A 144179-nucleotide genomic window follows, 5' to 3' on the forward strand; every position below is an offset into this window, starting at 1 on the left:
TAAAATAACATATGCCTCTTCTTATGAACTTCTTTTAAAAAAACAAACAACATATGGCCCTGGCTGGTGTAGCTCAGTGGATTGAGCGCAGGCTGTGAACCAAAGGGTCACTGGTTTGATTCCCAGTCAGGGCACAGGCCTGGGTTGCAGGCTGGGTGCCCAGTGGGGTCCACATCAGAGGCAACCACACATTGATGTTTCTTTCCCTCTATTTCTTCCTCCCTTCCCCCTCTCTAAATAAGTAAATAAGATCTTAAAAAAAAAACAGATGAAGTAAATGTGGTTAAAAGTTACTAAAATCTAAAACCAGATGGTTGAACCCTGACCAGCGTGGCTTAGGAGGTTGGGCTTCATCTGGCAAACCAAAAGGTGGATGGTTTGTTTCCTAGTCAGGGCGCATGACTGGGTTGTGGGTTCCATCCCTGCTCAAACTGTGTACGAAAGGCAGCTGGTCAATGTTTCTCGCTTTTCCTTCCTCCCTTCCCCTCTCTGTAAGATCAATAAGCATTCCTCAAGTGAGGATAATAAATAAGTAAGTAAGTAAGTAAATAAATAAATAAAACTAGATGGTTACAGTGAGTTAATTATATCATTTTGCTATTTTTAAGTTATAAATTTTCATAACAAGAGTTTTTTAATACCTTAATCACGGGGCCACGGAAGATATTTTGCTGTCTGGATTAGTTAGGGTAATGGCAGGACTGTGATAATACAGTCACCCCCAATACAGGGCCTAACAACGCACCCATTTATTTCACTCTCACATAACAGCCTTGAGGGGAGTAGTCAGATGGCTAGGATGACTCCACATGGTCACACACGTACCCAAGCTCCTTGCATTTGGCTCCCTGCCTCCCCCAGGGCCTTGTTCTTGGCTGCACAGTCAGAGCTGCAGATAAGCCCACGCTCCCATTCACAGGTAACAGACAGAGTGGAAATGCAGGGTGATCAGATTGTTTCTAAGAACAGATATTCTACCCCTCACTTTAACTCACATTCCATAGTCCATGGCCACGCCTAGCCACCGTGTGACTAGAAAATGCAGCTTTTATCTGGGTGGCCATATGCCCAGCCCAACTGCATTCCTCTGGAAGATGGGCAGACACCCAGCTGGCTCTATCACCTTGTCTGTCTCCCTCCACAGGATCCCCGGTCACCCTCCGTGGGCTGGGGCTTCTGTGTTCCCTCCTCTGCCTGCTATTCTCAGCTTCCAGTCTTCTGTCTGGTACCTGTTTGTTATGGGCTGGATTGTGTTCCCCTCAAAAATTCATATGTTGAAGTCCTAATTTTCCAGTACCTGTGAATGTGACTGTATTTAGAGATATTTTAAGTTTTCTCAAAGTACACTTGATATACAAAAACTGTATACATATTTAATGTATATAATTTGGTGGATTTCAACATATGCATGCACACATGAACCTATCACCACAGTTAAGGTAATAAACATATCGATCACCTCCAAAAGTGTCCTCCTGCCCTCCTCCTTCTGTGTGCAGGTATAGTAAGCACTTAACTTGGATCTACCCCCTTAACAGTTTTCGGTGCCCATCAGAGCACAGTTGGTTATAGGCACTGCGTTGTACAGCAGGTCTCTAGAACTCACTCATTTTAATAACTGACACTTAATGTCCATCGAATGCCAACTCCAAATTTTCTCCTCCCCGAGCCCCTGGTAACGAGCATTCTACGCTCTGCATCTATGACTCTATTTTAGATACTTTAAATAAGTGGGGTGAAAATGAGATATCACCTCACACCTGTTGGGATGGCTATTATCAAAGAAAAAACAAAAGATGACACCAAAAAAAGAAGACAACAAATAAGGATGTTAAGGATGTAAAGAAATTGAAACTCGTCTATGTCGTTGGTGGAAATTGTTATGAAAAACATTATGGAGGTTCCTCAAAAAAATTAAAAATAGAACTGCCATAGGATCCAGCAATCCCACTTCTGGGTGTATATCCAGAGGATTTGGTATCAGGACCTTCAAGACATGTCTCTTCTCCAAGGTTCCTTACAGCACTACTCACAATAGCCAAAATAGACACAGAACCTATTTGTCCACTGATGGGTGAACAAACAAAGCAAACCTGGAGGACATCATGCTAAGTGAAATTAACCAGTCACAGAAGGAGATAGGGTCCTTTTTTTTTTTGGGCCCTGGCTGATGTAGCTCAGTGGATTGAGCGCAGGCCTGTGAACCACACGATTGTGGTTCGATTCCCAGTCAGGGCACATGCCTGGGTTGCAGGCCAGTTCTCAGCAGGGGATGCATGGGAAGCAACCATATATTGATATTTCTCTCCCTCTCTCCTTCCCTTCCCTTTCCTTCTAAAGATAAATAAAATTTTTTTTTTAATTTTAAAAACATTTCATTTTTTTTATTTTTAAAGGGGAAGGAAGGGAGAAAAAGAGAGACACATCCATATGTGGTTGCTTCTCGCATGCCCCCTACTGGGAACCTAGCATGCAGCCCAGACATGTGACCTAGACATGTGAACCTTTGATTCTCAGGCCAGCACTCAATCCACTGAGACACACCAGCCAGGGAGGAGACTGAGTCTTTAAAGGGGTAATTAAGTTAAAATGAGCTCATTAAAGTGAGCCCTCAACCAATATTAATGGTGTCCTTTAGGAGATTAGGACACAGACACACATAGAGGAAAGACCATGGGAAGATAGAGGGAGAAGGCAGCAAACTACAAGCCAAGAGAGAGGCCTCAAGAAAACAATCCTGCCAACGCCTTGATCTTGGACTCCCGACCTCCAGAACTGTGAGAAAATAGATTTCTGTTGTTTAAGCCACCCGACCACTTTACTATGTTATGGCAGCCCTTGCAAGCTAATACACTACTCATTTTAATGTAGAGCAGTTTTGTTCTCTAATTCACTGCTCTGAACTCATGAAAGCCTCCCTTAGTAAATCCTTGACCTCAATAGGGTGCTCTTCTACACAAAAGCTTATTTTCTTGGGATGTCTGCCCTTCAGTAGTGCAGAGTACCCATAGAAGCTGAGAAATGAGTATTTCCCTGAAGGAGATCAAAGTCTTTGGCACACCAATTTCCTCACCTTGGAAGGGAGCAGTATAAAATTCCACTCTCCCTTAAGAGATACACCACCTCTTAAGAAGCTGGAAGCAACGACAGCCAGACTTTCCTTTGATCATCTGAAACAGCAGTTCTCTTTCCCACTACATTCACATGCGTTCATTCACCATTCAGCTAAAGTAGTTTAATAAGAGTTCCCTACGTGTGAGCCACTATGTCAAAGTGCGTGGCCTGAGTGAAGGCAACCAGCTCCAGACCTCTTGGGGCCCACATTCTAGTGAGGAGACACATGAAAAGAGTAAACAGACCAATAAAACAGAAACTGCCAATCACAGAGGACTGCTACAAAAGAGGCAGGTACAGGGTACCGGTGTTATCTGAAAGCACAGCATTCCTGTGAAAACTCTCATAACCGAAATGGCAAAAAGGTGAAAAAGCAATTACCATTAATGTATATGCAGTATTTTTGTGTTCCCAGACCCAGAATATAACCCACCAAATCATCCCAAATATGCTTAATTATGTCTAGTTTTATGCTAAGCATAACACCCTTATGAGCTCTCTTGGGCTTTTCTGACATCTTAGGGCGTGTCTTGCTAATGGATGCACAAAATAGCACAAAACATTCAGACAGAGTTCAAAGGCACAGGGGCTGATGCTGAGGTCCTGAGTGTAGTTCCTGGGAAGGAAGTTAGTGGAGCCGCCAGCACTGCCCCCGGCTCCCCGCACCCCCCTCACCATGTGCCCTGCCTCCCCAACAGCTAATTCCAAAACAAAGTTGACTGCTATTTTCACCTTTCTCCATTTTTTGTAAAAGCAAAAATCTGCTTTGGATTTCTTTCAGTTACCAAAACAAGGTATTAATGTAGGTCTTTCTAGAAGTGAACTGGGGGAAGTGAACTTTCAGATAGAGGGGGATACCCACCCTGTGACAGAGATGAGGGCCAGCAGGTGTGGACCGCTTTCTAATTGTCTGAGGGGACGCTAATCAAGTGCCACAAAAATAAGCCAACACGCCTTGTGGGAAAACTAGGGTGGGAGCCTTCCTGGACCAGCTTTCTGAGGGGTATATCCAGGCATATTTTTTCTTGGTGAAAAGAAATGAGGCACCATGTTCATCTAGGTACTGGGAATACAGAAGTAAAGGGAGAAAAATGGAACGCTCTCTCATAGAGCTAACAGTCTAGTGGAAAGAGACTTTAAAAAAACTAAATGAGTAAACAGGTAATGCCGGTGATGGTAAATGCTATGAAGGGTAAAATAAACCCGGGTAAAGAAAAGAGTGAAAGTAAAGGGCTAGGGAGAGGTTGCTCTTTTGTCTAAGGGGGAGAGAGAAGGAGTTTTCTGATGAAATAAGATTTGAAGATTTTTTTCTTTCCTTTTTTATTTAAAAAAAGAAAGATTGGGAGATATCCCGGAGAGACTTAAAGGGAACTGTACTGTATCACAGAAGAACACTCACAGGGTAGGCAACAGCAAGGGCCAAGGCTGTCCAGACACAGCACGTAGGTCAGAGGGCCAGGAAAGAGGTAGGAAATGGTGCCAGAGCCAGAACTGAGTTTGCATCAACCACAGTCGGTCGAGTGTTTGGCTTTGATCTTCAGTGAGGTGACATGTCACTGGGGAGATTTTAGTGGAAGAGGAAAGTGATCTGACTTACATTTTACAAGGATCATTGCAGCTGCTGTGTGGAAAACAGTCTGAGGACAAGGGGCAAGAGGAGAGGCTGTGAGAGCAAGTGGGAGGCTACCGCAATTATCCAGGAGGGCAGAGATTCTGGTGGACGGGTCTGTAGCTATTGCAGAGGTGCTGAGAAACTATCAGGTTCGGGACACATTTTGATGGTAGAGCCCAAAGCCAAAAGGACTTGCCGAGGGATATGTGTGGGATGTGAGAGGGAAAGAGGCATCTGTGAGGACTTCAAGGTTTAGCCGGAGCAACTAAAAGGGTGGAGCTGCCACCTGTGGAGCTGAATAGGGCTGTAGGTCTCCACGCATCCTTCTGGTGGAATTCAGGGCTGCTCCTTTTGAGGGCCCTCATCTCTGCCCGCAATTACTACAGACAGGTGCAGGGCACAAGAGAAGGAAGGGGGCAATGTTTGTTGAGGGTGTGATGTTTATCAGTTACTCTATAGGGTGCTTTATTATGCATTTTCTCATTTCTTCTCTACAAGAAAAGCCCTACTAACTTCATTTTATTTATATTTTATTACTAAAACAATTGGGGAGGGGGTAATAAAACTGAGACCAAGTGGGTTAAAGAAACACTACCCAGGTCCATCAAGTCAAAAGAGACAGAATTTCTCTGAACTCAGGAAGTCTATTTGGGTCTCAGGTGTGTATGCATCCCATTTTTTGAGAGAAGTCCATGGGACAGGAAGCCTGAAATGTGCTGGAAAAAACACTGGGGCCCAGTGCTAAAGAGAACACTGGGGAAAATGAGGGTAAGTCCCAGGGAAACCAGGATTCTTTAAAACCAGCTCTTTTCTAGTCCAGAATCTGGAGCAAGCCACACTTTTTTTTTTTTTTTTGCCCTTCTCCACATTGCAGTTTTCTGTGCCTCTGCCGCAGCCCAGCCCTCCCTCCCTGTCCCCAAATCATTCTGAGACATTCTCTAAGGGAGACAGGCAACTTTGCTGTTAGGGCCCTCCTGACTCTCGACCGACATTGCTACTGATCTATAAATCCACACTGTAAGTTTAGAACTTGTCTACTGTAAACTAGCTCCTCTTCTACCCTTTCCCCTTTCTATAATAGCATTATGATATGTCCTGTCAGCTGGGCTTACGCCTAAAGGCTTCTCTTGTCTCACACCTACATGGGTCTAAGATCTACCACCTGGATACCAAGCACAGCCTTTCCTGCAACGAAAGGTCCCTGCCCTTCATGACCTTTCACCTGGATTCCAGCAGCAACCTCCAGTTTCCCACCCCTACTTCAGTAAGGCTTTTCTATACAGTTTCTCTTGGACTTTTTCATCTCCGTGCATTTGCTGACACTGACGCCTTCCTTCCACTCGTCCCTCAGCCCTTGCTGTGATTTGAATCCTGTATATCACGCAAAATTTATCTCAAAGCCTATCTCCTCCCTGCAGTGATTTCTTAGGAAACTTTTCTTTGGACTTCTTAACGTATATCTCTCTTTTGGCATTTATCAAGGCACTGTTTGGCTTGTTTCTTTCCTCATGGAGTGGATATGAAGTTTCAACTACAAATTCAGACGGCCAATGAATGTCAATTAAAAACCAATATTGTATCTGATTCCATGTCCAAATACCTCCAGATGGTTGGAGAAGTCAATCTTCCCTAGGGATGAATGAGAATTTAAGGCATCTAAGTGGTACCACTGATCCCAGATAGTAAGAGGTATGAGCCCCTAGTTTCTAGCCCATCATTTGGTCTCATTACGCGAGCCTTCACAGTTCCTCGATGGGAACCCAATGGCTGGGACGTACCTCTTCCCATCATCCACCCTAAGCCCTGTCCTCCTGGTTATGGTGCTTGCTGCTCCCAGGAGGAGCAGGTGCCAGCCGCCCTTGGATCCAGCTGAATTTTATTTCCTTTCCATTTAGAGAAAATTCCCCCTCTCGGGCCTCAGAGATATTTCTTTTCTTCTGCCTTTTTTTTACTGAATACGTAATATTTTTAAAAAATTATAAAGCTTATCACAAAAGCTAGAAGGGCAGATTGTCTTCCTGTACTTTTGCTTTCTACCCTGAAACACAGCCTCCTTGAGGGGAAAGAGCCAGTGAGCCCAGCTTTGTCCTTCTCCTGGGGAGGCTGGACAGTCCCAGTGAACAGATGATATGTTCTAGCTCAATAAGGAATTCTGCTACACTTGATCAAGTTCTTTGTTGACAGCAATAGCCTTACTCATGTTTCTATCCTTTGCTGCCCATGCACATTGCAAAGGTATCTGGTTTAGTAATGGGCAGGACTCAGGAGTATTCAATCAGAAATACATTTTTGTTTTGTTTTTCCTCTATTACTAACATCAAACATCCTTTCCCTGCCTTCAGACAATATCTCAGGCAGATCCTTGGCTTTACCTGCCCAAGTATTAGAATGCTCTTATTTTCAGTAATTAGAAAATCTAACCAATCATGTCAGACTTTTGCTCTCTCTTCTGGTTCAAACTTTCTTCCCTTCCCTTGTTCACGCCTAACGTATGCTCAGACCCTGGAACCAGGAGGGGACTGTGGTCTGTTCTAACTCCACATCCTCTCCTGTCCTCCAGGATTCTATGGACTCTTCCACATTGGGAGAAAGGGGTGAAAGGAAAGAAGGTGATAAGAAAAGGGGCAAAATGTGAGGATTTAGCCAGTTATTTGAACATCTCTCATGACCATGAAGGCCTTCTCTCTCTTTGAAAGAAGCTCAAAGGCTGGCTTATTTTTCCTTGTGAGGAACATTTGCAGGTACTTTGAAGGACATTGTCCATGAACACACCCAGACTTCCACTCTGTCTAATGCACTCTTTGGGTAATTCCCACGCAATTCTTTCTCCTGTGCCCAGCATCTGTCCCTGGTCCCCACCTGGTCCCCTGGAACACAGTATGCAGGCTCACCTCCCTCACTTCCATCCCCACTAAAACCTAGAAGGTCAGTGCATTAGGGACCATCCAGGGCAGCCTCTGTCGTCACCATGACTACACCTAACTCTTGTGCTCACATGCAGACTCCTGGCTCTGGCAGGAGAACTGTGGCACTTCAGGAAGCGACTAGCTGAGGACAAGTTGAGCTGCCCTTTCCTCTAGTGGCAGACACCACACTCCCAGCTCCAGGGCATTCTCTGGATCCTTTCTTCACCTGGCTTGGGTAGAGGAACAGTCCAGAGGCACTCTCCTAACTAACAACTCTATTCAAAGAAAGCCTCTTTCCTCCACCAAATTTCTAGCCTTCCCTTAGACAAGCTGGAGGTGGGTAAAATGCCGAGAGTCGCACAATCACATTGGCCTCTTATATAAAGCCCTAAGGAGGCATATCCAACATCTCTCTCTTTACAATTTACAGTACTCTTTAGCTATTTACTGTTCTCAGCTTTAGATTTCAGGTGGAATTCTGAGCTAATGGGAAAAAGTTGTGGAATTAAATAAACTTCAAACCCATTTATTTCTTTGGGCATATACATATGAAATAACAAAAGCAATGACTTTTGACAGAAAAAAGAAAAAGAAAATGAACTTTATTCTTATAAACATACTCTGACCACCAGTTGGATAGGCAGGTTGACTATCTCCCAACCTCTTAAAATTGGAAAAGGGCTGTTTGTATGTTCTGCAGCCTCTGGAGAAGCCCTTTACAATCAATTATGGTAGCTATTTCCTTGATCATTTAATTTAATTTTTATTTTTAAAATTGGTTTGAAAGAGAGAAAGAAACACCAGTGTGAGTGAGAAATATCATTTGGTTGCCTCCCATATGCACCCTGACTGGAGCTTGAACTTGTAACTCAGGTATGTGTCCTGACTGGAAATCAAAACCACTGTTTTTTGGTCTATGGAACAGTGCTCCAACCAACTGATCTACTTGGCCAGGGCTCCTTGTTTATTTTAATTTATTACATGGCAACTGCTAGTACAAGTAATTACATTTCAAGTGCATGGGAATTTTTTTAAAAATTTTTTTTAAGTTGCAGTACATGTACAAAAATTAAACAGACTCAAGTGCTGGACAACCGTTCTCTTCTTTTCTGAACCCAGAGAAAGGACTACCACATTCCCCTATTTCCTACCACTTCATGGAAAAAAACAGTTACACAGTGTTCTAGAAGAAATGTTTGCATGAAAGAAAACAGCTTTCAGATTCATACAAGGCCTTCCTTAACATCTAAACAATTTGTGTGCTTTGGAAACCCCATAAAAGGAGAGGGTCAAGACCTCAGTTTGCAGGGATGGGTAGAAAGTTGTGGGTAGGGTCCAAAAGCAGGCTCTGTAGAGGCCCGGAATTTAACCTTGTGACTTGGAGGAAGTGCTTGTGTTTGCATGTGTAACATGTTTTTCTTTTAATCATTAAAAAAGAATTTTGTCTTTATCTCTGTTTCCCAGAGTGTGGTCCATGGGCCATATGTATCAGAGTCAGCCTCAGAGCAAGTTTAAACGCAGGTGCCTGGGCCTCAGGTAAGACTACAAATCAGAACCAAGGAATCAGAACCCTAGAATCTACATTTTCAACAAGCCACCCACTTCTTAAGTTTGAGATTCCTTGTAAGCTATGATCTCAGTGTAGGCACAGACACTCTGAAGATGTTGCCAGGCTCAGGATTATTCATCTTCTTGTAGCAAAACCATCAAAGCTCCCAATTTCAGTTTCCTGTTCATCCTAACAACCTGTTTTCACAAAATAGTGGCATGTTTTATCCTCCAGTAGTCCCTAATTATTTCTTTTATTAATGTTTAAAAATGTTTTCAATTACAGTTGACATACAATACTATATTACTTTCAGGCGTACAACCCAATGACTAGACATTATATAACTTACTAAATGATCATCCTGAAATCTCATACTCATCTGACTCTATACATAGTTATTAGAATATTATTGACTAAATTCCTTATGCTACATTTTACATCTCCACGAGTATTCTGAAAGAATCAATTTATACTTCTTAATGCATTCACCTTTTTCACTAATCTCTGTAAACCCCCTGCCACCTGGCAACCGTCAAGATATTCTCTCTGTATCTATGAGTTTGTTTCTGTTCTGCTTGATCTTTTATTACTCTTTAGATTTAATTTATTGTCATTTTCTTGTTCTTTTTATTAAAGAAGATCATTTAACATTTTATATTATACTGGTTTGGTGGTAATGAACTCTAACTTTTTCTTGTGTGGGAACCTCTTTATTTGTCCTTTGATTCTAAATGATAGCTTTTCTAAGTAGAATAATCTAGGTTATAGGTCCTTGTTTTTCATCACTTTGAATATTTCTTGCTAGTCCCTCCTGGCCAAGAAAGTTTCTTTTGAGAAATCAGCTGACAGTCTCAGCTGAGGCACGGCCTCCCTTAACACCCAAGCTGGGCACTCCATGTGAACCCGCCTGTATAGGCTGAGTACACCCTCCTCTTACAGTTAAGGACTGATAGCTATTGGTACACTAGTGAAGGGATTTACCCCCAGGCCAACTGGCTGTAAGGACTGGCTGTGACTGCCATGAAGAATTAGCTGTTCGGGGGCTCTTCCCGTGGAGCAGGACTTACTTCAGTGAGTGCCCGCTGAGCCTGACTCTTAAGCGTGTTGCTTATGTTGGATGGTGTTTCAACATGGTCTGAAGTTGTCCACTGGGTGCACTGGCTCTGGGGCCTCCCAGGAGGTGCAGACCAATGTCAGTCATGACCTATGTTTGGCCTAGGGCCACCAATATGAGCTGCAAAGGGATCTTCATGTGGCTGATACCTGTGCTGTGAACCAAGGCCAGATGCCACTAGTGCATGGCCTGGGCCACTTAGCGAGAAGTACAGGCTGTCTAAGGCTAGATGGTGCTTGCTTGAGAGATTTTAAGAAAGTCTGAAACTTGAGCCATTTGTATGGAAAAGCCTCTGGAAACAGGTTGGGTGAGCCTACAAATTGGGTGAGGAGGGGTCTCAGGTAACTGCCAGAGTGGGGCAAACAGTGTGAGCCAGGTTGATGGATAGTCACATGTGGCACCCACCTGCCAGCTCTGTGGGTGAAGGTCTCATCAAATGAATGGAACTAAAGAGAAGAACTAAACAGAAGTGCCTCTGTCAGCACTTATGTCTGAGAGAAAACTGCCCCCAGCTCTTGCCTTAATGCCAGATAATTCAGTTCCTCCCTATACGTCTGTGGTGCACTTGAGTTGCCGTCCCAGGGCTGGAGCTCAGAGGAAGTGAGTTTGAATAAGTCTAGCTAGATATCAGGAGGCCTCGATAATGCTTACTCTAGTCTATTTCTAATTTTGATGCAATTGTGGGGAAATGTGAGTACTGCATTTACCTACCTACAACACCCTCTTGACCCAAAGCCTCTCTTTTATTTATTTCCTTCCATCTTTTACTATTCCCACTTCCTACTCATTGAGACCGTGATTTTATTGAGTGAAGCAGAATCTTTGTCTCCATTTTTAGGGAATTTTTAAATTTGGTTCTCATGTTATATTACAAAGCAATTGCACTCTGGCCAAGATTAATCTAACGTATACAGTACTCTACAATTCAAGTATTTTCTCTGCAAAATTCCAGCATTCCTTCTGCCCCAAGTCGGGTATATACATTTAGAGTCTTACAATGTCCTCTGGGAAATGTAGTCCATTTATTTCTTCTTTAAAAATTCTTTAATTTCTTTTATTATTTTAATTATATTTTATTGATTATGGTATTACAGTTGTCCCAATTTTTACCCCTTTGCCCCCTTCTACCCAGGACCCCTGGCTCCATCAGGCAATCCCCACACCATAGTTCATGTCCATGGATCCTGTGTATAAGTTCTTTGGCTTCTACATTTCCTATCCTGTACTTTACATCTCTATGGCTATTCTGTAACTATCTATTTGTTCTTCTTAATCCCCTTACCTCTTCATCTATTCCCACATGCCTTTCTCCCATCTGGTAACCATCAAAATGCTTTCTGTATCCGTAATTCTGTCTCTGTTCTTGTTTGCTTACTTTGTTTTTTAGATTCAATTATTGATAGATTTGTATTTTTTGCTATCTTATTGTTCATAATTTTGATCTTTTTCTTAAATAAACTCCTTTAACATTTTATATAATAATGGTTTGGTGGTGATGAACTCTTTCAGTTTTTTTGTTGTCTTGGAAGCTCTTTATCTGCCCTTTGATTCTAAATGATAGTTTTGCTAGGTAGAGTAATCTTGGCTATAGGTCCCTGATTTTCATAACTAAATATTTCTTGCCAGTCCCGTCTACCGTGCAAAGTTTCTTTTGAGAAATCAGCTAACAGTCTTATGGGAACTCCCCTGTAGGTGGGCAACTACTTTTCTCTCGATGTTTTTAAGATTCTCTAATTTTAACTTTTGACACTTTAATTATGATATGTCTTGGAGTGGGCCTCTTTGCATCCATCTTGTTTTGAATTCTCTGTGCTTCCTGGACTTGCATGTCTATCTTCTTCACCAAATTAGGGAAGTTTTCTTTCATTATTTTTTCAAATAATTTCCAAGTTTTTGCTCTTTCTCAATGCAAATGTTGAAATGCTTGAAGTTGTCCCAGAGACTGTTCATATTATCCTTGTTTTTCTTTCTTCCTTATTTTTTTGATTTTTTTTTTTTACTTCTTGTTTGTCTAGTTGTCTGGTTTTTGCCTCTTATGTTCCACCTCATTGGTTTGATTTTCAGCTTCATTCACTCTACTGCTGTTTCCCTGTAAATTGTTCTTTATTTCCATTAGTTTATCCTTCATTTCTGACTGGATTTTTTTTATACTGTTGAGGTCCTCACTAAGTTCCTTAAGCATCCTCAGAATCAGTATTTTGGACTCTGCATCTGATAGATTGCTTATCACCATTGTGTGTAGTTCTTTTCTTGGAGTTTTGATATGATTTTTCATTAGGGCCATGTTTCTTTGTCTTCTCATTTGGCAGCCTCCTTGTGTTTGCTTCTATGTATTGAGTAGAGCTGCTACCACTCCCTGTCTTGATAGAATGGCTTAATCTAGTAAGTGTCTTATAGGGTCCAGTGGCACAGCCTCCCTTATCACTCAAGCAGGGTACTCAAGTTACTCCCTTCACGTGGGCTGAGTATACTCACCTCTTGGAGTTGAGCCTTGATTGCTGTTGGCAGATCAATGGGAGGGACCTAATTTACCCAGGCCAGTCAGCTGCAAGGACTGGCTATGACCACTGACCACCAACCTCTGCCCTCTGCAGAGGATGAGCTGTGTGGAGGCAGGGCGGTAGTGCTCTAACACGGTCTGTAACTGTCCACTGAGTACCCAGGCTCTGCGGTTTTCTGGGTGCTTCAGGCCAAGGTCAGTCCCCACTTGTGTTTTGCCTAGGGCCACCCTGCCTGAGCTATAAAGGAACCTGAGATTGCTGCTACTTGTGTTGCACTTGGAAATGTCCAGGATAGGCCAAGCTGTGAATCTAGGCTGGCTGCTGCTAATGCTGGGCCTGTGGCCACTTAGCAAGAGGTACAGAGCCTGGGAGTTCAATGAGGCTAGCAGTTGCCTGTTTGAGAAGATTTGGGAAGTTGTAAAGCATGAACCAAGACTAGGCATTCATATGGGAAAGCAGTTTTGGTGGGCTGTAAGTTGATTGGAACAGTCTTTGGGCTTCTCCAGGACCAGGAAAAAGTGTTAGTCAAGTTGATAGAGTCAGGTATGGCACTAGCCTGCTAGCTCTGTGGCTCTGTTGGGGGAGAGTTCGGAAAAGGAACAATGGCTTCTGCCTGCCTATTTTTCTGGGAGAAAGCTGTCCCCCAGCTCCAGCCTTGATGCCAGACACTTAGGTTTCTCACTTTATGCCACTGGTGCCTTTCAAACTATTATTCCAGTGCTGGAGCTCAGAGGGAGTGGGTCTGAGTAAGTCTGTGTGTGGGTTCTCTAAGAGGGACTGCTTGGGACTTCAGAAATTTCTTCCACTGACTCAATTCCTGTTGGGTTTTACAGCCAGAAGTTATAGTGACCTTTCTTCCTGGCGCTGGAAACCTGGGCTGAGGGACATGGTATAAGGCTGGGACTCCTTGCTCCCTAGCCATCCCTCTCAAATTTTTATCCACATGTGGATATGGAACAAACTTGTTTCACATCTCTGCCCCTTCTTCCAGTCTGGATGGATGTGATTTCTTTCATTCCGTAGTTGTCAGATTTCCATTCAACTAGATTTTTGACAGTTCTGAATGATGGCTATTCTATAGTTTGGTTGTGGTTTTGCGAGGAGGCAAGCTGTGTTTACCTATGCCACAATCTTGACCAGAAGTCTTCACTTATTTCTATAATTCCCTCCCTAACTTCTTAGGTAGGCTCTACTTCTTTCTTTGGAATAACATGATCATGGAAGAGCAGAAAGTGGGTAGACTACCCCAGGTGTGTGTGGAGACCCTTTTTATATTCAAATCAGAGCTTCTCTAAATCAGCTTGTCAGGTTCACTCCAGTGGACCAGTCACATATGACCCCATGAAAGAAACATCTCACCAAGCTGGCCTCTGGCACTAAAGCCTGGGTTAACATCCCAAGATGTCCCCAAAGGCATGAATCTATTGCAAGCTTGCTGTACCCTTCCCAGAGGACATTGCTAGCCTAGGCTAGTCATAGTCCAGAAGGAGACTTAAAGAAATTCAAGGATTTTGCATATCGAAGGAAACAACAAAATGAAAAGACAGCCCACAGTATGGGAGAACATATTCACCAGTGATACGTCTAATAGGGGATAATGTCCAAATTTTGTAAAGAATTCATAAAACTCAACACACAAAAAATCTAATCCAATTTAAAAATGGGCAAAAAATATGAATAGACATTTCTCCAAAGAGGACATACAGATAACTGGTAGGCATATGAAAAGATGTTCAATGTCACTAATCATCAGAGAAATGCATATTAAAACTGCAGTGAGGTATTACCTCACACCTGTTGGAATGGCTATGATCAGTAAGTCAACAAACAACAAGTGCTGGCTGGTGAGGGTGTGAAGAAAAGGGAACATTGTTGGTGGAATGCAACATTCCACATTGTTGGTGGAATGCGAATTTGTGCAGCCTCTGTGCAAAGCAGTGTGGAGTTACCTCAAAAATCAATAATGGAACAGACCTGGCAATTCTACTTCTGAAAATATATCTGAAGAAGCCTGAAACACTTATCTGAAAGAATATATGCACCCCTATTTACAATAGCCAAATTTGGAAGCAGCCCCAAGTGCCCATCAGCAGGTGAGTGGATAAAAAGCTGTGGTACATTTACACAGTGGAAATGGGTTATTAAAAAAAAAAACAGAAGGAAACCTGACCTTTTGCAACAGCATGGATGGACCTGGAGAGTATTATGCTAAGTGAAATAAGTCAAAGGTAGTTGGGATGTTTGTGTTTTAAACTTTATTAAGTCATGCTTTGTTTTGTTTTCTTTTGTTTTGAGAGCTTTTACTGCTTCTACTGATAATGAGAAAACTCCTGTTTAATACTAGGTACTATATGAATTAAGTCTTTTCCTTTCTCCATCCTCCCCACTTTCCTTCCTGCCCCACTTCCTTTGTGGTTCTGTCTCCATCTCTCACACTCAGTTTCTGTTTTTCTCATGTAAGCTGCCCTCCTCACTTGCAAACTTGTTCACTTCTCTCTCACACACACTCTCACACCTGTTCTCAGCCTCTCCTCCATATTCTACATTCTTCCTTTTAAAAGTAACATTGGGTGGGCTAGACATCATTTTGAATAACTTTTTCTACTCTATCTTAGCTGTGAGGAAGGAGAGTAAGTGCCTCTTAACAGGTAGATGTGTATTTAATACTGAAAGTCAATGACCTTGTCTTTCTCCCTCCTTCTCTGCCTCTCTTTCTCTCTGCTCTTTCTTTCAATAATATTATTTTAATCTCCCTGTTCCTAGGGCCAAGGCAGTAGGCAACAAAATTAGATTACAACACCCAGTCTTGGTGCTCTGGCCTCCTTTGCCCTGCAGGGCCTCAGCTTATGAAGATTGAACTACATGGTGTGTGTGGCCAGGATAAAAAACCTTTTTTTTTAGAGGCTGCATACAGTGTTTCTTAATTCATTCAACAACATTTATTGAGTGTTTACTAAATGTCAGGCACATGGAAAACACTGGGATACAGGGATGCTAGGTCTCAAAGGACCAAAGTATACTTGAGATAGGCAAATCCTCATATATAAGAAGATAAAGTAGCGCATTGACCTATGGAGAAGTATGCCCGAAGCACAAGCCTAGGACAGGGTAAAGTGGAAGTGTTCAGTCCTGGCTGGGGCTACATGTACCTGATGTCCCACCTGGACCTCTTAGAGCAAAGGTTACTGTATTTTGCTGTGTATAACGCATGCCCACATTTTTGTGTGCATTATACATGGGGATTATTATACCCATGGTATGTAATCATTATACCCATGTATAATGCACATCTTTATTTTTCCCCCAAAAATTGGGCAAAAAATGTCCACATTATACATGGCCAAATACAGTAAACACCTTGTGGTTTCCTTAAGACCACTAACCCTTGCAATTGTGATTAAAGAAATCTTTACAAACTGCCGAAGTCAAAGGCCTTGCCTGCACATTTAAATCTAGGCCCCAAAGCCCTAGGTCATAGCATCCCCCAAATCCTCCCCTCAGGTATGTTGTTCTCAACCAAAATTTCAGTGTTTTAATATCTCAACACTTCCAGTCAAGGGCCAAACACCAGAATCACTGAAGGGTCAGGTCTCTTCTCACCTGAATTCTTAACCAATTGAGAAACAAGACAAAGGGTATCAGGTGAAGATCAAAATATCATCTTCATTAATAATAATGAGAATGAATAAATTCTGAGGTTGAGCTATGGATCATGACTAAGTTAGGCAGAGGGCCAAGTCTTAATAAAGCAGAGTGCTGGCTCCCTTCCAAGTGCAAGATCAATAGGGCTGAGTGGAGCACGCCCAGTCTGTTTTTTCCAAGGTTACCAATCAAGTCAATCAGTCTGCGACCACTTTCCTACCACTTCCCCGGTGGTTGAGTACAAGGCCATATGGACACCACTCATTTGGAAAGAGTCATAAAATGGAAGAATTCTTTCTCTTGCAAAGTTAGCTTATGAACCCAATTGGTATTGTAAGTCCATAATCCTATAACTACAATTTCAAAGTTCAAAAGCTCTGAGAGAAAATGTTTTCTTAACACATTTGTGGGAACTCACACGGTTGTAAAATCTGACCAGATATGATACAAGATCAGCTGCCTCTTGGTTGACTATTCTTATGTTTTGATACTAAAGTATAAATGTGTTTGATTATGGGGTGCTTCCCCACATCCTGCTGGGTATGTTACTTAAAGTTCAGCCTATGTCCCATGTTACATTCTAAAAGCTAGGCAATTCTAAATTATAAAACATTAGAATTAGGAACCATATTAGACCTCAAAAGTTTTGATGGGGAATTGTGCTCAGTGTAGGAGCCGATGAATTGGTTAAAGATAAGTTTCTAAGACGTCTTGGGAATGTGAGAAAAGCAAATGTAGGAGAGGAAAAACATCTTCGTTCTGTAACCTTCTAAATTCTTGGTTGGGACGCCTATAACAAAAGGCAGTTTGACAAAGGGAAAGCATATCAATTCATTTAACATAATTTTCACATGACATGAAAACCTCCATGGGGAAACAAAGACCCAAAGAAGTGGTCAAACCTGTGTGTTTTATGCTAGGTTTAACAAGAGTGGAGAGTTGTGGGAAAATGTGATAGAATGAAAAAGTGTGAGCAAAGTGTAGTAAACTTGGGGAAACAGTGAAGTTTGTTGCTTTTCTCTGGATTTAAAGGGAGCATTCCTCACATACAGTTTTACGCCCTGCTTCAGGGGAAAATGAGGAAAGTCTTTCCTGCACATATTGCTTCTCAGATCTCTTCAGCTTTAAACATTCTGTCTGTCAAGGTGCCATATTTGGGGGAAATGTGTTCTAAAAACTGTCACAAGAGAGGGAATTTGTTTAGGGTCCCTACTTGGGCTATGAAAATCAAGGTGAGAGTTTATAATAATTAGAATTTGTATTATTATACCCGTATTGTAATTAATAATTCTAAATATTCATAATGTATTACTGTATAATAATTAGATGATTTATTTTTTTGGACAACTATAGGGATCAAAGGGGAACACCTAAATAAGAGGGAATTGTTCCACCAGGAAACGCAGACACCAGGAATGGTGCAGACAGCAGAGAGTTATGGGTGGGGCAGGGGAGGCTGCCAACCCCTGGGGGCAAGCTGGAGGCCCAGGGGTATCCACAGAAGGGTCAGGACTGAGGTGTGCAAACTGCGGTGCCAAAAGCATATGCCAAGAAGGATTTGAATTCTTTTCTCCTGGCTGAAAATTTTCTGATTTAACGATGATGACACAATTCCGTATAAATATCCCTAACCTTCAGGACACAATCAGGGTGTCCCTGAGCCTGCCCTCTTGGGACACAGACAACATGTTTTACAATGAGTCTTCTAATGGGCAACTCTGCCTAACGCACAAATGCCTATGAAATTATCCCATTAGCAATGGAAAGGCACAGGCTGCATCCCAAGAAAATATTTCCTTCTAAAGGGAATTTCTGACAGCGCATCAGTTTCTGGTATTGGAGTCATGGAAATGTATCTGCCATAGATTTGCAGAATTTCTGAGTTAGCAGATAGAGATCATTTGTTTTCACTGTTCAGTCAGCAAAGGGTTTTCTAGAGGATGTCAATAAGCACTAAATAACAATGAGGTGACGATACCTCATCTTTAGGAAGCACTTACTCTATGCACAGTGCTAAGTGCCTTGTGAGGATAGCTATGCCAGGCACTTAATTTACACTCTCTTGTTTACTATTTTATTTTATTTTATTTTTAGAGATTGAGGAAGGAAGAGAGAGAAACAGCAGTGTGAGAAAGAAACCTCAATCGGCTACCCCCCAGTGGGATCAAACCCACGACCAAGGCATCGAAACACCTGACTGGGAATGAAACACCAACCTTTCAGTGCCTGGAACAACACGCCAACCAACTGAGCCACATGGCCAAGGCCACACTCTCTCATCTAATCCTCACGTTGTATCAGCAAGCAGGGCACTATTCTCACCCCTCACTTCACTGAGAAGGAAACTGAGGCCAGTAAGTTAAGATATTTATCTCGCAGTCAGTAGAGATCAATAGGATGAGTCGGGGTTGAGATTCAAATATTTAACCCCAAATGGGGCCAAGGCACCAACCAATCAAACTGCCACGAGCAAGGGAATATCCCTGAAAAGAATCACTCACACATTTGTCTTTCCACAATGCCAGGTTTTTCAGGGGAGACCTCCTCAATAAGCCAATAGTCACACACAGGTTATATACAAAGAGGGAGAGCTTACATCCTATTGGTTCTGTTTCTTAATCCAGAGAGAGTGATAGTAATTGCCTTATGAGGCTGTTGTGAGATTAAAACTATGTATGGTACTTAGCACACACCAGGTGCTCAGTAATTGTTAGCTTTTAAAAAGTCCTGTGATTTATATCTACCCCTGACATTAGCAAACATAATTCCTACAAAAGTCCACAGCAAAAGATCTGAGAAAACCTCTATTTACTCCCCCAAGTATAATTCTCTAGCTCACCCTAGAAGTGATCTGGTCAACCCCAGCATTTTGCCCTGGGACTAAAACTGGCATATTCCTGGTTTCGATTTATCTCTTTTCAGAATAGAATCTCACACTACAACCACCACACATGCAATTGAATTAAGTATTTTTATTTTCCTGCTTCTTTTGCTTGAATGTATATGCCTACTCTGTGGCAATTGCATTTAATTTGTAATTGTTTGCATGTCTATCTTTCTATGACATTGTTTCTTAAGGAAGAAGATCAGATCTTTTCTTCTCAGCACCCCTCAGGACCCAGCATAATTCTCCACATATTACAGATGCTCGGTAACTAAACAGAGTGAATGAGTGAATGAACGAACAGTTTGAGTCTCCGGTTCTACAGCACTGATTCAGGCTACCTGGGGTGTCTGCTTTTTCAGTTCCACCTTTTCCCCACCCTACAGAGCTCAGGACACCACACAGACTCTCACTGGCAGAACAGAGACCCTCCAACACCAAACCACCATGACACACACATCACAGAAGTCTTGAGAACATGTTCCACTGAAATACAGGTGGGTCTTGTCTGAGTTCTCTGTGTATCAAACCTCCCTACAACTTAGACCTTGAGAAGGAGGGTGGGGAGAGTTGGTATAAATTTCAATTCTGAGTTGGCTTTCACTTTTTTGCAGGCAGAAAGAACTATCAAAAACTGTGACCAGAAAAGAAGGTCCTGTTTCCTAGTGTATCAGAAAGGAAAATAACTTTGATTTAAAAATAAGATGTTAGTGGAGCCCAGAGAACAGAACATTTTCACTTATTCTTTTTTAAAAATATATTTTATTGATTATGCCATTACAGTTGTTCCATTTCCCCCCTTCATTCCCCTGCACCCTGCACACCCTCTTCCACCCACCTTCCCCCTCTTTAGTACATGTTCATGTGTCAAAAGTTCTTTAGCTTCTACATTTCCCACACTACTCTTGCTCTCCCCACTGTCTATTTCCTCCCCACCATCTATGCTACTTATTCTCTGTAACTTCTCCCCTGCCTCCTCCTCCCACTCCCCTGTTTCTAACCCTCCATGTGATCTTCATTTCTGTGGCTCCACTCCTGTTTTAGGTGTGGTTGTTAATAGCTGTGAGGTTGCTGTCCATTCACTGTTCATATTTTTTATCTTCTTTTTCTTAGATAAGTCCCTTTAACATTCCTGTGTGTGTGTGTGTGTGTGTGTGTGTGTGTGTGTGTGTGTGTTCCATGGTAGGAAATGGGTTTTTTAATATGTCTTATTGATTATGCCATTACAGTTGTCCCATTTCATCCCTTCATTCCCCTCCACCCCGAACACCCCTCCCCCAACTCCCCCCTTTAGTTCATGCCCATGTGTCACAAGTTCTTTAGTTTCTATATTTCTCACACTATTCTTGCCCTCCCCCTGTCTATTTTCTATTTACTGTCTATGCTACTTATTCCTCTGTACCTTCTCTCCACTTCTCCTCCTCCCACTCTCCTATTGCTAACTCTCCATGTGATCTCCATTTCTATGGTTCCGCTCCTGATCTAGCTGTCCTCTTAGTTTGCTTTTGTTTTAGGTGTGGTTGTTAATAACTGTGAGTTTGCTGTCCTTTCATTGTTCATGTTTTTTATCTTCTTTTTCTTAGATAAATCCCTTTAACATTTCATATAATAAGGGCTTGGTGATGATGAACTCCTTGAATTTGACCTTATCTGAGAAGCACTTTATCTGCCCTTCCATTCTAAATGAAAGCTTTGCTGGATAGAGCAACCTTGGATGTGGGTCTTTGGATTTCATGACTTGGAATACTTCTTTCCAGCCCCTTCTTGCCTGTAAGGTGTCTTTTGAGAAATCCGCTGACAGTCTGCTGGGAACTCCTTTGTAGGTGACTGTCCCCTTATGTCTTGCTGCTTCTAGGATTCTCTCCTTCATTTTCATCTTGGCTCATGTAATTATGATGTGCCTTGGTATGTTCCTCTTTGGGTCCACCTTCTTTGGGACTCTCTGAGCTTCCTGGATTTCCTGGAAGTCTATTGCCTTTGCCAGAGTGGGGAAGTTCTTTTTATTATTTGTTCAAATAAGTTTTCCAGTTGTTGCTCTTCCTCTTCCCCCTTCTGGTACCCCTATAATTCGGATGTTGGGACGTTTAAAGATGTCCTGGAGGTTCCTAAGCCTCTCCTCTCTTTTTTTTTTTTGCATTCTTGTTTTTTCACTCTTTTCTGTTTGTTTTTTTCCTCCTTCCGATCCACTCCATTGATTTGAGTCCCAGTTTCCTTTCCATCACTATTGGATCCCTGTGAATTTTCCTTCATTTCACTTAGTGTAGCCTTCATTTTTTCATCTAATTTGAGACCAAAATCAACCAATTCTGTGAACATCCTGATCACCAGTATTTTGAACTGTGCATCTGATAGGTTGGCTATCTCTTAGTTGCTTAAAAGTATTGGCTCTGAGGCTTTCATTTGTTCTTCTGATTGAGTAATTTTTGGTCGGGTCGCACCTGTTACATATGAGTAGTGAAGCCTTAGGTGTTCACCAGGGCAAGGCAACGCACATATCTGGGTTGTGACGCTGTATGTGAGGGTGGGGTCAAAGAGGGAGCAATGGCGCTTGTTCCACACTCTCTTGGATTTCAGTCCCCTCTGCCGCTTCCCACAAGCCGGCACCTTTTCAATCGGTGCTTTAGGCTTTATTTCCCGTCGCTGAGGCCCTGGTTTGCTCGATCTGTCTTGCTGCCTGTTTTTGCTTAGGTGTTTACCAGGGCTGTATGTGGGGACGGGATCAGAGAGGGAGCAATGGTACTTGTTTCACGCTCTCTCAGATTTTGGTCCCCTCTACAGCTTCCCACAAGCAAATTGAGCCCTTCTGGTGCTGGTTCCCAGGTGAGTGGGCTTGTGTGCATTCTAGGTCCCTGTGGGTCTCTCCAACGAACTCTCCTGTGAGGCTGGGAGCCTCTCCTGGTGCCTTGACCCCCAAAAGTTTTTTCAATCAATGCTTTTAGGCTTTATTTCCCAGTGCCGGGGCCCTGGGTTGCATGGTTTGTCTCACTGCCCTTTTTTTTGCCTGGTTTATCTGATCACAAATGTGTGTCCAAGGTCAGCCAACCACCTTGTGCACCTTACTGGGTTTGCTGGTTTCCTCCCTGTGCCCGGGTTGCCAGCCACTGCCTCTTTCTGCTGGGACCCCTCTCCGCAGGCCGCAGACTTCACCCCTCTTACTGGTCTGGATGAATGGTTTGTTGTTGTCAGACTTCGGTACAGTTCAATTTTCTGTCTGTTCTGGTTGTGTTTTTGTTTCTAAATCTTTGTTGTCCTTAAATTTGGTTGTGTGAGGAGGCACAGTGTCTCCACCTATGCCTCCATCTTGGCCAGAAGTCCCTTTTCACTTATTCTAAATGTCTTTAGGTTGCCTAAAATGGAGGAACAGTGCTGAATGCATGTGCTGGCAAGAAGTCTTGTCCCATTCATTGTTTATATCCACTAGAGTGGTGGTTCTTAATTTTTTTTTTTAGTTTTGGGGTCTGATATCCTTTTAAGAATCTAATGAAAGGAAAAGCCTATTCTGCTAGAAAATATGTTTGTATGTGCACATATGCATGAAACATAATTTGGAATTCAAAGACCCCCAGAATTAAGAATGACCCCTCCATGCAGATGCAGCCAAATATACTGACCTTCTCCCTGCTGGTTTCCCACTCTTCCAAGTCCTGGCCTGGCTGCAACAGCCTCAGACATACATGATATAACATCTGAGGAAGACAGGAACAAAAAAGCAATGTCAAGAGGTCTGTTCTTCCCATCCCAAGTTCAAATACAAAACATGGTTTTCCATAGAAGTATGCTTGTATCTGTTCATCACGTTCTAGGTTAGCATTAGGTCCATCTTTCTGGTACTTATGGGTTAATAGGGTGTGAGCTCTTTTGGGGACAGAACTACTCCTCACGTTTCTTGAGGAATATGGGTCTAATTTGTTCCAACCAAACAATTTCTGAAGGAAACTTTGGAATTTAATAAGTTGGGAACTTAGTAAGTTTGGGGTAGTCTGTGTTCCATTTGTGGAAGAGTAGAAAGTATCTTCTCAGCCCATAGAATTGGGCTATAAGCCCAAAGACTGAAAAGGGTGCACATTATGAGAAAGCACTATTTTCAATGTAAAAAATTGAAATATATACCCATTACATTAGGACTCTACCTCTCTAAGCCCCTCGTGTTCTCCATGGCTTTGGTACATGTAGAGAGGCCTACACTTCTTCCAGCTGGTGAGAATTTTTGTAGAGAGAGATTTTTTAAAGAAAACCTTTCTACAAGGCTGAATAACCAGCTATTTTGATGATCTGAAACTACCTAAGATTTGAATATGTTGGACTCGATTTTGATGCATAGTGTTCTATAGAAAGCACAAGAGAAAATGAATAATTCATGAATTATATGATACATTTATGATTTATTTACAGCCCAGAACTTCTGGTAACTCAGAACACCAAACGCCCTATACCCTGGGCTGCCATTTCAAGCAGCATTTGGGAGAAAGAGGACAAGACAGAACACAGGAAATGTACAGCTGACTCTATATAAGGCAATAATTAGAAACCCTAATATTTCTTAAGAAATAGATTCTGGGATAATAATAGGTGGCTTTGAGAAAAATTGAAGTATCAAGAGATTGACCACTGATACCATGAGAGAAATTGTATATGCTATTATTTGTTACAGCCCTTTCTCTATGCTTTTCCGTAATTAATTCTTCATGCTCTTTTGTGATTTTTTTAGTCTTTCTGATTACTCCCATTTTCTAATAAAATTTTAACTACGAAAGAACCCTAAATGCCCTGTAAGGATCTTGGCACATAATTTTGTACGTTTTTCAACACATTTACTAGTTTGTTTGGTTTTTTTTCGCAAACATTTTGGTAAATATCCCAGGCTCCTGTCTCCCCTGACCAGCCAAGTCATCATCCTTAGTCCTCTGATACTCAGCTGGGAGGCTGTTTCCAGCAAAACTCCTTACTAGGTGGTGCATCCCATTGATCTGGAGACATCTTATTGGCGATCAAACAGAGAGTGGAGGAGTGGGAAGGTGGTGGTAAGAATGACCTTGTATCTCTCACTGGTAAAAATATATTTTTCTCCACAAAAATAATGATTATAGAGATTAAATTGGGAAAAACAGTTGATAAAAATAAAATTTCATTTCATAATTCTTCATGAGTTTCCTCATGCACTGGGGACCCTGAAGCTAATGGACCCCCTCTGCTGCAGGCCCTTCAAATATAACCAATACTTGTGGGGGGTTAACTTAATTAGCTTGGGCTACTTTAACAAATTACCATAGGCCGGGCAGCTTATAAACAACAGATATTTATTGCTCACAGTTCTGGAACCTAGAAAGCCCAAGATCCCATGTCTGGTGAGAACCCTCTTGCTGGCTTTCAGGCAGTCAGCTTCTTGCTGTGTCCTCACATGGTAGAGAGAAATCATGTCCCTTGTGTCTCTCCTTGTAAAGGACTAAAACCATTCTTGAGCACCCTGCCATCATGATCCAAGGCCTCCTAAAGGCCCCTCCTCCAAATACAGTCACATTGAGCTTTAGGGCTTCAATGTATGAATTTAGGAGGGCACAAGCATTCAGTATATCACAGAATTTATTCCAAAGTTTAAAACATCAAGATAAAACAAAAAACTGGAACTCTAAACAGGTAAGACACATTCAGTGGGCCAAGGGCATGGTGCATGTGGTTCATGAGGTCCATTGGATATGTTGTGAAATAGATGGTTCTACTCCTCCTTCCCCTCCTTGGGTTTTTGAGTTGGCCTGTGCGATGTGATAAGAATCTGTCTTACTCTCTCTTTTAGGACAAAGAATAGTCCTTTGCTTTAGAAGGAAGGACAAGCATCTTGCCAAACAAAGAGGAAAACTGGACTGTTTGGAAAATGCAGGCCCCAGTTAAATAGGAAAAAAGTAAAGAGATGGTTACAAAATGGAACAAACTCCTCAAAGGAGAAATCTTGGATGCAGTCTGATGTAGGCACAGTAGTATAAACATCTCCCACAAACCACATACACCACTGAGCCAAATCCAACTGGCAGCCTGTTATGATGCTTCTAGAGGACCTGAATCTATGTAGACAATGTTAACAACCTATAGTCTGAATACGGTGGGCCAGCTGTGCTGTGAGTGAGTCCTGCTAAAGCAGCCGTGTCACCATGGATCTGGTCTTTTGAGAGCATTTATCATTTCAAGGGTAGAGGTGGGATGTAGGAAGGAGTGACTTCCCAAGAAATCTGCTTTTGCTAAGATGGTTTTCTCATCCAATACTCTCTCTGGAGCAAACTGCCAGGATCACAATCAGTCTCCTGCCAGGCCCTGTAGTGAGTAGTGAGGCAACTCACCTAAAAAAAAGGTTTGAGCCTAGAACATGCAGCCTATGAGGTAGCCCAGAATGTCAGCCAGAGAAAAACAGCTAAACCAAGCTGTTTATTTCAAATATGCTGAAATGCTCTGGTCTGCTTGGTAAGTACAGTGTGTGAATGTAGGAGGTTCAGCCTGGACTGAAGCTGATCAGAAATGAGCTACACGCAATGGCAACTAGGTTTTAACTGGCAGACTAAGCCCACCCGGCTCTCTGGAGCATTGTGCTGAGGAGGATCCTGAGGCTGTATCTGAATCCAATAGGGAAGAGGACCACAACCAGCAGCAGTTCTATGATGGACCAGAGATGGAAGAGTAATGGTCATGTGCCATATCCGTGCCCTCTCTACACCACACACCAACAATGAAAGCGTGGGTCTAGAAAAGTAGGTTTGAAAACCTACTTCTAGTAATGGAAAGCTTTGACTATTGGAATGAAGAGTCTGGACTTTACTTTGTGAAGTTTTGTGATTCATTTGGTCAGAACAGTAGTTCTAAAAATATGGAATACAAATGCCTTTAGCAGGGTCCATTCTCTCCACTTGCCAGCAGGTCTACAGAGCTCCCTAAACATTCAGTCACATCTTACACTTAAATCAACTCAAAGCATTTGAGTTCGCCGTTCTGTTGCAGGAAATTCAAGAACCACTGAAAGACTGTGAACTGAAAAATGGCACGATCAAAACGTATTTTAGGAAGATTATCCTTACAAAGATGCAACAACAGATAGATTGGGGAAAAAAGAGTAGAAGCTGCAATATCAGTTAAGAAGCCCCTGGAACCTTCCCTTTAAGGCATGTGCATCTAAAGTAGGACTGGGGAATAAAGAGAGTGAGTTAAGGAACACTGAAGAAATGATATCAGGATGTAGATTGGGTGTAGTGGATGGAAGGAAGACTTCACAATAATGTCAAAATTTAAATCTGGGGGACTAAGCAGAGATGGGTGACCACACTAACGTACATAGGAACCTCAAGCAGAGGAACAAATTTAGGTTGGATATGGGGAGGAAGAAGAGGAATGAATGACTATTAAACTTAGCTATTTTTCTGAAGATGCTACTGTTACAGATGGGCTCACTCACAACACAGTATTTCCCCGAGAAAAAGCTGTGAATTGGACATGATGTCTCATCCTTTTTTCCAAGATAAATGGAGGGAATCCAATTTGGACAGCTGACTGGGTTAAAGGTTTAGTCTGTAGCCATGGAATAAAGCCAAATTAACTGGGATAAAATCTGTGCCCTTGACCAGAGAGCAGAGGATGTACTGTAATCAGCTTTGTCCATTTCTGTTACAACATCTAATTAGGTATTGGAGTCCTGTCCTTAGCTTCTTGCCAGCTGAATGATCACCTTGCCTTACCACCTAGCCTAGCTATAGATAGATTTCACACTGAGCTCCTTTGAGGCCTCAGCTCTCTTGATCAAGTGTGAACTGACAGGGCGAGCATGACAAAGAGTGGGAAAGGATGGCGAAGTCACTAACAAGCATGGGCACAGTTGTGATGGATATGGATGCCTCCCATTGCACCCTGACTGTCCATCCAGGCTCTGAGCCCTGCTTTGTGATTGTAGATCTGGAGTTTGCTAATGGTACTCTCTGCACATCCCCTACACAACATTCTCTCATCCATGCTTGATGCCAAGACCCATTCTCACCTGTTGAGTTCTGGTTTAGTTTTCAGTTAACTTAGTGGCTGGGTACCTTTTTGTTGTTTCTCTTGATTCCATAGGGTTGGCTGGGACTTAGGTGAGTGTCACACAGGACACTTGGGCAGCTGTGGATGAGGCTGGAACATTCAAGATGCTTCATTCACAAGTCCAGGCCCTTGGCAAGGACAGCAAGAAGCTGGACTCAGCTGGGCTCTTGTTCTCCCTGTGTATTCTCAGGTCTTTCCCTTTCCAATTGGCCTCCTCACATGGTCTCCTCAGCATGGTAGCTGAGCATCATATACGGTGCTCAGGGATTTCCAAAGCACAAAAGGAAAAGCTGCTATACCTTCTGATAACTTAAGCCCCAAACTCTGTTAAAGTTGGACATATTCCTACCTTCCACACCACCACCTGCAAAAGCATCATAGGTGCCTATTGGCCTAGTAGGAAAAGCATAGTCCCATTTATTTAAGGAATATCCATCCCTCATCTGGCAGGCCTTAAAACCCACCTAAGAGAGAACAATGTCACCATATGAATCGGGGGAAAGAAAAGACGTTGATGAGAGGGTCTGTTGCCATTGAACAGCAGAGATCTTAAAAGCCCTTGGAGTAGACAGGCCTGGCCCCCAGAGCACTACCTGACATGTGGTGCATAGCCTGAGAAAGGAGTGTGGTGACTGCCCTGAGTGCGTGCAGCAAGAAGGGGTTGGAGGTAAAGAGTTCCTGCTACCACTGTCAATGATCTTGCGCTGGAGACCGGAAATGGTGCCACGGGGCTACTCAAGAGTCAGGGGTCAGGGCCCACATGCAGCTCAGGTTCAGAGAAAGGTAGAAAACTGTCAATTGCCCATGGCCCTGATTTCTTCTTATGTCCATTGTGAATGTCATTAACCCCAAATTAGAATGTCAGCACTGCTCTGGCACCCCAATCTCAAACAGTCCTGTGAAAGAAATACTCCCCTGGCCAGTGGGAACAATCTGCTGGTCAGGCTGTGCTCCTGGAGCTGGGGTGCAGCCACAGAACGAACAACCCATAGGTACAAGTTCCCGAGTTCTTTGGGGCAACTGGTCGACTACCCATACCAGAGACCAATTCAGAAAGTACTCTAAAGAGGAAAAACAGGGCCCGGGAACCATGCGAACTAGGGCTTCTTCACCTGGATGGCACTGCTGAAACCAGCCAGTCCCATGTACTGGGGGAGACACAGAAAAATTTCAAAAACAACACTCAAAAACACGAGGCCCTTTTTTTTACATGGCCATAGGCAGGTGCCCTGCGTGCCCATGTCTAAGGGAGGTGCTTGCAGTTTTGAGGTGGTTGCACTTTATTGAAGAGCTGGAGGTTATTTGGACATTCTTCTTAGATGATGCAGAGAGAAATGGTTCATAACAATGATTTTCAAACTCTCCTTTTCTCTCCCTCACTCTTGAACATTTTACATATATTCAGACAAACATTGCAGGGAACACCAATTGTAAAACACATACAAACCCAGATCAATATTGTCAAAGAGGGACATGAGGGCTCAGATGATGGCCAGGTTTAGTTCCTCCACCCCTGAGGCACACTGTGTCCTGGGAACCCCAGGAAAACCTTAGGGCTCCATGGAACACAGTTTGAAATCTACACACCCAAAGAATATGCCCCTAGGCTGGTGGTGAAATTTAAGGTTGAATTGCTGTTCACTCCACTGTTAGTATTTCAGCCCTCCACTAATATTTCACATGGGGTGCTTTCTAATCTGTTGTTGATGAACTTAATCTACTTTCTCTAACTTTTTACGTTTCCTTTGTTCCTCAGAAAACCTATTCAAATCTTTCTTAGGCCTTGTAATTCTTTCCTATTTCTCATTGCCCTGCACAAAACCATAAGTAAATATTAAAGAAGGGCCCTGATCCGTGTGGCTCAGTTGGTTGGGCATCATCTCACCAAGTCCCGAAAACTGAAAGGTTGCCAGTTCAGCTCCCGGTTGATGTTTCTCCCACATCAATGTTTCTCTCCCTCTCTCCTCCTCTCTCTAAAATCAAAAGTTAAAATTACAAGAAAATGTTAAAAAGAGAGTTGTTATTTTTAGACAATCTATAGTGATTCCTCCCCTCAGAAAATGCCAAAAGAGAAAAGAGCTCACCCAAACCCTAAAAACTTAAATGAGTCGGAGCAAAACATGCCAGTGAGTATCACACACTGGCACTTGGTCTTGTTGTTGAGGAAGGTGTCCCTGAAAGTCCATGTAAGACCCACTTGCAAAAATGACTTAAATTCTCTGGAAAGTCAGGTAATTTTTTTTAACACCTTTGCCAAATGGCTCTAGGAGGGTTTCACTGTTTTCTGAGAACAGGAAAGCTACTGTGCCTTGAACTGGAATGACTGATGGCCAAGGAGGCGAACCTCAGCGACCCTGCACCAGAGATAAAAGGGCTGCTTTGACATTCTTGCCCACTGGTTGGCAGGGTTTTCATTACTTCTGTGAAGCCTCAGACTGGAAATCTTTTAAAGGAGCAGCACTTTGTGTCCCACACCCAGAATAAGTTAGCTGAAATAGTAGCACATATTCTCCATGTCCTGAAGCTTCTGGAGGCTAAAGGCTGACAACCTACAAAAGTGACTTCATTAAAGATGCAGAAACAAGACCCAAATGAATTGTAAGGATATCAGATCAAACCTGCACTCTGAAAAAAAATGTGAAACAACCAAAAAGAATCTATTTTAGTGACTGGCAAGCAAAGGCCTGACTGAGAATTGGGGGAGGGGGGCAGACAGTCAGAGCCAAATCAGGGACAGGGTCTATTCTACTGCTGGATGGAGTAGGTGAGCGGACGAGGAAGTGCCTCTGGCCTCTTTTCTCTTTGAGAACTTGCAGAGTAATCCCTGGTGGTTTTAGTTACACGTCTCATCAGTCCTTGAAAGGGCCCCACTTTTTCAGAATTGACTGACTTGCTCTTACGTCCTCCTTCCCTTTCCACCATCCAGAGCACCACCTGCCAGGGCCCTTGGAGGGGGGAGGCACGTATTTTCAGGCCGTGCATCTGATGGTTCATCAGGGCACAACTCTGGGTCACCTCCGCTGAAGGTTCCTGGTTTCTTCTATTCATAAGTAAGGTGTGTAGCCACCACAAGCTTTACACTTTGTCTTTACACCTTGTGCCTTGCACTTTATTATGTTGTGTATTTTAAGGGTTTGATCGTTGTAGACATGAATGCTGTCTCATTTATACTTGATTCTCTGGCAACATCCTCACAGCACTTGACTTTTCTGGATATTCTGATCCTCAGATCTTAATTGGGAATTCTACATGTTTGGTAAATTTAAAAATAAATAAACACATGCTTATCGGCCATTTTGATGACCTCTCTTCTGGAGTAGCTGTCTGTGTCTCTCACCCACTTTTCTACTGGGTCACCTGTCTTCCTTGTATTGATTTGTGGTATTCTTTATACATTCTGGATAAGAATTCATTGTCAGTTGTATGTATTGCAAATGTCTTCTCCCACTCTGTGTTTTCCTTTTTCATTCTCTTAATTATGTCTTTTGGTGAAGAGAAATTTCTAATTTTATATAATCCAATTTATCATTTTATTTATGGCTGGTATTCTTTGTGTCTTAAGAAATTTTTACCTGGTCCCAAATCATAAAGGTTGTCTCCTAAATTTTCTCCTAGAAGTGTTATTTTCTTTTTCACATTTAGATTATCAACCCATAGAAAAAAGTGATCATCTTTTTTCTCGACAGAGCTGTGCAAACACCCACAGCTCTCGAGGTTAAGATAATGGAGAGCGAGGAGGCAGAGGGCAAAAGGGATTCATTTACGGACAGGGAGGTCAGGGAAGGCTGCTTGGTTGAGGTGACATTTGAATGGACACCAAAAGAAGTGAGGAGAGTCATAAGGATACTTAGGGACAGAGGGGGTTGTGGCTAAAATAGTTTCAGAGGCTCTGAGGTGGGCATGCATTACAAATATTACAGAAACAGCAAGGAGGCCTGTGTACTCACATGGAGTGACCATGGCAGTAAATGAGACGGGGGTGGGGATTAGGGGGACAGGTAATGGAAGGCCTTAGGGCTTTGATATGGGCCGATATTAGTGAGATACAGTTTTACATAATGGTTAAGAGCATAGTTTCTGTCAGCAAATTATCTAAATTCAAGTGCTAGCTTTACTATGTATGTGATCTTGAACATTTTATGCTGCCTTTTTGTGCCTCATCTGTACAGTGTCCTCATATGTAAAATGAGATTAACAGTATCAAATTGGGCTTGGAATAGCATTGGCAATTTTTGGCACTAGGTAAAAAGCTGACATTAAAACATTTCATCTTTGAACCTGTAATTCATGAAAGCTGTTAAGCCATTACTTGCATAAACATCAAAAATGGATTTTTAAATGAACTCTATAGAAGGTATAGTTTCAGGCTACTATCAGGAGATAAACAGATAGTATCACACTAATCAGTGACAGTAGCAATCACTGGTTACAGTGGCTAATCAGTGGTAATATTTCAATCAACAAGTGACTGTGTATATCATCAATGAGTTTTTGATGAACCTTGGGAATTGGTCTAAATCTTACTGCACGTCAGAATGAACTTTTTCCAGGACTAATTTAGAGCATTTCATCAAGATGGCTCAAGCCCCACCTGGGGTGCGTTAGGTCAGTCAGTTGGTATCATCCCACAATCCAAAAGGTCACCAGTTCAATTCCTGGTAAGGGCACACATCTGGGTTGCAGGTTCGGTCCCCAGTTGGGGTGCATATGGAAAGCAGCCAATCGATGTTTTTCTTGTCACATCGATGTTTCTCTCCCTCTCCTTCACCTCCCCTTCCCCTCTCTCTAAGATAAAAAAAATTTTTTTTAAATGTTTAAAGATGACTCCAGTCATGTGAATGGAGTTGCATCTAAGCCATGAGGGTGTGTAGTCTATAAAGGAAGGCAGACCTTGTTGAAACAACATCAGTGTGAGCGCTCTGATGTGCAATTAGATTTCAGGTCTAGACTCTTCTGAAAACAGCACAAGCAGACAAGTACATCAGGATGAGAATTTAATTCAGAGTGTGGAATGAGAATGCATACTCTGTGGGGTTGGGCTTTCTCATTAAAGGGTGACCTCTATTACAGAGTAGGGGTTGAGGCCTGGTATATATTTGGCAGGGCAAAATCTCTGATGCCTTTGATTCACATCCCAAAGTAGAGAAAGAAACACAAGTGAAGAAGTTGAGACTTATTTTGATCCCTTATTTCCAAATGCAACAAATACTAGATTTACATTTCTTGCTGCTTCAGTTCACCATTAGCTTCAGACTGAAGGGATCATTTTTTCCTCCAGGGTAGTAAGTAGGCAGATGACTTGCGTAGCATCCTCTGAGCTACGTTCTGAGTTAGGGGATGACTGTGATTGTAAGAAGTCTTGTTCCATTTTGGTGGATTCAACCTCACTTTGTAAAGCATCCACCATGTTGGCCCTGCAAGGCTCAGACTTCCACATTCTCTGCAGCCTTTGCTCTTCCCCAAAAAACAGGACCAAGGGCAAGAAGAGTCACTGAGACGGGTTTCCAGGGAGTATGGTCTCATCAGAAGGGTTGAAATCAGTCTGCTTTAGGGCAAGTGTTCTGACCCTGACTCTTCAGGTACTTTTCATCGTATAGGGCCCAGAAGTTAAGTCTATGGGATAATACGGCAAAGTACACAAATCAGGGATGCTCTTACAAGAGATATTCACAGCTCCCCTCCCACCCCCCCGCCTCCCACATCCCCTCATTTCACCTCCGCAGGGAAGAATGTGGCCATGCTGTAGGCTCTGGCTTCCTTTTCCTTGATAGGGCCAGAAACCAAGATAAAAAGCCTAAGAGCTCAGACTAGTCTGGGCAAAATGCACTCATCAAGTTGCATGTAGCTGGCTGTAGGTAACTTGGGTATGCACGCAGGCTTGGCCAGACACCAGCTGAGTACAAATGCTTCATTGCCCAGTATCATTTTTTGAGTATGCATTTCATTCGAGAAAAGAATTCAGGTGTGCACGGTTGCTTGGCATCAATCCCTGCACCACTTTATATTCTTAATAGGTGGCATAGATTTGGTGGACCAAGAAATCATATTCATCGAGGACAAACATTTGGACAGTAGAGGCCCTCAGAGAGCAAGGGAAGCTTTTACAGGTTTTGATAGTCAGGATTGCTTTTGAGTCCCAGCTGGTCCAGGGCTTAAAATGCTAGACCAGCAAAGAGAAGTGAGAGCCAAGGCCAGCTCATCAGTCAGCTCTGCCTGATGGATCTAGAGGCTCTGAGCACCACTGCTCTGGCAGCCCAGCCAAGGAAGTCAAGCCAGGAGGATGAGATCACCATCACCTTATTATGTCCTATGTGCAACCAAAGTGGGTGGCAGGAGAGCTCTCTTCCCGGAGAACATTCTGTCTTATTGCTTAGTCAGACAAGGACAAGTACACTTCCAAATGTGTGACATTTCAGCAGGAGGTGGGTACAGGTCCACAATCCTTTCTCAGCAATTACAGTACCCCAAAAACTCTGAAAAAGAGAAGGCTTTTTGTAAGTGCGGGGAGAAATTTCACTTGTAAGCAAAAATGGTTCTGACTGTAGTTTTGTCTCAGAGCTCTTACCCATCAGTACCACATCTGCCATATGCATTTTTATTTTAAAATTTGGGTTTAATTTTGCTCTTTGAAAAGAGTTAAAGCCGCCCCTGTGGGTAGCAGGGAAGAAGAGGAAAGGAAGAAAAGGAGTTATCTGTTTTAATGCAGTAAGAAATGTTATTACAGAAGACACATCCTGGTATCATAGTGAAAAATAGAATATCAAATCAAAAACAATATATGACCAAAAGCAAAATGGCAAATTGTGGAAGGTTTTCTATGCAGTGGCAAGCACAAACTAAGGAAAAGTGCCCTGACCAATCGGCCTTAGTTGGTTGAGCATCATCCAGCAAAGCAAAAGGTCAGTGGTTCGATTCCTGGTCAGGGCACTTGCCCGGGTTGCGGGCCAGTCCTGGTTGGGGAAAGTGCTAGAGGCAGCTGATTGGTGTTTCTCTCACACATCGATGTTTCTCTCCCTCTTTTTATCCCTCCATTCCCCTCTCTCTAAAAGTAAATAAATAAAGTCTTTTTTAAAAGAACCAACAAATAGAAAACATTGCAAAGAGTAAACAGCGTAAAGCATGACCACACACTGATAAAATGGGCCTGAAATTGGAGAGGTGAACACGTACCACTATTTTTGTCCTAAATCAAGATATATAAACATTGGACATTGAAACAATGTGAATTTTCAGAAGGCCGCTGTATTAATCAGGGTTCTCCAGCATAACAAAATCAAACAAATATGATTTTTACTGTAATATATACATATATAGAAAAGATTTATTTTAAGGAATTGACTCACATGATTGATGATTGTGGGTGGGGGCTGGCAATTCCAAAATCTGTGGGGCAGGTTGACAGACTGGGAACTCAAGACAGGATTTCTATGTCTGCATCTTGATGAAAAAATCACTAAGCTTGTGGTAAAATATTACAAGGTGATGGAGAATTAATGCATATGGATTTAGAGCTTTCATTAGTTTTGTAAAGTTTTCAATTATTAATTCTTCAAATACGTTTTTGTCCTTCTGTTACTTCTGGAATATCAGTTACATGTAAGAGATCTGTCCAGAAGGTATCCAGGCACGTAATATGAAAAATAGAGCCCTGGCTGATGTAGCTCAGTGGATTGAATGCGGGCCTGCGAACCACACGATCGCGGTTCGATTCCCAGTCAGGGCACATGCCTAGGTTGCAGGCCAGTTCCCAGCAGGGGACTCATGAGAGGCAACCATACATTGATATTTCTCTCCTTCTCTCCTTCCCTTCCCCTCTAAAGATAAATATAAATTAAAAATATTTTAAAAAAAGAAAAGAAAAATAGAAACATTTACTGAAGAAGACAAATGATACAAGAAACAACACGCATAGGACAATGATGTCTCAGTCCCCTTCAAAGGAAGCACCTTAGGACCTCACACAGTTCTCCCAATTGCCATCAGCTGCCCCCTTGTACTTTCTTGAGTCTCATCAGCAGTTTCAAATCTCTGCCCTTTCAACGGTGATTTCAGTCCTGGGGAAAGCCGGAAGTTGCAGGGTGCCAAATGTGGGCTGTAGGGGGGCTGAGTCACCTGGGCAATTTGATGTTTTTCCAAAAAACTCTGCACAAGACGTAATGCATGAGTGGGGGGCATTGTAATGAAGCTACCAATCACCAGTTGTCCTTAGCTGCAGCCTTCTGAATCACCCAAATAGTTTCCACAGAGGAATGTTGAAGCTTAATGCAAAACTTGATGCACATTCATTGCTCTACTCACTCAGTCATTTCAGATGCTATGGCACACAGTTCTACACATGCTCACTCAATGGCACCTACTGCCCCCACTGACTACTACAGTAAAGTCATCATTGTTCACACATGTGCACTCCTGTCCGCTCTCCTTGGCTGCCAGGTCATATTGATGTTGAGCAAACTGTTCTCATTGTATTAACAGTGGCTGGACTTTTTCCAGACAGACCTCATATATTAGCTCGATACTATCCCACTGGCACTGAGGCCCTATTTGTTTGTTTGTTTCTTTTTTTTTTTATTTTTTGTAAGATTTTATTTTTAGAAGGGAAGGGAAGGAGAAAGGGAGAGAAATATCAATGTGCCCTGACTGGGAAGGAATCGAACTGTGATCCTTTGGTTCGCAGGCTCGCGCTCATTCCACTGAGCTACGCCAGCCAGGGCTGTTTGTTTCTTTTTCAGTCTTTTTTTCTCTGTCCTTCACTTTAGTTTTTATCACTATGTCCTTAAATTCAGTGATTTTATTTTCTGTAGTATCTAATCTTCTGTTAATCTAGTGAATTTTTCATGTCTTTTTTGTTTTCCTAATTACGTTGATATATTCTTTTAAATACTTGAGCATATTTTTAATAGCTACTTCAAAGTTCCAAATGCTCATTTCCTCATCTCTGTCATTTCTAGATCTGTTTCTACTGGCTGATCCTTTTCTCCTGGGTGTGAATCTCATTTTCCTGTTTTTCCAAATGTGCAGTAAATGGACATTGGATGTTGGAATGTAAAATTGTATACTTTGGGGCTCCTTGAAAGAGTGTTTGCCATTGTTGTGCTAGGCTTGATCATTTCAAGGTTTGAATGGTTCAAGGCTTATTTTTTTAAGTCTATCACAGTGGGTTGAAGAGTAGCCTTTATTTTAAGGCTAGTTTAGTTTTTCTCAGACCTTTGTGTGAGCTCTGGAAATTGTTCAGCTTATCATTTCCTAGTCTTTCTTTGCTTGGCCTCATGGAATTTCACTCCATGGATTTGCAGCTTACTCTTTAGCAGGAGACTCAAGAGAAGCCCATATCAGACGTTAGAGCTCCTTTTCTGCATCACACCTTCCTTTTCGGTATACCTATCAACAAACTCCAGCCACTTTCACTTCTCTGAGGTGTCAACAGTACCACCATGCCCTGCCTAGCATCCGTGCACTGTGGTCCGAAAGGTGCCTTCAGGGGGAAGCAAGGGTGACTAGAGGGCTCCCTGACTTGTTTTCGCTCTCTTGTCCCTCACAGTCTTGTGGTAAATCCTACCTAATGCTCAAAAACAGCTGTTCAATATATTTTACCCAGTTTTCTTTTATTTTTTTTACAGCAGGAGGGCGAGTCTGGACCCAGTTACTCCATCATGGCTGGAAGTGAAGTTGGGGAAGTGTATTAAAGGCCTTGGATAGGTGCTGCGGCTTCATCGCTTGAGCATCTTGCTCCTGACCCATCATCTGATATCTAACTGTATACAGATGACTGACATGTCCTCTTACACAAGATCTTCAAGTAACTAGGAAGAAGGAACATTTAATGAATGTTTGTATGTGTGTTTGTGCATATATACATACACACATTTATATATGTGTTTGTGTGTGTGTGTATTTATAGAGAGACCTTTAACTTAGTTTTAACCTGTTTATAATTGTAATTTTATTAATCATTCCTCTTAGAAATAAAAAAATTGGTTAATATTTATTCCACTGTTTCATTTACCAATTTATTATTGTGTAAACTATAATGCTAGTCTATTTATAGTCTTTAGCATACTTAATTTTAATAGTCATATGTTTCACTGCAGAAATATTAATATATTTGTTTTTGTGGTTCTGCTAAGGCTGCTATAATGACATACCACAGACTGAGCGGCTTGAACAACAGACAATTTCTCACAGTTCTGGAGGCTGGGAGATCCAAGATGGAGTTGCCAGCTGATTCAGTTCTGGTGAGGGCTCACTTCTTGGCTTGCAGGTGGCTGCCTTCTCAATGTGTCTTCGCATGGCAGAAGAAGAGAGCGCTCTGGTGCTCTTCCCCCATTACAAGCAGAGCGGTTCTATCAGAACAGCGTTCTGCTCTTCTCACCTCACTTAACTTGAATCACCTCTTCACAAGTCCTGTCTCTGACACAGCAGCAAGGGGGTTTGGGCTTCATCATATGAACTTTAGGGGAACGCGGCTTGGTTCGTGCCGATTCCAGTGAGGAATTATGTAAAATATGGTATAAAATGCATCACATTTCTGAAATTTTTAAAAATTCAGAATTATTAAATATCCAGTCACAAAGGTTTCTGATTAGGGACATTGGCTTGTATGAAAATATCCTATCATTTTTTTCTGTGACAGTTGGGATTCTAGAAAAAGTTGCAGTATCAAAGTTTTGGGGTTTTTTTTTTGATGCACTGAGTCTTCAAATTCTCTCTTGCTGTTCACATGTTGTCAGTGTGCTGTTCAAAAGTAAATGATGTGCAAAGAAAAGACTACGGGACTCTACTTGTCCTCCCACAGGTGATGTGTGGATGGCAGCATCTAAAAATGTGCTGCCATTCATTTCTGCTGGTGCAATATTCTAAGTAGCAATCGCCTTTCTTGGAAGTTATTACTAGCTGTTTATACAAAGAATTCTTGGTAGAGAAACTATAGATGCTGTGTTAGTAAATGTCTTACATGATATCATGGAACATTGTGAGAGTGGTGAATATTTCTTAAATATCTTGCTTTGAATATGGATTGGTACTTTACAATTAATATACCTAAGCTCAATATATTAATAACTGTGGAATCAGAAATTAGGAAAAAAATCTAAAATAGTTTAATTTACTAAAAAGTTAATTGAAAAGTTACCATATTAAGATTTGAAAGCTATATTATTTCCTGATATATGATTTACTCTCTCTTCCCATGGCTTCTATGTTAATTTAGGGTAAGATAATTAGTGGCTTTTTCTGACATGATGTACATCATCGTGACACCAACCAATGCTCTAATTCTGGGACACCAGCTGGGTGTCCAACCGCTCACTTCAATTCTGACACTACCCAGAGTTAGCACAGACCCCACACATCAAAGGCTCAGCTCCACGAGATTGCCCCCACTTCAGACTTCTGCTGCAAATGGGGTTCCAAAGCTACCTGTGCTTCTGCTTACCATTTGGGGGTTTATCACACCCCCACCCTCAGATACAATATTCACTCGAGTGACTTACAGAATTCAGGAAAATGATTTACTTACTACTACTAGTTTATTATAAAGGACATAACTCAGAAACAGCCAAACGGAGGAGATGCACAGGGCAAAGTATGGAGGGAGGGAGGGAGGGAGGGTGTGGTGGGGTGAAGGCAGGGGGAGCTTCCATGTCCTCTCCTGGCATACGGCTCTGCCAGAACCAGGAAGCTCTCTGAACCCCATTACTCAGGGGTTTTAATGGAGATTTCATTATATGTGCATGATTGTTCAAATCAATAACCATTGAATTCAGTCTCCAGCCCCGTTCCCCTTTCCAGAGGTAGGGGTGGAGGTAGGGATAAAAGTTCTAACCCTCTAATCATACAGGTTTTCTTTGGGTGGCAACCGGTCCCCATCCTGTACCTGTATAGGGACATCTATGAGTTTTTCTCATTAGCATCCAAAAGCCAGTTAATTCCAAAAGTTTTAGAAGTTCTGTACTAGGAATCAAGAACAAAGACCAAATATTTTTATTATACCCCCCAGTGATCACTAATCATTTAACAATATTGGCTGCCAGATAGTGTTCTGGTGGTTCTCCTGGTATTTGCTTACTGCTATGTGACAGGTGAACTTAGGGAGAATGGGTAACCCTCAGAGGTTTGGATGTAGTAGATGGAGATTTACAAATAATCACTCATGGTGATTCTGATTCAGGTTGTCCACAGACTTCTCCTTGAAGAGACAATATACTCTTTGAAGCAGTTTTGACATTTTCTACCTTGTTTAGCACAACACTGGTATGTTTTTACTGAGATTTAGAAACATCTCACTTAGGTTCTCTAAAGCTGATCCATCTAATGTTCACCAAAGATTTTACTCTAATGCTAATTTTGTGTCATAGAACTCAAAAGCCACTCAGGTTCATTTAGTTTCTGCAATGACAAGCAAAGAAGTACTTGAGAATCTCCAGAGCCCTCCCAGACTTCATCAAGAGTCACACCCCAGCAGTAGATCAAGTATCAAAAGCAGAACTTCCCAGCCTTGTCATCATTGGCATCTGGGGCTGGGAAGCTCTCTGTGGGGAGCTGCCCTGTGCACTGTAGCATGTTTAGCTGCATTGTGATCTCTGTTCCCTGGATGCCAGCAGCACGTATCCACTTTCTGACCTCTAGTTGTGACAACCCAAAACGTCTCCAGACACGTTCTCCAGGGGACAAAATCTGCTTTGGTTGAGAACCACTGCTGTAAAGGGAATCAGTAGTGTACTGTGATAACGTCCCCTTTCTTTACTCTTCTTTCTTTGGTTAAATGGTTTTATATTGTGGGGGAATACGCAGAGCATCAGAGAGCTAGTTAAAGGCCACAGCGAGTTCAAGGTACATAAGAACAAACACCTGGATCCCCTTCTGGCTGGCCAGGTGCCTCCTAGACTGCAAGTGAGAGCCCAGTGAGGTTGGAGATCTTTGCTGGCTTCACTTCTCTTCCAGCTTTTTTTTTTAGTGTTTAGGTTTTTTATTTTTTATTGTTATTCAAGTACAGTTTTCTCCATTCTTCCAGCATTTAAAGTGAGTTGAAAATGTAAATTGAATCACTCTTACTGACCTCCACCACAACTACAAGTTTCCAAATTAGACCCCTGGGAACATCAATTTGACAGGAGGACCTGGGATTTCTGGGGCCTCCGACAGATCCACTGTAGGAGAATGACAGCTTAGGAGATATTGCTGATGTCATGAATTGTTTGCTTCAGGTTGTAGAGCTGAGTCCAAGCAATCCTATCCTTGAAGGATCAATCCAGGTGGATAGTCCCCTTGCAGAAAGATAAATAACTAATCATCAATTTCTCGGTAGATTCAATAACTTTATGTGTAGCAAGAAAAAAGAAAACATAAATAAAATTTTCTCCTCACCTTTACCATCTAGAAAATGAAGTATTGTAACAGAGCACAGCCAAGAGGGAGGCCCCAAAAAGGGATTTGGAATGGGATCCAGAACTCAAGGTGTCCAGGAAATATTAAGATGTTCTTACCCACCCCCCACAGGTGTCAGCTGGGGGAAGGGACTAATGGAGAGGGCCATTGAGAACTGCTTTGCATAGCAACCAGTTAATAACCTTTCACTGGTTTCATAGATATGTTAAATAGCTGTGGCCATACTTTGAGTCAGGGAGAAGGGAGGGACTTCTACCCAGGATGTAACTGGGGGGGTGGGGGGCTGGTCCCCTGAGTTACAGCACCTTTGTGAGAGCTTGGAGATGATTGGCTCCACACCATGGGGCCACACCTGCCCAAACTCACTATGGCAGCCCAGTAAAGCTGGGAGGATATGGGAGTCCTGGCAGGTGTAACTGATTGTGGGAGGAGTCGGAAATGGGGCTGCAAAGGAGGCCTGGGGTGGGGATTTAAACACAGTTACAGCAGCCATTGAGGGGAGAGACACACGGTTTTAGCAGAGTGAGCACCCCCATCTTGGCCAGGTGAAAGAGAACCACGCGCTTTGCCAGAACGGGGACCTCTGCAGCCAGGTGAAGAAGAAAGCCACACGCTTTTGGTGGAGTGTGGACCCCTGAAGCTTTGGTAGAAGAGGCCCACACGGATTTGGGGTGCTCCCTTTGGCTGCGTGGCCTGGAAAGCGGGAGAGACTTTGACTGGAAAAATGGATACAAAGAACTCTTGCCAGTGGATCATGAGAAGGTGCCGCATGACTTTGGATTAATTGGAGATTCTGCCTGGACGGCGACACAGCTGACATGGCCTGGAAAAAATGTATGTGTGCTCTTTTCCTGATTTACGGCACCTGGAGTTAGGACAGGGGGAGAAGGGAGCACTGTATGCGTAGGTGGATATCCTAAAGGACTTTGATATTTTAATGAAGACATTAGGTCTGTATAGCATTAAATAAACCTTTCCTTTCCTTTTCACAAATCTCTGGCATTGAGAGAAGTCTTTCCTCTAGCAGCGGACAGATGAGCCCAGTAGGTATTAGTGTACTGTCCTTGGGAGGGGCCCCTGTTGTTCTGTAGCAGTTTTTGGCATCCCTGGGTGGGCAAATATTGTCCCCCACGGACCTCTGTTCGGTAACAGTATATCCTTTTGAAATGATTTAATTTCCAGAAGATGGCCTTGGCTGATGTGGCTCAGTTGGTCGGAGCATCATTCTATAACTGGAAGTTGCAGATATAATCCCCGGTCCAGGTATGTTTGGGAGGCAACCAATCCATGCTTCTCTCTTCCTTCCTCTTTCTCTAAAAGGCAATGTAAAAATGTCCTCAGGTGTGGATAAGTAATTTATCATTGTTATCATTATTATTATTTTCACAAGATGATGAATGATGTGTGAAAAGCCTTTTCAATATGAAATGGAAAGGGGTTTTCTAAAATTGTGATCGTAAGGAGCTGTACGATCTCACAGGGCTGGGCCTGGGCACAGCCGGTTGCAGTAAGTAGTCTCTACTGTGGGTTCAGGAGTGCGGGCTGCCGGAACGACTTCTTTCCCTAAGCCTGCTCCCCTCGCCATGCCCGCCTTGTCTGAGATTGTAAAAGCGTTCAGATGGATAAGGTTATAGCTTGCAACCCAGCCTCAGCCCTTCAAAAATTCAAACATCCCTGGAAAGATTAGCAGTACAGAGAACTAGTGTGTGTCAGTTTTTTATGGGCACAGAAATGAGAGATTAGCATAGACATCGAGACTTTCAGGAATATTTTTGAGGGAAGTAGGCAGGGAGGGATTGTTTGGGACATGGTATTTGAACAATTATCAACAAAGATGAGTCTGAAGCAAAAACTGAGTCTAAGAATTACTTTTCTCTCCTTAGTGTTTTATTGTTGTGGCTACTTTAAACTGTAAAAGTAACACATGCTGAATCCCACTACACAGAAACATGTGAAGTACACAGTCTTCTCTTCCCCACACCCCAGTGCGGTTCTCCTGCCGTGTAAATGCCGCGTGAGCATTTTGTTTACTGGGTATCTTTTCACTGGGTTGACTGAGTGTGCCTTTCCTGTTTACACAAACACACACCTATATACACATTAACTTGGGAAGATGTTCATGATAAATTACTAAGCATATAGAATGATCTTGGTTTTGTAAAAAAAAACCTTTATATGTGTGCTATGTATATGATATCATATGCACATATATGTCCTATGATATAGGATACATATATATCATGTGTGCACATATGTCTGTGTGTCATATACACATATATCTACATATACCATGTACATGACACACATAAAATAATATAAAACAATAAAATAATCAGTACTAAGCAAGTCTGTGACCTTGAATTTTAAGTTCAAGGGCTTACCCAACTTTTATATTGCATAGGTATTGAGGATGGAAATGTGAAGTGCAGAAGGCAGTGAGTGGGTGTGTGGACACTCTATCCAGCCCAGCTTCCACATCTGACCCTTTTCCTTTGAAGGTGTCCTGTGCTAGTTGTGCATGCCTGTGCTTCAACAGCCCAGCAGGTCCAGGACTGGTGGCCTCGCAGGTGGCCACTGTGCAAACAGACGGGGGTGCAATTTGCAGCTGTGATGCCTGTTCTGGTTCAGGCTCTCCCCTGAAACTCCAGGAAGCCTGCCTGTCTTGTGTCACTCCTCAGAGTGGCCATGTTTTCCCTCTTTCCCACATCTTTGCTAGGCAATTTGGCAAAAGTGAAACAGGCTCCCTTTCCCCTTCAGCAAAGTACTGCAGAGCAGCTCTCTGCAGTAAGAGCTCCCTGCCTCCCTCCCTCCCTTCCTTTCCTTTCTTTCTCTCTTTCTCCCTCTCTCTCTCTCACCCTCCCTCTCTCCTTTACTGAGAGGTAGTTGACATACCATGTTGTATCAGTGTAAGGTGTACAACATGTTGATTTGCTCTGCTTACATATTGCAGTATGGTTACCACCATAGCTCAGCTAACACTTTCAGTCATGCAATTGCCATAGCGTGGTGAGACGATTTAAGATCTACCCTCTTAGCAGCTTTGAAATACATAATGCTCTGCTGGGGTGGGAGGAGAAGGCAGAAAACTGTACTTGAACAACAATTAAAATTAAAAAAAGAAATATATAATACAGTGTCGGTGACTACAACCACAGTGCTGTACATTAGGTCTCCAGAAATTACTCACCTTCTAGTTTCAAGTTTATACCTTTAAACAACATTTACCCATTTCCCTCACTCTGCAGTCCCTGGTAACCACTCTCCCATTGTCTGTTTCTCTGAGTTCGGCTTTTTTAGGTTCCACACACAAGTGATATTATACAGTATTTGTGTTTGTCTGTCTGGCTTATCTCACTTAGCATAATGCCCTCAAGGTCCATCGTATTGTTGAAAATGGCAGAGTGTCCTTCTTACTCAAGGCTGAATAATATAATAGACATGCCACGTGTTCTTTGCCCACCCCTCCCTTGTGGGAAAACAGCCTCCTCTTTGGTTGTTTCCATATCTAGATTGTTGTGAATAACGCTGCAGTGAACATATATTTTCATTATCCTATTTTCATTTCCTTTGAAAATGTACCCAGACGTGGGATTGATGAATCATATGGTAGTTCTATTTTCATTTTTTTGAGTAATTTTCATACTTTTCTCTAGAGTTGCTGAATCAATTTACATTCATCCCACCAACAGTGCACAAGGGTCCCCTTTTCTCCACATCACTGTTATTGCTGGTCTTCTTGATAACAGCCATTATAACATGTGAGGTGATATCGCTGAGGCTTTGATCTGCATTTTCCTGGTAATTCAGGATGTGATGTTGAGCATCTTTTCATGTACCTGTTGGAGGTACTTGCTGATTTTTGCTACTTGTTTGTTACTTGTGCATGTGGTGTCAGAGAAGTTCTAGAAACCTACATTCCCTCCACTTGTCGGAATTCCCCTGTTAAGGCGAGTTATCTCAACTTACACATTATCTAGTTGCAGAGATCGCAGACTGAAGCCACCCCCAAACCTCCAGTGAGAGGCCACGGGGTGGGGAGTTGTCACGTCTCCCTGCCCTGCTGCAGCTCTGCCCTTGAAACTGTCTTTCATGTTCTGTGTAAATAACCAAAAACTAGGCCAGATGGTCTTTTTCCTTGTTCCTACAGCTCACCCTGCTGACCACTGTCTCAGGATTTTTCACACGTCCCACTCCAGTGTGGGAGTCTGGTACATATTTCTAACCCGGCACTGTGACGGAATACACATTGACCAGTCTCAGCCTACCAGTTAGTTTCAGGATCTGGGACTGTGTTTTATTCATCTTTTTTATTTTAAGGTCCCACTACAGAGTCTTGCACATGGTAGACATTCTATGTTGTTAAAAGAAATAGTGGTTAAGTGAAAAAGCAGGGAAGGAAGACAACATTTATTGAGTGTCTATTACATGCCAGGCTCCGGGACATGTAATACTTTTGCAATACTTTGCAAAAATTATTACATTATTTGGTATTTGTTAACGTTCTGCATGGTTTGTGCCTCCAGCACTAGGATTAGTGGAGACTATACAAAGACACATTTCAGTTCCATATTAAGAACTTCATCATGTTCAGAGCTGACTAAAGATGGAGTTGGCGGCCTCAAGGAGGGACTTGCTGTGACTATGTGTAGATTGACGATGTTATATAGGAACCCAAGTGTCAGGTGGGGGAGGGTCTGTCAACCAGATCAGGGTCCCATACTCAGGTGCATACAGAGGCCAGGCAATAAGCATAAATGAGAGAAAAGGCCAACTAAAAGTACTCCGTTCTCTCCGATGTTTAGTTGTAAATTATAAATCCTGATATTTAATGACAGTATCCTAAATTCACAAGTTTTCTAGATTTAATAAGAGTTCATTGATGCTGGCTTTATTTTATTTCACTGCTTTTGGTCATTGTCATTGCATGAAAGGCTTACCTGTTTTTTTAAAGATTTTATTTATTTATTTTTAGAGAGGGGGGAAGGGAGGGAGAAAGAGAGGGAGGGAAATGTGTGAGAGAAACATCAATTGGCTGCCTCTTGCACGCCCCTAACAAGGGACCTGGCCTGCAGCCCAGGCATGCGCCCTGACAGGGAATCGCACTGGTGACCTTTCCGTTTGTAGGCTGGTACTCAATGATTGAGCCACAGCAGCCAAGGCTGATTATTTTATGTAATTTCATCAACCACGGGGTTGATTGATAACACAGGGACGAAGTCAGGTAATCTTGTTATGACGTCCAGCACAGGGCTCTCCGGGGACACCGATGGACCACAATAAGTTAACACCCTGTCCAAGGTGATGCATACATTGGTGGTGATGCTCAGACAGTCCCAGTTTTGTATTATCTTTCCAGGGGCTCTTTCAGCAAAATTAGAGAAGCCCCATTTCCGGTGAATGTTCTTTGACCATAAGGTAAAAACTGACTTAGAAAAGAAGACTTTACCCTTCTATAAAGTGACTTCTCTTCTTTGTTTGGGTTGATGGAAGCTGTTTTCTCTCATCTGAAATTCAGAAAAAGTAGCATAGGCATCACAGATGCCTTCTCCTGGGAGGATATAGTGTTCATGTCCATGTCTTAGAAGGTTATAATTGTTAACTCCTAGAGAATGACCTGAAATGGTTTAAATCAACCCTGCTCTGGGCTATAAAAAAAGGCCCAAGTCCATTGCTTTCCTTTCTTGTCTTCACTGATGTCTCAGTCTATTCGGGCAGCTATAACAACACACCAAAAAACTGGTTGGCTTATAAACAGCAAATATTTATTTCTCATAGTTATGGAGGCTGAAAGTCCAATGTCAAGTCACCAGCAGATTTGGTGTCTGGTGAGGACACACAATAACCTCATATGGAAGGAGAAGCTGGCTCTCTGGAGTCTCTTTTACAAGGGCACTAGTCCCAACCATGGGGCTCCAACTTCATGACCTAATCCCCTCCCAAAGGCCTCATCTACTACAGTCACCTTGGGGTTGAGGATTGTAGTGTTTGAGTCTTGAGGGGACACAAATATTCAGATCATAACACTTGGGTTAGATATTTTTCCATTCCAATGGAACGATTCTATTTGCCACACTTACAATTTTGAAGGAATGATGTCAAGAAGGCTACTTGGCCAACTTTCAGGGTTATAAGATTTAGAGGTACCTTCTCTAGATAAAAGGAAATCCTGAGGTTCCATGTGGTCCATCTTCTTTGCCAGGAAACCATTAGGGTTAACAATAACCTATGGTAATGAACAGAGTGAATTTCCCTGGGGCACGTCGACTACCTATACCTTTTGTGCTGTGACTGGAAGAAGTATTGGGAGACAATTCTCCAAGAATTTTGCCGTTTCTGCAGGTGTTGCAAGTTAGGTCGTGACTGCCCTTTGTTCTGTACTGTCTTTTCCTGATCGTTCATACAGGGGAACAGCCTTGGAAGATGCAACCTCTGCCTCCAGAGCAAACATCGCTTTTTCTTATAACTGTAGAAAATAAAGGTGCCTCTGTCCAAAGCAAAGAATATGCTCAGTGCTCATTGTTAAAATTCAACTACCGCCTAATTTTAGTGTTTGTCTCCTATAACAAAACCCTCTCTGGGCACACGTGTCATTTGGCCTTCAGCGTGTCGCTCTGTGGGAACTGGAGTCTGGGGAACCGGTGAAAGGTGCTGGCCCTCTGGCTAACGCTATTGCTGTGAATGATAGACAGTCCTTTGTGTCTGATTCAGAAGACTTGTGTTTGCTGGTACCCACAAAACTGTAGTGGGCTAACTTGTTAGCTTATCAATAGAGTAAAATTTGAGACATTTAATCCTCAATTAGCAATTGATTAAGTTTTCAAGAACCTTAGATTAACAGGCCAGGAAGAGGTTACCAAAGGGGTTGGGTAATGGACCCTGATTAGCAGGGGGGAAGCGGGTGCTGTTGTGCAGTGTGGTAGAGAGAACTGTGTCTGGAACCCCGGGGGGCTGCTGGGGGCACCCTTTAGAAACCAGCCCAACAGAAAAAGGTAACAGGAAACAGCAACAATAAAGAAAGGACAGTAAAAATTCAGAGTTTTGAAAGTAGGTAAAAATATGGAACAAATAATGGAGTAAGGAATTTATAAATATCAAATATGGGTCTTGAGCAGATATAGAAATGAAAACCAAGGCAGTTCTGCATATTTTCTTTCTAGCTAATCTCTTTTTTATTCCCCCTCCCTTCCCCTTATTGGTTACTTCTATACTATAATCTTTAGGTTGTCTAATATCAGATCAGAATATAACTGAACTAGTTCAGTTAATATCCTCCAGAGATGGATACTGTGATAATCTGCCATAAATGGGTGTCATGACTCCTGGGACTCCGTGCTTTTACATTTTGGGGGAGAGTGTTAGAGCAACTTCATTTGTACCAAAGATACTTGAGTCTGGTCAGGCAGAAGCAGAAAGTGTTAGGCACGGATGTTCAAATATATACTGTGTCTGTGTGTGTGTTTTCTCATGTGTGAATGCTGACTAGTCAAAGGGGGCAGATGGTGCTGGTAACCGACCTATTATCGCTCAGCTCCAAAGCCACCCTCCTTTATCAGCTGGCTTCCTGTTGGGTTCTGCCAACAAAGGACATTAGAGAGGGCGGGAGGGTGCCGCTGCTGTCAGCACGCGTCCGGCAGCAGCGCTCCATCCCAGCAGGGTCAGCGGGTAACAGCCTCGGCTTCTTCCTGACACCGCCAGAACCAGCCACATTTAACGGCTTCCGTGGTGTCAGCAGCAGCTGGGCAGCACCCGCCTTTCAGAGGTCTGAACCCCAGGGCCATGACCTCTTCTGCAAACTTCTAGATTCGGATAACCCCAACTTTCCTTTTGTTCTCCCTGACCTAGGAGAGGTAGCTGTTTCCTGCACTTACATCTCTTTGTCACCTCACTGACCTCCTTTTGCTCCTTATCCCCCCAACACTTTTGTAGCCCACTCCTCACATTAACGTTCTCTGGTGAAGAACCACGAGCAATTTCCACTTTCCTGACCGGAGGCTGATGGGCATAACTGACTTTCAGACATAGTCTCTTATTTCCACCAGAGAATTGCACTGTAGGTGTCTATTAGTGATACTTAAAGCTGGCAGTTTGACTTTAATTGAGACGAGAGAATAAGAAGCTAGAAAAATGCCTTGGCAAGTGGAATAGGGAAACTGAGACAGACAGCTGAACACAATGGCTGAGCCACGCACGGTCAGATGCAGAAGGTCACCTCCCTGGAGATAACATCTAGGCCTCAGCTGTGTTTCAGCTCCAAGCCCAGAAAAGTGGCAAAATCAGAAGAGTGACACCTGAACCAACTGCATAGACTGAAGACCCCCTGCCCTGTTACTGACCAATCAGAGGAGACCACGACCCTGAAAGGGCACCTGGAGAACTGATGAATATTCTGCTGAAACCCTCCCCTGAGACCTCCCCTAAGGTTCCCACCTGCAAGAGAGAGAAAAGCCTCAAGACAAAGAACCCAGCCTGTGCTCTCCCTCTGGGGAGCAGCCTCTGCCACTCCCTTTCCCTTCTTCCACCACTTGAGGCACATATCTCCTAAGCCCCAAAGCAGTGGGCAGCTGGCAGTTTGTCCAGGACCCTTGACCCTGTCCCCAAAGCCCCCTGTTCTCTGACTTCCCCATGAGCCAAGGCAGCCCAGCCTAGGCTCTCCTGTTGCTTCCTCTATGCTAAGCCCTCCCTTGTTTCACTGTCCCCAGCTTTAATAAATGTATCCTCAGAGTGACCTGGACTCACACTGTGAAATCTTTCCTGCACAAAGTTGAAAACCCATACACTACAGCTGGTCCTACGCATACCCATGCAGGGCCAGCCCCTGTCTGTTGGGAACCACCCTGCCTGGTTTCAGGAGCTGTAACCCCCCCATGGCTAAGGCTGAGTGAGCAACCTTCAGATCATAAGCCTCTAAGGAGACAAAGCTTATTTCCCTGGCAGGAGCACTGCTTCTGCTCCTTTTTCCATAACTGGCCTCCAATGCTTGATCAGTTAGCCAATGATGGGTAAGATTCCCCCAGTGGGGAACAACCTAAGACAGGCACGATCATGTGGAGGCCCCAGGGAAGGACTTGGGGGGCTATGGGGAAAAGGGGTGATGGAGCCTTGCCCCTGGGCTTTGGCAAAGCCTGAGTCCTCATTCTGTCTGTGAGAAGTCTTCTAATCTCTTGGCTGCCTTACTTCCACTGCCTGATTTAAGCCTGAAGCAATGCGGAGGTGGGTGCTGCCCTGTGCTGGAAAGGGCAGGCTCCCGGGGAGATCAGGCCTGAAAAAGAATATGTAAAATCCTGTGAAGACTGCTTTGCTAAGAATGCTCTTAATTAAATGATAAAGGTCTGAGCAGGAAATGAGTTTGTTTTCCAAAGTTTTGTAGCCCTTTAGCTAATAGACCATGACTTGGAATAGGCCCCTGTAGTTTTTTGTATTCTATCTATTATTTGATCCTTACTGCCTGATGATGATTAATGAACCTTACCTATATTCCTGTGCTAACTGAACCCAATCAAAGCCTGTCGAGCAAGGGTCAGAGTGCTCTTCCCCTGAGAGGGTGGCCAGGCCACTCTGAGGCGCTCTCCCCTTGAGGGAGTAGCTGTGCAGTCCCTTTTCCTCCACAGGACTCGGTAGTCTGTGTGAATTTGTCTCATATCTCATCCATGACACCTCGGGCACTGCGAGCTGGTGTCCCCATCACCTGTCCAGTAACAAAAGGATTTCATTCAAGGTACAAAGTCTGATGGAGAAACTATGTTAAAGTTGTGAGCAAATGTGGGTTTTGAGATAATTCTGAATTCCCATTACTATTGTGTTTCCTTTCTGTCATTATCTTTCAAGTGTTTCTTAAAACAGCATTTAGGGCAATTTTTTTAAGTTCAAACACTCAGTTTCTGATTTTAATGGGCAAATTCACTCCATATCAGAGTAGAAACTGATATACTTGATTTTAATTCTTTTATTTTTACTCCAATTTAAAAAAATTTATTTGACTCTGGTTTCCTTTTTTTTCTTTTCCCTGATGTGCTCATCCTAATTTTCATCTCTAATTCCCTAAATAAATCAAAAGTTAGCTACGTGAAGAAAAGAACAGGGTTATTTTTTCCTTTGAGAAAGACCAAAGTGTTAAACTGCTCTTTTTCTAATGACCATGATCTTATTCACATGGTTCTTCCAGGAATCTCTTACTCGAACTGGGTTCACAGAACAGATTCAGAAAATGTCACCCTGGGTGCTGGTGGCTTCACCCCTCCCCGACTTCCCACAAACACACCACTAAAACATAAAGAAAAGTAAAGAAAAGGGAAAAGCTTGGAATAAAAAAAAATCTGCAATGAAAAGAGGTAATTAACTGAATTAATGTGAAAGTCGTTGCAAGTTTTAATGCTCTGATACACTTTGGCACGCTTTTTCCTCTCAAGAAAGCGTTGCTTATACTGGCAAACTCCTATTCATCCTTCGAGGAGCAGTCCAAGGGGCTTTTCTGTAAACCTCCCCGCTGAACACCCTCCCCAAACTTGCTGCCTTCTCCGTGCTGCCTGCCTGCCTCCTTTAAAACAGTGTTTCCTCTGCTCAAGGCTCCAGGTTACTTGGTTCATTCACCTTTTTATCTCCAGTACTTAGCACCTGTGCTTTATAAGACAGACAATCTCATCAATGGTAAATAGTTTATTTACAGCAACATATCTCTGGCATCTCTTTCATTTTTGCTTTTTTCCTAAAGCAGCAGAAAAAAGCAATTTCAGAGTTAATGTTGACTCTAAGAAGCATAAATAGTATCTGTTAGCAATCCTATTAATGTATTCTCCTAATGTTTTGAGAATTTGGGTTGAGGTCTCCTGTACCAACCTGTCTCTGCTCCTCCAAGGTTCTTCGGCAGATTCCCATGTGTGTGTCAATGACTCGGCATCTGAAGTCAGTTTCAACCTTCTTGTTCAGGGGGAGCAAACCCTGGCAACTAGCCTAATTGATAGTCACTCCAGCTAAAATCATTTCCAATGAATCATCTTCAAGGCTACCCTGGTTTTTGATAGTTTGAAGCTTTTTTCTTTCTTTTTTTTCTTTTTTCCGAGAAACTCTCGTGAATCCCTATTCTTTAATCTAAGGTCATCTTTTTAATCTCTCCTTCCTCAGGTTAAAACCTTTATTTAGCACAACAGCAACTGAGTGTTCTCCACCTCTGACTGAGATCCCACTTGATTTTAAGTTCAGTCAATATCTTAAAGCAATGCAAAAAAAGTGAAGTCAGAAGATTTGAAATATAAATCCTTTAAGGCCTGACGTGTTGTGGAAATTTTAGTGAACAGCTCACAGTTACCCTCTACTCCAACTATAAAAATAACAGTGTGAATTTAAACTAAAATAAGTAATTTGCATCTTCTTTGTAAGAAATTCACCATTTAAAAAAATGCAGAGAAACCACTGGGAAGCAATTTCCATAAATTCCAGGGCTCCTCATTATAAGAATGGAGATAGTTTATTTTCATTTTCTTATCTCTATCCCTCACTGAGGGAGGTATGGGAGAGATAAAATAATTTTCTTTATTCACTTCTAAGTTCTTCTGGCTAAGCTAATAACAAAACTCACTTGAGAGTGATGAACAGAAGAAAATAACCAAATTTAGTAGGTATGTTCATGCGGGGATTCCACAAGAACAGAGCACAGGAAGACAAATTGGGCAGGTGAGACTTACTTGCCAACTTGAACTAAGGAGAAGGCGCTAGTAGTTTAGACTTCAAAGGGAAAGGAGGCAACTCACAGGTAGATAAGAAGAGCAAACCATGGGGAAACAAACTCTTTCTTTTTTAAAAATATATTTTGCTGATTACACTATTACAGGTGTCCCAGTGTTTTCTCCCCTTTATTCCCCTCTGCCCTGTACCCCCCTACCACCATCATTTCCCCACCTTAGTTCATGTCCATGGATCATACGTATAACTTCTTTGGCTCCTCCATTCCCTGTACTATTCTTAACCTCCCCCTGTCTATTTTGTACCTACCATTTATGCTTCTTGGTCCCTGTACCTTTTCCCCCATTCACCCTCCTGCCCCTCCCAGCTGATAACCCTCCATGTGGTCTCTATTTCTGTGGATCTCTTCCTGTACTAGTTGTTTAGTTCATTTTTGTTTTTGTTTTGTTTTTTTTACGTTCAGTTGTTTATAGTTGTTTGTTGTCATTTTACTATTTGTATTTCTAATCTTCTTTTTCTTAGATAAGTCCCTTTCACATTTCATATAATAATGGCTTGGTGATGATGAACTCCTTTAACTTGACCTTATTTGGAAAGCACTTTATTTGCCCTTCCATTCTAAATGAAAGCTTTGCTGGATAGAGAAATCTTGGATGTAGATCCTTACCTTTCATGACGTCAAATACTTCCTTCGGCCCCTTCTTGCCTGCAAAGTTTCTTTGGAGAAATTGGCTGATAGCCTTATGGGAACTCCTTTGAAGTTTACTGTCTCCTTCTCTCTTGCTGCTTTTAAGATTCCCTCATCATTCATCTTAGGTAATGTAACCATGGTGTGCCTTGGTGAGTGCTTCCTTGGGTCCAACTTCTTTGGACTCTCTGGGCTTCCTGGACTTCCTGGAAGTCTATTTCCTTTGCCAGGTAGGGGAAGTTCTCCTTCATTATGTTTTCAAATAAGTTTTCAGTTTCTTGCTCTTCCTTTTCTCCTTCTGGCACCCCTATGATTCAGGTGTTGGAGCATTTAAAGTTGTCTCAGAGGTTTGTAAGCCTCTCTTCAGTTTTTTGAATTCTTCATTCTTTTCTAGTTGAATGTTTATTTCTTCCTTATGTTCCCAACCATTGATCTGAGTACTGGTTTTCTTCCCTTCACTGTTGGTTCCCTATAGATTTTCCTTTATTTCACTTTCCATAGCCTTCACTTATTCCTCTATTTTGTGTCTATACCCATTTCTGTGAGCATCCTGATTACCAGTGTTTTGAATTCTGCATTTGATAGTTTGGCTATCTCCTCACTGCTTAGCTGTATTTTTTTCTGGAGCTTTGATCTGTTCTTTAATTTGGGACATATTTCTTTGTCTCAGTGCTCCTGTTACAGAGCAAGAGGTAAAGCCTTAGGTATTTTCCAGGGTGGCACAACCCACCTCGCTTCATTGTGGTGCTCTATGTGGAGGATGGGTCAGAGGGGGAACAATGCCACTTGCTCAGCTCTTGGTGGGCTTTTAATCACTACCTCCACTACCCACAAGCAAATTGGGCCCTTCTGGTTCTGGTTCCCGGGTGGGTGGGATGGGTTTGTGTACATTCTAGGACCCTAGGGGGCTCTCCGATGAACTCTCTTGTGAGGCCTGGAGTTTCTCCTCCCACCTCAACCCCTACAGGTATTTTCAGTCAGAGGTTTTGAGACTTTATTTCCCCTCACTGGAACCCTAGGTGTCTTGGTCTCTTTCACTCCCCAGTTGTTCATTCCAGGTAATCCACATGCAAATGTGGGACAGCCCAGTCCGTCAGCCACCACCTTCCCTGCCCAGGTCCTCCAGCCACCACCTTGCTGTGAGTCTTCTCCACCTTGGCTGCCTGTCTCTGCCCCTCCTACTGGTCTGGATGAATGTTTCTTCTTTGATTCCTTGGTTGTCAGACTTCCAAACAGTTTAATTTTCTGGCAGTTCTGGTTATATTTTCACTTTTAAATTTGTCATTGTCCTTTTGGTTGTACAAAAAGGCAAAATGTATCTACCTATGCCTCTATCTTGGCTGGAAGTCTTGGGTAAACAAATTCTTGCCAGGCCACCCAAAAGCAGTGGGACACAGAGGGGAGTCTAACAAACAAACTTTGCTAGGCTCCTCCCTGTTTATCACACTTAGTTCACATTAAACTATTTATTGTTATTTATGATGATAGCTTTCTTCCACAACAACCTTTGTCTAAATTCTTTTACACAGTTTAGGAGAAGGTCAGAGTTTTTTTCTTAGTTTTGTTCTTAAAAACAACCATCTTGAAATAATTGGTATTTCCCCAAAAGCATATTTTGGGGTGGGAAAACTCTGCTCCACCTCAGAGCAGAAGTTATTTCAAAACTGGTCAAGCAGATGTGTTATATCCCCGGCTATGCCAGAAGTATTCCCACCACTTCTCACCTGCATTCTCCACCACAAGAACTCTCCCTGCTCCTCTTCCATCTAGGTTCTCAAATCTTAACTTTTCTAAGGTCTCTAACTTTTCCTGCAAGACTGGGCTGAAGCCCTGTGTACTGAACCAGGATAATTGGTTTCTATTAAATATTATAATTTCAGTCCTGGCCTGTGTGGTTCCGTTGGAGCATTGTCTCATGAATCAAAAGGTTGCGAGCTCAATTTTTGGTCAGGAGACATGCTTGGGTTGTGGGTTGGTTCCTGGTCTGGGTGTGTATAAAAGACAACTAATCAATGTGTCTCTCTCACATCAATGTTTCTCTCCCTCTCCCCTTTCCTTTCTCTCTGAAAGCAATAAAAAAATGTCCTCATGTGAAGATTTAAAAAAAAGAATTATAATTTCAAAATTCTATGTGTCCATATTAGACTTTGTGCTTGTTTGCTTTCAAGGAACCCTTAATCATTAGTAAATAATTATTGTTAATGGTAGCAGCATGGGCCACACCAAAATATGCTTGTAGGCGTTCAGGAATGCCACTTCAAGATATTCATTTTGTTGTATTAATTATTTTAAGCTGTAGTCACTTGAAAAACAGTAAATGCATTAAGCAGCTTTCTCTGGACTCCCCTTATCTCCCTGAAGACAGAACTTCCAGAAAGAACTTCATTGTCGTAGAGCCCCTCCCCAGAGTTTAATCAACCAGGGAAGATTGACTCTTATCACAGAAAAGACTTTGTCACAATCATATTCCTGTTTATTCTTCTAAGAGCCCATTCATATTTCCTAAAAATGATTTGCTGTCCCCTAGGAGGCCTACCTCCACCCTCCCTTTTCTCTATTAAGATGGTATTTAATCTGGAATCTTAAAGCCATCTCTTGGACATGCTCATGTTTTCCTGAGTATTTCCCATATATACAGGAGGTGTATACATGTTAATAAATTTATTTGTTTTTCTCTTTTAATCCATCTCTTATTATGGGGACCTTGACTAAAAAAATCAAAGGGTAAAGAGAAAATGATTGTTTCTTCTTCCACAGTCGTTAGAATGATATGTAAAAAGAACAGGATACAAAGTGGTTTTTTTTCTACATCATCTCCAATGCATTTTTAGAAAACTTAGAAAAAACATGACAAAATATTGAAGTTTGAAATGGAAAATCCATATCCTTTCCCTAGATCCAATACTGCCACACACTTTGGAGGGTGTATTTTGGAGGCTTTGCTGTTCCCTAAAACATGAGGTGTATTCTAGGCCAAGAGGCACAGCCATCTGAGCTCATGCCCCACCCAGAGCCTCTCACTTTTATTCCATGCTTCAGGTATCCTAGACCATGAAATTTCTGCCACTTTAATTTTTTTGGAGGTTCTGACTTCCTGAGGTTAGACCTCATTCACAGTGAACACTCTTGGCCTGAAGGTGTCCAAGAAACAGCTGTTTGTGGGACTGGGGAGCCGTGGTATGCCCGTGTGGGGGAGGAAAACAATTTCCCCCTACCGTTCTGAGTTCTTGCCTAGGCCTCCTATAACAAAAGGCAGACAGATAAGAGAAAAGTTAACAAGTTTATTAATATGTTTTCTTCATAAACACACTGGAAATATCCAGGGAAAAATGAGTAACTCAAAAATTTAGGTACAACTTGAGTTTATATAGTATTTCAGCAGAGGGACAATAAGCATTTACAGAAGTCATAAGATAAAGTGGGGGGGAAGCCTGAAATCTCCAGGGGCAGCAAATGATGGGAAGGCAAATCCATAGGAAACTCATGGTGGAGAATAGCTGGTTAGTAAAGCCTGTCATGTAGGTTCCTCTGGTGCCATCCCCAGGCAGAGAGGATCTAGTTATCTCAGGTGGTTAACTTCTGTCCCCCTTGGCAGAGAGGAAAGGACTGACACCTTTGAAAATTTATGTTCTGCTTTTAGGCAGATAGAGGGAAGGCAGCAAGCTTTTATTACATCTGCTTCTTCTCAACTGTCTTTAGCTCAAAATAATCCTTACACAAAAGTGGAATATTCTGAGGCTGGCATATCCTGCCATGCTTGAGGTGGTGCTTGAATGCATGAATGGAAGTGTTCACACACCTGTGCCTAAGGCCTCTGATGGGGCAGAAGAACTAGAGTGGGAAAGAAAGGGGGCTGACTGCAGGCCAGCAGGACCAGGGCTGGCTCTCCTTGCATTGCTATGTTGTAAGCATGAAAGTTGTAGGAGTTTGTGAATTCTTTTTTTTTAAATGTACTTTATCGCTTATGCTATTAGACTTGTCCCAATTTATCCACCTTTGCTCTTTCCACCCAGCACCCCTCATTCTCTCTGGAAATCCCCCTCTACCTTAGTTCATGTCCATGGGTCATGCATAAAAATTCTTTTGCTTCTCCATTTCCTATACTGTTTTTAACATCCCCCTGCCTATTCTGTAACCACCAGTTTGTACTTATTAAGCCCTGCACCTTTTCTCCTATTCTACCCCTTCAGCTTCCCAACTGGTAACCATCCAAATGATCTTCATTTCTATTATTCCATTTCTGTTCTACTTGTTCACTGAGTTTGTTTTGTTAGATTCAGTTGTTGATAGTTCTGAATTTATTGTCATTTATTATTCAAAGTTTTGATCTTTTTATTAAATAAGTACCTTTAATATTTCATATAATAATGGCTTGGCGATGATGAACTCCTTTAGCTTTACCTTGCCTGGGAAGCACTTTCTTCTTGTGGTTCTGATTGAATTTATTTCTTCCCTGTGTTCCAAATCATTGATTTGATTCTCACCTTCATTCACTCTGCTGTTTATTCCCGGTAAATTTTTCTTTATTTCAATTAGTATAACTTTTATTTCTGCCTAGGTCTTTTGTATGCTGTTGAAGTAGCCAATGAGTTCTTTGAGCATTCTTATAACCACTGTTTTGAATTCTGCATCTGACAAATTGCTTATCTGCATTTTGTTTAGTTCTTTTTTCTGGAGTTCTGTTCTTTCATTTTGGCCATGTTTCTTTGTCTCCTCATTTTGGCAGATTCCTTGTGTTTGTTTCTATGTATTAGATAGAGCTGCTTTGACTCCGTGTCTTAGTAGCATGGTGTAACGTACAAAAGTACACTCATAAGTTTGATGAATCAGAGCCTTACGTAATTGCCAGGGTGGGACAACCCATATGAACTAGGTTGATGGAGTCTCAGATATCGTGTCACCATTCTGTGGCTCTGTGTGGGTGAGGGCTTAGAGAAAGGACAATGGCTACTGCCTGGCCACTGGAGTTTTGTCTAAGAGGGAGCTGTCTCCTGGCACTTGCCCTGCTGCCAGACACTTCAGCTTCTCCCCATATGCCTGCCACTAGTGCGTTTCAAGCTGCTTCCCCAGGGCTGGAGCCCAGAGGGAGTGAGTCTGTGTAAGTCCTAAGTCTGTAAGATCCTTTCATAGGAGACACCCGAGAATCCCACTGTTTCTTCCACCACCTGACCTGCATTGGTTTTTACAGCCAGAAATGATGAGGATTTATCTTCCTGCAACTGGAACCCTAGGCTAGGGGGCCTGGTGTGTGGCTGTGGTCCCTTGCTCTTCAGATATCCCTCCTGATTTTTACCCCCTACACATGGGTATGAGACTACCTGTTCCATGTTTCTGCCCTTCCTACCCATCTGAATGAAAGTGACTTCTTTAATTCCTTGGTTGTCAGACTTCTATACAGTTAAATTTTCTTATGATTCTGGTTAATAGTTGCTTTGCAATTTAGTTGTAATTTTTGCTATGGTTGTGCAAGGAGGTAAGCTGTGTTTACCTATGTCTCCATCTTGACCAGAAATCCAGAGTTTATGAATTCTAAATTTGAACTTAGCTTCTAGGTTATTATAAAGATAATATCAGTCACAAATAACTTCTGGCCAAGATGGAGATGTAGGTAGATATACTTTGCTTCGTTGGACAACCAAAAGAAGGACAACACATTTAAAAACAAAAAACCAACCAGAATTGCCAGAAAACTGAACTATACAGAAATTCAACAACCGAAGAGTTAAAGAAGAAACATTCATTTAGACTGGTAGGAGGGATAGAGGTAGGTAGTGAGGGTGAAGATAATATACGGCAAGGTGATGGCTTGTGGACCAGTCAAGTGAAGCAGTGGTTGGTGGACCACATAGTCCCACATTCATGTGTAGGTAAGCCAGGAGGAACAACTGGGGAGCAAGACAGACCACACAGCCCAGGTTTCTAGCACAGAAAAAGAAAGCCTCCAAACCCAGTAGTAAAAACTAGTGGGGGTTGTGGTGGCAGGAGACACTCCCAGCCTCACATGGGAGTTTGTTGGAGAGACCCACAGGATCCTAGAATATACACAAACCCACCCACCCAGGAATCATCACCAGAGGGCCCAATTTGTTTGTGGGTAGTGGGGGAAGTTACTGAAAGCAGGGTGAATGCTGAGCAAGTGGCATTGTTCCTTCTCTGACCCATCCCTCACATAGAGCACCACAATGCAGCAATGTGAATTGCCCCACTCTGGTTAATACCTAAGTCTCTGCCTCTCACAATGTAATAGGTGTGCTGAGACAAAGAATATGTCCCAAATGAAAGAACAGATCAAAGATCCAGAAAAAATACAACTAAGCAGTGAGGAGATAGCCAAACTATCAAATGCAGAATTCAAAATACTGGTAATTAGGATGCTCGCAGAAATGGGTATAGACAAAAATAGAGGAATAAGTGAAGGCTATGGAAAGTGAAATAAAGGAAAATCTATAGGGAACCAACAATGAAGGGAAGGAAACTGTTCCAAATAAATGATTTGGAACAGAAGGAAGATATAAACATTCAACCAGAACAGAATGAAGAAACAAGAATTAAAAAAAAAAGAAATGAGAGGCTTACGAAACTCTGAGACAACTTTAAATGTTCCAACATCTGAATCATAGGGGTGCCAGAAGGAGAAAAGGAAGAGCAAGAAACTGAAAACTTATTTGAAAACATAATGAAGGAGAACTTCCCCTACCTGGCAAAGGAAATAGACTTCCAGGAAGTCCAGGACGCCCAGAGAGTCCAAAGAAGTTGGACCCAAGGAAGCACTCACCAAGGCACACCATGGTTACATTACCTAAGATGAAAGATAAGGATGGAATCTTAAAAGCAGCAAGAGAGGAGACAGTAAACTTCAAAGGAGTTCCCATAAGGCTATCAGCCAATTTCTCCAAAGAAACTTTGCAGGCAAGAAGGGGCTGGAAAGAAGTATTTGAAGTCATGAAAGGTAAGGATCTACATCCAAGATTTCTCTATCCAGCAAAGCTTTCATTTAGAATGGAAGGGCAAATAAAGTGCTTCCCAAATAAGGTCAAGTTAAAGGAGTTCATCATCACCAAGCCATTATTATATGAAATGTTAAAGGGACTTATCTAAGATGAAGAAGAAGATCGAAAATAAGAACAGTAAAATGACAACAGACTCACAACTATCAACCACTGAACATAAAAACAAAAACAAACTAAGCAAACAACTAGAACAGGAACAGAATCACAGAAATGGAGATCACATGGAGGGCTATCAGCTGTGAGTGTGAGGGGGGAGAATATGGGAAAAGTTACAGGGAATAAGAAGCACAATGGTAGGTATCAAATAGAAAGGGGAGGTTAAGAATAATACAGGGAATGGAGAAGCCAAAGAACTTATATGTATGACCCATGGACATGAACTAGGTTGGAGAAATGATGGTGGGAGGGAGTACAGGGTGGAGGGCAGTAAAGGGGAGAGAAAACAATGGGACAACTGTAATAGCATAACAATAAAATATACTTAAAATAATACATTTTTAAAATAAAAATATATACATAGAAAAAGTATTAGTCAAATTAAATAATAGAGCATATATTACTCTTTTGTTATTTTGCCTTATAACTTTAAATTCGTAGACATGTGATATGTGAGCTTCCATTTGCATTTCTGCTCCACGCCATGCAGGGTTAGGAACAGGATTACCTAAATATACCAATGATCAATATTTTGCCACACTGGCTTGCTCTATCTACCTATCTGTCTATCATCTATCTGTCTATATCAATGTGCATTTTTGAAAAGATTTTATTTATTTATTTTTTTTAGAGAGAGGGAAAGGGAATAAGAGAGGGAAAGAAATATCAACATGTGGTTGCCTCTTGCATGTCCTGGTGCCCCACACCGGGGAACCTAGCTTGCAATCCAGGCAAGTGCCTGACTGGGAACCAAACCTGTGACCCTTTGGTTCGCAGGCTGGCGCTCAATCCACTGAACCACACCAGTCAGGGCTCATTGTGCGTTTTTTTAAACAAAATGCTGGACCAGTCGAATGTATGTTGCAGACATCATAACACTTCATCTCTAAATATTTCACCATGTGTCTTCTAAGAACAAGGACATTTTCCTATATTACCATAGTTCCATCACACAAAGAAGTTTAATGTTGATATAATAAAATTATGTCATACAAAGTCTCCATTCAATTTTTTTTCCATTCTCTTAAAAATGGCTTGTCAAGAGTTTTCTGTTTGGGTTTTTTTTTTCAGATCTAAGATCTAATCAAGGATCACCCATTTCTTTTTCATGTTGTATAGTAATAAAGTGAATAAAACACCAAGAAAGTCTTTCTCTTAAATAGAAGTTAAATTAAATTGCTCATTGTTATTGTTAGAAATGTTAAAACACCAAACACATTTCATAAAAATAGAATGCAAAATCTTCAAAATGTTAAGGAATTATGGGAGAAATAAATGCCAACAGCCTTGCGCTTTAATTATACAGCTTTTTCCAAGGTTGTTTTTCCTAAATAATATGCATCTTCTTTGCCTTTTGTAGGTCTCTAATATAATTATAAATGAATCCTAATATTTGGGAGGATTAAAGGACATGTCAGATGAGGAAATTTTTAAGTAACAAACTTGAAGCCAGTTGTGTTCACATGTTTTTAATGAACAAATTTGTACTTTTGCACATTTGCGAATCCTTGTAGTATTACACCTCACCTCTCTCCCGGACACGCTTCTTTTTCTATGTCCTTATTTTCAACATCAATAAAACATTGATGTTTGTGAAAAGTCAATCATTTCCTGATGGTTCTTTTTCATGGAGACACACTATAATATATAAGTATCTTAAATTTTATTCATGAATGCAATGTTCTTAACAAGAAACACATTAAACGGATAAATATTTGGTATTAGAGATCAATAGCCATAGATATTCATTTGCGGTCTCCAATATATTTTTATTTGAACCCAAGAGTTCATTGGAAGACTGATTTTTTAAATATTTATGAGTGTAAGAAAATTAGAAATTAAAAGGCCTTTTCAAATAAAATCCAGACTCCTGAAGATTAACTTTAAATGATTTGCTTTATTTTAAAGGTGTGAATAGTTGAAGTTCAGAGAGATAATACTGAAGTTCAGAGTAGTTTTGTTTATCCAAAATTTCATTTTCTACTGTTTCAGTTACCCATGGTCAACTGCGGTTGAAAAATATATTGAGTGGAAATTTCCAGAAATAATTTCTAAATTCAAATTGCACACTGTTCTGAGTAGGGGGATGAAATCTCACACCATCTGGTGCATAAATTGTTTCTTTTTCTAGCATTTCCGTGCTTCCTATGTTGCCTGCCTATTAGTCCCTTAATAGCCAACTCTCTTATCAGATCAACTGTCATAGTATCACAGTGCTTACTCAAGTAGCCCTTATTTTACTTAATAATGTCCCCAAAGCACAAGAGCGGTGACACTGGCAATTTGGATACATCAAAGAAAAGCTGTAAAGGGCACCCTGTAAGGTCAAAAGTACATATGCATGTATAAGGAAGAACAAGTATGTATAGGATTCAGTACTATCCACAGTTTCAAGCATCCACCTGGAACAAGTCCTTGAGGAAAAGGCGAAACTACTGTGCTGTTTTGAATTGTGTTGTGTATATACAGAAATGTATTATTCAATGAATCTTCATGCATCTAAGTCAATGCTATTCAAAATGCAGTTGGTGGGCAGGTGCCAGATGACAAATTATTTGTTGCTAGTTGTTCACATAAATTCCTAGGTCCAAGATAGAACCACTCCTGCCCTGGTGCCATGTCAGCAAACTGAATGTTAGACAACTGGCCTGTTCCTGAAAACGCTCCACTTGACCAGAAATGAGAAGCCAAGCCTCAGCCGTCTATTTATTTCCTTGCTCCTTCTCACCTCAAACTGTGTGACTCCAACCAATCAGATGTTTTCTGTTGTTCTTTCCTTTGTTCTCTATACTTTATGCCATAAAAAGCTTCCTGCCCTTCGCCCCATTTTGCAGTTCTCTAAAAGGAGACTGACTGCTCCGTGAACCATTAAATACAGTTGGTTCTTGCCCTCTAAATTATATTTTTACCACAGCCTTTAAGGAAATAAGTAATAAATACAGAGTAAGCATTTAGAAAGTTTTAGAGCAATATGTCAGAGCGATTCTATATGTGTTTGAATTTAAGAATAGGAAATTTTGCTTGTTTTTACTATGTCTTTTTATTGCATCTTCTAGTTATTATTTTTTGCTCTATTTTAAGTGTAAGTTCATGATGTATTGGGGATAGAAAAACTGATTCTTCACCTCAGATGGTTTGACTAGCACTGTCCTGAAATCTGTGTTTGGTGGGAATGTGTGTATGGGAGGGCTGTTAAAGGAAAGATAAGTGAAGCAGAAAGTCATTAGATCAAATAAATATTACGTGTGAAAGAGTAAGGGTCTACTCTTCCAAAGTGATGCCAAAGGGGGTTTCAAATCAAGTTCCACCAGCTAGATCTGTTCACCTTTGTGGTCCAGCGAGTTAACCACCACAGTTCACTGACTTTCAACTACATATTTGCTTGATGCACTGTGCGTAACTGAACCAAGGACAGTTTTCTGTAGCTTGGCCAGCATTTGCTGTCTGATGCAAAAATACAACTTGTATTTCCTACTTCTGATGGAACTGTCTTTAGTATCCTCCCACCACTTATCATTTTTGCTTTCTAATCCAAATGTTCTCCACTGAACTCTCCCACCTAACAGGATCAGGTTCCCACACATGTGGTTCCCTTCTAGACAGGCAGCATTAAGCTCCCTCCCTTCCATCCCAGCCTGTTTCTTTTCACCAGTCATGCCCATTTCTGGACAAGCCTGCCTATGATGATTCTATCTTCTTAACTTTATGATATTTACTGATTATATTTCTCTCTTCATACTGAAGCCTCAAGTTCCCCTGGTTTTTGCCCCTGCTCTTCTGTCTCTCCCACTACAGGCACCTCAAATAAATTAGACTGCCCACCACACCTGCCCTAGGTGTGAGTAAAGTCTTGATGAAATTCACCCTCACTTGTTCCTGATTCTCAGACCCATTGCTCTTATATTTCATGGAGTCTTTGGGCCCTGAAACTAGTGCCTGTTTTTCACCTAATCCTTCGGGCTGGTGACTTAGAGTTTCTCTCCCAACTCTGTCTATGTCTGTACTCATGAATGCTTTATTGGAGCCCATTACTGATGGGTCTACCAGCTGTCTGCCTCTGGACTAAGTAGTTTACACCTATTGCTACATTTATTGCTGTAGGGGTGAGAAAATAATGCTCCCTCTACCCTGCTAAATTCTCTGCTGGGACCTCTGTAACAAAAAGACAGATTCACAAGAGAAAAATAGAAGTTTATTAACATGCATACCTCATGTATGCATGGGGATGCCCAGGAAAAAATATATAACTCATAGAGATGGCTTAGAACTCAGGCTTAAATACCATCTTCAGCTAAAGAAAAAAAGTAAAGAGGGTGTGCAGAAGTTTGTGTCTTCTCCACTGGCAAGAGTTTCTTATAATTTAGTCATCCTTCTCTTCCTGCTACAGAGAGCCAGACACCCTTATAAATGGAGATTTTCTTATAAATACAAATTTCCCTTACAACAGGGCAACTTCTACTGTTTCAGAGCTTCTCTTGTGTCTGCTGTTTCTCAAAATAATCCAAATGTCAAAGAGGAATATTTGGGGGTGGCGTATTCTGCCACCTTTCATTCATTAGGTTCAATATTCACATTCACTTCACTGTTGCCTCAAAGCCTTTCATCAGGGTGTGTGAAACACGTACCCCTTTCTTAACTACTCTCTATGATCCATCTCCCTTACTTCTCCAAGCAGTTGTGTCTCTCTTTCATTTCCCTCTGCTCTGCCTTTCTCCATCATAGCAGTCCCTGTAGGCCTTTCTCCCATTCACTTTATCCCACTCACATCACTCCATTAAATAATGTCAATGCCATATATTTAATGGTATAATTTGAACTTTTATGCAATAGTTTGCAGTTATTCTGAGGCCATGACGCTGCTGGCCATGCACCTCTGTCAAGTAATCTCTTTGCATTCTGGGCACCTACAGAATAGGAGTAGCTACTTTTGTTCCACAGCTGCATTGTCCAAACCAGTAGCCATTAGCCATTTAAGTTCAAATATTTAAAATTTAAACAACATCAAACAAAATAAATTAAATTGACATTAAATAAAATTTTAAATTCAGTACCTCATTTGCATTAGCCAGACTTCAAGTGCTCAGTGGCTACATGTGTGGCTACTTGTTATCATATTGGACACTACAGGTATAGAATATTCTCATCGTAGCAAAAATTCTATGGGAAACCATTGTTCTAGCATCTGCAAAAACACCACTTATAGCTCTTTGTCTACAGTAGAGAGTCAACAAATGAATATGTAAGAAACAATACAGAACACATAGCATTGCTAACATATCACTAAGGTCAAGAAAAAGTCACATTTATGAGATTGCATAAAAAACATTAAAGGGTTGGGATAGAAAGAGATAGACATTGAGAGGCCTTAAAAAAACAAATACGAACAACAAAAATTAAAGAGAATATCTATTTTCACAGTTGTGTCAGATTCTTGTGAGGATGAAAATGAAATGCTCCGTGAATTATAAAGCCCTAGACAAGTGTAGGTATTGTGAGCAAAAACTACAACAACATGAACAACAATTTGGCTATTATTCCTGCTTTTAAGACAAAAGGAGATGGGAGACATTTGAAATCGTTTAAGAGGATGTGGGCCCTTTCTACCATTATTTTTCTCATTGTATTTGGCCACCGAGTTTGCAGACTCAGTCTCTACAGGGAGCTAAACACAAAAGAAACACTTCACTGAGAAATGCTGCTTTCAGGACCAATAATGTATACCTCAAAACAAAGGTTTTGAGTCTTGTGACCAGCTGAGTTTGTGGGCAAAAATCCTTCCTCGTCCCCTGCTCAGAGTTCCTGGCTCTGAACTCCATCTCTAATCAGAAAACTGGCTGTCTCAAGCCAAGGCTACAGACTCTCCAGGGCCTCTGTCCCGAGGGACCCTGATACCATGGCTGCCTTCCAGCACTGACAATGGACTGTCACTTTTTCTCCATTTATTTTTTTTTCATTCGAATACAGGGTTTACAAAATAACAGCTTTTATGAGGGTAGACAAAATGATTTGCTCAACAGAATGTAGAGTTTTTACAAAACTACGTTGCTATTTCATGTATAATTGAATAAAAACACAATGAATGTCTTTATTGGTATAACTGTAAGCAGCATAAAGACTCAGAGTTGCCAGAGACATTAAAAATACTTAGCTCTACAACATGAGGAAATCCCTGCTGAAAAGTCTCCGCTCAGGAAATACATGTATATCAGTGAGTGTCCTAGAAGGAAAGAAATGGCACACTCCAAGTGGGTAACTGAAAAGTGAGTATTTATAACATGTAGGCAGGCTTTAGGGAAACCAGTAAGGAATTTAGCAGTACTTGGAGACTAGCATTATCACGAAGCCTTTACCTTCTCTGAAGGAGCAACGGAAGACAGCAGTTCCTAGAACCATGACAGGGTAGCTGTCTTGGTCACCTGGGGCTGCCATAACAAAATACCATAGACAGGGTGGCTTACTTCTTATTATTTTTTAAATTTATTTTTAGAGAGAAGGGAAGGAAGAGAGAAAAAGAGGGAGGAAAAATATCAATGGAAGAGAGAAATATCAATCAGTTGCCTTTCAGATGAACCCTGGCTGATCTGGGGGCCAAACACACAACCTAGGCATGTGCCCTGACTGGGGATTGAATGCTTTGCTGGATTATGCCCAACCAACTAAGCCACACTGGCCAGGACTAGACTGGGTGGTTTAAACAACACAACTGTTTCTCAGAAATCTGGAGACTGGGAAATCCAAGACCAAGACACTAGCAGATTTGGTTCCTGGTGGAAGCTTGCTTCATGGCTTGCAGACAGCTGCCTTCTCACTGCATCCTCACTTGGCAGAGGGAGAGAGAGAGCCAGCTTTGTCCTCTCTTCCTTTTCTTACAAGGCATTAATCCCAGTCTCACGACCTCCCCTAAACCTAATTACCTCCAAAGGCGCCATTTCCAAATACCATCCCTTCAGGGTTAGGGCTTCCAAGTGTGAATTTGGGGGGTCACAAACATTCAGTTCACAGAGTAGCAACATGCGGAGGGCTGCCTGAAAGGGGCTATAACCATCCGTGGCAATATGACATAAAGAGAGTTGGTGGGAGGGAGGGGTACGTGTCCTGATCTCACTCTTCAAGGGCCTGCCCATTGTCCAAACTTGACAAGAAGCAGGTGGATGAGGTTGACCAGCTGATGTGGTTCATGTCAGTCAGCCTTCCTTGGCACAGAGCAGTGGGGATAAGGATTTGGTGAAGCAAAGTGAAAATATTCAACAACCCTCTCGGACTACTTATTCGCCTGGAATGACTAAAGGTGGTCATATGTAGAAGACCCTTAGCATGGTGCCTACAATGCTGCAGAAGCTCAGTAAATGCTAGTGTGCTGCATATAAATTTTGTATGCTTAATAACTAAATTTGAATCTCATGTTCCCAATTTATGTTGAGAAGATTGTAGAAAACAATCTTACCAAATTATTATAACCCAGTCATTTTTTAAAATGATTTATTGTTCTATTACAATTCTCTGCATTTTCTCCCCACCTCCCCCCCGCCCCCCCAGCCCAGCCAAACCTCTCTCCCTCCCTTGCTTCCACCCTCCCCCTTGGTTTTGTCCTGTGTCCTTTACAGTAGTTCCTGAAAACCCTTCTCCCCACTGTCCCCTCCCCCCTCCCCTCTGGCTATTGTTAGATTGTTCTTAATTTCAGTGACTCTATAACCCAGTCATTTTTGGAAATTTTATTTTCTTTAGATAAATGACCACATTCAGGGTTTTCCAGGTCTGATCTAAATTTCTGGAGAGGTCTTATGAATTACTGAGGACTTAGTAATGTAACAGGGCGCAACCAAGGGGTGGGGCGGGGGGCAGAGAGGGATTTGTAATGGGGTCCAGAACTCAGGGTATCCAGGAAATACTAAAATATAGGATGTTCTCACCCCGACCGATCTGAGCTGGGGGATGGGGCACATGGAGCAGAGCCACTGAGACTTGTTTTGTGTAGTAACAGCTTTGCAGCTAACCTCTGGCGTGGTCATTTAACATATCTATAACCTTTAACTGGTTTCATAGATATTTTAAATAGCTGTGGCCCTGCTTTGAGCCAGGGGATGAGAGTAACTTCCACCCAAGATGTAACTGGGAGGCAGCTTCCCCTGGTTACAGCGCTCCCCTGTGTGAGAGCTTGGAGAAACGAGAGGGATCATTCGGCTTTTGCTGAGAGAAGTAGGACCATAGGGCTCTGGGGCTCCCGTTGCCATGCAGCTTAGGAAGCTGGAAAGCAAGATGTAGCAGCAATGCAGAGCTCTCTCTTAGCGGTTTAGGAGAGAAGCTGTGGAAAGGAAAGGGGTAAAAGGACTCTTGCTGGTGGGCCAGGCAAAGGTGCCACATGGGTTTGGATTAACTGGAGATCTCAGCAACACAGCTGATGGTGCTGGGAACCACGGAAGGCCTGCCAGCCAACCATGGATTCCTGGGAAGAACCAGGGGCTGCCAGTGCCATTGACTTCTATTTCTTTTCCTGAGATGTGGAATCCTGGACTGGGCAAAGGAGGGAAAGAGGACTGTGCGTGTTTGTGGGTGTTTTAAGGGACTTTGGGATCTTAATGAAGACATTCAGTCATTACTCGAAGTGTGTACAGCCTTTGAATAAATAATTCCTTTCCTCTTCACCAGTCTCTGGTGTTGAGAGATGTCATTCCCAGGTGGTGGGCAAGGCGAACCTAGTACAGAGGACCCTGGAAGGAAGGGCAGGTTCATTCAGTAATAGTGTATCATTCATCAGTGCCCCTCCCCCATCACTTCTGTAAGGGTGACACATAGCTCACTTCCATCCTCCTCTTCTGTGCTATTATTTTCTATTCTTTACATTTCTATGCTTTGTGGCATGCACTGTCTACTCTGAGTCTTCCGGGCTTTATCCTTAATATTCAGAACCAAGCTTTGGAATTATAAGTAAATGAATAAGCCCCCAAATATTTCAGCATCCCTTGCCCTCCTTGGCTGGATACCCCTGTGCAATGAACAATCTATACGACAGAGCAGGCTTCAAAATGGTGTTAAAGTATTTTATTCAGCATCAAATGTCATAGAATTCTGTCTGAAGTAGCTGAAATAAACGAGATAATGCCCTGGCTGGTCTGGCTCAGTGGACTGAGAGGGGGCCTGCAAAGTGAAATAACAGGTAATATTTAGTCAAAACAAACAGCTATTATTTATTTATAATACTGGTTTTGGGGTGCTTCATATTTAGTAGAGAGTGAAAAAGCCCGACCACCCCAGAGCCACACATTAGTGCTATCTGACACTCGCGAGACCTTAATTTTCATGGAGGTGTCAGTTTGAGGTTTGGCTATCACTGAGCTTTAGCTTCCAGGTAATAAACTCATTTCCTCGTTTGACCTCACTAATATGCAAATGAAAATATGTTGGCTGGAATCTCTGGGATTCGCTCTGGTACACACGGCAGGATAAAACAAATGATAACACTTTGGTTTTTTAAAATGTATTCTGTAAGGACATGTGCACAGTTTCAAACGCTCTGAATATTGGAATTTTGACATTTGGAAATAAGATTAATATGGCCTGTGGGTTGTGCTAACACTAAAACTTAGAGAGAATGGTGCCGATTCAAGACTTGAAGGTCATCATCTAAATCCGACTAATGACAGAGGAATGTGGAACCAGGCAGTCAGGAGGAGTCAGTCAGTCTCTCTGCCCTGTGTGGGTAGTTCTGAACAGGCGAGAGCCTCACGTTTAACTCCTTTGTCCATATTAACATGCGCGCATCAAAAAGAAAAATAAGAACAATGAACATTCTGTTCTCAACATATACATGCAGAGTTAAGTGCTAATTAATGTAAGCTACTAACTTCCTGGGGGTTTTGTTAAATTATACGCAAAGCAAGCACTTATACACATTGTCATTTCTATAACACAACGCATTCCCAGTGCATTGTAGAGTGCTTTTGTGAGGCCCCTGGTCATTTGGGCAAGTTAGGGCATATAATTTTATGATGTTACTCAATATATTTTACATACAGACTCATTTAGTAGTAAATTCCTCCAAGTGCATAAGGAAAGGCTAGGCTTTCCAAATGACTTGGCATCAGAGAGTGAAAGGGAGGTGTTTCAACAGATTTTCCTTTTTGCTTAGCTGCCAGGGAACTCGCAGCTAAATCCCACACCTATTAGCAGAGATCATCCCATCCTTGGTCTCTGGTGGCAGACATCACTCACAATAAAAACTGTTGCTCTCAGAACTCTTAGCATGGCCCAATTCACTTTTTTTTCATATTCTGTAATAATAATAAGGCTATTGTTTAGGGAAAAACACTTTTAAAAAAAGATTTTATTTATTTATCTTAGAGGGGAAGGGAAAGAGAGAGAGAGAGAAATATCAATGTATGGTTGCCTCTTGTGCATCCCCTGCCAGGAACCGGGAACTGGCCTGCAACCCAGGCATGTGCCCTGACTGGAAATTGAACCGCAATCGTGTGGTTCGAAGGCCCAGGCTCAATCCACTGAGCTACGCCAGCCAGGGCTAAAAAAACACTTTTGATAAATTTAACGACTGAAGTATCAGCTCCACAAAGTCAGGAAGTCTACCTGTCCTGTGTATCACTGTGATGCCATTACGTGGGAAAGTGTGGCATAAAGTTCGTATTCAACAACTATGTGTTGCATGAATGAGTTGATAAATAAATGAGATAACCATAAAGAGAGAGCAGCAAAAAAAAAGACAAATGCTATCACATTGGGGATCACGATGAATTTGGGCGGCATAGAAATATTCAGCTTCCTGCATTTGTAGTGAGTTGAGTGATTGCTCCCAAGAAAGTGTGTGCACTTTCCAGAATCTGTGACTGTAACCTTCTTTGGAAAAAAGGTCTCTGCAGATGTAATTAAGTTAAAGATCTCGAGATGAGATCATCCTGGATTGTCCCAGTGGGCCCTAAACCCAGGGAAGTGTGTCCCTTTATAAGAGACACCAGAGGAGAGGCACGTGGAGAAGAGGAGGTAGGCACAGAAGGTGGGGGTGAAGATGGTAACCTGTAGCCGCCAGGAAACGTCTGCAGGTGCTGGAACAGTGGAGGGGGGGTGCTCTCCAGCAGGGGCATCTAAACTGTTCATGTGTCTGGGCCCCACTGGAAGAAGAGTTGTCCTGGGACACACATTAAGTACATTGTGACACGTAATCATAAAAAATCTCACATTGTTTTAAATAAATTTACAACTTTGTGTTGGGCCGCACTCATAGCCATCCTGAGATGCACACAGACTGTGGGTTGGACACCCCTGGGACCTAGAGCCTTCAGAGGAAGCCTGGCTCTGCTGACACCTTGGCTTCAAACTTCCAGCCTCTAGAATTGCTGGAGAATAAGTTTCTGTTGCTGTTTTTTCTAATTAAAAAATAAAAATAAAGAAGGAAAAAGCTCTGTGTTTGTGTGCATGTGTGAATGTGCACTTTAAGTTAAAGATGATGAATGTGGAAAACTCTCACCAACAAGCAGACTTTTGGGCAAAGCTTGTGGGGGAGGAAGAGAGACCCATAAAGACCTTTAGGAGAAGAAAATGCCGCACAGAGTAAAGTGCCAAGTGCAAAGCCCAGTGGAGGTGCCTGGAGTGTTGCAACAAAGCAGGGAGGCCCCGTGGGTGGACTGAAGCAAGTATGTGAAGGTGGAACAGAAGAGGTCAAAGAAGTAGGAGAAATACCCAGATCCTGCGGTGTGGCTGACAGTAACTTTCGGGGAGCTGAAAAGCCTAGGGTGGGGGCTGAGCAGAGAAATTAGATGATCTGATTTGTGTCGTAAAAGTATCATCTGGATGTTACACGAGAAGAGACTGTGTGGGGGCTGGCAGGGAATGGGGTGCTGGTGGGCTGGGACAGAAAACCGGAGAGATGGGTTAGGAGGATACGACCACAACCTGGGAGACCTGGAGACCATTAACAATAGCGAGGGAGAGGGGCTGGAAGAAATGTATTTGCACTGCAGGTGGTGAGAATCATCAAATTCTCTGTTTCCCATATAGATTTCCTAGGACTTGCAAATAGACTGGACATGAAATAGAAAGAGAAAATAGGATGGCTCTAAACTTTTTGGTCTGACCTACTGGAAGGGTGAGGTTGTCATTGACTAAAGTTGAGGAAGACAGAGGAGCAAGATCACGAAGATGAGGAGTTCCGTTTTGATATGTGAGATGTGACATCTGAAGACATCTGTGGCAAGCAGGACAATGGTCCCCCAAAAGGGCCATCCAGGTCCTAATCCCTGTAACCTGTGAACAGGTTTGGTTATGTGGCAAAGCAGAATTAAGGCAGCAAATAAAACGAAAAGTGCTAATTAACTGACCTTAAAATAAGGAGGTGTCCTGTATTATCCAGGTGTGAGCAGAACAATCTCAAATTTTAAAATCTGGAAGAGGGAGGCAAAGGACTCGGTGCCTGAGTGAGGTAAGGTGTGCCAGACTTGACTGACCACCATTGGCTGTGAAGATGGAAGGGGCCACAAGTGAAAGAATGCCAGCAGTCTCTAGAAGCTGGGACAATGAGAAAATGGATTATCTTCTAGAGCCTCTAGAAAGGAACACAGCCCTGAGGACGCCTGGACTTCAGCTCAGTGAGACCCATTTTGACTTCTGACCGGCGGGTCTATAAAGTAACAAGTCGGTGTTGTTTTAAGACACTAAATCTGTGACCATGTGTTGCAGTAGCAATCGGAAAACGCAACATCCAAGTGGAGAGACATCTGGCAGGCAGCTGCATATATTATGACTAGTTTGGGGGCAAAGGTTCAGAAGGGGGATACTTAAAACAGGAGATGATGAGCTCACTAGGGAAGTCAGTACAGACAAAGAACAGGGTATGGATGGGGAGGGGAGCAGAGGGGAGGAGAGGGGAGGAGAAGGAATTGAGAAATCCAGGCACTTAGCTTGAGGAAACTCTGACATTAAGATACCAGGAAGATAAGAAGCCAGCAAAGGAGACCTGGACGGAGAAGCTAGTGAGGTGAAGGGAAGAAACCAGGTGGGTAGGCTGCCTGAAAGCCAAGTGAAGGGAGTATTGCAAAGAGGAGGGACTAATGGCACCTGCCTATGCTGCTAGGTCAGATAAAATGAAGATTGGAAATGGCTCGTTGGATTGAACACTGTAAAGATCATTGGTTACTTTGACAAGAGCAGTTTGGGCAGACTGCTGTGAGCTAAAACCTTCTGAAGTGGATTTTAGCAAGAATGCAAAAACAGAATTGAAGACAGTGAGTATAGGCACATTTTACAAAGGGTTTTGCTATTAAAATGAGCAGAGATAGGGTGAAAGCTGGAGATAAAAGTGGACTTTTTTGGTGTGAGAGAAGTAACAGCATATTTGTACAGTGATGAGAATGATCCAGCAGAGAGGATCAGAGAGGTTAGGTAACGCGCTCAAGGTCACAGGACAATTTAGAGCCCATGCAACTGTCTCAGACAAGAGATGAGGTCATCCAGACAAACCCACCCCCAGAGGCACAGCCACTTAACAGCTGACCGCATGCTGACCGAATACTCATGAGTGAGCCCAGCCAACACCAGCTTAATACATGGTTGTTGTCTTCAGCTACTAAGTTTCTAGGCGGTCATTACGCCGGAAAGATAACTGGTACTAGGTCGAATCAGTTACACGTGTTTGGGGTGCAAGAGACCATGTAACTTCAAGATCACAACTAATTAATATATACAAGAGATGTTGCTGGTTTCATTATAATGAGGTTGTAAGGGGCCTTTTGCTCTCAAAGGTCTGCCCAGGCACAATAATGTACATTTTATGCAAAATTTCTAATTTCCTTTTTCACTAGGGAAAGAGGGGAATGTAATTACTTTCAGTGAATTATTTATGATGTGAAAGTTGATATATTTTATCTAGACAATACCCAGTAACTGCTTTCTCTTGCTCTGATACATCATAACTTTTTATACTGCTTTTACTTCTCTTGTAAAATCATGAGGGAAGTGTTTGCAACAGACATACAGTCTTCAAGGTTCTTCAAAGTTCATTTTGTCATGAAATAAAGAGCAAATGTATGAATTGAAGAGGAATTGAAAAAGAAACAAGCACTCTGGATGTGTTTCTGTTAAGGCAATCAACGGATTCATAGGAGGACCAAAGAAGAGAGCAGGACAGTGGATAAATAATGCAGCAGTTGGGCAGCCAGAAAAGAAGGGAATTTTTGGCAAAGGCAAGGTGTAATCTTGAAAAAGGAGAAATGGAAATCACAAGGAAGCCACTACCACATGTAATAATGTTGGTTCTTTAAAAAAAATTGTGGACCTGGCCTGTGTGGCTCAGTTGGTTAGACATCATCCCATAAAGCAAAAAGGTCTCTGGTTCACTTCCCAATCAGGGCACATGCCTGGGTGGTGGGTTGAGACGCAGCTGATCAATGTTTCAAAAAAAAAATTTATGGGTTGAGTAAAGCTTAGTTTTAAAATCAGATGGCTAAGAAAATGCCGGTCCTAACTTGTGTCTTTTCTTACAACATATATGTTGCCAAACAAATTGGGTAGTTTCCAGGACTGGTGAAATTGACACCAGTCATGTGCCAAAGGACGGGGGAGAATTTTCAGGTGAAAAAGTGTGTTGCTGCATGACAAAGTGCCCCCCAACTTTGCAATTTAAAACAAAATTGTAGCGCAGAGTCTCTGAGGGTCAGCAGCCTGGAGGAAGTGTGTCTCACTCCTGAGGTTGCAATCCAGCTGTCCTCTGGGGCTGCTGTTTGGGGAAAGCTGGACTGAGGCTGTGAGGAGAATCCAAACACATCCAGGCGGCTGTTAGCAGAAGGCTTCGATTCTTCTCCCTCCATTTTTATAAGTTGATCTAGGAAGTGACGTGCAACTATTTTTGCTGTGTGATCCTGGTCAAACAGACCAGTGTTGGCAGGATGTGGGGGGGAACTGCACAGCATGCAAATATCGGAAAGCAGGATTGTTGGAGGCCATTTTGGGGCTGGCTTTGTTTATGGTTTATTCTTCTATGAAGAGTCATTTTGCCATGACTGGTGTGGCTCAACTGATTGGGTGTCATCCTGCAAAGTGAAAAGTCGCTGATTTGATTCCTGGTCAGGGCACATGCCTGGGTTTCAGCTTTGGTCCCCGGTTGGGGCTCGTACTAGAGGCAACCAAACTGATGTTTCTCTCCCTCTTTATCCCTTCCTTCCCCTCTCTCTAAAAATAAAATACAATTTAAAATCTTTTTTAGAAGGACTCATTTGGCCCCACCAGTTAACGGGCCAGCACCTGCTTATCCTTATGGATTATACATATCATAGTCACAGGCAGTTGAGCTGGAATAAACTATAAAGATGATCTTCTAACCCAACCCCTCATTTTCTTCTAAGGTTCATCAGGATGAAGTAGGAAAAATGAAGCCCGGAATCTATAAGTGACTTTTCTCCAAACCACCCTCCTCCCAAAAGCTGATTCAGAATTTTATCTTTAGATCTGTCAGTACCTTTTTATAAAACATCTGAACCAACAGTATTTTACTTGTGGTTTATTTTACTGGTAAATCACAGGAATTCAAATGTTGACTTAAATTTAATTTTCACAGTTCAGTAAAATACTTTCAAGTATTTCTTTCAAGTCAATATTCTTTTTTATTAATTTATTAAAAAATTATGTATTAAATGTTGTTTTGTGCCTAATAACTTCTACACTCTTGGAAGAAGAGGATGTGTTTACTGAGCATTGAAATAGATACTGTGTGGTAGACAAAAACAAGGAAAATATTATTCTTGCTTCAAGGGAGCTTAAAAAGTAGTATAACTAACTTTGAGATTGTGCATTTAAAATGTAAATTGGCATAATTTAACTTTTTATATGAATGGCCTTGTGGCATTGGTGTGGAGCTAAAAGGCTCTAAAGCTATGTTGGTCATAGCTGGATTTGTTGCTAGCACTCAGGCAAGGTCCATGTTACTTTAATGTGTTTATATTTTTAATATTTCTGTAAGGTGGGCTTCTCATATACATACTTGGAGTATATGCATGAAAGAGAAAAGGGATAAACCAGGTGGATGCAGTTAAAAATCTCTACTTCTAAGCTTCCTTAGGGTACTTAAGAATGGTAAATGATGACGATTGTCCCAATTCCCAGCAGCTTATAGCAACATCACATGTCATTAGATAATTAGTTTTTAAAATAGAGTGGACATCAGGTCCAAGATCTGAATGGTACCAGGAAAGATGGGTTCTTCCGTAGAACTGTGGATGCTACAAGTTCTTCTCCCAGCTTTGTGGTATTTCCAGGAACCAAATCATGAATTTTGCAGGGAGCTGACTGTATGTGTGTATGAGATAAGCTGTTTCTTGGCAATATCCTCTTGAGAAAGATTTTGGATGGAAGAGTTTTCTTTCAGTGACTTCCATAATCCCCATCCTGTCTACTAATGTAACCCCTGTGGCTTTTCTCTCTTACTGCCCTGTAAGTATTGGCTCTTAACGACGTGTGATGCAGGTCTGGGTTGTACATGCAGTGTGCACTCCATGTGTCCATCCGCATTAGGCCTGGCTTCTCCAGTCAGCAGCCAAGCTGAGGGGGAGATGGAAATAAAAATTTTGGTTTCATTTTTCAGCACAGTAAATAATAGAATATCACATACTAATGATCACATACTAATTAACAGTTCTTGATAAAGACAGGAACTGCTGGCAGCATAGTTTCCAGGTTCAGGAGAGTTTGGGCTTACTTTCTATTTTCCTTCCCTGATAATACTGAATTTAAATTCTTTAGCATTATAAAGTCGTCCAGAGGCAAAAAGAAGATGTGATGAACATGAAGGATCAGAGTATATCACGGTGAAAAGGGAATGGGCTTTTGTATTGAACATATTTATTCACCCATTCATTTGTTCAACAAATATTTGTCAAGAATGTACACATACCAGTGAATAAAACTGACGGCCAGTCCTAGCATCTTGGAATTTGCATTCTAGTAACTGAAATGTATGGTATAGTCGATAGATCAGAGAGTGATAAGTGCGACAGAGAAAATTAAAGTGGGGAGAGTAAGGGGCAGCAGTGGGTGGGAGTGCAATTTTAAAGTTTTCATTTATTTATTTTTAGAAGGAGGGCAAGGTAAGGAGAAAGAGAGAGAGGGAAACATTAACATGAGACTGAATTGTCGACGGTTGCCTCTCGTATGCAGCCTTACCAGGGACCAAATCTGCATCCCAGGCCTGGGCCCTGATCGGGAATCAAGCCCACAGCCTTTTGCTTTGTGGAGTGACACACAGTCAACTGAGCCACACCAGCCAGGGCAGGAGAGTGCAATTTTAATAGTAGAGGTAGGAAAGATCTCACTGAAAAGGTGACATTTAAGCAAATATGTAGAGGAGGTGAGGAAGGGAGTATACAGATATGGGGGAAGCGTGTTTAGGCAGACAAAATAGCTAAGACAAAACTCCTGAAGTGTCGTGGGCCCAGGAAGCTGGCCAGCGTGATTAGAGAAGAGACTTTGGTCTAAATCTAGCCATTTAACATCCATAAGCCACCTAACCTCCTTGAAGCTCAGTCGCATCCTCTGAAAAAGGAGAGCTATGAATGCCTAGGTACTTTGCAGGACTGTTGTGAAGAGTAAATGAACTACACTGATAAAGGACCCAGCACAATGCCAGCTATCAGACAAGAGCCTTAATTAAAATGTAAAGAAAGTTCCATAGTACCTATATGCTTTTTGCTCTTTCCTGAGTAGTGAAGGGAGGCAGAATATTCCACCCCAAAATACTCTTCTTTGGTACAAGGATTATTTTGAGAAATAGCAAACACACCAGAAGCTCTGAACAGAAGTTACCCCTTTGGAAAGGCAATTTATACATTTATAAGGAAATCTCCATTTGCAACAGTGTGTGTCTCTTTCTCTGTTCCAGGGATTGAAGGATGACTAAATCACAAGAACCTTGGCAAATGAGACGGTAACAATTTAAGTCTGCATAACAAGTCTTACTTTTGTTTAGCATGCTTTTTCTGGTCACCGCCCCCTTTCTGGCCTCTTCCACAGAATCTCATTTTTGCCTTTAGCTGCAGATAGTATTTAATATTCAAGCCTGAGTTCTAAACTGTCTCTGAGAGTTACTCAGTTTGGGGGGGTATCTAACAACTATACTTGAGGTATATATATTAATAAATTTCTGTTTGTTTTTCTCTTATGAATTTGTCTTTTTGTTACAGAGGTCCCAGCAGAGAATTTAGCAAGGTAGAGGGAGCATTATTTTCTCACCCCTACAGCAATAAATGTAGCAATAGGTGTAAACTACTTAGTCCAGAGGCAGACAGCTGGTAGACCCATCAGTAATGGCAGTTCTCATCACCATCAGAGGCTCCAATAAAGCATTCATGAGTACAGACATAGACAGAGTTGGGAGAGAAACTCTAAGTCACCAGCCCGAAGGATTAGGTGAAAAACAGGCACTAGTTTCACGGCCCAAAGACTCCATGAAGTATAAGAGCAATGGGTCTGAGAATCAGGGACAAGTGAGGGTGAATTTCATCAAGACTTTACTCACACCTAGGGCAGGCGTGGTGGGCAGTCTAATTTATTTGAGGTGCCTGTAGTGGGAGAGACAGAAGAGCAGGGGCAAAAACCAGGGGAACTTGAGGCCTCAATATGAAGAGAGAAATATGATTAGTAAATATCATAAAGTTAAGCAGGTAGAATGAATCATCATAGGCAGGCTTGGCCAGAAATGGGCATGACTGGTGAAAAGAAACAGGCTGGGATGGAAGGGAGGGAGATTAATGCTGCCTGTCTAGAAGGGAACCACATGTGTGGGAACCTGATCCTGTTAGGTGGGAGAGTTCAGTGGAGAACATTTGGATGAGGATAAAAGCGGAGAGAAAGCAAAAATGATAAGTGGTGGGAGGATACTAAAGACAGTTCCATCAGAAGTAGGAAATACAAGTTGTATTTTTGCATCAGACAGCAAATGCTGGCCAAGCTACAGAAAATTATCCTTGGTTCAGTTAAGCACAGTGCATCAAATAAATACTTGAAAATCAGAGAACTGTGGTGGTTAACTTAATGAACCATGAAGGTGAACAGATCCAGCTTTAGATGCATTGTGTGACCTCAGATCAAGTAAATTCTATTAGACTTGATTTTCTAGCAATTAAATGTGGGATGATAAATAAAAGTTCTTGTGAGGAAAATATAATCTTTGAAAATGGTTAAACATTATCCTAGAATTTCTATCTTCCACTTAATATAGAAAGTAGCAAAGGGAGTTGTTATTTTGGATTTAATTTTGACTAACAAAAAGATCTGTGAGCTAAATTAAAAACTTCAGAAGCAAGGGGAGAAAAAAAACCACAAAGGAATTACCTGCATTAGAGTCCTGGAGAGAGAGAGAGAGGAGCGGGAGTCTTAGATCAGAATGTTCCTCTGAATTCCTCCAAGATTTCCCAAAGCACAATCTGATAAGAACATTGTTTTTCCTCTTGCGATCAGACCACCCAGACTGCCATTCATTTCACACCTCTCTGAAACATTGCTTTTTCTTTGGTCTCTCTGCTTGATATTTTTGTGCAAACATCATTTTTCCCCTAAGTGGTTCTGAAAGTACAAGGGTCAGAAGCACTCAAGTTCTGTTTTACTTTACGCCCACGCCTACAGCTGCCACCTCCCCGCCCCCCACTACTATTATTCTTTTTCTTTACTATCCTCTTTCTCACCTGCTTCTTTCCATCCAGACTCATCCAAACTTAGGTTGCAAATATATAGATTGAAAGAAAGAGGGCAGAGAGAGTGTGAGATTAGTGGGGGAGACCAGGTCAGTGTTGAGGGCCAGGGTTAAGGGTACAGGTTAACCCCCTACCCCCAACTTGAGGCAAACCTAATATTTATTCCTGTCTTCACCCCTGACAACATAATTCTGATTGCATTCAGAACTGCACTGTGCCCTGCCTGAGGTAATGACTCATGTTTGGGTGCAACAAATCATTACAAACCTGGCCTGCTTCCCCAGCTTCCCCTCCTGGACACAAATTTCTTGAAATTAGGCATGACTATGGGACTTACTTTGGCTAATAAAATATGGGTGGAATTTTTACCTGTCATTTCTGATTGGAGGTATGTAAGATCTGGTGCCCAATACTCCATGCTCTCTCTTCCTGCCTCTAAGATAAAAGAAAAATAACCTTAGCCCCATTTCACTGTTCCACTGACCAGTTGCTGCATATCAAATAACCCCAAAATTAGTGGCTTGAAGCATCATGTAAGGCAGGAGGTCAAGTCCAGGGATCTTGACTGCTCGTTCAGATAAGCCGAAAAGACCACAAGGAGGCCTGGATGGAGCAGACACAGTCTTTATTACTGACATTACAGGGAGCATGGACGGCAGCAGATCAGTGAAGCAGGACCACACCTCCCCGAGTCCAAGACTTTTTTTAAGGGGCCCCAGACAAAGAGTGTGTGTGTCCTGCACGTAACTCTCAACTGCATTACCTCAGTGTGTATGTGCAGGGAGAAGGTCAAGAAGCAGTCACAGGACAAGAAGCCACTCCCAAAAGCAGATAAGGAGGGAATTGCAATCCATTTCCAAAGCAATGCACATTCTTTCTGTCCAGGGGCCTCCGACCAGCTTTCCATCATGGAGGATAGAAGAGCCAGTCTAGCACAACCCCACACTCCATCTCAACAATGCTCTTCCACCTCACACTCTGCATGTTACATTCTCCTGATAGAGGGCATATTTGGTAAGCATGTCGGCACATTGTATGCATATATCACAAGTATAGTGAAGGCTACACCCCAAGACCAACAATGCAAGACAAAACCTAAAGAGACCTAGGAGAAAGGAACACCACCACAAGCCTAGAGAATTCCACCAAGTTGTAAAGGGGTCCAAGGGTATGACCAACGTATGATTAATCTCAGCTCCTAAGGCAGTTAAGCCTTGGGATATATTGTGAGAATTATCAGGGATCTATACGCAATAGTCGCTGAGCAGGATGGCACAGGTACTCGCCTGGGCAGCAGTGAGTAAGTCTAATGCCATTCTACCCTGGAGCAAACTGTCCTCATTTGAGTTACCTCCTCAGAAACCAGGGCTACAGTGTGTCTAGTGCGGTTGAAGCTATTGCAGTGTGATTTGCTATGGCCTAACAGCTTATGGCCTGACAGCTGGCAGGAGCTGTTAGACCATAAGGGGCAGGAGCTGTTAGCGGGGGCAGGAGCCCCCCTCCAACTTGGGGGCTCATCCCTCTTTAATAGTATGCTCAAGTGTGGGAAGAGAAGAAGGGACCTCTGTGCTCACGTCTTGGTAGGCAACCGGGCCCAGGAGCTTCTGCAATTCTTGGCTCGGAGGGCTTGCTTCTCTGTTGGAGTTATGCACTCCAGTTCAAGTGGCCATCTGTGCTACTGAGCTCTTGGGTCAGTTTACTATGTCCTGTACCCACCCAGCAACAGAATAAGTAGTAGGTACTTGAACTTCAGCAGGTCTGGTAATGGCTTCAGTAGCCAGGAGAGCTTGGTAAACAGCATTCACGTGTTCTATTGGGCTATATCAAGCCTCTTCCCCCTTCCAAAGCTGGGGCCAGAAGCCAACTGACACCTTGGTGCACCCTTGCCATTGCCAGAGGCCCCAAGCACGGCCATCAGGGGTGACATGGACATCTGAATCACATGTCTGGGATTGATCTATGATGCCCAGTGCTTGTACCGCCTTCGCCATTTGCTGAACAGCCCTGGTCATGCTCTTCCCCCTAGTCTTAGGTGGCTCCTTTGTGGGTGAGTCAGTAAAGAGGGCTCACTAGCTGAGCTATGTGTGGTGCCAAAACCCATCAGTACCCCAACAACCCTAAAAATTCTTGTAGTTGCTTCAGCTTCTGCAGGGTGGAGAAAAGCTGAATCTTATCTATCACCGCAATACGCATCCCCTTTGTTTTACCCAACCAAACAACACCCAAGAATTTGACAGACAATCCAGACCCCTGGATTTTCTTGGAATTGACTGCTCATCCTTGACCCTGGAGGTGAGCCAACAGCTAGGGAGTGGGATGCTCTAACTCTGCAAGAAAATCAGAGGTCAGCATAATATCATCAAAGTGATGGTGCAGTTTCACACAGGCTGGTACAGTCCACACAGCTGAGCCTTCAGCTACAAGGCCATGGCAAACAGTAGGGCTGTGTGAGTGACCTTGAAGCAAAACAGTAAATGTCTACAGGCGGCCTTCCCAGACGAAGGCAAAGCGGTTCTGGCTTTGAGGATCAATATCAATAGAGAAAAGGGCATTCGCTAAATCTAATACATAATAATATGTGCCTAGCTCATGGCTGAGCTGGTCTATGTTAGGCACGGCTGTGGAGAGAGGGGGAATTACCTTATTTGGTTCTCTGTAGTCTACAGTCATGTACCAAGTTCCATCCTGCTTTCAGACAGGACACAGGGAAGTTGCAGGGGCTGTAGCCCATTCCGACGATGTTCACTTTACCCAGTTCTTCTATGGTCTCCCCAACCTCCTTATGGCCACCCAAAAGGCAGGAGTGTTTGGTGGCCACTATTCCACAGTGAGTAGGGAATGACACTTGGGGGGGGGGGTGTCTGGCATGCCCCCTCAAAATGGTTTTCACAACCCACATTTGGAGGGGAAACTCCCCCAGGGTAGTCTCTAGGTGCATGCCAGCTAGAATGTCAATTCCTAGGACACACTCAGGGATAAAAAAACACACCTTATAGGGACATGGTGGTAAATGCCCTATTCCAAGAGTCATTGTTACAGCTCATGCCCAAATGAACTGTCCTCTGTTCCCATCAGTGACAGTTATGGGTCCCCTAAATCTCTCTGGGTGACCATAAATAAGAGAACATCCTGCACCAATATCAACTAAAGCCAACCCTCATTGTACATTATTTGGGGACCAATACATAGCAAGTTCTACATATGGCTCAGATCCCCATGGGGTCCCCATAAGCAGGTCCCTTGGTCATCCCCCGATGCAAAGAGCCCTCCCCATGGATTGTCATCTGGATGGGTCGGAGGCAATTTCACAAGAGGGGCAGCCATGAAGTCAGCCAAGCATCAGTTCTGGCGGGTGCCAATGGGACCGTTCCAGTTGAGGGTGTCCGTTCTAATGTTTAGACAGTAGATGTCGTCATAGGCTGGGACTGCTGCTCAGGTTTCACTTGCTGCCACAGACCTCCAAGAATGTGGTTAGGCATTTTGTCTATCTTATCTTTATCTACCCCAGCCCTGACTGGATCTAGATCATTCCATAGTTTACTTTCACTGGAGGTTTCCAGCAGGTCACTTTCGCTGGACATTTCTGCTTAGGTATCGCAGTTAGATTCTCTTCTCCTTCCTTGTCCTTCTTTCCTACCTGTCATCTTCCTTTCTTTCATCACAGGAGCTCTACTTCCCTTAGGTCGGCAACTGTCTGTGCCACTTTTTGTACAAAATCGCTCAACTTGGTAGACAAAATAGGTATCAGGGTGCCGAAGGAAGCCCAGGGTGCTGTTCGCACCACCAGGTCCACGGGAAGTCTTTCCGTACCTGGCCCACTGGACTGAGGGCTATAGATGGCACGTCGCATGCCTAGCTCTGGGATGAACTGCTGGAGTCCTAGTGAACTGGTCCAGTGTGGGTCAGAGTAGGGCAGATCCCCCTCATGAGGCCAGGCCACCCTACGGCCAGCCATTAGCCATGTAAGGATGACTCTGCAGGTAACTCTGCGGCAGAACAGTAAATGTCCTATAAACAGTAGTTGTGTGACTGGCTTGGGCTCTGGTCCCACGAATTCTTTGTCTCAGAGAGGGATGGGTGGTGACAGAAGATATGTTTTAATTCATCCCTCCTAAGCAAAATCCATCAGCCCCCGTGTCCCCAAACCGCAACAGTCACCCCATGATGGATTTGGATCCTTTCTGTCTGAACTTGGTAGTGGCTCTACCAGTGTGGCTCCGGTGTGGGGATGCGCTGTAGCATGCCAGTCTGCTGGGGCGGTGGAGCGTCCTGTGGTGTTCGTGTCTACTAGGTCTTAATCTTGAGTCATAATGGGATGAGCCAAAAGTTTTCCTTCTACTTCTATGGCCTCCTGCTGTCCTCTGTTACAATCTCTTCATCTGAGTCATTTCTGCTTTCAGCCATAGGATCCACCTTGCAAGGATTCTAGTCAGACTGGCCACCCATAAATGGCTGCGTGCAAGTCGCCCTGGCAAAGCAGCGAATTGGGTCAGGTAATTCAGGGGTCCCCAATCCCCAGGCAGCGGACTGGTACTGGGCACCAGGATACTGGAGTGAACCGCACCTGAACTCCACCTCCTGTCACCATTCCCCTCCCCTTCCCCCAGCGCTGCCGCCAATCTAACCCCCCCCCTCCGCCACCTCTCCCCCCACCCCGTGGCCACAGCCACCGCCCTCCCCAATCTGCGCCTGTGTCTTCCGTGAAACCGGTCCCTGGTACCAAAAAGGTTGGGAAATACTGGTGCAAATGCTCGCTGGTATGTTCTAATTGTCTCCCTAGGGCGTTTTTACTGTCCGCTATTAGGAGAAGCATAAACTAGACCCTTTCTAGTTTCAGTTCCTCTTCTCAGCACACAGCAAGCCCCTCTGCCTCTGTTGTCTCTCAGTTACCCGTGGGGGGCTGCCAGCATTAGCCAGCCCACCAGCCCACAGCAGTGGCAACATGGCGACGCCTCTCTTTTTCCCTAGGGCACCCCGCTCTCCCACATGCTGCAAGACTTGTAGGAGGCTGTGGGGAGTTGCAGGGCCAATCCGCCAAAGCCGTGGTGGTCCCCACGTGTCATGAAGGTTTGTCACCTCAGGATGTAGAAGTTGCTGGCCAGCTTGGGATTCCTCCTGGCATCCCTGCACTTGGCATAACGTTGTCCCCAGTTAACTCATCTTGGGGAGTTTGGGGGGTATCTGAACACTGCTGGCAACTATGCCAATTGTAGCGCAGGAGACGGAGCCCAAGGATCTCACTGCCTGGTTCAGGTAAGCCAGAAAAACCACAGGAGGCCTGGATGGAGCGGACATAGTCTTTATTACTCTCATTACAGGGAGCACTATGGCGGCAGATAGGTGAGGCGGGACCGCACCTCCCCCCCGTCCCAGACGGAGAGGCGGCGGGTCTTGCCGGTGACTCTAAACTGCATCCCCGCAGTGTGTGTAAGTGCAGAGAGAAAAGTCAAGAAGCAGTCACAGTACAAGAAGCCACTCCCAAAGGAGGTAAGAAGGGAATTACAATCCATTTTCAAAGCAATAGATGTTCCTTCTGTACAGGGCCCTCCCACCAGCCTTCCATTCGGGAGTTGGAGGAGCCACGTCCAGCACTTCCCCATACATTGTTATTGCATGCTTCTGTGAGCTGAGGAGGCTCAGAGAAGAAGCTATTTTCTTGGTCTCTGTTGAAGTCTCTCATGCAAGTACAATCAGATAGTGGCCAGGGCTGAGATATCCAATGACTCACATGTCTGGCACTTTGGCAAGGATGGCTGGAAGGCAGGGCTTGGCTGTGTCTCCTTCTCCATGTTATCTCAGGGCCTCTCACATTCCATCTCAACTCTCCACGTGGCTTCTCTATGTGATCTCTCTAGAGCATAGTGAAGGATAGCAGAAGCCACTGTTGCGTCCACCAAACGGTGAGAACAAATGTCGGAGACTTTCAGGGTTTCAAAGATGTTACTTTATTGGCCAAGTTTAACCTGCGCAGGGGCGAACTCTCAGAGTGTCCGGAGACACGGTGCCTGCAGGGGATGCAAACGAGAGTCGCGCCCAGCGTTTACAGCTAAGTCCTTATATAGAGGCAAGCAAGCAAGCGTTGCACAGAAGCAGATGTGGCGGTTAGCTATTGGCTTACAGAGCCCGTGCTCGGGAACAGGGTGGGGTCTGACTCAACTGAAAGGAAAATTTTGAAACTGAACAGATGGCAATCAACTTACAGGATGTTTGCTAGGGACGCAGGCTCCTTGGGGCTGAGACTATTTTTCTTGTTCCCAACACCACCCCAAAATACGCCACTCTGACATAAGGATTGTTTTGAGCTGAATGCAGTTAAAATGAAGCAGGTAAAAGAAAGCTCTCTCCCCTGTTCCAGTCCACCTAAAACCAGGACATGAAAGGTAGCCCCGGGGCCCCACACCATGAAGGACAGAGGTTTGTCACCGGGGACAACCTTAGACACTTAGCCCATAGACTGCACCAGAGGAATGCACATAACAAAAGTAGCCCTATTTACCATTAATTTCTCATATTTTTACCTTCTCATAGGAACTAGAAGTCCTTTTCCTTTGTCTTATCATTTTCTAAATATATAGTGAGCCCTTGCTAAGATGCTACGTTAAACCCAAGTTCTAAACATCTCTTTGATTTACTCATCACTAAGTGCTCCTATGTTTATGTAATATACACATGTTAATAAACTTGTTTGTTTTTTTCTTGTTAATTTGTCTTTGTCAGTCAAAGTGCTGCCCACTAGGGTAGGAAGAATCCAGGAGGATAGAAGGGAAAATTTTTTTTCCTCCCTTATAATAGCTACACGGCAACACAGGGTTCTGAGAAACATAAGCTGCCTGTCTCTCAAGACTTAAGTCCAGGATTGGCACAGTTTCTCTACCACCAGGTTCTCTTCATTAAAGAATCCCAGGGTCAGGCCAGATTCAAGATTGTGGGAAACAAACACGGCTTGTTGATATGGGGAGTGACAAAGAATTGGTGGCCATTAAAAACCTACCACATCGTATTTAGCATTAGAAATGCAATCGCCCTGGCTGGTGTGGCCCAGTGGATTGGGTGCTGGCCTGAGAACCAAAGGGTCATCGGTTCCACTTCCAGTCATGCGGGCCAGGTCCCTAGTAGAGGGTGCGTGAGAGGCATCCACACGTTGACGTTTCTCTCCCTTTCTCCTTCCTTTCCCCTGTCTTAAAAAGAAAAATGCAATTCCCTTCTAATGGACTTGGAAAAACCCCAATTTGGGTGGTAGGAGAGAAGATACCTGTCTGCATTGTAATTTAGCAGCTCTCACTCCAAACTCATACTTCCAGATTTTTCCCAGCTGCTTTTGGTCCTTTTATTATCAAAGCGCCATTTCTTTCTGTCTTACTTCTTCCCCCAGCACACCCAGAGCTGTACCTTCATTCTCCAAGGTAGTGCTAGCACAAAAAGGACAATCGGGAGCAAATAAAGGGAAAGCAGATCTCTGGCATCTGTGTTTCTACAGTGTCCAGCTTCCACTTCTAAAAGCAGTGCCTTGCCAGTAGCCATCCCTCCGTCTCAGACCAGTTCTCCTGACAAATTGCTGAGGATTGTCCTATATCCCAGGTTTCCTCTTTCTTGATTCCTTTCTTACACAAACCGCACTATTTAGATGTAACCAGCTGAGACAGGAAGTCATTTTACATTAGAAAAATCCCCTTACCTCACCTAGAAGCACTTTGCCTTTATCATGCTGAACTTTATCTCAACCTCCCCACTCCACAATACTGGCTCTGGACCTCATCTTTCACACACAAAAAGCCTATGAACGGGTGCAATGGAAAGACAGAAATTGATTTTGTGCTTGTTTGTATTTAATTAATAACTTGCACTTTTATCTGTCATAAATTTCTATACATGATATATTGTGTATACCTGATATACACCCACTAGGGCCTAGTGCTTAGTGATGTATATATGGTGATGAATGAAACAATCTGAATATGGTTTACACTTATAACCAGAAAAAAAAATCATATGTAGAAGGGGGAAATAATTAAAACCTTCCATTCATAGAAAAGAAAATTTGATTTGCCTCTGTCTAATGAAAGTATATGCCCATTCTGAAGTGTGATAAAAATTGTTCTCACGATCAGAAAAGACTGACATTTGTGTTGCCTGTCACATACAAACCCCAAAAAGCAGAGACAGGGATTGAATCTTTATGGGCACTTTATTCAGGTGGCCAGCGATCTGAGAAGATGACAGGTTCACACCCTAGCTCTAATGGACCATCTTACATTTCCTTCCAAGCCAGCATTTTGGTAACAGAGAACAAGGTGGGTGAGGAGTTTGGGAATTCAAGGCAAATTAGATTTGAAAGCTGCAGCATTCTTGCCCCAGGCGGTTAGCTGTCCTCCTGCAGGGGTGGTAGGGGGAGGGGTAGTGTCTGTCTCTCCCTGGAACACAGCGGCTGGGATGTCTCTCCAGCTGTGTCCAGGGAGGTCTGCATCTCTCCCAGGAGTGGTGGGCTGTACCTGCAATTCCTGCAACAACAGCTTTAACATATGCGTTACCTACTAAAATTTTCCAACTCTTTCATCTCCTATCATTCTTAGTTATCTATCCTGACTCCCTAGCTTTTGAGTCTGTCGTAATAAATGGCCTGTTGTGTTTGTCTGCTGGTGCGTATTTCTACTCAGTGTCAGGCCAGTCTGATCTGCAGAGAGCTTAACGCTGCATAAAGTTGCATACGGGCACTCTTGCTATTTGCAAAAGCCATTCATTGTTAACAGATATCCCCATCTCAACACTGAATTAGAGTGAGCAGGAGAAATATTAAAGTTGCTTTTGTAAAAATAAAAGTTCTGCCAGAGCTCTCTGCTTGCCCTTGGGAGGATTAGGATTGCAGCATGGGGAATGCAAAGAAGGGAAATCAATATCCAGCTTCGGACTTCCAGAGCTGTCTGAAACTAAATAATAGTCCTAAAAGCTGGTCTTTGTCAAGAGAGGAAATGATTTCTAAATTCTTTGAGCCATTATTAGCATATCAAGAGCAGAGTCCAGAGGGCAAAATAAAAGTTAGTCCAGGGAGAGAGAATTTAAGGTAAAAAAAAAAAGTCCCTGCTACAAAGGGGTATGGGAATTGTGAGGTGATGGTGTAGAAAGCCGCCTCCTGGCCCTGAGGGATTATGGGAAGAAGAAGGGAGACAAAGGCTGTAGAACAGGTAGAGAAAGGAAGCTGTCTGCAGGCTGAAGTCCTGGAGGAGGGAGGTCATCAGATCGGTAGGAGGAGATAAGATAGCAAAGGGGCTTCTTGTCCTTTCCTCATGCCAGGTGGGGGATGGGATATCTTGTTTCCCAGAACAAGGTTTTGCAGTGAGATAGACAAGGGTTTCACAGGACAGGAAGATGTGCAGATTCCTGACGTAGACCTCCAGATTCCTTAGGGTCTTGTAGATGTAGAGAATCTAGCTCTCAAAGGCCCTCAGGGGACCGATGAAAGCTGCTGGAGTTCAAGCTGTGGAACTTGCCACAAGATGTCAGTTGGTGGGGCCAGGCAGAGACACCCTGTTGCTGTGAATTCAAGGTGGGATGGGGAGCGGCTATAGTTAGCAGGTAGATTTCTAGACTAAAATGTGTCAACAATAAAAATGAAAATTTTTAAAAATCCTGAAACGATTCTGTATGATACTCTAACAATGGATGTGTGTCACTATACACTTATTAAACCCCTTGGAATACACAGTGCCAAAAATGGACCCTAACGTAAACTATGGACTTTGGGTGATAATGATGCGTCAGTGTAGGTTCACTGATTGTAATAAATGTACCACCCTGGTGTGGGATGCTAGGAGTCGGGGAGGCTGTGCGCATATGTGGGTAGGGACCATAAGGGAAATCTTTGTACCTTTCATTCAGTTTTGCTGCAAATCTAAACTGCTCTAAAAAGTAAAGTTTATTTTTAAAAAAGAAAAAAACTAAACTAAAATAAAATAAAACGTTTATGTCCCCACAAGAGCTGGATTTTTTCTTTCCCTCTCTGTCCTCAACGTAGCACTGAGAATATTTACTCGACAGAATATTTTCAGTCAAACACACTATTAATTAGAAAAGTTATTGTGTTCTCCCCACCCCTCAAACTGGATGTAAGCCCCACCGCTACCCGGTGGGAGGCAAGCTTATGAGGATTCGGTCTGTTTTGGAAAATGAAGTCACATGGAACATTCGAGATTTAGTTTGCCTTAAGTTCGCAAGTTTATTCCTCATATATTCTTCAATGAATACAACAGGCTTCCTATAGGGATGAATTTTGCAGTTCCCCCAGGATGCAGGAAACAGCCACAGTTTTTTAAAGAAAAAATATTTTCCCATGTTATTAGCAACTATTATTCCTTTAAAACTCTCTCTTATGCTTTATTTAGAAAGATCTAGGACTGGGAAAACACAGAAGTCAGATAGATTACTGGGCAACTTCTAGCACCCTACCCTCTGAGGGTCTTTACTCTCCGTAGCTCCAGCCTTTCAGCCTTGTCCGAAGGGAGCTGTCAGAAGCTCTGGCCTACACGGCGGGGAGAGCGGGCCAAGTGTGTTGGAAGCCACATCTCAGCTGACCCAGTTCTATGATCTTTTTACATTTCCATCTGTCTCGGCCTCAGGTAACTGTCCAGCTGAATTACAAAAAAGTAAATAAATAAAATTCGTCTTCTTAGTTTAACAGAGATAAAGTTGGAATTTTTCAAAAAGTGTTTTTAGTAAAAAAAATGAGATAATAAAAAACACCAAATTAAAAAAAAAGACTTTTTTTAGATTACGGATTTGTTATAGTAGATAAAAAAATGCCCAGGTAAAGACCACTTCAGGTGCTTTGTTTTTGGGGGCATTTAGCCATGGCTCCCTTTTCTTTTTCTTCATTTTGACAGGGACTCTTGTTCCAGGTTCAGAAACGTGTCTTGTGATTCTCTTCCTCCTTCACGCAGTGGTTCACAACCGAACAGTTTGGCTGAACAGGGGACATTTGGCAGCACCTGGAGATGCTGGTTGCCACAATTTAGGGAGCGTGGTGCTGCTGGCATCCAGTAGGTGGAGGCCAGGGCTGCTGCTTGCATCTCACAGTGTGCAGGGCAACCCCCCACCACAAAGAATTGTCCTGCCCCAAGTGCCAGCTGCGCTGTGGCTGAGAAACGCTGCCTGAAGGAGAGGCATGGGGAACAACCTTGTTTCAAGACTCATATCCAATATGACAATTAAGTGCTATGGCCAAAGGATGGTTCTTAATGGGAGAGAGAAACAATCATAATTCTATATTAATTAATCAATCAATCCATTTGCCTATCAAATATGTTTTGTTATCTACTACCTTCATGGCACTGCTAAGCACGAACAAGGCAGACAGCCTCTGTCCTTGCAGGGTTTAGGGAAAATTACCAAAAAAAGTCATTAATCATAAAATTGTACAAATGTATTATTTAATTGTAATTGTGATAACACCACAGACAGAAACTATGGGCTGATATAAGAATATTTTCCTCTAGGGAAAATAAGCTCTTCTAAAATCAATAGAATTCTGTTATATTTTCCAAAAATTAAAAATTCAATAAAAAATCCTTGATGTTTTATTCCCTTGAACATTCATCATAATTGTTTTCCATGACATAATCTCCTTGGTCTTCCTTGATTTTCCAAGGGAGCACTGTAACTCTTCTTGTTTTCCAAATGTCCCTTAAGTCTTTCCCAATGTCATAGCCTAGTGAAGTGTGTTTGCGGCCGAGCACAAGCCCCGCCTCCCCTGTGGCTACTGGAGAGATTTCAAGAAGGGATGGGGTCGCAGGGAAACCTTGGGTTGTTCTAAGAGTTGAGACCAAAACAACAGCCTCCAATCTCCAGCTGATGGTCAGTTCCCTTTCTTGACTAAATATTCAGTAAGCAGCAAACCCCATATTTCACAATGTGAGTCTTTGGTCTTTTCCCAGGGATGTTGACTGGGGAAGTCTTCCTTTGGGAAAAGGAATATATTTAAGCTGAGACCTAAAGAACGACAGTCTCAGCAAAATTGGAGGAGGCAGAGGCAAGCATTCCATGAGTATGAAGGTCACTTAGCTGTAAGTTTGTATATCAAGATAGTCCTTGGATGTGGAAGAAGTACTCACTATGGTCCCTTGCTTCTTTGCTCTAAAGTAGTGAAATTCTCTTCTTCAGAGAGATCAAAACCTTACTTTCATGTTTGATCCTGGACGAGTAGTCCTACTTGGGAAAAGGGGGCATCAGCAGAATTTGTTTTATAGTGACTCACTAAATGAGAATCCCCCACTAGCTATCCAGCAAATTTATCACAACACACAGAACAAAGCAGTGGGTATTCTCTATGACAATGTACAGGTGTGCAGCAAATATTTATGCAGATGTGACTGAGTGCCACGCCGAGGCAGACTTTCATTTCCCTTTTGAGGTCAAAGATCCCATGGAGAATCTAATGAGGATTATGGAGTTCTCTCCCGATAAAAGCACCAGTGCACATCCACCTAGCAGTCTGCATGCAGTTCCTGGGGTTTGAGTCCTGAAGCTAATTCGTCCCAGGTTAGCACAGCTGCTCTCAAGCGGCAACAATGAATACGGAAGAACACGCTGGTGCCGGGATATATTGTGTCCTGTCGTGGTGATGCATTTGAGGTCCATGTGGCAGGATATTCATGTGGAAATGTCCCAGGCGCCATTTAAAATGCTTCCTGGTTTTGTACGATTTTGTAAGTATGTTTAGATTGAGAGGAAGTGGGTGTGTATGCATCAGTACAATGGGTCGCATCCCTAGAGTCCCGGCTCTCCTATGTCCATATTTAGACTTTTTTTTTTTCGTAGAAAAATGTTCATTGTAGAAAATTTTCTTGGATTTCTGCCTATTTACAATATGACCCACCCTTCATATTTTTCAGTTCTTGTTCATAATCCCTCCCCATTAGTTCTTGTTCATAATCCCCTGATTAAAGAAAAGGCCAGTCATGTGGATTCTGGGGAGCCAGTGAATGAGGAGACACTAAAATGCTGCATGTGATCAAAAGAAATCTTTGAGAAATTGAAAGAAATCTTTGAGAGATTAAGCCACCCTGCGCCCCACCTCCTTGCCCTGCTCAAGGGGCTAAATTGCCTTCTGAGAAAGCTGAGTCTGTGAGCTGCACTGGTTTTCTTTGTGGTTGAGTATGAAGTTTGGGGGCTATAGTATGCTGAAAAGTTGTCCCTAAAGATATCCACATCCTAATCCCTGGAAACTGGTACCTTAGTATGGCCAAAAAAGGATCTTTGCAAATGTAATGAAGTTAAGGATTTTTAGATGGGAGGCCAGTAGTCCTGAATTATCACAATGGGCCTTAAAAGCCATCAGGAGATCCTTCTAAGAAGGAAGCAGAGTGGGGCGGGGGTTGACAGAAGAGGGGACAGAGGTTGCAGAGATGTGGCCACCAGTCAAGGAACACCAGCGACCACCAGAGCTGAACTCGGCAAGGACTGGATTCTCTCCTAGAGCCTCGTAGGGGTGCGCAGCCCTGCTGACACCTTCATTTCAGCCCAGGGACATCTGTTTCAGACGTCTGGCCTCCAGAACTGCGGGAGAAGAAATTCCTGTTGTTTTAAATCACCAAGTTTGTGGTAATTCATTACAGCAGCCATTGGAAACTAACTAGGGGCAAAACTGAGCAATAGAAGAGAAAATAAACTGTCAAATCAGAGCCTATTTATCTCAGGTTTTTGATGAAGATTTCAGTTTCCTTTCTATTATTAATCCCCGATATTTCTGAATCCATATAAAGCTTCTTTTCTCACTTTGATGTTTGTGCTATCAAGTTCTCTGTCCTATGCCGGCTGAGTAACTGGTTCTGATTTACTAGCACAAAATTCTATTTTGTTTACTTGCCTCCTTCTCCCCAAGCTTATGTTTCCTGCCTCCAAGTAATCATTTATTGTTTCAGAAGAATCTGTCACTTTCTCTTCCTTTCTTCCTCCACCCCATTGTGCTTGATCTTAAAATAAAAGTTATGTACAATAAGCAGCCTCTTCTTTCTGCTCTTGTTATTTCCTTCACTCAGCAAGCTGTAAGGCTGAAAGGCTGCTTGTCCCCAGTGCTGGAGGCCACCCAGACACTCGGAAGCAGTCACCAGCAGCTGACAAGTCAACACAAATGACAATCACAGATGCCTCCATCATGAGTTCTGGAAATTCACTATGGACATGGCTCCATTGTGCAAGAAGAAAAGGAAAACAAAATTACATGACAAATTTTTTTAAACTGGGAAGTGGAAAATAAATTGGGTCAGATGATTATTTTAACATAATCAGGGGTGACAGTGGAAACTCAGAACAAGTCTATATCAGAGAATTTGGAGAATCAAAACAAGCCATATGAAATCCTTTTGCACGGAAGACCTCCTAATGCTTCAGGGAGAAATCATATAGAGCAGACTCTGTGAGGACTGACAAGAGATGGGGCACCAGGAACTCAGGGGAGAGCATCGTACTGCAGGGAGTCGGCAAACTGGCCCACAGGTCAAATCTGGCCCCCCACCTGCTTTTGTTAAGAAAGTATTATTGGAACACTGCCATGTCCGCTCATTTACATACCATTTACAGCTACTTTTGCATTGCAGTGGCAGAGCTTTGTAACTGTGACAGAGACTCTATAGCACATAAAGCCTAAAATATTTAGTACTTGTCCTTTTACAAAAAAAAATGCCCATGCCTGTTATAATGAAACTGTAGGAGCAGCAATGGGTTTAAAGAATAAGCTCTAACAATGAGGAATACCAAGAATTACCAAGGATATTAGTTTGTTAGGGCTACTCTAACAGATTATTGCACACCGGGTGGCTTACACAACAGAAGTTTGTCCTCTCATGGGCTTGGAGGCCAGAAGTTCAAAATCAAGGTGTTCTGTGTGAGATTGATTCCACGCCCCTCTCCCAGCTTCTGGAGGCTGCCATGCTCAGCATTCCTTGGCTTGTGGCTATGATTTCAATCCTTGTTTCCATCTTCACACTGCCTTCTCCCCATGTCTTCTCCATTTCTGACTCTCATACAGAGACGTCATTGGATTTAGGGGCCACCCTAAATCCAAGGTCTCCTCTGGAGGTTCCTAACAATTAATTACATCTGCAAAGAGCCTTTTCTGGATAAAGTCACCTTCATAGGTACTGGGGGTTAAGATTGAGCATTCCGTTTGAGGGGACACAAGCTGACTCACTGTGCCAACAAAACAATATTAGCTACTCTGAAAGAAAAGGCAACAGCCTCGTGGGCTTGGAGATTGCTATAAACACCACTCGACCACTCTTTTTAAAAACAGTTTATTTTTATCGTATTCTTACCCATTACCATTTATTCCCCTTATACCCTTTTCCACCTCCACTCATCCCCTTCCTCCCTGCAATCACCATCTTACCCATTCTTGCATGTGGCCTGAGTAGACAGTGATTATGTAAATATTTAATGAATTTTCACATATAATTTCTGCATTTTAAGAAATATATTCAATTCACACACAACCCTGAACTTTAATCCTATGTTTTTTAAAAATTTTCTTTCCTTATTCAGTTTTGTGCTACTTAACTTTATGGCCGACATGTAGGAGATGTGGGGGATTGAAGCTACAGTGGTCGTAAAAGCAGCAAAGTGGACGGAAGACAGACAGCGCGAAGAGGAGGGGAAGCTCAGGGCCAGAAAAACTGGTTCCTGCACTGTTGACTCTGACTCCCGAGAGCAGCAGCAGCATCTTAGGAAGCTGTCGTCAGCAGGAAGCGAATCCAGTGGATCCTCTCAAGTCCACAAGAATCTCTTCGGTCAGAGAGGGTTGTTTTTTTTTTTTTTAACCTGCGACTTGAAAACTGGGAGGCGTGGCTGCACTCCGCGTGTCTCAGCTTGTCCTTTGCTTTATTCTCTTTCCCAGATTCCAAACTAACGTTTAGCAGACAAAACTTGGGGGGAAAGGACCACTGCTCGTAGTTCTGTTGGGATTCTTCCTCTGTTCCTCCCTCAAAAGACGCATCATTCTGACCAGAATTTACAACGGGGCGGGGGTGGGAAGGGAGGGAGGGAAACACAGTCAAGTTGACAGTCTTTCGGAGGAGTGTCTGAGGGGACCTGACAGTTCTCTCCTAGGGATCGTCCTTGATGGGCAGTAAAACCAAGCAGTAGAGATAGAATCAGGGAACTCGGGACTGTTCTCCCAGGAATAGGAAATGACCCTACCTGAAGGGTGTGCTGGCAATGGGGCCTACGGGCATGGGAGATGAGAGAGCAACATCAGGCCCCAACTAGGAATTCCCTGTGTCAGCGTCTTCCTGCTCGAAATACCTAGAACCGGCTCTGTTTTCCTGTGGGAACCGTGTCTGCTGCCTCCAGGATCTGGGACAAATCAAGGGTCCATGATCTTGTGTAAATTTTAGATGTTTTCTAAGGATTCACACTGATGGCGTGCTGGTTTCTTTATTTTTTTCCTCATACCTAACAAAGTTTCCTATGTTCCTTAAACATGACTTGCATTTCCTAAGCTGCCCAAGCCTAAATTAAAAAGAAGTTATAACAATGTTTCTTAAAATATACTTATATGCAGCCCTTCTCTGAACGTACTGCAGGGTGTTATATGCAAATTGCGAGTGAAAGGAGTCCACAGAAACTGAGAGCAACTTGATGGTATATTTATTGGCCAAGTTTTAACCTGCGCAGGGGCGAACTTCCCAAATGAGACCGCAGTCCCGCGGCTACGCAGAGCCGCCAAAATGGAAGTCGCGCCAAACGCTTACAGGCTTAGGGTTTTATGGAGGCGCCGCAAGCAAGCTGGATACAGAAGCAGATGTGGCGGTTAGCGGTTGGCTCAGGGGCACAATAGGGTTACTGATCATTGGTGAGTTAACTCGTGCACTGGCTCGTGCTCCTTTACTTGATTGGTCAGTTGAGCTCGTGCACAGGGGCAAAGTTTCCCTCCCTAGTGACTGTCCAGATGGCTATCTGCCTGACTAACCTTTGCTCTTAACCCACATCCTGGAACACACCCTGTTCTTCCGGCGTGTCCCGGAGCCTCTTTGCGTTAGTTAGTAAAACACCTTTTGCTTCCTTACAGCTATGTTCTGGCTAGTTACTCTTGCCCTCAACACAGGGGAGGCAAAATTTTTTCTTTTCCCTCTTACGGTTTCTGGCCAGGACTGATACAAGGCAGATTCCATAGGAGAAAACACACAAATTTTATTTACATGTACATAGGAGCCCTCACAAGAAGAAGGAAGACCCAAATAAGTAATTAGGTGTAAGTGTTTATATACTGGCTGTATATTATATGCATTGTACATACAGGGAAAAGTAACCATGTTAGAAATTAAAACTGAGAACTTTAAAGAGACTCCTGTGTTAAATCACTTTAGCAGTGATAAACCCACGTTAACATACATACATTTTTATGCAAAATAACTCTTTTCAAAATTTTTAAAAGAAAAAAGTTCCCCAGTAAATCATAAAATCAGAAATATGTGCGTTTAATGTACCAACCTTGGTGGCCTCCAGCCAATCCTGTTCTCTTTCACATAAAGATACCTGAAAGATAAGAGAGTGTGTTGATGAAATCTATTTGTGGCCTATCTCGCTAATAAAGACCATCAACATGTCATACTTCCTAAAGCTAGAAGGGTCTTCATCATGTTGCATCAACTTCCAAATAAATAATGAACTAATTAAATATGTGAGAAGAGGCTAAAGGAAGCTAAGAGTTATTTTTTAATCATTTTATTGTTGTTCAATTACAGTTGCCTGTATGTTCTCCCCACCCCTCCCACCCCGCCCCCTCCAAGCCCACCTCCCTCCCTTGCTTCCACCCTCCGCCTTTGTTTTGTCCATGTGTCCTTTGTAGTAGTTCCTGAAAACCCTTCTCCCCACCTAAGAATTATTGTAACAAGGACCGCTTGTGCAGATTTCTCTCAGCCTCAGTACCCTGGCTTAGGTGATACAATGTTTCCTTTTCTTCATGCAAGGAGGGCAACTTTCCCATGGAAATTTCCTCTCTCGCTTTTAGGGAAAAAAAGCCAGGTCAGAGTGCCCTTCTGGTACCTGCTGTTTTGCAAGTAACTTTAACTCAAGGTAATTGATATGCCAAGCAGCACGTATTGGAATGGCATGTCCTGAACTCCTTCAGTAGCCATCTATTCTGCTAGGACAAAAGTCTCTTTCAAACTTTTAAAATGAAATTTCAGTACATTGTAATTCGCAGGCTAATACAGAGGCTTGGGAGTCCGAGACCTGGGTTTATATCCCAGTTCCACTGCTTGCTAAGTAGCTGGTTACTTGTTGACTTCCCTTGAGCCTCCTTCCCCACCATGTGTATATGGCAGGGATAAAGACATGCCTACTGTGCAGAAAGGAGTTTTAGCAAGTCTGACATAGCCACCATAAGAAAGGTCTGATTGTAAGGTGACCTTGGCTGGTGTCTGGGGACAAATTTTTGGAGGTTTCCCACCGTTCCCTAAAGATAAGCGAGGCTCACCAGTCCTAAACTGTCTGTAAAACAGTGTGGTTTATGCTGAACACCTGTTTTCCTTTTGAGAGTTTGTAATTTTGGTGTGTGCCTGGCAGGGAGTGCCAACAAGACTGGTCCCCCGTAAAAACCCTGGGCACTGAGTCTCTTCCGCGCCTTCCAGTAGACACCATTTCCCACGCATCACAAGTTGTTGGAGGCGTTCAGCGCCTCCTATGTGATTTAGGACTCTTGGAAGTTCAACCCTGGCTTCCTCCAGATTTTGCCCCAAGCTCCTTTTCTCTTTGCTGATTTTGCTTTGTTATCTCTTTATCACAACAGATCTTAGCCTTGAATGAGACAGTCCTGTGTGTCCTCCTAGTGAGTGAATGAAACAGTGTTGAAGGACTGAGGCAAGGTGGTTTTGAGGGTTCACAGACTGGGTGGTTTATAAACATTGGGAATTTATTTCTCACAGCTCTGGAAGCTGGGAAGTCCAAGGTGAAGGCACCAGCACTTCTGGTGAAAGTCCCTCTTCCTGGTTCATAGAAGCTGGCACCTTCTCAGTAAGTCCTCACATGGTGGAAGGGGCTAAGGAGTTCTGTGGTCTCTGTATTGGGCACAACTCCCATTCATGAGGGTTCCTTCCTGATTTAGGCAACTTCCAAAGGTCCCACCTCCCGTTATTATCCCCTTTGGGTTAGTGAACTCCCAGGAAAACTTTCTGGACTCCAGTTCCTCTTCTCATTTCCCTGCTTATCTCCCTGTCCTTTTTCAGAAAGGTCCAGGACCCGCCTGGCAGGAGAGACAGAAAGCCTTATTGATCAAATCAGAATTCTCTTTGGTACATGGGGAGAAGGGAATGATAGGAAACCTTCATATATTATTTTTGTCCTGACACTCATCTGAGTCAGAGTTGTCAATTTCAAACATGTCACCTTGAGGTGCTCCATCTTTCATCACCAATGTCCCAAACCTTTTGGGACATTCATTTCTGAAACTGACTTACAAACCACTCCAGAGAATATCCGCTGTATCCCTTTATGATCAATTTCCCTAGAATACACCTCCCACCTGGCACCCATGTGACTTTCAGGATTTGCCTCTTTAGTTGTCACAGCCCTCCATTGTTCTGGGCTGAGAGAAAACTGACCATTTTAATGGCTCTCAGGACCATTCATTCTGTGGAGTACTGGTGACAATCAACAATGCTTGGATCCCTGGCCACGGGCATAGGTTAGGTAGGTATGGAGAAGAATGGAAGAGGAAAGGAGAAAAGAAAAAAAATATATAGAAGAGCAAAACAGTGAGAGTAAAAAAGAGAAGGCAAAATAGAAGAGAGGAAGGAATAAAAAATTATGTACTGTTGAAAGCAGAAAAACAGTTCTGACTCACATTCTCTAATCTCTTAATGTAGTTAAATGTGTCACTCTGGTTCATAGAAGGTCCCCAGACACCTGCTGAAAGGCTGAGGGTGGGTTGGGGGGAGGAGGTGGGGGACATTAAGAGGGACCCCTCAGAGGCACAAGTTTGGGGTCTTGTTGTCCATTAAGAAGTTGCTCTGTTGATGATTAAACTTTGATAGAAGAAAGTTGGGTTATGAGGCAAGCTACTCAATCTATTAATGAGGAAATTAGCATGTCCCTTCTTTTCAAAGCCATTACCTGCTGTGTGACAGTTCACTATAATAGAATTAATTGTCATATCACAAATGGTAGATTAAGGGACAAATGAGTGAACTAAGTGGGTGGACAGGCCTATTATAACTGAGACTACAGTTTGATTAATAGAAGGAAAGGCTGAGGAACAAAAAATAAAGGGAAAGGACTACTTTTTTCTTTAAAGATAGGAAGAAAATTTGATGTGGATAACTTTTGAAAAAGATTATAAACAATGTATGTACTGATACAGAAAGAAAAAATATCCATGTTTGTTTTCTACTCATCCTCACTTCTAAATTTCTCTGATATAGGCAAAAATTCCTCCTACACATGGCTGCCTTGTGTGTGTGTGTGTGTGTGTGTGTGTGTGTGTGTGCATAAAACAATTTATTTAAATTACCTGAGTTAAGTAGCTAATGCTTTTTCACACTGTACATTTGCCTCCAGAGTGTAAAATAAGTTAAATGACTAATGATGGACCCAGAAATTACTACTGAATAATTTTTACCTTTAGCTCTAACACAAATTTTTAAATTATATTTATTCCATTNAAAGAAAAAAATATCCATGTTTGTTTTCTACTCATCCTCACTTCTAAATTTCTCTGATACAGGCAAAAATTCCTCCTACACATGGCTGCCTTGTGTGTGTGTGTGTGTGTGTGTGTGTATAAAACAATTTATTTAAATTACCTGAGTTAAGTAGCTAATGCTTTTTCACACTGTACATTTGCCTCCAGAGTGTAAAATAAGTTAAATGACTAATGATGGACCCAGAAATTACTACTGAATAATTTTTACCTTTAGCTCTAACACAAATTTTTAAATTATATTTATTCCATTATCACTTAACCCCCTTATATCCCCTCCCTCAGGTAATCCCCACACTGTTGTCCATGTCCATTAATCCTTTTTCCTTTTTGCTCAACCCCTCCACCCCTAACTCCCCTCCATCAAATAGCTGTCATCTGTTCTTCATCTATGAGTCTGTCTCTGTTTCACTTGTTATTTCAGTTTGTTTACTAGATTCCACATATGAGTGAAATCATATGGTATTTGTCTTTCTCTGACTGGCTTATTTCAGTTAGCATAATGTACTCCTGGTCTATCCATACTGTCACAAAGAGTAAAAATTTCTCCTTTTTTAGAGATAAATAGTATTCCATTGAGTAAATGTCCCATAGTTGTTTTATCCACTCTACTGATGGGCACCTGGGCTGCTTCCGTATCTTGGTGATTATAAATAACGCTGCAGTGAACACAGGTGTGCTTATGCTCTTTCAAATTAGGGTTTTTGGTTCCTTTGGACGTATTACCAGAGGTGGGATCCCTGTGTCAAAAGCCAGATCCATTTTTAATTTTTTAAGGTATCTCCATACTGCTTTCCACAGTGGCTGCACCGATCTGCATTCTCACCAACAGTGCACTAGGGCTCCCTTTTCTCTACATCCTCGCCAGCACTTGTTTGTGATTTATTAATGATGGCCATTTTAACAGGTATAAGGTAACATCTCATTGTGGTTTTAAGTTACAAAAACATATTGTAAACCTATATAAAATCCTCTTGAAAATTTTCAATCTTTTCTTTCCATAATGGAAACAGAAACAAGCTGCCTGAGGAATTAATCTGAATGTTTTGGAATTATGAACCTTATTATTTGATTTTTCAAAGACCGTCTTTGCTGTTGAATCAGGAATATTGTAGTCCCTAAGAAAAAGTAAGAGATTACTTATTATTTATTAGCAGGTGTGTCTTATTAATATACTCAATGTTTTATTATAAGAAATTTATTTTTAAGACTAATCAAAAAGAGGTTTTGGCAAAAAGAGGTTTTGTAGAAAAGTGGTAACCTAATGATAATTTTTAAAAATTGTTCTCAAGTAGATAACATATGCTAGTTTTTTATTAATCAATTGGATATCTTAGAATAACAAAAAACTGCAAAAGGCTGTTGCATATATTAAAATATTTGATATTGGTTCTTATTTTCTAAAATAAGAATTTCCTCTAAAACCACTAATGAGAAAATAAAATTTTAATAAAATTTGTCATCTTGGTTCCTTGGCACTTAGTTTTGTTGGGATAATCTAACATAGTTCCAGATCTTGACTGCAGATTCAAAGGATCTGAGGAATTTAGAAAATATCCCAATGCCCAGGCAGCAGCCCGGCCCCATAAATCGGAATCTCTCCAAGATGGAACACAGTATTTTCTAAAGCGCCTCAGGTGAACTGGTGTGCCATTAAAATTGTGATCCATCCTATGTAAGCCATCCCTGATCGAGCCTCATTTTCATCGTTGCCTCTGACAGGATCACTCTTCCTCTGAAATGAAAGGGGAAGACAATGCAAATTGTATTGTTGCCACTTAGGTCTGTGTGTCATTATATTTCCACCTTTAGTACCTGATGGGACTCAATAGTTCAATGACTTAATGCACATATTTCCAGCTGGAGCCACGGAAGAAAGTTGCCACCACGTAGAGATGGCAGATTCCTTCAGAGCACACGGAGGGATGCTGTGACTCATTTAGTTACATTACACAGCTCTGAGTCACCTGGCACCTGGCCTGTCAAAAGTTTCAGAACTTGATGTTTCAAGATCCTTATCCAATAGACATTTTTATGCTTGGGGCCGGGGCTGAAGGTGCCACTGGCCGAATCAGCGCAGGGCTTCTCCTCGGGCAGTGGTGGGCAGCACCGCCGCTCCCCACTTACCGGGCCATATGTTACACGAGCCGGACGCATGGAATGTGAGCCACACACTATTTCTATCACTTTAAGTTCAACTTAGTGGAGCTAGATTTCTCTTATTCGTGGATAAAATTTGGTATCACTCTCGGTGTTACTCACTTTTAGTTGTAAAAACAGTCTCATTTTGGAAACTGAATACATTTGGTCTCACGTAATAATCAAAAATCCAAACTCCAAGTGAGGTGGAGCCGCCACCCTCCTCCAGCTCTGGGCTGCTTCATGAGCCTGCAGTGGGGAGGGACTCTGGGGTCCTTCCATTCTCCCCTTTCTCCCAGCTCACCTGAGCTACCTGTGATTTCTCTCTCACTGGGCCTGGAGTAGGGAGAGAGAGACAAAGAAGGGAAAACCATGTTTGTTATTTGGTTGAACTGGGCAGTGGTTAAAGCTGGAATCCTTGGATGGGGTCAGCAGGTAGTTGCAGGTGATTTTTTTTCTCATAGGGGAATTTTGTGGATTCGTCAGAGGTTTCTTGCTCAGTTCCTTGCTCTTGCGTCTCCCTTGACCTGGGAGGATGGATCTGGCCAGTGTAACACCTTCTTCACTCTGAGATCCACCACTAAAAGAGCTCACCTGAGGTCCGCGTGCCACTCCAGGGCACTGTGGTATTCCCACAGACTGCGAAGACCCCACACTGCTCCTTTCCTGGGCCCACAGTGGTCCGTTGGGTACTCATGCATCCATTCCTCCATCTGGGGTCAGGTCATCTCTATGCAGTAGTGCCTTCCTGGCTTCACATGGAGGCAGTTGCCTTTAGGTTTCCAAGGTGAGAGTCAGATACCATTCATAAGCCACTTGAGCATCCTCAGGCCTGAGTGAGGAACCAGTTCTCTTTGTCCCTTGACTACAGGCGCCGCAGTGCTCTCCAAGGGTTTGCCTTGAAGCCACATTTCAAGATCCACCTCCGCTGACTAGGAGGTACACCTCTAGTGTCTTAAAGGGTCAGTGTCCCTAGAGGCAAATCCTAAAATGGAGATTCTTGTTCAAGTAATTTATTGAGGATATATTCCCGTTAGAAGAAGAGTGAGGAAAACAGGATAAAGCTGTGGGAGAGGGTGAAGCTAAGCAAGAACCAGACTCTTGCTAGACACTGGCTTCAATCTTATCCCAGGGGGGAAGCCCTGTGGCTCAAGGTGCATCACAAAGATAGTCCCATCTTGAAGCAAGGAGTTCAGTTTATAACCTCCTGCTAGTGGGACAGAGGTTTCTGGGGTGCTTGGGTGGGCGTGTGTAACCTACAGGTACTATCTGGGGGAGAGCAATTCTACAAAGAAAGGAGCAGCTGAGTGTTATGGGTGGGGAAGGGGGTGGGCCAGTTGGTCAAGGGGATCTGAAAGGGCATTAGCCTTATCTGATACACCCACCCTATACCCTCTGTCTAAAGATATTTTTCCCCAATCTTGTCTCAATCTCTTGATACAAGGGTTGTGGAACAGCTTCTTGGAGACATTTCCTTTTAAATGACTAATTGGAAGGGGAGTGTGTGTCTCACTTATATCTGACATCTATCACCTGGCTCCCACAACTGAAAAAAAAGGCAGGAAGAGTTTTCATTCGATCATTTTCTTACTCCAAGGAGTGTTCAGGTGTTTGTTTAACAACAGAGACCACAAAGCTCAGTACCTTCATCCCACAGTACAGAGCCCCCCCAAAATGAATGAACTCAGAACCATGTCTAGTTGCTTCCCTAGTAGTTATGATGGATTTGTGTTCTTCATATCCTTTCTCTCCATAAGCCCCACTTGAGGCTGGTGAGAGGAAGGTGCATTCTCTGTCTACAAAATCAGTATAGCCAACTGGAACAACCCATGAATTTTTCACGCAAAAAAGCAAGTACATTGACTAACAAGCCATAGAGAATGACTTTTAGAGTATCCATGACCACTCTGAAGTTAGAACAGCTTTTTGCATATCTTACTGAGATGTTCAGGAGCTGCAAGGAGAGTAGACAGGAGAGATCATGGTCCAGTGTGGCGGTATGGAACCAGTATCCCAAAGGAGCCCTGAGGGGGGAGGGAAGCGAGGGAAACTCACTCCGGAATAGCCACAGAAAGGCTGGAGTTAGTCAGGGGTGAGGAGTAGAACAGGGAGCCGATGGAATCAGCTGGTTTCCCAAGCCCACTTCCTTCTTTTTCTCCCCTGTTATACAACTTCCTGATTCTTACTAAAAAGATAGGAAATCGTTCATGACCCATTCCTGTCCAGGGTTCTCTCTTCACTGAATCACTAGAATGTTGGAGCTGGAAAGGGCCCTAGGCTTTATCTAAAAAAGTTTCTTCCTTTCACAGATGAGAAACTGAGGCATAGGGAGGTTATTACGAAGCACTTTCAGGCTAGCAATTCATAGGCCCAACCTGGCCTGCAGTCTTAGTTAGAATATGAATGAGTTGTAACGATTGAAAAACCCGGTTTTCACACACATTTTCTTTTGGAGAACTGGAGACTACCAGGTCAACAAGATGTGGAAGTTCTGTAAATTGAGAAGGGTATCATGACACAGTTTTGTTGCAAACCACAGTTGGCTTGTAAAATTTTGACAAGAATTAACAAGGCCTCGGACACAGAGCTGGCAGTCAGGAGTAAGATTCTGAGGTAGAACTGAATCTTGAGTCTTGAAAGAAGAGCTGTAGTGTCAGGAGAGATCTGAGGTCAGAAGAATAGTCAGTCCTAGGACTCAGCTACGTTGCGCGAGCTGGGACCTGACATCAGAGTAGACCTGGGAAGTGGCTGACTTGTTGCAGAGCCACATGGGCTCTGTAAGTCCCTCCTTGCTGAGCTCCTAGAGCTTGGGATGGGGCTCAAGCAGTCAGTTCTCTGAGAGCTTAGTGTGGAGAGAGGAGTGTCTCAGGGTCAGGCAACCAAGCCAGGGATACATTCCCAGCCAGTCCCCTGTGCCAGGCATCCCACTCACTACATCTCATTCGCCTACGCACTCAAATCTTCACATCATTAGAAATGTGACTCTGCCCCAAATCATCACTGTGTCTCTTTTCATATTTATAATTACCAAAAAATGAAACAAAACAAAGGGAGAATTCTGAGAGCTCTTCAGCTTGCAGCAAGTGGAAAAGTGCTGTCGAGTACCATGTGAAGCAATAATGGTGCTTGTCAGCTGTTACTTTTAGTGGGCATTGGGTTTGATGAAACAGCCGTTGTAAAAGGGAGTAAAATAAGTGACAGCTACGGAGACAGATGGTGGGAGACTTGTCTGTGTACCTACAGATACAGAGTGTCACTGAAATATCTTTAAAGGTGACTGTCTTTAAATTTTGCCTCACTAGGAGCTGGCTCTAGTTTCTAGGACACGTTGTTTCTGTTGTTGCTGTTGCTGTTAAATTGCAGAAAAGATAAATCATTTGATTTGGGCACAAAATAACAAAAAATTCAGCTAGGTGAATGCATACTAATTACCAATATTTTCTGGGTCTTTGCCAAGGGCCAGGTGTCATGCTAGCTGCTTTATGCTTCGGTTGATTCTCACAACACTATTCTTATCTCTATTTGCGTGTGAGGAAACTGAGGCTTAGAAAAATGAAGTAAGTTCCCCACATCCACACCACGGGTGAGAGAAGTAGAGCCTGATTTAAAGCAGCCTGGCCAGTCCCTAGAGGCAAAGTGTGTTCAGTCCTCTCTCGTGGCGCAAGCCCTGACAAGGCCACTTCCTGCGTGGCTGCCCCAGCGTCCAATGCCAAAGAATTTCAGTCTATCAGAGTAGCAGATACGTTGCACTGACGGTCTCAGTGAATGACTTCCCTGTGCACATGTCCTTCCTGGCGAGACTTGTAATTATAACCCTGAGGGCAGCAAGGCATAAAAATGTCTAGTATTTAGTCAGTGCTATGTATTAAGTGCTATGTATGTATGTATTACTATGTATTAAGTACTGTTGTAAGCCCTTTATGTGGACCCTGGCATTTATTTGGTTATTCAGTTATTTGTTTGCTAATAAATTGGTTATATGGAGTTAATCGTAGTTTTCCATGTAATATAAATATAGATATAGATATATAAAAATATATACAGGGTGGGGCAAAAGTAGGTTTACAGCTGTTCATATGGGAAAGAATACAGTAATTAATACATAATAGTACAAAAATAAACTGTTTTGTGTACTCACAACCATAAACCTACTTTTGCCTCACCTTGTATCATACAAATACATAGAAAAAGCTAAAGTACCATGAAAGCACTCCTTAACCCATATTATCATAACACCAATGTGCTAGTTTGAGTTTGAGGTCCTGTGAGTAGAGAGTCATTTGATAAAGCAAGAATAAGAGGACAGCGATTACTTTCACTCCAGGCAATTCTGAACTAGGTGACAGTATGACTGTCTTTCTCTGTGTCCCCTGTTCTCTGATCCCCGCCCCTGCCCGTCATCTTCATTTGGCCGGCTCAGGCCTTCCAGGGTGATAACTTCACAGGATTTATCAAACTCTTTCCCCCGTGCCATAGGATTCAAACCTCGACATCAATCAAAGTCTGCCTTGCTCACTGTGGAAGATTTCTGGTAGCTATTTGGAGGAATAGAGTAATCTCTACTCAGGAATGTGTCGAGAGAATGAAATGGTCCCAGCAGTGGCGAGGGAGGGGCACGGTACTCTGAGCTAGGCAGCTGTCCATCACTGCGCTGCTTCTTTATCCCCTCCCTCGGCCTCCCCTCTAACCAAAGCTTCTGAGTGCAAGATGCCCTAAAGGTGCCACCCTTTTTTAGCTACAGTCTCTATGGTAGTATCAGTGGAAGCTTTGGAGGTAGAAAGTCGTGACTGTTCTTCATATTTATAAGTCAGTTCATCTGATATGCAGTAAAAACATGGAAGGCTTTAAACATTGGTCGACTTCCACCCAGCAATTATTTCACATTCCCGAGTTTGTCTGTAAACAGTAAGTGATTAAGCACATAAGAATGCTTGTCCAAAAAGGCTCCGCTGGCCTGCGAGCACTTGTCTCTGAGAACGCGAGTCAGCTAGAGTGCTGCTTGGTGCGTCCCACCCGTCCCCACGCAGCTTTTAGGCCTCTGGAAACGCTCCTATCGGAAAGCCCGGGCTTCCAGGCCACTGCGGTGGGGGATGGCGCCTTCCAGGAGGTGGAGCTTTCAGGCTACAGAGGGAAGTACGAGGTCCTCTTTTTCTACCCTTTGGATTTCACTTTCCTGTGCCCCACGGAGACCATCGCTTTCAGCGAGCATGCCGAGGACGTCCGCAAGCTGGACTGAGAGATGCTGGGGGTCTCTAGACCCGCAGTTCACCCCCTGGCTTGGCAAAACACCACNTGTGCTGCTTGGTGCGTCCCACCCATCCCCACGCAGCATTTAGGCCTCTGGAAACGCTCCTATCGGAAAGCCCGGACTTCCAGGCCACTGCGGTGGTGGATGGCGCCTTCCAGGAGGTGGAGCTTTCAGGCTACAGAGGGAAGTACGAGGTCCTCTTTTTCTACTCTTTGGATTTCACTTTCCTGTGCCCCACGGAGACCATCGCTTTCAGCGAGCATGCCGAGGACGTCCGCAAGCTGGACTGAGAGATGCTGGGGGTCTCTAGACCCGCAGTTCACCCCCTGGCTTGGCAAAACACCACCACCACCCTCAGAAGGAGGGAGGCTTGGGCCCTCCGAATATCCCCCTGCTGGCTGATGCAGTCAGAAGCTTGCTTGTCTCATGATTATGGTGTGCTGAAGAAAGATGAGAGGATTGCCTACAGAGGCCTCTTTATCATCAATAGCAAGGGTGTCCTTCACGGGATCACGGTCAATGATTTGCCTGTGGGGCGCTCGGTGGATGCGGTTCTCCGGCTGGTCCAGGCCTTTCAGTATACAGATGAGCATGGGGATGTCTGCCCCACTGGCTGGAAGCCACGCAGTGACACGATTAAGCCCAAGGTGGATGACAGCAAGGAATACTTCTCCAAACACAACTAGGCTGACAAAGAGGCACCAAGCTTGGGCCCTTGGCCCCTACCTGGGTACCCCGTGCTGGCCCAGTAAAGGCCAGATCTGCCCCTTCCTATTCCGTAGCCTGTGACCCTAAAGGGCTAGTCCTAGGCCTTTCCATGTTCCCAGCTGAGTGGTGAATAGTGGCCCATCACTGGAGCCACCCAACCAGGCACAGGCCTAGAGGTGACCAGTAAAGTACTATGGACAGGAAAAAAAAAAAAAAAGAACGTTTGCCCAAGTGTTTTTTAAAATATGGGGGAAAGGGAACAACCTGATTTTCCAAAATAGAAGATCACTGGAGATTTCCCCAAAGTGTGTTATTTATAAAATAAAATTTTAAAAATTGTCTTTAAAGGCTGGAGGGGAAGTTGAGGAGCATTTCTTAAATAACATGAAACAGTTTTGATGGGGCTTTGCTGTCTGTTTACAGTCCTTGGGAGTCCTGGCTTACCAAGGGCAGGGCCAAGGGCAGAGGCAGAGGCAGCCCCCCTTAGGGAGAACACTTTCTGGAGAGCATTTAATAAGAAGAGTAACTTAAATAATAAATTCAAAAGATTGGTCAGCTTTTTGTTACCACATGCTAACAATTTTAAAGAATACCAGTGGGAAAATGTTCTTCTCTGAAAAAATTTTTTGTTCATTTACATAATTGCTGTGGTTAGTTTGGAGTTTGAATAAATATTTTTAAGCTTTACATTAGTATATTTTGTTCTTATCCCTTAATACACATTGTATTTTATATGGAGGTTCATTTAGAGAACCAGTAGTTATGCAGTGGCTGCCTCTCTCCATCCTTTCTTTCTCCCTCCCACTACATGAGCCTGTGAGCAGTGACCCGCACCACCCGCCCCCCTCCAGACACACACACACACACACACACACACAGATTCAGCCACAAAGAGTCTTGTGAGAACACATCTTTAACATTCAGAAACATTTGAACTCACTTCAGGTGCAATTTCTGTTTCCAGCTCCTTTGGTACTACATGTTTCCTCATTTAAACAAATAGCTTTGGAATAAACCACATAGGTGGTAACTTTAAAAACAAAGAAACTGAATTTGCCTTGCTTCAATTCTAGCATTCTCTGTGAGCACTCTGAGTTTTCTAATTATACTAAAATTTTAAAAAGTGATAAAGAGCACAAAATGCAATATGTGATATTTTTGTTAGCTGCAAATTTTAGTTCATGCATGAAAATAGTTTACTGAATTTATTGTACTATTTTTAAAACTAAAATTTATTCATCTTTTAAAATTATGGTTTGTTTTAAACCTAAAAAATCATGAAAAAATAGTATTTCTGATTATTACATAACTATTACCAGAAATAACCTTGTCTAACATACCAGGAGGATACTAAAAACTGACCAGGTGTCAAATAACCTAGGTATGTCATTGTATTCAGGGAGAACCTACTAAGAAGCCAAGTGTTACAAAGATTTCTCCGAGAATTGTGAAAATGGCTGGTGGGGAAGCAATCTGACACTGCATGTGTTATTTCTGCAGGAAAAGAATGCCAGGGCACATGGGTCTACAATGACCCACTGCATCCTCCACCTGCACAATGGGTCAACAGCAGCCAGCAATGACATCCATGTACCATCAGGGAAGGGAGCGCAACTCATCAGCCATTCTCAAAACTTTCAGAAACAACCAGTGCTTCCGAAGCTGAGTTGTTCATTTAAGGGTAGCAAAAGCACTGAGGGAGACATCTACTGTATTCATGAGCAGATGGAACTCAAAGCAAGCTACTGGGATGGTAATATGGCATCCTGGAAGAAGCACAGATTTGGGAGAAGACATAGGCCTTTGTTGTGGCCCCTACCTAAATAATTCACTGTTAATTCTTTCAAAATATTTACTGATTCTCCACTAGGTAGGGCCTGGGAATACAACGATATACAAGACAGACATGGATGGTCCCTGACCCAAAGGAAGAAGACTTGCCAGCCACCAAAATAAAAAGTTAACAAATGGGTGAACACTTTTGTTGTTTTAAGTACCAGGAAGGAAACACACAAAGGCTTCCCATAGCTCCTAGGATAAAAACCAGACTTCTTGATATGATCCCCACCATCCTCTCTGACCACATCTAACACTTCTCCCTCGCTAGGTCTGTCTGCTCCAGCCACCGCAGTGGCCTGGTCATTTGGGCAAGTTAGGGCATATAATTTTATGATGTTACTCAATATATTTTACATACAGACTCATTTAGTAGTAAATTCCTCCAAGTGCATAAGGAAAGGCTAGGCTTTCCAAATGACTTGGCATCAGAGAGTGAAAGGGAGGTGTTTCAACAGATTTTCCTTTTTGCTTANACACTTCTCCCTCGCTAGGTCTGTCTGCTCCAGCCACAGCCTTCTTCAGTTCCTCAAATGCACCAAACATTCCTGTTTCGGCATCTTGACACACTTCAGTCACCCCCACTCCTATACATCCTGCGGACCTCAGGACAAATATCTGGTAGAAGAGATTTCCTTGACGTCCGTATATCTAGACTTCACATGCCCCATCTCCTACATACATACAGTCAATCGCCAGTCCACATAACCACATGGCATCCTGGGCTTTTTCTTCGTTTCTGTATAATTATTGATTTGTCTGTGGAATCATTTGTTTAATACCTGTGTTCTCTCCCACCACAATCTCCCACCACTAGACTGTAAGCTTCCTGGGGGCAGAGTTCTCTGTTTGACCCACACCTTTGAATTCCCGGGTTTTGGCCCAACATTTTTTGTGAAATGAATGACTAGAGGTAAGCACAGATGAATATGTAACCATCCTAAAAAACTGCCACCAGGGATGGACCACAAGATAAGTCTTTGGGGAGGAAAGCCTGGCTCCCCAAGGAACTTCCTCATTCGAACTTTCCCTTGACTGGCCTGGCGGGTCGGGTTGTTGTTGTTGGGAGTTTTTGCTTTAACAAGTTCCCTACATATATTTTTTGCTTTCTTTTACTTCTTAAAACATTTACCTTTATTTTTTCTTCTTTTTATCATTTGGGCTTTATCTCCATTTTAATTTCAAAACTGTCCATTTCAAAACTTCAATCTCTTATTTCACCAACCCTTAGTCTTTTTAGAAAATTAGAAATACTTATTTTATTCTATTTTTATCAACTCCTAATCTTACTTTAGAATATTTAGCTCTAGTGTTAACTTTTTTTGTCTTACTGCTTTCAGTTCTTTCTAAATCCCATTTCAAACCCATTTTAAAATAGATATTATTTTTCATAATTTATTTTTAGTTTGTTAATGTGCTTATTTTTAATTTAATGATAGATTTAAGCATTATTTGACTACGTGACCTATCTTTTATTTGGAGTTTCACCCGACTTGTTTTCACCTCTCTCTTCCTCTCCCTCCCTCTTCTTCACCCCAGTGCTTCTCACACTCCCACTTCCCCACTTGTATGTGCAGTGACCAGGAAGCTGGAAATCAGAGAGATGTCAACAGTGGAGAGAGTTTGCTTTATGAACATGGAAGGATAAAAGCTATCTTTTTTTCCACTAGTTTTCCCTGCATTGGCCTCTTGGTTTACTTCATCAGATTATTCTTCAGACTTGTTAAAAATAGTTTTCCAGACAACCTCACTGTGGAAGATTTGGCTGACCCAGTTAATTCTCTTCAGAAGAACAAGCCCCATTCTGTAGATGGAATATTATATTTGTTAGAACGGTGTTGCTTGTTAATATCCCTCACTGTCTATTCCTTAGATGAGAATTTGAGGGGACCTATGCCAACCCCATGCCCAGGATAAAAGATAAATCATTTTATCCTCTCTGGGTAGGGGTTCTCTAGGATGACATTCTTCAAGCCTAATACTGGTGAAGTGCTGACAAACTTCTCAGTGAATCCTTATAGGATGTTCCCAGGTAGAGAATACGCAGCCAGTGCCTGGCATCACTTTAAACTAGCTTGCATTCATCCTTCTTCCACGGATGTTTCGTTTCCCTCCCCTTCTTGGTAGGTTGAGAGGAGGAGTCTCTGGCTCGTGCCTAGCCGCCACCCTCGTCCTCTTCCTGAGGGCTAGTGGAAGCTGAAGGAGGTGGGCCGAGGGCAGTCTAGCAGTTTTAAAAAGAGGAACACTCACCTCCTTGCTTCAAGGTTAGTTTAAATTTTACATCTTATACCTGATCTTGGAGACTGGCTCAGAGGAGGGGATTTCTAGGAGGTCATAGAGAGCTCCCTTGCTATCGATTCACAGGACGAGGGTCTCTAGCATTCTAAGGAAGTCTTTATGCCAGAAACTTAGGCTGCGTTAGTAGGATATTTTGCTTTTGCCCCGGAGAAGAGTTGGATGCCAGTCTGGGAGATCAGAATCCCTGAGCAATGCCCTGATCATATGATCACGCTCCACCTTCCCTCCTCAGATCTCGCACTGGGTTCCTTTGCGGACTTCTACCAACAGGGATGCTTTCCCTCAAGGAGATCTGTTTCGTTCCATGTTGTCGGATGGACCAAATCCCTTCCCACTCTTTCAGGGAAGGAATCACTCATATAAAGTAGACCTGCAGGTTCTTACTGTCTTGCCATTCTCAAGAACATTCCTTTGAAAATCTTCCTTCGACCAACTCGCTGACTAGCCCCATTCTGGCACTGGTGATATGGAACTAAAGATTTACCTTTGTCTCTCAACTACAAAATGGGGATAATAAGACCTATTTATCCACACACACACACACGCACACACACACACACACACACACACACCAGTGCCTGGCATACATGAGAGGTAGTTAATAAAATCTAGCTATTTTTATTAGAATTATAATCTTTCCTTTTAGAAGTAGATCTGAGTTTTTAGATTCATAGGTAAGTACTTTCTGGCACAGGAAAAAAATCCAACACACCCAATTTAGAATCTTTTCAGGAGTCCAGGCCTTTCTCATACTTAAAAAAATTTGTTGGGTTAGTCTTGTATTTTATTTTTTTTTAAGAATTACATTTTAATCCTAGTTTTAGAAAGTGGGAATTGTCCTTAATTTCCATTGCTAGAGCCAAGGCTGGTGTGGTGGCGTCTCCTGACTCTGACAGAGTCCCAAGTCCCGAGCACCTTCCAGGAGAGAAGTGAGTTATTCCCCGAACCTTGGCATGTGTATGCAAAATAACTTGCCATCTGATTCACTGCCGTAGGTATCCCCAGTTTCTTTCTCAGCCTAAAATTAGATTGCTCACTACAAAAATCTACAGCTTTAATTTGACAGAGTGTTATTTTAATACAGAATGTAGAAATGTAGTGTTTTATGGGTATGGATGCGATGCAAACTTTTAGGGAATGAAAATCAGGGAAGCCCACCACCGTGTAGCTTGTTATAAGTCCAAAACAAGTTTAGGTTGTTTTGAGTGAAGTAGGTCTGGGACAAAGGCCTCATTTCTCAAGAACAAGATGCCTTTAGAATTGTGGAGAAACAAATTAGTTATTATGGTGGTAATAGTAGTTAATTTATCGAGACCCTACTAAGTGCCAGTTCAGTTGTATTCTAGTTCACTAAACTGACAGTCTTAGTATCTTGAATTCAGAAGACTGTGGGAAGTGATTCTATATTACCAAATACTATCTGAGCACAGTGAAGGAATCAGATTTAGGGAACTAATTCCTTGCTCTGACCACCTGTTTGGGCAAATGCAAGCAGATGCACTTTTGTTAAAGGGGCCTAAAATCCACTTTATGTAGCCTCTGGAAGACAAGGTCTTAATCCACATACAAGGAAGATCATTGATTTATGACAAGTTTCTGAGTTCAGTGGAGAAAGAGTAAGCTTCTCAGTAAATGGTCTGCTCAACAAAATATTGCTATGGAAATAATGACTCTCACCTCACATCATACATAAAAATCACTTGAGTTAAGTTGTAGATCTAAAACTGAAAGGCAAATCACTAGAGATTTTAGAAAAAAATATAGGATATCATCATATCCTTGGTTAGAACTAAGATTTTATAAACATGACACAAAAACATAAGAGAAAATGGATAAATTTAGTTTTATTAAAATAATAAACTTTGGAGCCCTGGCTGGCATAGCTCAGTGGATTGAGCTCGGGCCTGTGAACCACATGATCGCGGTTCGATTCCCAGTCAGGGCACATGCCTGGAAAAAATAAATAAATAAATAAATAAATAAAAACAAAGGCCAAAATAATAAACTTTGGTTCATTTAAAGACACCATTAACCCAGCAATTCCACTGCTGGGATTGTATCCTAAGAACCCTAAAACACCAATCCCAAAGAACCTATGCACCCCAATGTTCATAGCAGCACAATTTATAATAGCCAAGAGTTGGAAGCAACCTAGGTGCCCATCAGTAAATGAATGGATCAAAAAACTATGGTACATATACACAATGGAATTTTATGCTGCAGAAAGAAAGAAGGAGCTCCTACCTTTTGCAACAACATGGATGGAACTGGAAAGCATTATGCTGAGTGAAATAAGCCAGGTGTTAAAGGACAAATACCATATGATCTCACCTCTAACAGGAAGCTAAACAACAAAACAAACAAGCAAGCAAAATATAACCAAAGACACTGAAATAGAGAACAGGCTGACAGTGACCAGAGGGGAGAGGGGAGGGAATTTCAGGGGAAATAAGGGAGGGATTTAGAGGAACAAATATAAAGGATACATGGACAACAACTGAGAAGGGTGGAAATGGGAGGGAAGGGGGAGGATGGGGGGTGGGATGGGATGGGAGTAATAGACAGAAAACTGTAGTTGAAAAATAATTAAATAAAAAAATTGGAAAAAAAATAAAACAATTACCTCAAAAAAAAAATAAAGACACCATTAAGAAAATGAAAAGGTGGGTCACATAGTGGGAGAAGATATTTGCTATATTTATATCCTGCAAGTGACTAGTAAATACCTAGTAAAAGGCAGATAATCCAATAGAAAAATGAGTAAAAGGTTTAGACAATCACTTCACAGAAGAAAATAATCCAGTGTTCAATAGGCATAAAAGAAGACACCAGAAGAGTGCACGTTGCACTATAATAAAATACATCTCACCTGAATTGTTCATGTTAAAAGCATGAGCAACATGAAGTGTTGGAAAGGCTGTGGAGCAACTGGAACTCCAATGGGAATTTAAATTGATACATCCACTGTGGAAAACTATTTAGCTGAATCTACTAAAAGCTGAACACATGCATACTCTATGACTCAACAATTCTACTCTTTGCTTTAACCCCAACAGAAACTTTAAAAAATGTATTCAAGAATATTCACTGCAGCACAACATATACTAGCCATAAGTTGCAAAGAAACCAAATACCCATCAATAGTGGAATGAATGAACATAAAATTTAAATACTACCCAAGGGTGAACTTTTTACAACTACCTGAAGCAACATGGGTAGATCTCAAACTAACTATTTAGTGAGAGAAGCCCAGCACACAAACACAAAAGCACATACTGAGTGATTACATTTATGTAAAGTTCCAAAACAGGAAAAATATGATGTAGGGTTAGAGGTATGAGAATTGACACTAGTAATAACTAAAAGAGGGTCCATGATGGGCTTCTAGGACACAGGTATGTTCACTTTGTAAAAACTTATCAAACTGTACACTTGATTTATGTGTGAACTTTTCTGTGTATATATTACACAGAAAAAAAAAAGGTTTACTTAAAAAAGGCAAGACCCAATGGAGGAAAGATTCAAATAAGCTTGGTTGAGTTGAGAGGTTGTCCTATGGCCTCCGACGTGGAGAAAACCAAAATTGAAAACAAAAGAACAACAACAGAAAAGATCCTCACTAACGTCAACAGAGGGCATCACTGAATACTTGGATCTAAGGTCATTGTTTTCCTGTTTTCAGCTCTTTCCAAATACTCTTCAAGGAATCTGTATTAGTCTTGCCATCGGGCCCCTGAAGACAAAGCAGAATACTGGAAGACATTATTTTATCCTCAAAGCATTGGATCAAACTATCTATAGTCATCTCTAACTTTCTTGTCGCAAGACGTATGAATTTCATTCCAGGAATCTACATGACTTCCAGGATTGTTAGGTCGATAGTTTAGAGTTAACTATATTTGGAGTTATATCCTTTTGGAAAATCATAGGAAATAAATAAATATTAAGATCCAAGGAAGTAATGTGGGAAAATCAAGGAAGGCTTTCTGAGGAAGATGGCATCTGATCTGAGTGTAAGGGGATTTGCAGGAATTTGTGAAGCATTGTGGGAGGAGAGGGATGAAGGGCAGAAGTGTCATTGTAGACCAGGGAGATAACTAATACAAAGCATGAAAGTAATGATGGTCATGGGCAGGAAGGAGTTAGCATCATCATGGAAGATTGGAAGGCCAGAGCACTGGGAAGTAACGGAAGCCTCAACATTTGTGAATCGGTACCCATGTCATACACTGTGTTTATAGATATAGTAGTAACAAGTGCCAAACGTTGTTCATTGTATCAGATCATGCAAATGCAGGTTATGAGTCTTCAATTTTTAAGTTGTTTTTAAAATGTGTTTTACAGCAATAGGTTAATAACAAACACAAAGTTTCCCATATTAGCATTTACACTGGAAACCATGAAGTAATCAGATGGAATAAAACCAATCTTTGTAGAATATTCTCAAACCTTATGTTATTTATATTGATCAACATTCAAGCATGGATATAACTGCTGTTACGCAAACTGCAGAGGACTCTCAAAAGCTCTTTCCCTAGAATTATAGAATACCTTCAGCCAACATCAGCTCCTCATACAAAATGAATTTTCAAGGAGATGATGTTACATTCAGGGATATCAGCCTCCTAAGGACACCTATTATTATGATGAATAGATGCAGACAAATGTCTGTAGCCTGTCATTCAGCAGCTCTCTGGGTTTGCCAAAGAACCACTTAAAAATGCATCAGTGCACTCTTTGAGCTAATGGAACAGACTCTTTAGTACCAAAGACAGGAGAGAAGGAACAGAGGGAGGGTGGTTCTTCTGCCACTTCCCACAGCGTCCACACCAACATAACCCAGGGAGTAAAGGCAGCTTGCTCTCTGGGCAGGCACAAGCCTGTAGGAAAGATCCAAACCACAGTCTACTCTTTCTTCTCGTTTTAAGTACTCCAGGGAAGTGGAGGCAGTGAGGAGTACAGTCAAATGTACCAGCTTGTGATTGACTCTGGGGATGAATTCAGCAGAACAGATAGTGGCTATGTAGAGCTGGTTATCACACTCCCCTGACTGACCAGTGGCCAATGTGAATGCCGAGGCAACCCAAGATGCTGTGGTGGGACAGGCAATATCTGCTTTTAGGTTCAGTTCCTGGCAAGGAAGCTGCAGCATGAATCACCTTGGGGCAGATTCCTGACTGTACAAGAGCTCTACATTGAATGGTACAACACTGTGTTCCTTTCACTGGCTCTGACATTAGCAGAAAGAGCTGAGTAATCAGACCAAAGGCAGTTGAAGAGAAAAATAGAAGGGGATTAATATTGAACATCTTCTCCGTGCCAGGCACTGACAAGAAGTCTCTGCATGTGTTACGGGGGCAGCATGGTGATGGTTATGATTCTGAGTTTACCATTTTCTGGCGGTGTGAAGTTGGACAAGCTCCTTAAACTCTACCTCCTAAGTCTATGTGGGAAGGAAAAGAGAATCCTTGTTCACACGGCAAACGCTGAGTGCTCTGAAAAAGGCATTTTTAGTTGCTGTCATTACTGTCATTGCCATTCACTCCTGGCACCAGCATCATTACCCGTATTACAGGTGTGGACACCAAGTCTCAGATCAGAAAGATAAGAGGCTTACCCCGGGGGGACATAAGCTTGGTACTGTGATTCTAGCTCAGTGTCATGCTAGAATTTGTCCTCCTTACCTCTCTAACCACATTGCCTTGGTTGGTTGGCTTTGAAAAAACCAACTACAGAAATGAAATAAGCCAGTCAGAGAAAGATAAATACCAGATAATCTCACTCACTGTAAAATCTAATGAGCAAAATAAACTGATGAACAGACTAACAGCCACTGGGGGGAGGGGGAGAGGGAGACTGGAAGAGCTTAGCCAAAGAACATATACGCATATATGCAAAGCCCATGGCCACAGACAACAATGTGGTGTAGGCGGGGGTGGGAGTGAAAGGGAGAAATGGGGCACATCTATAATAGTGTCAACAATAAACATTTTTTTAATATTTAAAAAAGTGGCAAAAAGGGCTTCTTTGCAAATATCCATGAACCACAGGTTGGTGTGGTATATTAGTCAGGGTTCTTCAGAGAAAAAAAACAACAGGATGTACATGTATTATAGATATAGATAGAAAGATTTCAAGAAACTGACCCATGTGTCCTGGCCAGTATAGTTCAGTTGGTTGGAGCATCATCCCATAAACTGAAATGTCATGGGTTCGATTCCCAGTCAGGGCAGATGCCTAGGTTGCAGGTTTGGTCCCCAGTTGGAGTGTGTACAAGAGGCAACCAATCAATGTTTGTCTCTGGCATTGATGTTTCTCTCCATCTCTTTCTCTCTCCCTTCCTCTCTCTCTAAAATCAGTAAGCATGTGTTTAGGTAAGTATTAGAAAGAAAGAGAAAGAGAGAGAAAGAAAAGAAAGAAAGAGAGAGAGTGAGAGAGAGAAAGAAAGAAGGAAGGAGAGAGAGAGAAGGAGAGAGGGAAGGAAGGAAGGAAGGAAAGAAGGAAGAAAGGAGAAAGGAAGAGAAAGAGAAAGAAAGAAAGAAATTGACTCATGCAATCCTAGAGGCTGGCAAGTCTGAAGTGTTCAAGGAAGACTGCAGGCTGGCAGGCAGGAGCCCAGGCAGAGTTGCTGTTGCAGTCACAAATTTGAGGGCAGTCTGGAGGCAGAATTCCTTCTTTCTCTGGTGACCTCAGTCTTTTTTCTCTTAAGACCTTCAACTGAGTGGATGAGGCCCAGTCACATTACAGAGGATGATTTACTTTCCTCAAAGGTCACTGATTTAAATATTAATCTTGCCTTTTGAAACTGCCTTCATGTTGACATCCAGACTGGTGTTTTACCAAAAGTTTGGGTACCAGGGCCTAGTCATATTGACACATAAAATTAACCATCACACGTGGGGAGCAAGGATCTGTGGCAGAGATGAGCCCAGACCAGACTGTTTGAGCTGAAGCACTGTCCTTAATCAAAATGCCTAGGTTTGGACTGGGTGTTGTTACTAATTTCTTAAAAGCCACATATCTCTCACCCATTTTTGACTACTCAGATGAACTAAGATTATTAAAACTAGACAAAGCTATAGTGAAAAATCTGGCTGTGGGCTCTTAACAGCAAAGATAAAAAGAGCTTCAAAAAGTGTGGTCCTTTTTCCCGAGTGACAGTTTTACCGAATCCAAGATCAAAGGTGAGGTGTTATTTTTTTAATTTTAAAATAAAACTTTGTATGTCTCCCTTCTGTTTCCTGTTGCTAAGCTGTGAAACTTATTCATAGCAATAATAGAGTCATTTAAAACAGTTATTGGGATTTTTTCAGAAGATAAAAATTAGTTTATTTGCTAGATAAAATTGGAAAACACTTCTAATAACTCAAAAATATCTATTTCCTCAAGTGATATCCACAATAGAATAAATTTGCTGCCTTTCCCTGTGGAAGTGGTCTGCCAGACCCTCAGTCAAGAAGACCGCTTCTAGTCTCCTCTTCTGGCTTCAGGGTATTGGAAAATAGAAGGGATTTGTTCAGATCTTCCTGTCCTCACCCCCAGGCCTTGTATTTGGGAGAGAGCTATGGTCAACTGAGGAAGTGATTTTTAGCCAAGGAATCCCACTGAGATAACTGGCTGGGTCAGAGCCCGCTGGTTGGTCCCCTCTCTTCTTAGTAATAGGACCCAGTGTTATTTGGGGTGGCAACATGCCCAGATAAAGAACAACATTTTCTAGTCAAGGGATGAGTCCTCTTTGTCTATTTCCCCTTGCTCCTGGAATGTAGATGTGATGGTTGGCATTCTAGCAGTCATATTGAATTAAGAGGTAACCTTGAGGTTAGCAGCACACACAATGGAACTTCTTTATAAAGCTCCAGTACCTGCTGTGGATTTCCTACCTCCAGAGTTCTTTCTTGTCAAAGAAGAAAGCATTGTGCTTTTACACTGCTGTAGTGAGATCTCCACTTCTTTCAGCACAATTTAGTTATTACTGAATCACTAATCCAGTCAGTAATCAAAGCACTAAGCTTCCTTAACAAGCTTCATTGAAGGGTAATAGAACACAGACTCAATAGAATTTCAAAATCCATTGGGTTTTGATATATGGGGCAATTTAAATAATCCAAGGAAAGTTGTTGAGTCTTATTACCTTTAGCTATAAAATAAGGAACTGCTGGACCTGGAAAAGTACTTTAGAAATTCTAATCTAACTCTGCCCCACCATCCATTTCACAGATGAGGAAACAGAAGCCCGGTGTTTAATCAAGCAAAGATACTCAATAACTGGGCTAGAACCTGAACACAAACCTCCTAACATCGGTCCATTACCTCATGGTTATTTTTAATTCTTGATCTGCAAATGCAGGCATAATCTGGGTGTTTTATATAACCATGAAAGCAACCAGGAACCATTGTACACACTGGAGTAGTGTTCATCTGAATACCATTTTGCCTACCATGCATCATAACTTTCTCCAACACACAGTGTGTCAATTTGCTGCTAGGAGTCAAATAATCTGAGCTCACAGCACACAGTGCCATTCCACATGTGAACACCACAGAACAGTCCTCACCCAGTGCCTGAAGTCTCTTAGTGCTAATTCTCATTAGCTGGACACACATTATCTACAGGCCCAGCAAAGAAAGGAGCCCATTTGGCAATTACTCATCTTTGTCACATTTGAAGCTGGTCTGCAAAGACGCTTTAATTAGGCAGTGGGAGAGCTGCAACATTTAGACGCAGCTCCTAAATGGGAAGCTGAGAATTTCGGAACCGAGGGAACTCCTGGCTTTGTGAAATTCAGCATGGTTCAGTGATTTCGTGAGGCTCAATCCCTAGTTCTAATTGCACTTCTGACAGCAGGGTTTGCAGACAGAACATGGGTTCTTTGGTCATGATTTAATGAACTCAAGTTATGTATCATATGAATGGTGGCTGTTTTGATTATTACCTTAGGTTTTTCCAAAAGTGTTCAGAGACAACTCATTTTAGTAGAAGCCATTACAATTCATGAACAGTAAGTGTTTTTTTTTGTACAATCAAAGCAATGAACCATAATCACAGCAATGTTCTATATGTTCTCTGCTTGTTTACAGGAAGCTGAGCAGCAGCTCAGTTGCTGGTCGTCATTGTCTATACTTCACAGTGAAAACACGGCGACAAAGAAAGATTCGGTCACCACCTGTCGAAAAGCAGAGTTAGAACACGAAGCCAGTACACAGGTCACATTTTAGCAATTGTTCAAATGAAAAATAACAGTTTTTACTTTCTGATATTTTGGTCTGTGTTGAACATTTTGGTGGCAGTTATAGCATCGAATGAGTGAGAGTCTATTGAAAAGAGTTTGTCCAGCATAGGGATGGAGAAGTGGCAGGAGGTGTGGTAGAACAAAGAACACTGGATGAGAAACTGAGACTAGATTTCTGCCCTCAGCTCTGTGCCTGCCAACTGCTCTGACCTTGCACAAGCCACCCTACGTCCATGGGCCTCCAGTTCCTCACTCACAAAATGAAGTCTTAGTATCAGGCTCCTTACATCAAAAAAAGATATTTTGCAGAATCCCAATGCACAAAACGGACAAGATTAGAGTGCTCTGGTGCAGGAGAGGCTGAGCAGTACCACGCCTCCGGCCCTTGCTGTGCTCTTCCCGTGGAGATCCCTACCTCACAAGGGCTCTTTCTAAGCACAGGGCATTGATCTGGAAATTCACTTCCAGCACTATGTTTTAACATTTATTTCCTCTCTTTTAGGCTTTTCCAAAACTAGAAGAAAACTGAGGTACATGCAAAGTTCAGGCAATACTGTTGTCTACCCAGCACTTAACCTTGCTTTTTTCATAAGACAGGAAGCAAAGCTGAATCTTGTTGCATTTCAGGAAGGGAACAATCTCTCCAGTGCCCACGGGGGGACTTTACCTTGAGTGTTTCACAGCTGACACCTGATGTCTATTGGCTTAAGGGGAGAGAGGTCTTCATGAGCCAGCCATTTGGGGAAGTGGGGGATACTGTCCAAATCCACAGTCCACAGAACCTCCTCATGGGTAAGGAGAAGGGGATGGGATGGGGAACAAAGACCATTAGTACAACCTGATTCTCCCTCAGCATAAACAAGGAAGCTAAAAAATAGGGCCATGGGGCATCACTGTCCAGGGTCGTTAGCATTGCCACCTTCCTCAGACTGAATGCTCTCAGACATTATCACACGAAGCATGAGCTTGCCTTGTGACTATTCCCCAAGGATTTTGTCTCATTTTCTCTTTCTGATCCAGGGATTGGGTCTCAGCTGAATGTCCTTTTTCCAGTCATGTATGCCCATGTACTAAATCACGCACACATATTTTTCCCAGTGAGGCCCCATCTATTTTCTCTCATTGTAAAATAAAGCGTTACTGCTATTTTCCCTTCTGTTTCTGTCGCCCTTTAGTCCATGGCGGTGTTACGGAAAGTTACAAGCACACCCGGCCACCCCGAGAAGCCTGCTCTGGCAGCACAGGCAGCCCACTCCACCTACACTCGCCACCTTCGATCTGACTGCAAGGCTACGCAGCAACACGATCTGTGGATAATCTGAAAACATAAGTGGTGAAACCAAAGCAAGGACTTGTGTTGCTGAACGGGATTTTTTTTTTTTCTGGAGTTACCTGACTTACAACTTATTCAGCACATAAGACTAAAATAAAACACAAATTCCAGCTGTTAAACCACAGCAGGTGCCTTGTCTATATTTTTTCAATGTTAAGCTCAAAAACTAAGCACTTGTGGTAGATTGCAGATGACCACATTTTCCCCTGTCTCTGTAGGCACACCCTTTCAACGTGAATTTGAACTTTCTCCCATTAAGAGGTGGAGTCTGTGTCACCACGCCCTGAATCTGGGCCTGGACATGTGACTTGATTTATACAATGAGACTAGTAAATACAAGTAAGCAGACACTTGCACCTTAGGTCTTCTTCTTTTACTATGATTAGAACCCTGAGATTCCCAGGTGAAGGAGCCCATGCTGGCCTACTAAAGGGTGAGAGGACACAAGAAAGGGATCTGAGGTGCCCTAGCCAGCCAGACCCCCATCAACAACTTACCAACAGCCTGACAGGTGAGCAAGGCCATCCTAGACCAACCAGCCTCCAGTCAAATTGCCAGCTCATGGCAGAGAATAGAAAGTCTAGCAAAGAACAGCAAAGCCAGTCTAGAGTAGAACCACGTACCCAGCCTATAGAGTTAAATAAGTGCTTGTTACTTTAGCAGATAAGTTTTAGAGTGACTTGTTATGCAGCAATAGCTAACTGATACAGCATTCAACAAATAATTGCTAATTCAGATGTCTAATAAGAGTATGAGACTGCAAAGATGATTATGTATATTTAGAATACAGCAAAGAGAAGATTCCTAAATAGAATAGGAACTGGCAGACATAAAAAAAATAAATAGCCTGATTTCTCTCCCTAAGTTGAAAGTAATTTTTTTAAATAAAAAAGCAGCAGAAATAAATTTGTATTCCCAACCGTTGACTCACCTTCCACTTTGAACTGCTCTGTGGATCTGCTGAGTTCATGCAGGGCCTCACTCAAAAAAATACCAACCTTCCTGCCCCCCATACAAGTGTGGAAAGGACTCACCAACTCTCATTCAAAAAGAATCCAGAGCTCCTTGGATGATGGGGGAAGGGCAAAATATCAACTGCCGACACAGAAACACCACCAGTGGTGCCTGTATTAATAAGCAACTGGAGCAATGCCTCCTCTTTAGGGAAGGGGTTGTGCTGGTTTTCCAACCAGGGATTAAAAATTGGAGAAAGCTGTGGGTGGGTGCAGGAAGTACCTGGAGCAGTACGAGTGTGTAAATTCCAAACATGTTTCTATTTTTAATGCTGGCTGGATCTACATTTTAGTCTGTTCAAAGAGTGTACCTTCTGAGGAAATGGTGATGATCTGAATATTGGTACATCTTTTGCATTTCAAATCACAACCTTCCTTAAGATTTAACTTTTCCAACAGCCTGTCTGCTGATACTTTATAGTAACCAGGCTAACTATGTGATGTAATAGTTTTGCTGAGATTAAAATATGTTACTCATTTGAAAGGCTCCTAAAGCAAGAAAAGCTTATTAAATGAATTGGTATTTTTATACATGTTGGTAATTCAAAACTATGGTTTTATAAGGAAAAAATGTGCTTTTCTCCTGGTATCAGTTTTGTGTTAAATGTCCCTCTAGCGTGTGCCAGTGGGTCCCCAACTCTTAGATGGTCAGACTTCCTACAGTCTTTCCAAAAGATAAAGACTTTGACCTCACTCACAGATATTCTGATCCAGAGGAGTCTAAAATTTTGTATTTTCAAAAAGGTGACTCTGTAGATGGGCCAGAGGTAGCAATGGTTGGAAATTACTATGGGAAAATGCAATTAATAGATGTAATCATTCAACTGACCGTTCTATAGTCATAATAAGGAGACTTATCTCAAAATAACATTTTTTACAGCACTACAGAAGTGCTTCCTTACTGTTCGCAACTGGACTATTTCTGAAGCAAAAACACCACTGTGTTCTCGGAAAAATAAAAATATCTGTTGCAGGAATTAGTGGGAGCAAATGCTTTCTTGCATCTGCTGGTACCTGGTACAGTCATTTGAGCTCCCACATGTAGATTAATCCTCAATGGTACATCTAATGCTGCACAATCACCTCTAATCTGGCCCTGGACTCTCCCCACCCAGCTCACCTTCCCAGGGAAGGGGAGTTGACTTCAACTGATTGAGGAGGTTTGGGGTGAGGAAACTGGGCATACAAAGCCCCAGCCCTTCCTTGTTTCTCTTCCCTTGAAGACAGTTTCCTGGTTGAGTGAGTGTAAGTTGCGTGTCTCTTTATAGGTGTTAGCAGTCCTGGCCGAGAGAGTGTGGTCTGTGCCAAACCCAGGCAAGAGAAAAGAGTGTTCGGTAGGGGACCCTCTTTAAATATACCAACATACTCCCGTGAAATCATTATTTTTATTATTTCTGTTTTAGAGATGAGTAAATTAAGAGTCAACATCTTACATCCCTTTCCCAAAAACTACTTACGTGAGCCATAAGAGGAAACCCTGGATCTTGTACACAGTTCTGCTGACTCTAAATAACATACTTGAAAAAAGGTTGCATATGGACTTTAGTTTTTACTGTATCAATTTTGGTTCATTGATTGTAAATAGTTTACCATACTTACGTTAGGTGTTAATAACGGGGAAGCTGGATGCAGGGTATGTGGGAGCTGTCTTTCCATCTTTGCAATTTTCTGAAAATCTAAAACTGTTCTAAGAAATAAAGCTTACATTTCCAAAAATTACATATAAAATGAATGACATCATAAGAAAGAATATTGTTTCTGAATATTTTTCTGGGGGCTAAATAAAAAGAAAAGTTCCGGTTGGAGTAGATTTGCATTGCCTCACTTCCAGGTCTGGCGAAGCATAGGGGTTTCAGAGGCTCTGGAAGACCTCAGTCGGAATCGCAGCTCTGTGACTTGCCGCCAGTTACTCAACCTTTCTGAGCCCCAGCTTCTCCATCTACAGAAAAGGGTCAGTACCCGAGTAATGAGATGGCTGAATGAATTTAAATAGTAGAGTAGTGGCTATTATAATTTAGTGTCTAAAATAATAAAAGTGACTAGAACAGTGCTTGACATAGACTAAACACCCCATCCTCTGGCCATCCATCCCCATTCCGATTCAGTGTGTGTGTGTGGGGGTGGGTGGGTGGGGGTGGACCCAAGAATCTGCTTTTTGAATAAATGCTTCCCAGGTGATTCTGATGGTTTGGGCACCATTAGTGAAGCCCAACGTCACCTGCAAGCGAAGTGCTTCACCTGGATGCCCGGATTATCAGGAGCAGCCTCGTGGACTGGATTTCAAACTTCATTCCCTGCTGAGGCTTGTTCCCAAGTTCATCTGTATGGTCTTCATCTGGCACTTCATCAGACCAGGGGTGCGGGCCAGTCCTGAGCTCAAGAAGAGATATCAGCTCCGGTTACTTGTACTTCCTCATATGCCTTTCTCTGTTTTCTTTAATTCTGATTTTCTGAAGAATTTCGAAGAGAGAGGAATTCTTTCCACAGTACTGGAATTACATGCTTATAGCATATACTATTTTCAATGCTACAGCCATGAAAATGATCCCTGGCAAATGCATAGAGAGCTATGGAAGAGGAAAATAATAGACATTCCAAACACACCAGTATGCTCCTGTCTTGAATTCTATCCGCATCCTGTGGCTTCTCTGAGCTCAAAGGTGCTTGAGAGCCTATCATGTCCAGGAACTTTCCTCCGTGATGACTAGGTCCAGGTTATCTTTTCTCTGAGATCGCTTTCTTGCTACACATTGCATATGTCCTGGGAGGATAGATGGAGGTATGAAGAATGAAGATAAGAAGGAGTTTAAAAAACAATGAAATCTATGCTTCAAGTGGAGAAAATTATTTTCACTAGCTCTAAAAATATGTATTTGTGCTTCATTTGTAGAGACACATTTTTAAAAATCTTCCTACTAGAATAGCCTAAGTAAAAATAAACTCGAAGTTAAGGCACAAAAGAGGAAACACTAAGAAACCTAGAATTGGCAGTGCCAGTCAGAGCATGCCACCATTCCCGAGGTTGGGAAGGTTCAGGGACGGTTACGTGACTCATTCAGACCCGACAAAACTCTGATCTGAGACTCTGGTGAGGACCACTGAGAGAAGGTCCTGTCTCTTCAGCGTCAAGTTTAGGCAACCTAAGCCTGGCAGTGACAGTGAACTTCATGGATGGAGTCAGCCTGATGCCAGATTCAACAAAGAATAGTACAGCTCAGAGGGATGAGAGAGAGATTCTTGACATTTTTGAGGTCGTGGATCCAGATCCAACAAAATTGAAGGCCCTGGTCTTTTCACTTATTAGGGCCAATAAATTCCTTTTTTCTAACATAAGCCTGTGTAAGTTGAGGTTCATGTCACTTGCAACCTGAAGAATCCTGACTAATAAAGTGTTTAACAATGGTCATTTATCTATAATATAAAACAATACTTTTAAGAACAAGTGATCCTTTTTGTGATGGTATGAACATCTGACAAAATAACTCTTCTGATGTCTCAGAATTGAATCAAAAGAGTACTTGTCCCTAACTTAAGGTGGTAGCAATGGCTCCCACGGGCAGCACCCACCATCCCCCAGACGTGCTCAGCACTGGGCTAGCATCTCTCATCCACTTTCACGACAAGGGCGCCCATATTGTGAAGGAGGAAACTGAGGTCAAGAGCCAGAATTTGAATCCAAATCTGTTTTCATTCAACGTTCATGCCCTCAATTACCTCTCCTCTTGTATATTTTCATATTAGAGACCCGATTATAGCTATATTCTAGATATAAGTTTAGTGGCAACCATTTAAAAATGTGGGCCATTCGTCCTAAAACAGAAGCAGAAATATATAAAAGGATCCGTGTGAATACGATGCTGTCAGATTAGCCCAACTCTCAGGGCTCCTTCTCCTGCTCCTGTCTGCAGCTGCCGTCTGCTGCCCATGCCTCCCAGTCAGCTCTGCACAGCACTCACACAGGCCTGCTGTGAAGCACACACATTTTAGTTACCACACATCTCTTCAGCCTTTCTTATCCTGGGAAGTCCCTGCTGAATCTAGTGCCATATGCTGCTACATCCCAGTACTCTGGGACCTTTTTCTCATGTCTCCTTCAAGACCCAGGGCTCCCAGACCTCTTGTCCTTTAGGCAGTCCTGAGAAAACAACACCCCCAATATTTGAATAAATAGTGCAGTGCAGTTCAGACCTCCTTTGGAACTCGGGCTCCACCAAAAAATCCATGAAGATACTTTCTTGAAAAAAAAAAAGTCCTTCCAGTGGGTTTCTACTTTTGATCCCAGAGATCAAGAAGAATTTTAACCCACAGTCTTTTGGTAGTTGGGACAATACTCCAATCAACTGAGCTGCCTGGCCAGGGCCATAATTGCAGTCGTTTCAACATAAGTGAAGTCTGAGTTTCCCTCCATCTTTCACAGTGCCTGTTGCAATCTAGAATATCCAGTATTGTAAGAAGCTAGTAAATGGTTGCTAATAAGAGTGCACTGAACAATCAACCTGTTTTTCCTCTGGTGCTGTTACACAGACTTAACATCTTTGGAAATTGCTCTCTGGGACATATAACTTGGAGAAGAGCTACCATGAGTTTGATGTTGTAACATATCTGAAGTTCCAACAGACTTAAGCTTAGTGTCCCAAGGAATTCTGAGAACTTGAGCAGTTCAGACATGGTAAACCCAGAAAGACCAAAGAATCGGCTCAGCCCCGCATGCAGGTCATGCATCCTCACCTCCACCATGTCTGCCCCGTAACCAGGTGATGGGTGATGGCTGGGCACCCGTATTTTGTAAAACTCCTTTGAAAATATCCTGATCATCGCTGAATTTTCAAATAGCATTTTAGGCGTTCGAATGTTGATAAAGAAAGAAATATGTACAAGTGCCTTGCCTTCACTATGTGGGAAAAGACACGCTTAATATCTTCTATCTACTGAGTCAGGAATTCTAAGAAGGAACCAGAAATTGACTGCTTAGTGCTTTGGGCTCTTGAGAGGAAAACATTTTTAGATATCATCATTAATAATTCATAAATGAACTTTACCAGATAAAAAGAAATTCAATATTTTTGTTTGTGACCTTCCTTTAAACTTTGTGCGTGCCTTTAAAGTGCATGCCCACCATGGACCACTTTGAATGATCACCAGAACGACAAATGACAGCTCCATGCTCTCGATACAAGACTGAGGGCACACCCCACCACGAGTCGGAGCGCTCCTCAGCAGCCCTCGTCTGGAGGAATCCGATCAGTGCAGAATCACTCTGTTAACAAAGCATCTTCTTGTGGACCTGAGCTAGTGTACACCTGTGTTTAACATCTTCTTGTCTTTAATTTAGATTGTTTTATCTGAAGATGGGAGAAGGAAAGAACGATTTTTGCCGACAGCTTCTCTGCAATGGTGATGGAAAGCTAAGAAGAACAGGCGATTTTCTCTGCTGTTGATGACAAGGTCCCTTGCCTGGGAACCTGAAGGAGTGACAAACGAAAGGGTCCCCTACCTCCCAGTGAGCTTTACAGATCAGAAACGACATTCCTTTCCTGGAGTGTGAAGCTTTTGCAAATGTGATTTTACACTTTCTGCAAACTGGTTTCTTGATCCGACAGTGAGGCCTGACTCATCTGGGTAACTTTTTCAAGTATGGGTATGAACACACACACCTCACTCACTTTTTAATTTGCAAATTTGATTCAAAAATTGACCAAAAAGACAAAACTACTTTGGGAAGTTCATTGGTGGCACACAACGATGACCAGTTTTTCTGCCTTTGTTTTGTTTGCAGCATAAGTCTCAGACAAGGCAAAAGAATTCGGTTAGACTCACTGTGGGCCGAATTTAAATAAACAGAAAAATACTGATTGTTATGTTATCTTTATTTTTCAGTCTGCTGTGCCTCCCTAGTATAGTATATTTTTATGTGTCTTTTGATGATGCACGTTAACTCATAACAAGACTGTGCATTTTTCAACTTGCTTTAGAAAAAGAGCTTAGAGAAGGCATTTGTTTTAGACAAGGCAAGAAATGTGTATAAAGTATGGTAAATCAATTTAGTATGACCTTTCATGTAGATTTTATCCTGTTTCTCCATTTTATTCTAAGCCTAGGGGATAGATCATGATAGTAGAAACACATTTCAAAATACTTAAATGATTGATTCCTTGCTAAAGGAAAATTAGCTCAAAATTAAATATGCTCTGGTACTGATTTATTTTTAAAAAGCTAAAAACCTACAAAGATGTAATTTGGGGCAAAATTATATCATAAGTATATATTTAGCACAAAATGTTTTTTCAGGATTTACTGGTTGTAATTTATGAAACACAATTTATTTCATCTTAAATTTCAAGTTTGTTGTGAATGTAGAAACCTAAGAAATTTCTGTATAGTAGCATGATATCTATATAGTACTGATTTTAAATGCTATGTAAGAAACTAGACAAGTCTATTTGAAATGGAGGAATTAGGTTGATGGAACATAGATAAAAGAGTACCAGTATGAAATAATACTATTGTTTGCTCAGTTCAAAAAAATTGACATTTTGGCCAAACTACTTGTCACGGACCAAAAGTTCATAAAAAGTAGACATTTATGCTTCAGATCTCTCTGATAGAACTTTGAACTCCATCTAAGGGATAGCATGTCTCAGCAACTCTTAGACATTGAGTCTAAAAAGACCAAGTCTTGTTATAGACCCACCAAAAGTAAAAGCATCTTTGCATATTGTTTCCTTGTATTCATGGAGCTGAATAAAGTGAGCTAGAGTGCACATTCTCAGACACAAATATAATGGTGACACCCTGCTTAAGAACCTTGCAGGGAAGTCCATGACCTGGCCGCGCCCACACTTTGTTCTCACTCCTGACTCTCCTGGGGGCATCTCATTCAGCTGCTCCTTTTATCCTAACGTTCAGCACTTAATCATGCCTCTGTGCCCTGATTCTACTACTCTTTTTGCCTTGAATTCTTCCTCTTTTCAACGGGACAAGCTGTTTTTCACCCTTCAAGATATAGTTCAAAATTTTTTTTTAATTTTATTTATTTATATTTAGGGAGAGGGGAGGGAAGGGAGTAATAGGGAGAGAAACACCCATGTGAGAGAGAAACTGCCTTTCATATAGCCCCTACTGGGGTCGGACCTGCAACCCAGGCACGTGCCCTGACCGGGAATTGAACTGGCAGCTTTCACTTTGCCAGAGGATGCCCAACCAACTGAGCCACACCAGTCAGGGCAAGATATAGCTCAGATTTTAATGCTTATAAGGAGGCTTCCTGATCCCCACCCTCAGTTAATCAGTTTCCACCTTTGCCTTCCCATGACACAGCACTTAAGTATGTCTCTATTGCTAGACCATGAGTCGTTCCCAGTAGACCTCTTGAAATCAGTGTCTTATTACTCATCTTTACAGTCCCGCCCCTCTCACTGTCTCCTCATACTATTATTGCCTAGCACAATGTTTGGCATATTAGAGCTTTAATGGATGAGCGAATGCTAAATCACTATGATCCTGGGTTGTTTCGAAGTGCAACCTAAAGATGACATTTGTGTGGTCAGACAAGAAACAAACAAACTTATACAACTTAAACAAAAGCCTCTATATAATTTATACAACCGAAACCAAAAATTTTACTCAAAGAATAAAACTTGGAAAGCTAAGTACTTATGGTAAGCGCAGAAATTAAATATAAATCATTGGGAATTTGTATAGGAGACAGTGCTTGGAGGGAAATGAAGTATCCAAGGGTTGTTTCATATATGCTGAATCCCTGAAAAGAGTGAACCACTATGACCCAAACTGTTCACTTTGACATCCATTAAGGCTTTGTTTCGCCAGCAGTTTTCTTATATGTTTGGGTTATTTCAATGACTTATCTTTTTGCAATATGTAATCACACAATTTATTATTATTTTTTTAATATTCAGTTCAATAGAGGTTGATCCAGATTTATGGGGCCTGATGCTTATGCAGTTTGGTAGGGGAATCCTTTTTATTTGTAAAAATATTATAATATTTTTATTGTAAGAATATAGTATATAATACATATAACATATACAATATGTGCAAATTGTTTATGTTATCAGTAAAGCTTCTGGTCAATAGTAGGGCTATTCATAGTTAAGTTTTGGGGGAGTCAAAAGTTAAATGTAATCCATAATAAGTGAGCCATTGGTCCTGTTTGTGAAGCTCATCCCTTTTTTGCGTAATAAAGTTGGTTTATTCCTGACAATTGTTAAAAATAGTTTTTATAAAAGTCTTTTCAAAGGTCTGTCCAGAAAAAGTCCAGCCATTACGAATATAACGAGAATGGTTTGTGTGACGTCAATGTAACTTCGCAGCCAAGGAACATGGACTGGAATGCGCATGTGTGAACAATGACGACTTCACTGTACTACAGGTGGGAGTGGTAGACGCCACTAAGTGAGCACATGTACTGTGTGGCCGTCACATTCAAAATGACTGAGACAGCAGAGCAACGAATCTGCATCAAATTTTGTATTTAGCTTGCATATTCCTCCACAGAAACTATTCAGATAATTCAAAAGGCCACACTGTGAGCAACTGGTAATTGGCAGCTTCATCACAAAAATGCAACTGTTCATGCATCACACTTCATGCAGAGTTTTTGGCAAAACATCAAATCACCCAGGTGACTCAGGCCCCTACAGCCTAGATTTGGTGCCCTGCAACTTCTGGCTTTTCCAAAACTAAAATCACCTTTGAAAGGGAAGAGATTTTAGACCATCAGTGAGATTCAGAAAAATATAACAGGGCAGCTGATGGTGATCGGGAGAACTGTGGGAGGTGACAAGGTGCCTACTTTGAAGGGGACTGAGATATCATTGTCTTATGTACAATGTTTCTTGTATCTTTTTCAATAAATGTCTCTATTTTTAATGAAAAAAAGTTAAATGTGAGTTTTTGACAGCACAGTGGGGGATTGGCACCCTAACATCCCCCCACCCCCAACATTGTTCAAAGGTCAAAGGTATTTTTTAAAGTCTACTTTCTTATTACCCTATTTTGCTGTGAATAATGCACACCCATGTTTTTGGCCCAAACTTTCAGGAAAAAAATCTTTCATTTTAATTTTTAATTCAATATTTTATTTATTTATATTTAGAAACAAAACTGATCATCATATCCCCGGGTATTATTTTGCATACAGATATCATTATTGCTTTCTAGAGTTATACTTTTAATGCATAAGCATAAATAAAAGAATTAAAGACATTTATATAGATACAGAATTAGTACTACCCATTTATAATGCACTTCCTTATTTTTCCCTCAGAAACTTGGGCAAAAAGTGTCCATTATACATGGTACAATACAGTGCTTATGGGTCATAAATTCTTAAGGGTAAGAATAAAAATCATACAGAGAGAGTACGAAACTACCTCTAGTCCTTTTGTTTGGAAATGTGTTAGTTTGTACAGTTTTCCACAGATTGTACAGTAAATACCACATGGTTTTAAATTTTTACATTTGTGCAATTTTTTCCTAAAATTTTACCACTATTGTAAGAAAACAGTCACAGATGGTAAATTAATGAATAAAAACACACAAATTCACAAATTAGAAACAGAAGATATCATGGACTCCAGATCCAAATATTTTATAGAGAAAGTTACCTGGCCCTGGGCAATGTGACTTGGTTGGAGTGCTGTCCCATACACCAAAAGGTCATGGGTGTGATTCCCAATCAGAGCACATGCCTGGGTCACAGGTTCAATCCCCAGTTGGGCCACATACGTACGGGAAGCAACCAATCTGATGTTTCTCATACCAATGTTTCTCTACCTCTCTCTCCTTCCTCTCTAAAACATATATACATTTTTAAAAAAATACCTCTTTAAAAAAAAAGTTGTCTGGACTGTTGAACATCAGCGTGTCTTTTAGTCACTTTTGTTAAAGAGAAGAAAATGGAATTATCCTCAGAGATGACTAATTGTTCCGGGAAATGAATCTCTCCAGAGGAATGTTAAGAAGGAAATTACTTAGTATTGGAATTTTAAGTTACTAAAAGGCCACCAAGCAGAGAGGAAAAGGTGGTCACTGACCAGTCATTGTTTTATCCCTCCATGTGGCCACTTTAAATTCACAACATGGAAAATCTTTTTATAACAAGCATCCACTCTAAGATGCAGTGTGCTGTATCAATAAACAGAAACATATGGAGTTGAGATCACTTTACTATATATTCAGACAAGTTCTGGGCTTCAATTGCACTATGCTCCTCACTGAGGATGAAAAAAATGTAGCTCACCCCCCCCCCCAGAATACATTGTTAATGATAAGACAGTGCTGTGTTGATACTTAATTTTTCTGCCTTGTCTGTTTGCAAATGTAATAATTGGGCTACAAATATAGCCTCTGTTACTTTGCATACAAAATTAGTCTAGTTATTTGGCCAATCCCTGCCTATGCTTTATTGTCTAGAGTGGCAATTTTAGCTTTTTTTATCTCATGGCATACATAAACTAATTACTAAAATTCTGTGGCACACCAAAAATATATATTATAGTTTTTGCTGATTTGACAAAAATATGTTGGGTTCAATTACATGAGATGCTACTGTTGTGTTAGCTGTTATTTTTTTATATGACAATCTACGGGAAAAGAGGTCAGTACCCCTGACCAAACAGTCAGATATTGCATGTGTTAAAAATTCTTGTGGTACTGAAATTCACTGGTCTGGAGGTGAGGCAGGGGGATTCCATGAGGAGAGAGTTTTGCTGTCTTTCCCACACTCCTCTAAGAGAAGGCAGAAGCCTAACCCTTAATTGAGCACGCACTGTTTATTCCTCACNTATCTCATGGCATACATAAATTAATTACTAAAATTCTGTGGCACACCAAAAATATATATTATAGTTTTTGCTGATTTGACAAAAATATGTTGGGTTCAATTACATGAGACGCTACTGTTGTGTTAGCTGTTATTTTTTTATATGACAATCTACGGGAAAAGAGGTCAGTACTCCTGACCAAACAGTCAGATACTGCATGTGTTAAAAATTCTTGTGGTACTGAAATTCACTGGTCTGGAGGTGAGGCAGGGGGATTCCATGAGGAGAGAGTTTTGCTGTCTTTCCCACACTCCTCTAAGAGAAGGCAGAAGCCTAACCCTTAATTGAGCACGCACTGTTTATTCCTCACAGTTTCCCTGGGAGATTCGTGTTTCTCGTCAGAGCATTTTCTAGCTGAGGATTGTAAGGTTCAGAGCAACTAAGTAAATCGCTGAAGGTTCTCCAGGACAGGAGGGAAATGGCTCTAGAACCAGCGCTCCTCTCCAAGCTCCCAGCTCCCAAATGTCAACCATTCACTTCAATATCAGCTTCAGAAACTGTTATAACTTAACACCATATTAGTAAGCATTTACCTTAAATTAACTCACTTTGTAAATTGGAAATATTTATCTGAAAAGGAAACTATCGTAAATAAAAACCTTTATTGATACTATGTATCAATAGTCACAAACAAAAAATAACTGTAGGAGTCTTCATGGGCAAAATGTTTGTCTTTTAACTAATCTGGAGCCTATTTCAAAAGCGCATCGTCACTTTCAAAAGGCTCTTCTTTCTGTCTCTGGTGGCCCTGAGAGGTCTTGGTCAACTGTTATTTCCCACCCTGCCTTAATTCTTCTCTCTGAGACCTGGTGGCTGCTGACCAAATAAATGTCGAGGCTGTAGGTCTCCAAGCTTGACGTGAGAGAAGCCCCTGGTCCACCCACCTCCAGGAATATCATACTTAGCCTCTCATGTGTAGATGATAATCATGCACACTTGGGGGAACTCCAAAACAAGCTGCTTCTTCAACCTCCCTTAAAAAAAACACAAAAAACTAAACCCAAATACTGTTGAGGGATCAAAATACAAACAGCACAGTCCTGAGGCACATGAATCGCCCTAGTCATTCAGTATGACTTTGGAAAAACACAAAGGGCTAATGTATCCTTTTTAGTAGATAACATTTCTCTTCTAAAGCTCTCCACGGGTGACATTTATTTATTTTTAGAGTCCTGTGGCTAGCACACTGGACTGGGGCACGATTGATCTATTCATTTATGCTCTCTTCAGTATAGAAGGCAATTGCCACCCTTGAATCAATTGTGTCATGAAACAAACTAACAGTCGTAGTCACAAACACAGATGGGTTAACGGCACCTTGGGCTTTTATTTTGTAGGCAATCATCTCTCTCTAGTTCCTTCCAGAATCTGAGAAGAAACATTCTTTTTAGCTATAATGAATTTTCTTTGGAACAAAACTTGTTAAATGTTGACTCTCTCACTGAAAACCTTTTTTGGTTGATGACATTTTGCTTGCTAGATATAGTCCATTCCACTTGGGTATGCAGGTCCCCGACTCCTGTTCTACGTGCATGCGCCTTTGTTAAAGAGTTGTTAAGTTGTACCTCGTGGAATCCACCCTTCAGGACAGCCAGGTCTGACAGTTTCTTGTGTTTTGTATAGCATCATTTGTCTTTTTCCTCATTCTGTTAGGGCTAAATAAAAAGATACTTTGCAAGCGATAAGAGAACCAGGAGACAAAGAGAATAAGACCCTGAATCAAATATGCCTCCAACATATTTCTAGGAAGTCTCAACCTACAACTGTAAACCAGACCCAAAAAATATATATTGATTGTTTAGAAAATGGTGGGGGAGGAAAAAATTTCCCTCTAACATCTTAGGTTCTCTGGCTAGGGACCTGTAAATTTCATTAACAAAAGACAGATTAAGAAGAGGAAAACATACAAATTTATTTGACCGTGATAGTTTTACATGATAGGAGAGCCTTCATAAGAATATGAAGAGCCTTAGGAACAGTTAAGTCTGAGTGTTTATATACTGGGTTTGAGAAAGAGTGGAAAGTCAGGATAAGGCAAAAGTGTATGAACTAAGTGCAATAAAGCTGGGGGAAACGTAGCAAGGTCTGTTTGTTCAAATTCCTCTCTGGGTCTGCTCTTCTTAGAGATACAGGGACACTCCTTTCCTCCAGGCATGGGAAGGTCAGAGAGTCCTTCCTGTACGTTGCCATTTCTCAAATTCCTACAGGCTAAAATATTCAATATACCAAGACACCACTTTGGGGAGTAGCATGTTCTAAACCTCATCAGTACTGAACAATTTTTTTGCTTCAACAAAGATTTTTTGAGAGCCTAATATTCTCTAAACACTTTTTCCATAAAAACAACAGAATGGATACTGTTCGGGTCCCAGAGCTAGCTCACTAAACCTTTTCACCTAACATGGAGCTGAACTGAACCACAAATTGTGCAAGTCACGTCTTTGAGCCCTGAGGGCAGCAGGCCGTGTGATAAGAAGGGAGAAAGGAAGAAGAAGGAGAAAGAACAATACTTCTCTCTCTTTTGGGGAAACTGGCCAATGATTAGTAAATACTTATTATTTGGGGCCAGGAACCATTCTGCATGTTTTATATAATGTAACTCATTTAAAGAGCTCTTTTTTGGTTTGTTTTGTCACCCACCTGCCTCCTCTACCTCTTCTTGATTCTGCAAGCACCTCCCCCCCCAGTCCCGGGTACACACCCTGCCCCGTGCTCTCTGCTCTGACTTTGGCACTGGCTACATGGACACTCCAGGGTGCTCCCTGCTTCTCAAGCCCTCTCGTCTCCATTCCTTACTCATCAAAATTCCCATTACTTCAGGGCAGCTGACTTCAGGTGCTAAGAAGAAACGTTCAAGACATGCTTTTATTTGCAAACAAGATGCCTCATAAATCAAATTTATTGATGGCATGGTATCAGGCAAGTCAGGCTGGCAGTGAGGAGCAGGCAGCGGGGCTTCCACGTTACTAGGTGCAAGGGCTGGCCTTCTGAGGGACAGTCTGAGGAAGCCCCACCTCGGAGCTGTTTGTGTTTTGAAAGCATCTTCTCTTCTTCACTTCCGAATGTGAGAAAAACAGAGCAGGAAAATGCCAGCAAAGATACATCAGCACACTCGGTTTCTTTTAAATGTGATAGAACGTACCAAAGCAGGGGCAAGGAAAGCGATGCTGTGAGAGAAAAGGGAGCCTTGTGTGGGTCCAGGTTTATTACTGTTGTTAATGTGCTAACACTTGTATCCGTCCATCACTGGCTGACCCATGGGAAAATGAACATACATTTACCCCTACTTGGGCCAGCTCTAGGTAGAAAAAGTAGATATTAAAGTTATTATCCGGAATTCTTAACCCATGATGATATTTTTTATCTCAGTTCTTAATGATGATGGTGGACTAAAGCCTCCCAAAGCAAAAGATGCTGGCTCTTCCAAATTATTTTTGGGGTATGATCTTTGTTGTCACTCCTAACTTCTAATCAGAAGGCTAAGACTCTGGTCATCTTTGTTGTGTTCAAAGAAATGACACTGTTCCAACTTAATTTTCATTTTTATTATAGTAAAACTGCTTTTATATACTTTTCTGAAGAATTTTTAGAATTAGAGTTCTGGAAAAGAACTGGAAAAAATGCAAAAATTATTATTAGTTGTTCCCTGATAAGTAAAAGGGATATTTATGACTCTTACTTACTTTTGTGCTTTTTTTCTAATGTATTAATTTTCAAATGATATATAATAAAATATCAGTTCATAATAGAATTCCTGATTAACAATAACAAAAGTTACTTTCAGAGGTTGTTCTTAATAACTAGGCCATAAAGCTAAGCCTTTTGCTTGGCCAGGTTATACAACCATTCACTTACCTTTTGTGACTGTTGTTGCAATTACAGTTCATTGTTTGTGTTGATATTTATGTAAGCTCTTTCTTCCCAGTTTGACTATGGGCCACCTGAGGAACTTTCTGTCCTGTTTATGACCATATTTTGTGTCCCCAGTATCATTACAGCCCTTGGCACACAACAGGCCTCATAAATACAATGATCACACATTGAGTAAACAAATGATACCACCAGGCACCTGAGATAAGTGCATAGTGATAGCGGAGCAATGAATTTGGCAAAACTTTCTTGGCAGTTAATGTCCAAGTAAAACATACTGGGCTTCTGTTCTAAGTGAAAATAGCATGCATGTAAAGAGATAATTTTCCTCAAAGAGAACTCAGAGATACAAAATAACAGAAATGACCACATCTATGTTTCTATGGAACAATCAAACACTATTCGGATGAATTATTTCACAAACACTCCCCAAAGTTAACATCACATTTAACTAACAAGAATGTTTTTTATAGATAGCAGACTGCATGGCCCCAGTACATTGATATCAGTTCACTGAGACAGAATATACTTTGGTGTTTGATGTTCTAACTTTGGAGTCAGAAGGACCTGGGTTCTTATGCTGGCTGTACCGTATACAAGCTGTATGATCTGGGCAAACATACTCGCTCTCTCTGAGCCTCAGTTTTCAATCTGTAAAACGTATCACTAATCCCTATTCATCAATAGGTTGTGTGAATTAAATGCGATGATTTCTGTAATCATCTAACAAAGAGTATAGCCTCAATAAATGAAAAAGGCATTATTAGCTAAAAATATGCAGGAAAACTAGAGAAATTTCAAAGAATCAATAGCGACCATAACAACAAAGCAGTTTTCCCCAGTCTCGGGGGCTTCGGTGAGCATCAGGAAGTGACATACCTTAACCAGTTCCTGACAAATTTTCTAGTGAGGATGGGAGGTCAAGAAATTTGATGTGGATGGTTATAGAAAGAGTCATTTTTAAGTACTAGATAGTAGGGAGCAGATGTGTTCTTCTAAAGAAGAAAAATATTCCAATTCACATTCTGACCCAGACAGAATTTCCACTCAATTGTTCAGATGGCTGATAGCAAAATGCTTGTGAATATAATCAAACTCTTTTATCAAAAAATTAAATAAGTACTGATTGAGGTTCCCAAGTTCCGTGGCACACAAAAAGAAAGGGGGAGCACAGCACAGCACTGTGTCATCCCCGACCGCCGAGTGAAGCAGGGCAAGCTGCAGCCCCCGAGCTGCCGCATCAGCTGTGCTACCTCTGGAGTCTGCCTAAGGCCTGGGCTAAAATGTCACAAACCGCCTCCCCGTACAGCTCTTCTCGAGTCCAGATTCAATGACCACCAAAATCTTTGACATCAACCAGCCCATACATCAGATAGTGTCTTAGGAAAACTTCTGCTACAAGAAACGATAAGGTCAGCCACATAAAGGGTACTCATCTGCCTGTTTTTTATAGCAGAAAAGCATTTATTCGAATTACTTCTTAGTCATTAAAATGGAATGAATCAATGACATAGATTTTATTCCTAGGTATATTCTCAGTGTCATGGACTAAAGCAGTATAGTGGTAATAAAGGAATGTATGTTTCTGAAACTTGCAAAAAGATTATGCAAGAAAGCTGACATAGTCTAAAACACTGACTGATTTACAATTTGGGTGCTAAAGTAGATCACACCTTGATTCCATCTAGGCTATATCTATATAGTTCATTAGAGTAAATAGTTAAATCATTTCTTCCTATCTTGTAATTAAGACAGAAAATTTAAAATCCTGCTGCCTAGAGATTTTTTCTAGGGCTCTTCTTCAGACATAAATGATTGATTAGATTATCTAGACTTTATGCTGTCTAATTCAGTAGCCTTATATGGCTATCTAAGTTAAAATTTAATTTAAATGTCAGTTTCTCAATCACACTAGGCACATTTCAGTATGTGGCTAACGGCTACCACATTAAAAAGGGCAGAAACAGAACATTTCAGTCCCTGCGGGTTTTATTGGGCAGTACTGTTCTAGAATGACTACAATTACTCGCTACCAATTTGAGATGGTTCCTAGAACCTTACAAAATACCAAGATCATTCTAAGGTGGTAGAGTTGAGGGAAGTAATTTGTCCAACTATCAGTGGAAATTTATACTTTTGTAATTCCTCTTATAAACATCATGCCGTAAGTAATTCTGTCCTGACAACTAAGAATAGCTTCTCATTCCGAAAACAATACTGTATTACCAGGGTCCCCGCTAAGCACAGGTTTTCTCAAACCTCCACAACAATACCTTCCATGAGGAAGGTACTATGTTTTTCAAAATGCAGATGAGGAAAACAAAGCTCAGAGTGATGCATTTACCTGTCCCAAATCACTCGGGTGGTAAGACGATGATAGGAATTTAAGCCCTATCTTGTCTAACTTCAGAGCCCTATGCACTGCTCACCATACTCCATAGCCTTTCTACTAGAGAAACTTGGAATAGTGCTTCCCCTAAATGAGCCTCTTCAGGTCATTGACCAGTTTCTCACACTCAGTAACTCTGTGACTTTGAACAAACAATTTAACATCTTCATGCTTCAGTTTACTCATCTGGAAAATGGGAATGATAATAGTAACTACCTTAAAAGGTTGTGAAAATTAAATAAGCAAAAGTGAAACATTTGGCACAGTGCTCGGTACATGTTAAGAACTCAATAAATGTTTGCTATTATTCTCTATTTTTAAAAAATTGAGAAAAGAGCTTTTGGTAGTTTCAGTGGCTAATTATTTGTAACCAGGTCTGGAAACTTTATAGCCAAAGACACCGAAATTGAGAACAAGCTGACAGTTTTCGGAGGGGAGCGGGGAGGGGATAATGGGGGAAAAGGGTGAAGGATTTTCAGGAACAAGTATAAAGGGCATAATGGACAATAACAAGGGGTATGTGGAAATGAGGGTGGGAGGTAGGGATGGCTGGGGTGGTGGGGAGGGGTAGGGGGAAGGCAGAAAACTACTTGAACAACAGTATAAATAAATAAATAAATAAATAATAGTATCTTTTTTTAAAAGATATCAAATAAAGAGATTTTAAAAGATATCAAATAAAGAGATGACCAAACCTTCCTTCATCTTCCACCCCAGAAGATGGTTGGCCTCAACCAGTCCACCGAGGTATGGCGGAAGGAGAAGCTTCTCCACAATGCCTGAGGGTGACAACAGAAAGCCCTCAGAGCTCAGGCAGTTTGGCCAAAGTCTACTAGACAGTCTGTTTCCACTTAACTTTCTTTTTGGAGAATGCAAGAAAATGACAGAGGATTGGGAACTTTGAGTGGAAAGAATATTATCAGATAAGGGTCCAGATGCTCTCAAAGGCAAGTCTTACTTAGGCTCATTAATTTTGCAGGTCCGAATCTCAGAGGACTCTAGAAGAGTCTTTCTCACTGGCTCCTGGGAGATGAGATTCCGAACTCATAAACCCAGGGAACCTGATGAGTTTCCAGGGCAATATTTTTCATGAACTGGGGCAGGAAAACAACGTCAAAGCTAAGCACCACTTAGCTTTGCCACCTAGGACAGAAGACTCTGCATTTTATCCCTAGAAATAAGGTTGAAAAACTATGCCTGCTAGTGCACAGTTCCAACAGTGACAGCCTCATACACTAGCACACACACACACACACGCACACACACACACGGACAGCAGCAACAGTCTAAGCCTCGAGGAAGAGGGTTCTGAACCGTTCATTTAACTAGAAATAGAAAACAAATCAAACTTCAATAGCAGGAAAACAACCAGCCACCAAAAGGTCCTGAAACACACACAATAAAATAAATATTGGGGCTTCTCCTTTCCTTCTCCTCAGATGTATTGCTGCAATGTCCTTCGGGAGTCTATCACACTGTGCAGCTCTTAGAGTAGTTCTGGGGGAGGTGGGGGGTGGATTTCAGGCCCAGTAGAAACGGAATAACCTCTCACAGGAGGCCAGTGAAGAGGGAGCTGACTCTTTTGGAAAACTCTAACACAGCGTTTTATTTCCACGTAGGACTAGTCTTCATCATACTTTCCCTTCTGCAGACATAGGTGCTGCGGGCAGGAGGACAGGAAGGCAGGATCAAAACCACCAGCCAATAACAAAAGAACCGTCTGTTATTACACAGTCACCTTTAATTCATAATCAAGTGAGATAGGATCTCAGAACAAAAAACAAAGTACACTTCTCCTTACTGCCTGTCCAGTTTTCTCCAAAACTACTATTATTTAAAAAAATTAAGACTATTGCTACTTATTTCTTTCTAAGTTGCCCCATCTTTTGTTTACAAAAGGAAACAACAATAAGCTTCTCAATGCTTGGTATGGGCTAGGTAGGATGCAAACCACTTGAGCACGATTCCATGTCACCCTCACAGCTCTTGGGCAGGACTGCGAGTGAGTGGCAGAAGCAGGACTACAAACCCACATCTCTCCACCCTTTAAGGAGGACACTGTTCTGTCCTGTGCGTAGTAGGTAACTCATTAGGGAAAGTGCACCCCCACCCCCGCTCCAGGTTACTAGTCCCATTGAGGATCTCTACTATAAAGAATTGAAAGGTTGCTTCTAAAGGTTTTCCTTTTGAACTCTTTGTCAGCATGGGGTCCCTCCCTATCATTTTCAGTTCAGACAGGACTCACATCACCTTTACACACACGCGCACATACACACACACTTTGATGTCGGTCTCTACCTCAGATTCCTTGCTAGGATGCAGCTGCCTCTGCACAAATGCCTACAGAAGGACAAACGGCAGGGGAGGCCTCACATTCTCTATTGTGTGAGCCTGTGCTGTTGTTTCAGCCTTTACCTAAAGTCGAGGTCAGTAAAAAAATGATGGAATTCAAGATAAAATAATTTTACACTGTATGTTAAATATAACTTTTCTTATAGTCTAGACTAGAGGTTGACAAACTTCTTCTGTAAATGGCTGTATAGGAAGGAGTTCAGGTTTTGAGTAGTTTGTCTCTTTTGCAACACTTCACCTCTGCCGTCGTAGGGGAAACCACCATAGACA

General features: G+C 42.2%; 1 pseudogene; it reads left to right on the top strand.

The window, feature by feature from the left end:
* Positions 1 to 48253: 48253 nt before the first annotated feature.
* LOC118989583 (peroxiredoxin-2-like) lies at positions 48254 to 108807 on the top strand (annotated as a pseudogene).
* The last annotated feature ends 35372 nt before the right edge of the window (positions 108808 to 144179 follow it).

The sequence above is a fragment of the Sturnira hondurensis genome, unplaced genomic scaffold, assembly GCF_014824575.4.
Source record: "Sturnira hondurensis isolate 20B ecotype Veracruz unplaced genomic scaffold, ASM1482457v3 Scaffold0006496, whole genome shotgun sequence".
In the NCBI taxonomy this organism is placed as follows: Eukaryota; Metazoa; Chordata; class Mammalia; order Chiroptera; family Phyllostomidae; genus Sturnira; species Sturnira hondurensis.